Consider the following 137,280-nt stretch of genomic DNA (forward strand, 5'->3'; position numbering starts at 1 on the left):
AATGTTCCACATTCTGGATTTACTCCCTTTTTATAACAAATCTTTTGTAATTTGCCCTTTGCTGTCCTGAAATGAAATTCAGAAATAATGTCACTAGTGTATTAGTTAGGGCCTGGCAGGAAACAGATGGCACACTCAAGCTGAGTCCAATTGAAGCCAGTTTAATGAAGGGATTATTGAAAACGATGTGGGCAAAGTTAAGGGAACTGACAAGGAATGAGGAAGCACTGGAGGGAGTTGTGTGCCATCCCAAGGTCTGAAGAGCCAGGATGAGGGAGCAGTATTTCCCTTTGGCCGAACTCAACAGGAAGCCACTGGGCAATGGAGCTGATTGACACCATTCATTAAAGTCTGCCTCCTGGGGCACAGAGCAAGTAACCCAAGAGCAGAGAGTGGATCAGGTCTGGAGGGGCAAATGGAGAGTACCTTTCACGCCATTCTACACCCACAATTTCACAATAACGAACTTCATTCCCTGTATTATAAGGAGAAAGAAGAGGAAACCAGCGCAGAAAAGTGTCACATATTCGAACATGTATAAATTATGCACAACTTCACCAGAAGCCCTAATGTAATCATCAGATGCTTGCAGCCATTCCTAGAATCACTATGCCTGCCAAAGCTGCACATGCAGACTGATCCAGGAGAACTGGACTGGCATCTCGAACACAGAGAGCAGCTGTGCGGCTGATTTTCTGAACAAGACAAAGCACCCTCTTCCATCAAGTAATCACACGGAAGTGGTGTTCCTGAGATATTCAGTACATATTAAAACCATAGAAAAAATACTCTGTGTTTATGTGGAGAATAGGTTTAGGCTCTAGACTGAGATAAACAATCAATGTATTTTCCACCAAACGAATGTCTGATAGGACATTTGAAACTTATGTGGAATGTGGGACAATTCCTGTCGTGCAGGATTGTCCTAAGCATTACAGGAAGCCCAGGAGCCCTGGTCCCACACATTAAAGCCTTGTAGTGGTCCCCACCCTAATCATCATGTCATCCCCCGCCCCCACAAAATGTTCTGGCAATTTTCCAAATGCTTCTCTACTGGGTGGAACATCCCAGTGGAAAATCATTGGCATAGGTGATCTTCTCTGGCCCTTTGGATTTAAATATCCTGACACCTTCCAAACTATTCATTCTGCCTCATTTTTTCTCTTGAATACACACTTGTAGATTCCATTTCTATTTGATGTCTCTATTTATATCAGTAACTGACATCTCAAAATCTACGTGTCAAAACCAAAACCTTGAGTCTGCTCCCCAACACAGGTAACCCGACCCTCTTCCTCTCCCAGCTTGATTTTAGTGTAGTAAATGGCAATTTAATTCTCCTAATTGTTCAGGCCAAAAATATTTGAAATCTCCCTGACACTTCTTTTCTTCTCACGCTCCCCATCTGATCCATCAGTCAATTCAATTGGCTCTATCTTCAAAACACATTCCAGTCTGATCACTCTTTACCTCCACCAGCACCATTACCACCACCTTGATCCAAGCCATCATCAGCTCTCTAAACTGCTACAACAGCCTCCAAAATGGTCTCTCTGCTTCCACCCTACTCCCTATTTTCTATCTGCGACATGGCAGCCAGTGTGATCATTTTAAAAATGTGAGATCAGCTCATGCTTCTACTCAAAACCCTGCAAGGTTGTAAAGAAACTGGGACATCCAGTGTCTCTATGTGTTCAAATTTCCTCTTTGTATAAGGACACCAGTCAGGCTGAATTAAGGCCCACACTTAAACATCTCTATAAAGGCTCCATTTCCAAATATAGTCAAATTCTGAGCTACTGGGAGTTGGGCTTCAACATATGAATTGGAGGGGAACACAACTTAGCCTATAACAACATCTTTATGTATATGAGGGATACTTGCATCATATTAAGGGGAACAGTAATGTTGTTTGAAAGTTAAATATGGATAGAAAAATGTATGTAAACGTCACTGACTAGCCAAAGGGATAAAATAAACCATACCAGATTGTTGGGTGAACACCATTCTTACTTCCTTCCATAATTTCCCCTATATTTTGGGGGCTGGAAGCCTCAAACTACATTTCCCAGATTCCCTTAACAGCAGGGTCCTAGGTATCCTGAAAATGAGAGGTGCTCATGTGAATTTGGAAGGCAGAAGGAAAGGAGAGGCTGTTATTATTCTATCAGTGATGATCAGGCCTAGGGCTTTGGCAGACAGCAGACAGAGGTTTGGGGTGCATATTTAGGCATCCTCCTATGAATCACCCATTTTGGTGTCTCTGGCCGCTGAGATCATTGATGTTGGTTCCTTGTGATTCTGCACTTCCTGATTTCCTAAATATTAGGAGACATGTTTTTGGCAGCAGGATTCTTTGCAAAATACTTCTCAAAATCTTACATTATCATTACAAACGCTCTTCCTCTTCCTCAACTGTACAGGCATGGAGGCCCAGCTGAGCAGGCCAAGTTGGAGTAGCCTTGTTCTCCAACCAGGAGCAGAGGCAGGGGGCTACTTCCTAATCAGATCTCCTAATACCCTCAGGGCTTGGGTTCTAACATTTTCTCCAAGGAAACACTGTAACAGGTCGTTTGTTATGGGACATTCAGGGTGATGGACCAAACCTTGAACTTGGTATCAGAAGACTTTAGTTCTGGGCCCAGCCTTACTGTGTAATTGCAGCATGGCCTTGGGCAATACCCTTGCCTTCTTGGGTTTTAGTTTCCCCATGTATAAAATAGGAGAAAGGAGAAGAAAAAAAGTTGAATAACATCTAACATTTACATACTATTTTCTATGTTCCCGTCATTATTTCTGAGGACTTTCCAGATAACCACTCATTTAATCATCACAAAAATCATACGAGAAAGGTACTATTTCTATCTCACAACTGGGGAAATGGATATTAAGAAACTTGCCCCAGTCATGCAGGAAGTCTGTGCCCTTGTTGTGGTTTTGGCCACTAAACCATTTGGCTTCTTGTTACATGGAAATATGTGATAAATGGCCATTGATTTGTAGTTTTTAGAATCTGGAAATGACTGGCTTGGGATGTAGCACCCTCTGTCTTAAGTTCTTTGGACTCCTTAGACAAAGTAGGAATTTACTGGATCCAGTAACTAAAAACATCAGGAATCTCTATTTCTTCCTCACATATGTCACTCTCCCTCTCTCTCAACATCACTGCTTAGCTTTTTGTTCCCCATAGCAGGTAGAAGATGGCCAAAGTACAGCTCTCAAGCATATTTTTTCTCTGTTTGAGGGACCTTCCCAGATTGAACTAGATACCCCTGATTCTAATTACAGATTTCCCTGAGAGACGGAGAGATCCTATTAGCTCAGCTAGAATCGGGAAGTGATCATAGCACAAACTTGGTACATAGGGCTGCCCACTTAGGGGTGAAGGGATCAGCTCTCTTCAGCTCTCTTGACCGTAGAGATATTTATATCCTGTATCATATTTTTCAATGGCTGAGGGAAAGTAATGTGTCTCTCTCCTTATGGGAAAGCCTCTTTCTACTCCAGGCCTGGCAGCCAGCCTCAACGTTCCAGGGATAGCTCAGCTATGGTGGAAAGAACCATACATGCAATCTGAAGTCCTGAGATGGGATTGACTTTCAGGCTACCATTTAAGCTGTGTGACCTTGGGCAAGTTACATAACCTCCCTGAGCTTCTGCATATTCATTTCAGAAAAATCAGAAAATGCAAACAATTGTAACTAGAAAAAGAACTAGAACTAGACTAGAAATCGTAACTAGAGAACACTCTTTGTCCCTTTATTTCTTTCACTGGGCTCCTTTTTATAACACACAAGAGCACAGACTGGAGGAGTCTCAGGGTTTAGTTTCAAAGCTTTGGCAGGGCCTTTGTGTTTTTGTGTAGGAAAGGGAGAAGCTATTAACGGGTACCTGACTCTTCAATAGGCCTGCTCATTATTCTCAGCAGGCCTAAGAGAACATAGTTTGGAAGGCCAAGGATCAAAGAGAGAAACAAAACTGTTCTGCATTGCAAATAGAAGTCCTAATTCCATTGTGAGAGAGGCAGCTTTGCAAATTATGGGGGCAGAGGGAGTGAGGTAGCTAAGGCAGGAACAATTAGTGAAACCCAAGAGTGGAGAAGTGTATAAACCTCCGGGGGGCGGTGGGGGGGAAGGTAGGTGAGGAAGTGTTATGTAGGACAGGTATGGGAGGGGTAGGTTTCTCCTTCCTGTTTTGACACAGCCGCGGGCAGTAGGGCCATCTCTGTCCCACAGGGCCCCTTAGAGGAAGTTAGTAAAGGGTACCCCCTCTCTGAGTGGGTGCAGCTCTGCCCCAGTGTGTAGGGTTTGGTGAGTGGGGTGTGGGCTGGGCCCTTTATGTCCGGAATGATCTCTAAGCCTATGCCTAGTGGCCCTGAGTGCCAGTTCTCATTATAGACTAGTAGGCTGTGAATATGTAACATGGATATTTAAACCCACTGAGTGGAGGTCTTAGAGTTAATGGAATTCATCTCTCTTTTTTTTAAGTTTATTATTTATTTTGAGGAGGGAGGGGCAGAGAGAGAGGGAGAGAGAATTCCAAGAGGGCTCCACGCTGTCAGCACAGATCCTGACACAGGGTTTGAACCCACGAACCCTGAGATCATGCCCTGAGCCAAAATCAAGAGTCAGGTGCTTAACCAACTGAACCATCCAGGTGCCCCTCTTTTTTCTTTTCTTTTTTTACAGATTTTATTTTTAAGTAATTTCTCCACCCAACGTGGGGCTCGAACTCACAACCCCAAGATCAAGAGTCTCATGCTCCACCGACTGAGCCAGCCAGGGACCCCTCCCCATCTTTCTTATAATACTATTACATATGATACAGTTGTAAGAACCTAAGGGGGGAAAACTGTTAGATTTATTTGACTATGTAGTTTTCTGGTGAACCTCTTGGACAATACGATACTTAACACATAGGAGGCATAGAATATTAGGTAAAGTTAGAAGCAAAGTGATTTTTTTTAGCCAGATTGAAAACTTGAGTTGTTACCTTGACTTCCACATTGCTGGGAAGTGTGGAATGTTCTCATATATAGTATAGTCAGGAATACATTGATTTTAAATTAACTTGATTTTTAAATAGTAATGAAATCTTTGATTTGTCACTCCCTGAAGTGTGGAAGAGATACAGTTAGCTGGGTTTTGTGAGGTCTGAGAATCATACAGTTTTTATAGGGTGTTTTTATTTTATTTTTTTAAATATCTACCTACCTATCTATTTATTTATTTAATTTATTTTGAGAAAGAGAGAGAGTGTGTGTGCACTAGGGGGGCAGGGGCAGGGAGAGTGGGGGAGAGAGAGAATCCCAAGCAGGCTCTATGCCCTTAATGCAGAGGCTGACTCAGAGCTCCATCTCACGAACTGTGAGATCATGATCTGAACCAAAATGAAGAGTTGGGCGCTCAACTGATTAAGCCACCCAGGTGCCCCTTTTATGGAATATTTTTTAAATGGTGGTTCTTAAACATTTAAAAAATGTTACTATTATTATTATTATTTAAAGCTTTTATTTATTTATTTATTTATTTATTTATTTATTTATTTACTGGGGGGGGAGGGGGCAGAGACAGAGGGGGACAGAGGATCTGAAGTAGGCTCTGCCCTGACAATAGAGAGCCCAACGTAGGGGTCGAACTCCTAAGCCGTGAGATCATGACCTGAGCCAAAGGCAGATGCTTAACCTACTGAGCCACCCAGGTGCCCCTACAAAATAGTATTAAAGATGTAACTCAGTAAGACTTCAATGTCCTACTCTGTAAATGATGAAGAAGAAGGGTGCAACACCTGGGAAGGGCGAACACTTGTTCAGTTACTTTGTGCAATTTTGCCTAAAAATGGGGCTACCTAAGTCAGTGCAAATCTAGAGTGTGATTTGGGGGCAGAGATCAAAGCAAAGGGTCTCATTTTTAGTTCAGTTTATTTAATAAGCCAGAGAGTCTACTGTGTTCCAAGAAGTTCAAATCCATCCTGACAGGACTTCAGTGAATCTCAGCTCTTATGTTAGATGGTAGACAGATGTGCCAAGAGGAAATACCTACTACAAACTGGTCTCTTGCTATTCTATGGAAAAGAGATGATCAAGATGATATATGGTTCCATAACTAAGATATTTAAGATCATCTTTTTAAGTGGGATCTTGCGGGGGTCCACACAGCTGGCAATTTGCCAGGATTCTTTGGAAGGGCAAGAAGCAATGATTGCGGAGTTAAGGGTATAGATGTTGAGTGACTTGGAATGGGTAGGACAGAAGGTTTCTCAGGGGGTCACCAAAACAGAGGGTCCCAGGGACACAGCATCTGCTCCTCTTTCCCCCTAGCTCTTCATGTTATCAACACCCTAAATCTCCTTTTTCTGGTAGTTGTCACAAAACCTGGGAGGAGGGGTTGTAAACTTGATTGCAAACAGGTGGGGTTCTTTTTAAGAAAAGGAATACATAAATATGAATATAAAATTAGGCCCTTAGAAGGGTGTCATGCAAGGAAGAAGTCTTAAATCTTAAGCTTTATTAGCTTCATGGTAAACATGTCTCTCTGCCTGAGATTTAGAAAACCTTTTTCTGCCTATTGGATTTCTGGCCATTGGTCCTTCTGGAAGGCATCATGGAAAAGGATGAAAATCCCCGATATTCATTCCTGCTGAGTGATGGCATAACATCAGAGCAGCAACTCTGGGTCATCATATGAACCAGCCTTTCACTAGCTCATCAAAGGTCAACTTTGTAATGAGAGAAGCAAGTAGCATAGGAGAAACCTATCCAGAAAATATCAGGTTATTATGACTACTTTTCCAACATTCTCATGCTGATTGCTCAGAGGTTATTTGCACTGGCTGTCCAATGAAGTGTGGAGAAAAGCCAAGATGATTAGGCCAAACTCTGCTATTTATAATTTCCCATAGCAGCAACACCTCCCTCTTTTTTTTTTTTTTTTTTTAAATTTGCTGGGAATGGAACATACATCATTTTTATGAAATGGCCCTGGCTTCCCTACAGTGTGGCCAGGGATGACACAGGAGGCTGTTTTCCAGGTGCCTTTTACAGTGGCCCATGACTATATACCTGATGGGATCTGATTTATATTTTGGAAGAGTTCCCTGTGGCTGTTGAGTGGAGAACTGATAGTGCGGATAAGAGAGAAAGCAGGCGGATGAGTTAGGGGACCGTCACAGTAAGCGAGGTAACCGATGATGGGAGTTTAGACTTGGTGGGTTGGACTTCAGAGACAGGGTTGGGTTCTCAAAATCTTTCGAAAGGAGAGTCAACAAGACTGCTAATGAACTGGATGTGGGGTGACGCCTGGAGTACGGGAAGAAAAAAGAGGATACACAGTTGTTTCTTAAGGTTTTGGCCTGAATACTAGATAAAACTTCAGAAAAGGGAAAGATGCGGGCAGGTGCAGGATTAGAAAAAAAGAATCAAGAATTCTCTTTGGATCATGAAATTGACCAAGTCAAACTTCACAGACTAGGGGGCACCTATTCTAAACAATGCACATTTTCTTTTTATTTTTTTTTATTTTTTTTAACGTTTATTTATTTTTGAGACAGAGAGAGACAGAGCATGAACGGGGAGGGTCAGAGAGAGAGGGAGACACAGAATCCGAAACAGGCTCCGGGCTCTGAGCTGTCAGCACAGAGCCCGACGCGGGGCTCGAACTCACAGACTGTGAGATCATGACCCAAGCCGAAGTCGGACGCTCAACCGACTGAGCCATGCAGGCACCCCTAAACAATGCAAATGTTCAATCCTGAAATATCCATCCATTAAAGAACAACTCTATAAATACCAATGCAAGATTTGTATTTATGTAAATTAATGCTGTCTCTTTTAGCCTGACATGGAGAAGTCCATGTCTGTCAGTGTTATGACTGGCTCAGCATAACCAAATTCCAGTTCCACTAGAGAATTTCAAGGTTTAAAAAAAAAATAAATATAAGAAGTAAAACTCAAATGACCACCGTGTTTGCAGGCCAAACACTGATAATCTGAAAGGCAAGTCCCAAGGTCTAATTATCAGCAACAGACAATTCTGAAAGAGAATCTTGTTAAAGGAGGAAAGTCTTCTGTGTGACTTCTCAGTAATTAATTGATTAGTTAATTAATTAAATAATCTCACATGCAAACAAAAAGCACACTCAACTCTTTCCAAAGGGAGACAGCCCATGTCCAGTTATGGCATCTGTTCCTTCCCTGCTTGCATTCATTCATTTAACAAACATGTAATGAATGTCTATTATATACTAGGCACAGTGCTAGATTGTGGGAACGTAATTCTAAACAAAACATCCTCCCTGTCCCAATGGAGCTTGCAGTCCAGTGGGGGGGTGGGGGATAGAAAAGTAAACACACAGGGACTTCCAACCTCAGCTATCTGAAACATTAGAAAAACTGAACACGTTCATATAATAAACACTTAGAAATGCTGACTAACATTTAAAGAAACACATAACTGAGGAGCCTGGCTGGCTCAGTAGGTTAAGCATTCAACTTCAGTTCGGGTCATGATCTCGCGGTTCGTGGGTTTGAGTCCCGCGTTGGGCTCTGTGCTGATGGCTCAGAACCTAGAGACTGCTTCGGATTCTGTGTCTCCCCCTCTCTCTGCCCTTCCAATGCTTGTGCTCTGTCTCTCTCTGTCTCTTAAAAATGAATAAAAACGTTAAAAAAATTTTTTTAATTAAAAAGAAAAAAAAAGAAATGCATAACTGAATTGGTAAGATGAAAGAGAAATCTCCAGGGTCCAAAGTGGAGAGAGAGCTGAAAACCAGAGTAGTAAGCATGAGAGTGGTTGATGTAGCTACCCAGGAGAAGAATTAATCTCAGTAATCTAAACTATTCTAGGATCTATTCAATGTGGCAGGGGACTATACAAAGGCATGATCACCAGGAGTTGAGAATTATTGGGTGCTACCTTGAAGGCTGGCTATTACAACCCACTTGGCAAAGCACTAGACCAACTGAGGTGCTGGCCAATGACAAGAGAATGTGGACAGGTAGGGGAGGAGCCATAAATACTATAATCAGTTCCATAAGTGAGGACTGTTGCCTCATATGTGTATGTGTATGTGTATACATATGTGTATGTGTATACACATATACATACATATATATATATATATATATATATACACACACACACACACACACACATACACACACATACACACACCCCTGGTTCCCAGCACACAGCTCCTAAAACCCTCCTAATTTCTTCAGTAATAAGAACACTAGGAACATCTTTTGTTCTAGTATTTTGTCTTTAACCCAAGCCCTGGCACAAAGTCCCCAAATCCCTAGAATTTCCTGGGCAGTAGCAGTGGCTTTTGTTCTGATGAGGTGACTCTAGTGGGCTCCTGGTTGGCAGCTGGTCATTGGAAAAACCAAGCGATGATTAGATGCTTGGAATTTTCACCAAGAGGAGAGAGGGGCTAGGAATGGAGCTAATAATTGGTCATGCCCATGTGAGGAAGCCTCCACAAAAATCCCAATAGTGTAAGGTTAGGAGAGCTTCCCGGTTGGTGAACAGGTAGAGGTGTAGGGAGAATGGTGTGCCCAGAGAAGGCATGGAAGCTCTGTACTCCTTCCCACACACCTTGTCCCACATATCTCTTCCATCTGGATGTTCATCTGTGTCCTTTACCATATCTTTTATAATAAACTATTAAGCAGTAAGTAAATGGTTTTCTTGAGTGCTGTGAGTTGCTCTAACACATTAAGAACTTGAGGAGGGTGTCATGGGAACCTCTGATTTACAGCCAGTTGGTCAGAAATGCAGGCAACAATTTGGGTTTGCAGTTGGCATCTGAGGTACGGGTGGGGGCAGTCTTGTAGGACAGGGTCCTTAACTTGTGGGATCTGACACTATTTCCAGATAGATAGCATCAGAATTGAGTTAAATTGTAGGACGTTTAGCTAGCATCACAGAGAAACCCCCACATCTGGTGTCAGAAGCACTGTGAGTGCAGTAGTCATGTGAGAGTAAAGGGGAAACACAGGAGGAAGACTGGGTTTTCCTTCTCTGACTTACATACAGAAAGTCAGATAGATAGATAGATAGATAGATAGATAGATAGATAGATATTCATTTTTAAGAGAGACAGAGAGACAAAAAGCACGAGTAGAGGAGGGGCAGAGGAGGGCTCAGAGAGAGAGGGAGACACAGAATCCGAAGCAGGCTCCAGGCTCTGAGCTGTCAGCCCAGAGCCCGACGTGGGGCCTGAATTCACGAACCGTGAGATCACCGCCTGAGCTGAAGTCAGATGTTTCACCGACTGAGCCACCCAGGTGCACTGAAAGTCAGATATATTTAAAAGTAGTTATCCTTCTCCTCCCTATTGCCTTCCTCTAGAATTGTGTACTGTGTTGGTTGGCAAAGGTTAAACTTGTCGTTTTGTCCACAAGTTGCAAAGTATGGAGGGGGACCTTGATGAAACCTGGGAAGGAATGGATGCCATAACTGGACACGAGTTGTATCCTTTTGGAAGGAGTTGAATGTATTTTTTTGCTTGCATGTGAGATAATTATATTATGTTAGGCAGAGGCATTTAAAAAATTGTGTATGGTATGAAAAAAAGTGGGAGGACGTTGCTTGGCAACCCGTGGTTGGAATGCAAGGACATCTGTTGTTTTTCTCTATCAGCATTCTAGCTCCTTCTTTTGGAGAGTGTCTCCTCCCCCACTACTCGCTGGCTTGGTGGGCTGTCAGTCATGGGTCTCTGCCCTTCCCTCGTCAGACGATGGCATCAAATCCCAATAGGACACTGGAAAAATATTTTAGTGGGAGACAGGAGGACAGAAAACTCCTGGAGCTGATTGATTCTGGGGCGGCATCCTGAATAGGCTTTCTATTACCTACATATCCAGCACTGCCCTGATTTCTGAATATCTTGATCCTTGGTTGCTCAGATTGTCTTTTGATTTCGTGAATTTTCACATTTTCTTTCAATAAATTCCTTTATGTTTCCCTTGAAGTTAGCCAGAGTTGGTCTCTGTTGCTTGTAGACAAAGGATTTTAATTAGTAGTTGATCTCTTAGCATTAAGCTCAAGTAGGAGGGGCCTGTAGCAAAAGGACAGTAAACTCAGAAGAGTACCATAGATAGGAAAGAGAACGCCCAAATGAGATGATATTTAGTGATCCAGCTTTTTCAACACATGCATAGAGCACTCTTCTCCCCAGTGATACCTCCATAATGTCTGGATGGGAATGTGTCAGGAAGGGTACTACTAGTTACTAGTTACTAGAATACATTGTATTCAGAACCAGCGTATAGGTTTTGCACTCCAAATAACACCACGAAGTGCCATTCACATAGATTAAACAACGAATGGTACCCTTGGTGTTGTACAGTGTAGTGACCTGGTACTCCCCTCTCATGGTCCCTGTTGCTGGACTGGCTCTTTGTGCCAGCCTCATGCAGCCCCCTTCTCGAATTTTTCCTCGAGTGCACAGTTGAGCTTGTCTGCAAATCCATCAGATGGGTTTGTATGTGTCTGAATAAAATAGTGGATAGAAATCAACACTTTGTTTCTCAGGGAGTTCCTAAGAAATCAGTGGATACATTGAATGTTTGTGTACTCCCACCCCCCAAATTCATATGTTGAAGCCCTAACCCCCCCCCACCCCCCCCCACCCCCCACTCCATGTGGCTGTATGTATTTGGAGATAGAGCCTTTAGTAATTAAGGTTAAATAAGGTCAGGAGCATGGGTTTTTCTGATGTTAGGATTAGTGTTCTTATAAGAAGAGATAGCAGAGAACTTACATTGTCTTTCTGTCTCTCTCTTCCTCTCTCCAAGAGCATCCACTGAGGAAAGGCCATGTGAGGACAGAGCAAGAAGGTGGCTGTCTGCAAGCCAGGAAGAGAATCTCAGCAGAAACTGAATCAGTTGGCACCTTCAACTTAGACTTTTCAGCCTCCAGAACTGTGAGAAAATTAATTTCTGTTTTTCAAGCCATTCAGTCTATGGTATTTTGTTAAGGCAGCCTGAGTCGACTAAGCTTTAAATAGATACGTGGAGGTGGAGAGAAGGGTATTAATGAATCTCATACATGAGAAGCACTGAGTCAAAAACTGGGCCCAACCTAGCAACCTTGCTACATGAAAAGGTTAAAATGAATTGATTGTGTGTCTTTTTGTTGTAGGGGAGAACAGATGAATGAAAAACATGTGAGAGAATAGAACCAACTCTTGCTTGCTTGCTTGCTTCCTCTTTCCTCTCTTTTCTCCTTCCTTCCTTCCTTCCTTCCTTCCTTCCTTCCTTTCCACACCAAACCAACCAACTCTTTCTTTATTTTATGTTTTCTTCAATATGTAACCCACAAATACCTTATCGCTACAGGAAAGTAATTATCACATCACCACCATCAACACACACACACAAACATTAAAATAGAAATAATATCAATCAGCCAGGAAATGCAGACTGAAATCCCAATGAAATACCACTTCATGCCCGCTACGACTGCCATAATCAAAAAGACAGACGATAACAAGGGTTAGAATGTTGAGAAATAGGAACCCTGATACACTGTTGGTGGGAATACAAAATGATACAGCTACTATGGAAAATAGTTTGTACACAAACGCTCATAGCAGCACTATTCCTGATAGTCAGAAAGTGGAAATTACTCAAATGTCCATCAGCTGAGGCATAGATAAACGAAATGTGGTCTATCCATAAATGAAACAGTGTTCACGCACAAAATGAATGAAGTAGCCATATATGGTGCAACATGGGTAAACCTTGAAAACATTGTACTTAGTGAAAGAAGCCAGACACAAAAGGCCACCGACTGTAGATCCCATTTCTATGAAATGCACAGAACGGGAAAATTCATAGAGACAAAAAGTCCATCAGTGGTTGTCAGATGCTGGGTGGAGGACATGGGGAATGACTGCTAAAGGGTATGAAGCTTCTTTTGAGGTGATGGCAATGTTCTGGAATTAGTGGTGATGGTTGCAAGGCCTGATAAATATGTGAAAAACTACTGAATTTTGTATGCTTAGAAGGATGAATGTTACAGTATGTGAATTGCATCTCAATGAAGAAAACCAAAAAGGATAACAAGCTGACTCCTATACTTCTACATCTTGGACAATCAGCCATTTGGTAACACCATCCAACTTTGCATTTTCTACAAAAACGTTAAGAAGGAATTACTCAGAGGAGAAGGAGAAAAAGTTGATTATAAATTATGAAACATTAATTTTAAAAATCTGTATTGCATAGACAGCTAATTATAAATGCAGTATGAGAAGTTACCTATGATTTAATTTTTTAAAACCTATATTGTATAATAGGCTAATTACAAATGCAAGAAAGAAATTGCCTATGATTTTTGCCATAGCTTGGTTATCCCGGATTGCAATTTTCTGCTATTCCCAAATAAACCCGTTTTTGTTGGGGCGCCTGGGCGACTCAGTCAGTTAAGCATCCGACTTCAGCTCAGGTCATGATCCTCATGGTTTGTGAGTTCCAGTCCCACATTGGGCTCTCTGCTGTCAGGGCAGAGCCCCCTTAGGATCCTCTGTCTCCCTCTCTCTCTGCCCACCCCCCTCTATCTCTCTCTCTCAAAAATAAACATTAAAAAAGAAAATGTTTGTAATAAATAAACCCATTTTTGCTGGCTAAAAAGAAGAAAGAAAATTTTTAAAAAGAGAGAACGTTCTACAAAATGCAAACAATAACTAAGTGTATATTGTAGAAAGTTAGTCTCCAAAATCCTACTGTATGAGTAAATGTATGCTAGCAGTTTAACAAATCCTGACATCTTGGATGCATAATAAAACAAAAGTTTATTTTTTCCTTCTGAAATCCAAAATAGGATTTCATCATTGATCACTTAACTGTTCTCTTCTAAACAATGATTCAGGCGCCCAGGCTCCTTTCGTCTCGTGCCTCCATATTGAACACAGACCTTCCAAAGCAGCCACAGAAAGAGAAAGAGTATGGAGAATTGTCAATTCTATTGGCCAGATCCCAGGCACAAGGCAATTCCTATCTGCAAGGGTGGCTGAGAATGTAAGCTAATGAGTGCCCACAAGGAACAATAAAGAGATTTGTTGAATTGTTGACCGATTTCTGACACACCCACACCATGGGCACCTCTGTCAATGGCTCAGAGCAAAGTACTCTAACTTTTTTTGTATGCATATATGTATTAATATATAATGGTACTTAAAAATTTTTTTGGGGGGTGCCTGGGTGGCTCAGTCAGTTAAATGTCAGACATCAGCTCAGGTCATGAACTCACGGCTCATGGGTTCAAGCCCCTCATCGGGCTCTGTGCTGACAGCTCAAAGCCTGGAGCCTGCTTCATATTCTGTCTCCATCTCTCTCTCTGCGCGCCCCCCCCTTCCCCCCTCCGCTGCTCACGCTCTGGCTCTCTCTCTCTAATATAAATAAACATTAAAAAATTAAAACAAAAAATTTTTTTAGTTTTTTTATTTATTTTGAGAAGAGAGAGAGATCATGTGCACATGAGCATGAGTCGGGGAGGGGCAGAGAGAGAGAAGGAGAGAGAGAGAATCCCAAGCAGGCTCTGTGCTGTCAGTACAGATACTGACTTGGGGCTCGAACTCACTAACTGTGAGATCATGACCTGAGCCAAAATGAAGAGTTGGACGTTTAACCATTGGAGTCACCTAGGCACCCCAATGGTACTTTTTAAAAATATTTTATTGGGGCACCTGGGTGGCTCAGTTGGTTAAGCGTCCGACTTCGGCTTGGGTCATGATCTCACAGTTCGTGAGTTCAAGCCCCGCGTCGGGCTCTGTGCTGACAGCTCAGAGCCTGGAGCCTGCTTCACATTCTGTGTCTCCCTCTCTCTCTGCCCCTTCCCTGCTCATGCTGTCTCTCTCTCTGTCTCAAAAATAAACATTAAAAAAAAATTTTTTAAATATTTTATTTTTTTAAGTAACCTCTACACCCAATGTGGGGCTAAACCTTACGACCCCGAGATCAGGAGTTGCATGCTCTACTGACTGAGCCAACCAGGAACCCCTATAGTGGTACTTTTTAATGAAAATGGAATTATACTATGAATATTGGATACTATGCATGGGTAGGCAAGATTCAGATATAACCTACACTTATTTCATGGTCATCCAGACATTCAGAATTTCGAATACACAGATTCAAACCTGGGGTAATCTCGAACAGACATTGCTCAGTCTTGTTCAGATGCTTTTCCTGTTGACTCAGAGGCTGCCCCAAACACTCTTTGACATGCTAGTCTGTGTGGATGGGTAATCCCAAGCAAAAAGAATTGAATGTGGAGCTCACAGCTCTTATGAGGCTCATCTTCCTATGGAAGGAGTTGCCTCCTTTACGCCTTCAAAAGAAAAACTGATACCCTCTGGCTTTTTATCTGTTTTTATTTTTATTTATTTTTACAACACATTTCCATTCTTTTAAATTTATTTTATTTTATTTTAGAGAGGGACAGTGCACGCGAGTGAGGGAAGGGGCCAAGGGAGAGAGACAGAGAGGGAGAGAGAGAGACAGAGAGAGAGAGAGAGAGAGAGAGAGAGAGAGACAGACAGAGAGAGAATGAATCTGGGGCTGGTTCCCACAACCCTGGGATCATGACCTGAGCCAAAATCAGGAGTCAGGCACTCCACTGACAGAGCCACCCAGGCACCCCTGTTATTTTTATTTTAACTTCAGCTGCAGTTAATCATTTTCCTCATTTCATGGCACATTATCATCATTGGTCCATGCAGTGTTCCTCATATATATTTATATTCCCTTTCATTCCATAACCCATTTCCTTTCCTACTCCAGACAACCACTGTAATGTATTTAATACACATCCTTGTGTTCTTGCAAAATAGATATTTTTTTCTGCCCATATATTTTACATTTGCATAAGTGGTCTGTGTTTATAACTTATTCTGACTTACTAAAACCAGCCCTGTACATCTATCTAATCCATTGCTCCCTACTGCTATATGGTACTTTTTGGTGCACATTCACTGCATTTTATGTATTTACTCTCCAGATGACAGAAATTCAGATTGTCTCCACTTCTCTGCACCACAAATAATGCTGCAATGAACACTGTGGTTCATGATCCCTTATGGATTTGTGTGGGAATTTCACTGAGATATAGACTTCGGAGCAGATTTGCTGGGTTATTAGGTATACACATACACTATTGAACTATGTGTCACCATACTACACTCTAAAAAAGTTGCACCTGTCTTTATTCCCACCATGAAGAGTTCCTATCGCTCAACAAAGCCCACCATTATCTCCCTAATTTTTGCTATCTCAAAATCTTTAAAGCAATATCTCGTTTGTTTGGTTTTTTTCAATTTATTTTGAGACAGAGAGAGCAAGCGTGGATGGAAGGGGGGCAGAGACAGAGTGAGAGACAGAATCCCAAGCAGGCTCTGCCCTGTTAGAACAGAGCCTGACTCGGGGCTCATTCTCACGAACCTGGAGATCATGACCTGAGCTGAAATCAAGAGTCGGACACTTAACCCACTGAGCCACCCATGCGCCCCAGGAAATATCTCATTGTTAATTTATATTTCTCTGATTATAATTCAGTTGAAATGTCTCTTCATATGCTTATTACCCTTCTCAGTTTCCTCTTTTGTGTATTGCCTACTCATACCCCTTTCTATTTTTAAATTATTTTTAATGTTTTTTTTTTTCAGAGAAATAGAAAGACACGGGGGGGGGGGGGGGGGCGGGCAGAGAGAGAGAGAGAGAGAGAGAGGGAGACACAGAGTCCGAAACAGGCTTCAGGCTCTGAGCTGTCAGTACACAGCCCGATGCGGGGCTCAAACCCACAAACCATGAGATCATGACCTGAACCAAAGTCGGATGCTTAACCAACTGAGCCACCCAGGCGCCCCCCACCCTTCTATTTTTAAAATTGGAGGTGCTGTATTTTTCCTGTTGATGTGCAGGAGTTCCTTGTCTTTTCTAGATCAGGGATCAGCAAACTATGGCTCACAGACCCAATGTGGCCCACTTCCAGTTTTGGTAAATAAAATTTTATTAGAACATGGTCACACCCATTCACTTTCTGCCTGTGGCCGCTTTCCAGCGACAACAGCAGAGTTGAATAGTTGTGTCAGAGAACAACTGGATCACAAAACCAGCCTAAGATAGTCAATGTTTCGTTGTTTATGGAAAGGCTCTGCCAAACTCTGCTCCAAATAATAATCTCTTATTGGCATTAGACATTGAAAGTATCTTTTCTTATTCTGTCATGTCTTTTAACTTTGCCTACACAGTCCTCCGCTGAACCAAAGGTCTTGGTTTTAATATAATCAAATCCATGAAAGTTACATTTTTTGGAGTTAAAAAATTTTTCTCCCTGCCCCTCGGTTACAAAAATATCATTCTACTTTTTTTCCTATTAAATTCATAATTTTACCTTTTACGTTTAGGTCTTTAACCCGTTGGGAGCTCGCCTTTACATGTAGTATTAGATAGGGATATAGTATTACTTTCTCTGTATAATGAGACAATTTATCAAACACTATCTACTAAACAATCCAATTAGTCTTTGAGCCAGTTTTGATGTATTGCCTCACAGTCCCAAACATATCCTCCATTGCCTGCTCAGCTAAAATTAAGATGATGCCTTTAAATATTCCTCTATTGCCATCTGGCATAATGCTAAGCTTTGTCAGTAGAGGGTACTGGAGGGGCATTGGAGGACAAGGAGTTTTTCCTCTTCCTGGTTCATCCTCTTGACAGGAGGTTTGCAGTATGCAGTTTCTGTGGTGCTGGATTTGCACGACGTGTTCCTACAGTGTGCAGGGTCTAGTATCTAACAGCTTCCCCCGGCAACCTCTTGGGTAGATTCGCAGCAAATTTCACTGGTGTGGCACCTTACCAACTTCTCCACCAGCCAGTGAAGAGGCCACTCCCTCCTTAACCCAGTCTGGGTCTTAGGCTGGAGGGTAAGGAAGACTCTTCTTTAGGCATTCTCTCTTGCCCTAGAGATAATAGCTGCTCCTTGCACCTGAGATCGTTTAGAGCTCTCTTTATTTCTTATTATTCAATCTCCCGTTACCTTCACCCCGTTATAGTTAATAGTTCTTTATACTAAACGTTTCCTGTTCAAATTATTACGTGATTTCTGTCTCTTGGTTGGACCCTGATAGAGTCATCTCACTGATTTGTGCCACACTTTCATCATATATTAAATTCCCATATTTACACATGGGTTTATCTCTGAGATCTCTGTTTTGTTCTATTGGCCTATTGGTCTAACTTAATCTTTAAAAAAATTTTTTTAACGTTTACTCAATTTTTTGAGAGACATAGAGAGAGCGTGAGTGGAAGAGGAGCAGAGAGAGAGAGAGAGGGAGACACAGAATCCAAAGCAAGCTCTCAGCTGTCAGCAGAGAGTCCGATGCAGGGCTGGAACTCATGAGTCACCGGGTCATGGCCTGAGCTGAATTCAGATGCTTAACTGACTGAGCTACCCAGGTGCCCCAATCTAACTTAATTTTAAATGAGATAATAGCTTCAAAGTACTTAGCCATTACCTAGCACAGAGTAGGTATTCATTAAATAAAAGCTATATTGATCATGGTAGAGACTGTCAGAGTACCTGCCTAAGATCAATAATCTGCCTTTAGTTTAATTTTATGGGTTGGAAGAAGGGAGGCAGTCCCAGTAAGGGAGAAGAGCCTGTTCCTTGTGCAATCAGCTTATGAATGAGTGAAAATCCAGAAAATCATTTTCAGTGATTACTGGATTTTTCTGACGTGAAACCACTGCTTTAGTCATCATCCATAATTTACATTCATGTAAGCATTTGTTCTTGCAATGATTCTGATAGGTTTATACTATCATTTCTAAAAAGTTTTGGACATAATTAATAATCATAAACCCATTCAATACAGCCTCATATAGGAATTCTAGTAAATGTTCCAACTATACACAGTACTTGTTCCAAAAGGGACGGTCCTCTCACCAATTAAATATAACTGAGTTATAAAATAAAATCTAGACAAATAGAAAAGCATCTCCTATTCTTGGAAGGGAAGACTTAAAATGTCCAACCTACCAAAATAAATACATTTAGTACAATTTTAATTGTAAATTTGGTAACTTTTTTTTTAACGCACAAATAATCTCTAAATTGATTTTGTAGATAGTCTCCAGGGATGAAGATGATTAATTCTTTCTCTGATGTTATCCCTCCCTTTAAGCCTGGACTGGATTTAATGACTCACTTAATCAACAGAATGCTGACTTGCTTAATCAGTAGAATTCCCAGGAAGTATTGTTCTGGGACTTCCTTAGATCATAAGAAACACTGTACTTTTCATCTGGTATATTAGAATGTTTTTTCTTAAGATACTCCCTCTCAGAACCCAGACATCATAGTGTAAGAATCCCAAGCCCTGTGTATACAGGCTACCTGTAAGTACTCTGATTGACATCCCCAACTAAGCTCCGTCCAGCTATGTGAATGAGTCAGCCTGGATATCCAGCCCAATGAAGCCTTCCAATGGCTCCAGTTCCAGCTACCATCTGAGAGTAATCATATGAAACACCCCAAGTGAGGACTGCCCAACTGAGCCCGGTCAACCCACCAAAGCATAAGAGATAATAAATTATCGGGGTTTTTTACGTTTATTTATTTTTACTTAGAGAGAGAGAGAGACTCCTAAGCAGGATCTGTGTTGTCAGCTTGAGCACATGAACTGTGAGATCATGACCTGAGCCGAAATTAAGAGTTGGGATGCTTAACGACTAAGCCCCCCAGGTGCCCCAAATTACTGTTTTAAATTTACTAAGTGGGGCGCCTGGGTGGCTCAGTCGGTGAGCGTCCAACTTCAGCTCAGGTCATGATCTCACGGTTCATGGGTTCGAGCCCCGCATCGGGCTCTCTGCTGACAGCTTAGAGCCTGGAACCTGCTTTGGGGTCTGTGTCTCCCTCTCTCTCTGCCCCTCCCCTGCTCATGCTCTGTCTCTCTGTCTCTCAAAAATAAACAAATGTCCAAAAAATTTTTTTAATTTACTAAGTTTTGGTGTTTTGTTTTGTTTATGAATTAATAGATCACTAAAGCAGAAATTGATACCAGAAGTGTTATGCTGCTGTGACAAAAACCTAAACCACATGGCAATGGCTTGGGACCAGTAGTGGTTGGAAGCTGGAAGGGCCTCAAGGAAACTGTGCAGATCTAAAGAAAGGAAATTGTTACTGGAGTCTGGAGAAAGACAACTCCTGTTATGCAGTAGCAAAATATTCAGAAGAATGTCACCTGTGGTAAAATACAAACTAGAAAGTATACTTAATGAGTGGGTGAATTTGGCTAAGGAGATCTCTAGGCAGAATGTTCAAAGTACCAACTGGTTCCTGTTAGCTGTCTATGATAAGGTACAGGAAGACAGAGATAAGCTAAGAAGGAAACTGTTCAACTTAGAAGAATTTAGAGGGTATATGAAGGGCTCAGGACACTCTTTCTAGCCATCAACAGTTTCTCAAAGGGGGGCCCCAGGGTGACTCAGTCAGTTAAGCGTCTCTCTCTCTCTCTCTTTTTTTAAATGTTTATTTATTTTTGAGAAAGAGAGAGAGAGACAGAGCACAAGTGGGGGAGGGGGCAGAGAGAGGGGAACACAGAATACAAAGCAGGCTCCAGGCTCTGAGCTGTTAGCACAGAGCCCAATGTGGGGCTCGAACTCGTGAACTGCAAGATCATGACTTGAGGCGAAGCTGGACACTCAACCTGAGTCACCCAGGCACCCAGAGCATCTGACTCTTGATTTCAACTCAGGTCATTACCTCATGGTTGGTCAGTTTGAGCCCTCTCTGCTGTCAGCACAGAGCCTGCTTAGGATCCTCTGTCCCCCTCTCTCTCTGCCCCTCCCCCATTCATGTGCTCTCAAAACTAAAACATTAAAAAATAATAATAAAAAAAAAGTTTCTCAAAGGAAGAATACTCTTCTTTTTTTTAATGTTTATTCATTTTTTGAAAGAGAGAGACAGAACACAAGTGGGAGAGGGGCAGAGAGAGGGAGACACAGAATCCAAAGCAGGCTCCAGGCTCTGAGCTCTCAGCATAGAGCCCGAAGCAGGGCTCAGACCCACGAGCGGTGAGATCATGACCTGAGCCGAAGTCCTATGCTTAACCAATTGAGCCACCCAGGCGCCCCAAGAAAGCTTTAAATGCATGTTTCATAGATCCTCTCAAGTAAATGAAGTGACTTCTAAGAATGCTAAAATGTCTCTTACTTTTTTTTTCCTAGACAAGAGAATTTTCAAGAATCTTAAGAGTGTTTCCTATAGTATACTGAATGTCAGACCAAGCAGAGAGGGTGCTTTCTTTCTTGAAGAAATCTTTTTTTTTTTTAAGTTATTTGTTTTTGAGAGAGAGACAGAGAGAGTGAGTTGGGGAGGGGCAGAGAGAAAGGGAGAGAGAGAATGTCAAGCAGGCTCCATGCTGTCAGCACAGAGCCTGACCTGGGGCTTGAACTCACAAACCATGAGATCATGACCTGAGCCAAAACCAAGAGTCAGATGCTTAACCGACTGAGGGGTGCCTGGGTGGCTCAGTCGGTTAAGCGGCCGACTTTGGCTCAGATCATGATCTCACAGCTCCTGGTTTCGAGCCCCGCGTCGGGCTCCGTGCTGACAGCTCGGAGCCTGGAGCCTGCTTCAGATTCTGTGCCTCTGTCTCTCTCTGCCCCTAACCCACTCACATTCTGTCTCTGTCTTTCTCAAAAATAAATAAGCATTAAAAAAAGATGCTTAACTGACTGAGCCACCCAGGTGCCCCTTGAAGAAACCTTAAGTGTGGCTTTTGAGAACCCAAATAAAACTCACAGAAAACAACAATTTCAAAGAACTGCATTGTAGAAGCACCACCAGCTTCCAGTGAAAAAGACAGTTCAAAATGAAAAGAGCCTTGGAAACTCCCAACTTTCTACGGGCAAGAATCGTGCCATTAAAGCCACATGGCAGCAAATATGAGCCACCTCCTTTAAAAATTTTTTAATTCCAGTATAGTTAACATATAGTGTTATATTAATTTCAGGTGTACAATATAATGATTCAACGATTCCATGCATCACCCAGTGGAATGTGAGCCACTTCCTATGAAAGGAAGGATGACTCAAAGTGAAGAATCACGAGCCCACAAAGCAGAGCTGGCAGCCACAGAGAATCATTCCCGGGGAGCAGGCCTGGGTCACAATCAAGGAAATAGAAACATGTTCACCGCTGGGGTTTCAGGATTGCTACAAAACACTGACTGTTATGTATCTCCGATCCACCCCCCCTCCCCCACCTCTTCTTAACGGGAATGTTTATTGCAATGATCCTAACCCCATAACACCAATGTATGCAGACAACTTGATTTTTCATTTCACAGATCAAGAGGAACCACATCCAAGTAGCCACATCTGAAGAGTCTCATCTACAACTAGACCTCATTTAGATGATGAGGTCCTGTGCTTTGAGCTGACGCCATAATGTGATGAGACCTTGGGCATCCGGGCAGGAGGGTGAGTGTATTTTGTACATTCAGTGGATGTCAGTTATGTTGGCTAGAGGGTGGGCTGTGGTCAATTGCCTTTCAATATGTTACACCATCAGTCTCTGTTGTATCTATAGTGCGTCTTCTTTTTTACTTCAAACTTTTTTGTTCCTTTTCTTAATCATTTCACCAGAGTTTTACTTTATGATTTTTCTGAAAGAATCAACTTTTGGCTATGTCAATCTTTTTTTTTTTTTTTTAATTTTTTTTAACGTTTACTTATTTTTGAGACAGAGAGAGACAGAGCATGAACGGGGGAGGGTCAGAGAGAGGGAGACATAGAATCCGAAACAGGCTCCAGGCTCTGAGCTGTCAGCACAGAGCCCGACGTGGGGCTCGAACTCACAGACTGCGAGATCGTGACCTGAGCCGAAGTCGGCCGCTTAACCGACTGAGCCACCCAGGCGCCCTTTGCTATGTCAATCTTTTGTTACTCACTTGTATTTGCTTTCTGCTTATTTAGTTTCTCCTCTTATTTTTATATGTCATTACTTCTATTTGTTTGGATCAGTTCTATTATTCTTTAACTTCTTGAATTTAACATTTAGTTTTTTACTTAAAAAATTGTTTTAAAAGATTTTAAAATATTAATTATTTAGTTTATTTACTTATTTAATTCATGTGTTTAAGTAGGCTTCATACCCAGCACAGAGCCCAACACAGGGCTTGAACTCATGACCCTAAGATCAAGACCTGAGCTGAGATGCTCAACCAAGGTGCCCCTAAAAGATTGGATTTTTAAGCAATCTCTACACCCAACATGGGGCTCGAACTCATCACCCTGAGATTAAGAGTCACATGCTATATGGACTGTCAGTCAAGTGCCCCATCACTCAGCTCCTTAAGTATTGGCTTTCTTCTTCTTTTATTTTTTTAAATTTTTTAAATGTTTATTCATTTTTGAGAAAGGGAGAGGGAGAGACAGAACGTGAGCGGGGGAGGGGCAGAGAGTGAGGGAGACACAGAAACAGAAGCAGCCTCCAGGCTCTGAGCTATCAGCACAGAGCCAATGTGGGGCTCAAACTCACTAACCATGAGATCATGACCTGAGCCGAAGTCGAACGCTGAACCGACTGAGCCACTCAGGCACCCCAATAGTGGCTTATCTTCTAATATAAGCACTCAAGGCTATGCGTTAAGCACATCCCACAAATTTCAATATATTGTATTTTTTTTTAAGTCATTCAGTTCTAAGTATTTTCTGATTTTTTTTTAATGTTTATTTCTTTATTTTGAGAGAGAGAGTGCACACGTGAGTGGAGAAGGGGCAGAGAGAGAGGAAAGGAAAGAATCCCAAGCAGGCTCCTTGCTGTCAGTGCAAAGCAGGATGTGGGGCTCAGTCCCACGAACCATGAGATCATGACCTGAGCTGAAATCAAGAGCCAGACGCTTAGCTGACTGAGCCACCCAGGCACCCTGTTTTCTGATTTTCTATATGCTGTCTTCTTTGATCAGTTTAGCAGCATGTTTTAATATTTCCAAACATACAGACTATTTTAAGGTGTCACTATTATTGTCATCCAATTATGAGGAAGACACACAATGGGGTAAGTAAGATACTGATTCTTTGGTATTTGAGACTTGTTTCAACAAAGGTAGAGCCTGGTCTAGAATATGGACAATATTTACAAAAGCTCCATGGAAATGCTTGGTGAAAATATATACTCTCTAATATTGGGTAAAGTTTTCTAAATAAAATCTATTAAATCAAACCTTTTAAAAAAAGTTGCTTAGTCTTGGATCTCTCTGTCATAATTGCATGCCATCTGTGACGTCTTTTGCCTGGCATAGTCTAGTTTTGTAATTCTTTGTTAACAGGCTATGAAGTATTTGAAATTTTTATGGTGTAGGCAGTATGCTTAAAATAAGACTATAAATCTGTGGAGTTTTACACCTAATAGTTCATCAGTATTTTAAGATACTGGTATTTAATATCCTCTTTATATGAACAAATTGATTACAAATTTTTAAGCTAGAAAATCATTGCCAAGTTCTTCAGAAAATTATTACAGCCATGTAAGTTTTAGAGATTTTCAATACTTAGAGTTATGTACAAATTGTTCACAGTGTCTGGTCATCCAAAAAATAATAAAATACCGATTATGAAAAAGTAAATGTTAGCATAAAAATAGACTGAGTTGGGACATAGATCCCAGGGTACATGAAGATTTTAGGAAGGACAAAAATTGTGTTTTAATTCAGTGCGGAAGATATGGTTTATTTGATAAATGGCCCTGGCACAATTAGCCATCCACCAGAAAGAAAATAAGATTGGACTCCCAAATTCACTACATTCAGAAATACATTCTGGATGCATTAAAATGTGAAGGTTGGGGCACTCGGGTAGCTCAGTCGGTTGAGCATCTGACTCTTGATTTTGGCTCATGATGTCATGATCTCACAGTTCGTGAATTCAAGCCAGGCTTTGGGCTCTGTGCTGACAGTGGAGGAGACTGCTTGGGATTCCCTCTCTCCCTCTCTCTCTGCTCCTCCCCTGCTTGCTCTCTCTCTCTCTCTCTCTCTCTCTCAAAATAAATAAATAAACATTTTTTTTTTTTTAAGTATAAAGGTTAAATTTTTTTTTTTTTTTAATTTTAGGGACCCCTAGGTGGCTCAGTAGTTTAGGTGTCCAACTCTTGATTTTGGCTCAGGTCATGATCTCATGGTTCCTGAGATCCAGGTCCAAGTGGGCCTCTGTGCTGGAGGCATGGAGTCTGCTTAGGATCTCTCTCTGCCCCCCCTGCCCCCCCTTCAAAAATAAATAAACTTAGAAAAATTAAAATTTTAAAATAATATTTTGGCATCTAAATATATACTTTAAGATTTAGAAAGACCTTGCAAACAAGAGAAAAGCTCAGAAGATCAAGAAAAAATTAGGTTTATTTGACCTCGCAAAAATCCACTTTTTTAATAAGGGAAAAGACGGCAAAGGCAAAGGATGAATTGGAAAAATGTTTGCAGCGCGTGGAACTGAAAAGAGATTATACCTGTAATATACAGTAAGAGCCTATAAACTAATTTTTAAAAAGACAACCATCTGCAGCAATGGGGGCTATAGTTCATCCCATCAACCTCCCTCTTCTAAGTTTTCCCTCAATAAGAAAGCCCTGGGAGAACCATAGAGGTGGAGCTGCTTTCCAAGGATGTGTGGAAGACAGGATCCTGAGCAGTGCAAGGGCTGGACTACGTCAGCAAGGAGGAGACTGTGTGCATGACCTCTTAGATTTACCGTCAGCAAAAAACTGCTGTTAAGACTGTAGGGAGCTGACATCTTCCAACTGTACTGTTCGAATTTGCCACAGCATTCATGCCAAGGCACACTTCCCCTGGATTAGTCTCAGCTGATGACTAAGCCCAGTGGGCACACTGGAGCTGGGCTATTTCTCCCTCATGTGGGGTTCTAACGGGAAATTAGCCTGGCCAAGGCTTCCTCAGAGCTGCACTGCACTCTTGAAGCATTTTCTACCCAATCTTCCTATTACAGGTGTCAGTCCCACATCATGGTCTTAAGATTCTCCCTGTTTACTTCTGTTCCCTCTCAACTTTATCTTTCACACACATTGCCCCCTTGAACTTCTGACTCCATCCTTGGCATCTGCTTGTGAAAGGACTCAAGTTTATATAGCTTCTAAGTTTTGGGGTGACTCACTATGTAGCAACAGATAATGAAACAGTTTGGTATGGGTGCTGCCATAACAAAAGCCTAAAATATGTGGCATTGGCTTTGGAACTCATGGCAGAGGGCTGGAAGGGCTGTTGCTAGCTCAATTTTCTTGCAAGAAAGGGAGGATGATTCAGAGGGTGGAACCAAGAGCCCAGATACTGGAGCCAAAAACCACAGTGAACACAGTGAAGAATGAGTCTCAGGCAATTGGACTGAGCTCTAATCAACATATGCTTGTTGGATTTCATATTGGTTCTGCTGCGTACCTTCCACTCTCCCTTTTTGAAGGGGAATGAGTATAGAGTTTATCCTATGCCTTTCTAACCATTGTATTACGATGTTTGTAGGGGAAAGAGAACTTGCCTCTGTAGTTCCCAGATCTTCTATGTAGGGAAGAGATGTGAGGGAGAGACCGATTAGGAGATAAATTAAGAGGCTCTTAAGATAGCTCAGGCAAGAGCTAATGGTGGTTTGGAATACGAAGCAGTGAAGAAAGTGCTAAGTGGTGAGATTCAGAATATATTTTAAAATTAGAGCCAATAGGCTTTGTTGATATTTTGGAAGTAGGACATAAGAGAAAAAGAAGAGTTGAATATGCTCCCCAAACTTTAGCTGGAAGAACTAAGTGAATGAATGTCTCCCTCCAACTCTTGTTGTCTGTCTCCTTTCGGAGCAGAATTTTCAAGAGTGACCTACACTGCTGTCTACATTTTCTAACCTTCCACTTCTCATCTTAGTCCTGTCTAGTCTCTGCCTACTACCACTCCACAAAATCGCTGTTGATAATATCACTGATGGCCACCATATTTCTCAATCCAGTGGATGTTTTTCCATCTTCTTTTTATTTGATCAGGTACAGGTATCCATTGCCTTTTTGAAACATTATCTTACCTTGGCTTTCTTGAACCATGTATTTTCCTCATTTTTTGCTACCTCACTGGTTTCTCCTTTTGTTGTTGTTGTTTTTTAAGTTTGTTTGTTTGTTTATTTATTAAGTCATCTCTATGCCCAACATGGGGCTTGAACTCATGACCCTGAGATCAAGAATTTCACACTCCTCCAACTGAGCCAGCCAAGTGCCCCAAGGTTGCTCCCTTTGAATCTCCTTTTCTGGCTTCTCTTCTAACTTACTATTAATGTAGCTCTTCAGGAGTTCTGGCTAACCCTTTTCTTGTCCTTTGATCTCAGGACTCCTAAATCCACACCTTCTGGCCAGACTTGTTCTAAGCTCTAGTTCTGTATGCCTACTTGCATATTCAGGAAATCTAAGATACCTCAAACTAAGCAAACCTAAAAAGAACTCATCACCTTTCTCCACCAAATTTACTGTTACTCTAGTGTTCCCAGTCTCTACTAGGAAATACCATCCATTCAACTGCTCAAGCTAGAAAACTGATAGTCTACTTGGCTACTCATTTTCTCTTACACACATCCCCATAGACAATCAATCAGTAGCTTCTGTAATTTCCACCTCTTAGATCACTTACTTTCAAATCTGTCCATTTCTTTTCATCTACTGCTGCCACTATAGTCTAAGCCATCATTATCCTCTTGCCAGGACTTCTGCATCAGTCCCCCACCCCTATCCCACTAGCCTCCTAGCATCCACTTTGGCTCTCCATGCTACGGCTAGCATGTTCTTGTTCAAACACAAATAGGACCGTGCACTTACTTAGTTTAAAGGCTTTGGATGATCTCCTATGCTCTTGGGAGTATATTATGAAACCCTTACAATAGCTCATAAGATCTTGCATGATCTGGACTCTGCTATCTCTTTCACCTCAATCTCATATCACTTCCCTTTATTTTCTGTAGCCACTCACACTGATCTTTTCTCAATCCCTTGAACCTGCCAGGCTTCTCTTACCTTTGGCCTTTCACGTTTTCTGTCTGCTCAAACAAGTCTTCTCCATTCTCTTTGTTTGGCTAACTCTTACTCATCCTTCAAGTCTCAGATTAAATAACATTTCCTCAGGACAGCCTGCCCTAATCACCCCAGATTAGGTCAGCTCACTGTGTTGTGTATTTCCGTAACTATCTGAACTTCCCTTAGGCAGCACTTTGCTTCTGATTCTTGTAATTATTGTGGACTGTCTGTTTCATCTCTCTTCCCTACTAGACTGTCAGCTCCATGAAGACAGACTGTGCCTATTTTATTCACCATTGTGTCCACAGTGCCCAGGAGTGCCTGACATGTAGTTAGATGCACACTAAGTATTGTTGGACCGGCTGACAATCAGGGAAGGCCCAAGTAGCACCAGCCTTTGGGCACAGGCTAGAATTGGCTAAGGCCACATTGTCACTCCTTTCCTCCCTTAAGGGAAGTTGTAAGGGCCGGGAGAAATGAAGTACTAGATGACTTCATGCACTGTCCAGTACAATATGAAAGAACAGGCATCACAACTTTACCTATTAGAGTGAAAAATTAGGAAAAAAACCAACAGCCCTAAATGTCCAACAATATAGGAATGGCTTCATATTATTACACCAGTGATTTAAAAGTATTTTCTAAGGTATCTAATCCTTATTTTTCAAATAGAACCTGACATGGGAGCCCCAATATGTAAAATGCATTAAAATGGGACCAGTCTAGTTGAATGGGTAATGGGGCAGAGCTTAATCTCTTAGGCTACCCCAGCTTTCCCTTTCTCTTCCCATCCCCCATTTTTCTGTCCTTCTCCTTCTAAGTCTTGAAGGCTTTCCAATTCCTGGCTCTATTGTATCTTTTAAAGCCAGGGCATCATTTCCTTTTCGCCTTCTACAAGGCACTCCCAAATGCTTTATTGTGTTGTTAAGCTGGCTCCCGTTGGTTTTCAGTTACTTGTAATTAAAAACAAAAACAAAAAGCCTTAAATAATACTGTTGCAGCTTGAGATTCACTTACGTAATGGAAAAAGAATTACGTTTGGAGTCAGAAAACTGGTTGCAAATCTAGGTCTCGACTTTGGGCAAGTAACCATTTTCAACTCCGTTTTCTCATTGGCAGATTATACTTAACTTTTGAGAATTTTTTTAAAAACCCAGTAACAATAGATTAAAAGACTGGCTATTGAGCAGATTTTCGGCAAAAGTTAAATAAATAAGATTAAAGTCTTTAGAAGTCATTCCTACTCCCTCCAACTTGAAGGAGTTGGATAAACTGTATTCAGCGCAGCCAAAATTAGCAAGGCTGCCATCTTGTGGCAGTTTATTGACACACCGTCCAATGTCATTTAGCAACATTTGAAGCAAGATGTTCAAGAACCTAAAGCTAAATAAAAGGATGGCAGACACACCAGAGAGACACTGAAACGAAGGTAATAACTGAAGACATGAGATGAGGCTAATTCATCAGTGGAAAGAGCAAAGAATAAAGAATCTAAGACTGAACTTTAAGGAACTGTCACATGCAGCAGAGAAGTTAGGGAAAGGGACAGAAAGAAATGACTGATGGAGAAAAAGTGACTAAGTTTAGTTCAGTGTAACACTCAAGCCAGGGTTGATATATATATGATATAAACATATATGTAAGTATATACATTTAACTCAAATAAATATACGTATTTACATTGACAGCTAACCTGATGTTATCTTTTTTCCCCCAGACTTCAAAAACCATTAACAAAAGCTAGACGACACCATAATCCTTATAATACCATTGCCCGAGGCCAGTCAAATGTTACTTCTACCTCTAAAGTCAATGCTTGGAGCACCTGGGTGGCTCAGTTGGTTAAGGCTCTGACTTTGGCTCAGGTCATGATCTCATGGTTCGTGAGTTTGAGCCCCATGTCGGGCTCTGTGCTGACAGCTCAGAGCCTGAAGCCTGCTTTCGGATTCTGTGTTTCCTTCTCTCTCTTCCCCTCCCCAGTGTGCACTCTGTCTCTCTGTCTCTCTCTCAAAAATAAAATAAACGTTAAAAAAAATAAAGTCAATGCTTCACCTTTCTTATACACCTTATTATAGTATGACACTGGTTAAGAATTTTAGTAATTATGAGGCTACTGCATTGTCAAGGATTATCACTACTGCACATACCATGGGGAACGGGGTGCTCATTGAGGTCTGATCCAGTTCCCGAATCCCATACTGAGAATCTGCTTTCTACGGTCACTCCTACTACCAAATCTTTTAGACTTAGTTTCCCCCAAAAGCAGAGTCTGAGACAAGTGCTTACAAACAGGTAGTTTATTTTCAGGAGTAATCTCAAGGAACATGGGGTCAGAGACTAGGAAGAGTAAAATACAGGCAAACCAGGAAAGCCAATCCAAGGATGATTGATCCAGAAGGTCACTGCTTTGGGTGTGTGGGTTTTGATTCCCCTAGAGACATTCTGAAGCAGAATGTGCCTCATAATTGTCCAACTAGGGAAGGAAGAGGGAGTATTTATTCACAAGCTCCTGTCCTTTATTGGTGAAGGGTTTCCCAATTGCTCATTAACTCCTCTGCATTCTCAAGTTGTCACTTTCAGGTCGACACGTGTGTCAAAATAACTGTGCATGTTCCCCCAGATCCCATCAGGTGAATTCCATGAAAGCCCTGGGGCAGAACGCGAGATACTTGAAGAAAGCAGTTGAAGCCTTGGACTGTCAGGTCACACCTGCATGAACATGGTACCCACAGCAATGGCTGGAGTAGAAAGGTGTACCAACAGGCACCAAAGGTGCCCAATACACGGCCGTAAGAGACAACATCTTGCGAGACTGAAGTTCTATCCCGTAAGATGCACGGTGAGTTCTGAACCAATAAGCAAACTGCAGTAGCATTTCACTTAGAACCAGGAAGAAAGGGTAAATGTGGAATGGCAATTCTGTTCTATCGAATGGACTACTAAATGTTGATCTTCATGTCTCTGTGATTCTGAGCATGGCTCTTCACAAATTTTATTACCCAAGGGAGGAATGCTTCCACCAGAGGACATGAAAACAGCTCCACTGGATTGTAAACTAAGGCTGCCATTTGCCAATCTGGGCTTCTCTTGCCACTAGGTAACAGATTAAAAAAAAAAAAAAAAAAAAAGTTAATCCAGTGGTGTGCTAGCCCGCTCATACAGGTTTACAGGAACTGACTGAGTGCACATGTTAGTTTCCTACTGTTGCTGTAACAAATGACCACAAATTTAGCGGCCACAAATAAATGGAACAGCACAGATTTATTATAGTTCCGAAGATCAGAAATCTGAAATGGGTCCTATTGGGCTAAGAAAAAAAAAAAAAATCAAGGTGTTAGTACAGGTGTGTTCCTTCTCGAGACTCTGAGAAAAAATTGGTTACATACCTTTTCTAGCTTCTTGAGGCTGCCCATATTCCTTGATCGTATCACTAAGACTTCTGCTTTCATTATCACAACTCTTTTTCTTTCTTTCTTTCTTTTTTTAATGTTTATTTTTGAGAGAGAGAGAGAGAGAGAGAGAGAGAGCATACATATGCGTGAGCAGAGAGGGGTAGAGAGAGGGAGACAGAGGATATGAAGCAGGTTCTGCACTGACAACAGAGAGCCCAAACTCACGAACCCCACCACGAGATCGTGACCTGAGCTGAAGTCGGACACTTAATCCACTGAGCCACCCAGGGGCCACAACTCATCTCTTTTTCTGATGCTGACTTCCTGCTTTTTCATTTCCTTATAAGGATGCATGTAATTGTATTGGGCCTACCTGGATAATCTCCCCATTAAGTATCCTTAAATTCATCACATCCTGTTGCCATGTAAGATAGTATATTAACAGGTTCCAGAGATTAGGATATGGTCATCTTTGGAGAGCCATTATTCCACATACCACAGTGCCTTTTTCTCAACTCTACATTCATTGACATATTGTTCAAAATCAGTCATGGTGGGAGTATTTACACCACAGAAATTGGCAAATGCTACATATTAGGGCTTTTACTTCTGGACAGCCTGTGGTTAAATTTTACCTGCATATCTTGGATTATGATCGTTGGCTGGGGTGAACATGCCTATTATCACGGCAAAGGAGAACTGTCACTATGCAATAGGAAGGGAGGGTTATGCATAGAATCCAGAGGATACTTAGGGGACCTCCTACTCTTGCCATGTCTAGTGCAGAAAATTATGGGAATATTTTACAGGCAGAACAGGCAAGAACTAGGTTTGGGTCACGTACAGAAAGCTCATAGCTCCAATTACAAGCTATGTAACCACATTCTATTCATGCAGTATAGTGGAAGTAATACATGCCACTTCTTGACCAGGTCCTTTAAGACAGCAGCATGTTTCCTTCATGTCCTCTTTCTTTTCACATCACTGTGACCCTGATTAAGTGCTGGTTGAAGACAGAGACAATGGAATGGGTAATAGATACGTGAACTCATGAAGTCAAAACTATCAACTAAGACCTTGTGATAGCTATAGAAAGGTCTCTTGCCATGTCAGTTCAATAGTTACATATTGTATCTAATTTTCTTCTCCCCATCACCCCACCCCAACATATATAGGATGTGGTATGTCGTGGTGGTTGACTTTAAAGTTCAGTCCATAGGCTCAGGAACATTAAGGAAGCATCATGATGGAACTGGCAGAAAATCAACATTAGTTGGAGGTCCTAGACCTGGAGCTGGATGAAGTAACTGATGAGGGTTTTGTCAGTTCCTTTTTCTGGGTAGGGGGGAGAGTGCAGTGATGACAATTCAGGTTATAAAAGGCGGGGGGGGGGGGTGTGTGTATTTTAGTGAAGCATTTTGTTTCATTTTTTGAAGTTTAAAAGGGTATGTGTTGATGTTGGACCATTCTGGGAATTTATTATCGTGCGCACCTATCATTCCTATTGGACACTCAGCATCTGCAACCCCTTCATATATCTGGGTAAGACCCCAAACAAAGAGAGAGTGCACCTTACAGCATCAAAGCCGACAATGCTCTCTATCACTTTGCTAGGGTTGCAGACCCAGCCAATCCCATTCTCTTGTCCTGAGACAAGTGTGTTGGGGTAGGGAGAAAAGTCAGTAAAGGGTTCATTAATGAGTGGGTTACTGCTGTAGGCAACTGGGGTTTGGTCCTTCTGGGGGCCCTCAGAAACACTGTGAAATGTGTAACCTTGGAAGTATTCCTTTGAGGAACCAGGAAGCTGAAATATTTCTTGACTGTTGGTTCTAGCTATGAGACAGAAAGCAGGGTATGCTTCATGGAGCTCCTTGGAAAACTAGCTTTTCAATTTCAAATGCTGTACCTCCTTCCTCTTTCCTTAAATGTGACATAATGGCTTGGGCTACAACAGCCAATTTGCAACTCCAAAGGTAAGTCTACTGAGGGGCACCTGGGTGGCTCGTTGGTGAAGCATCCGACTCTTCATTTCGGCTCAGGTCATGATCTCATGGTTAGGGAGTTCGAGCCCCGCGTTGGGCTCTGCACTGACAGCGCACAGTCTGCTTGGGATTCTGTCTCTCCCCCTCCCTCGCTTGTGCTCTCTCTTTCAAGATAAATACGCTTAAAAAAATAAAGGTAAGTCTAATTGAATCACAGAGACATCAGATGATTTTCCTGAACCAATAAAGCTGCCTACCTCCATTTTTCTTGAGAAAAATATACTTAAAAAAAAAAAAAAAAGTCACCACAGTCAAGTGTTCTGCAGCCAAACGCATTCGTATTCCTAACTGATTTATCTGGTCTTACTTGCAGCCAAGGGTACAAGCCCAGACTTTGAATCAAAAGGTAGCGATGTAAAGAAGCAGACCTTGTGGGGAGACTTGCCAGTGATGTGGCAGTAGCAGCAGTGGTCTGGTAACACCATCCAGTACGTTGACATTTGACACCTTATTTTGCTTTCTGGTGGCCTTCACCACGAACACAGATAATAGACTCTCTGTACTGAATAATAATTGTTACTTCTCACTAGTATTCACTGGGAACCAAGTGTTTTACAAATTCCCTCCTCGTCTTCATATCAACCATTCAAGATGGGTATGTTGTTTTAAGTTTATTTTTTGAGAGAGAGAGAAAAAGAGGGAGACAGAGAGCAGGGGAGTGGCAGAGAGAGAGAGAGGTAGACAGAATCCCAAGCAGACTCCGTGCTCTCAGCTCTTGAGAGAGAGAGAGAGAAAGAGGGAGAGAGAGAGCAGGGGAGTGGCAGAGAGAGAGAGAGGTAGACAGAATCCCAAGTAGACTCCGTGCTCTTAGCTCAGAGCCCGATGTGGGGCTTGAACTCACAAACTGTGAGATCAAGACCTGTGCTGAAACCAAGAGTCAGACGCTCAACCGGCTGAGCCACCCAGGCGCCCCAAGATGGGTATTAATAGGGGCGCCTGGGTGGCTCAGTCGGTTAAGCGTCCGACTTCGGCTCAGGTCACGATCTAGCGGTATGTGAGTTCGAGCCCCGCGTCGGGCTCTGTGCTGACTGCTCAGAGCCTGGAGCCTGTTTCAGATTCTGTGTCTCCCTCTCTCTCTGACCCTCCCCCGTTCATGCTCTGTCTCTCTCTGTCTCAAAAATAAATAAACGTTAAAAAAAAAATTAAAAAAAAAAAAAAAAAAAGATGGGTATTAATATCCTTCTATGTGGTTAACTGACTTGACTCAGATCACACAGTAAGTGGCAGATTGGGATTCAAGTTCAGGTCCAAGTGACATCAAAGCCAGATCTTAACCACTGTATCATATGGCCAATATTTCTTTTGCCAATTTGTAATTTTTGGACCTGAGACCCTAACTAACTCAGGCTGGAGCCTGGGGCCCTCTGTGGGAGAGGAAGAAAGATGGGCTCACAGAGATCGTTGTCTGTTATCAGTCCCTTCTGGCTGGGGGATACAGGATCTGCCCAAATGCAGACAGGCTCTGAGCCAGGCTGCACAGATACAGGCGATCTTCTGAGCCAGGCTGGGAAACGCTCCAAATGAACTGCCAGACTTCTGTGTCTGAAACTCTGAGAGATAAGGAAGAATCTTGGGTGGTACCCTCAGAGACAAAGCGATTCTGCAGGTTTAGAATGTGCTGAAATCCAGGCAAAATACGAAAGTGGCAAAAGACATGAAGAGGGGAATTGTGTAAGAATCAATCAACTCTCTGTTGGCAATTCTTGCTCGCAGAATGATTCCCTGTACTTCTTTCTCTTCTCAGGCTGGATTTTGAAGTCTGAGGCTCGAAACCCCCAAACCCTAATCCAGACTTCTTCCCACCTTCCATTCACCCATGCTCCAAGTCTCAGAACCATCTTGGCCCCTCTCACCCTTTCATTTAGCCACATTTTCCTATAAATATCTACTGAGGATCAATTTTGTGCCAGATAGGCAAAGACTCTGACCTCAAGGTACTTACGAGGAAAGAAAACATTAAAAGACAAGTGTACAGGGGCGCCTGCGTGGCTCAGTCAGTTAAGCATCTGACTTGATTTCAGCTCAGGTCATGATTTCATGGTCGTGAGATCAAGCCCTGCATTGGGCTCCGTTCTGAGCATGGAGCCTGATTAAGATTTTCTCTCTCCCTCTCCCTCTGCCCCTCCCAGCTCTCGTGCTCTCTCTCTGAAAGAAAGGAAGAAAGAAAGAAAGAAAGAAAGAAAGAAAGAAAGAAAGAAAGAAAAAGACAAGTGCACAGATCATTACTTAATGAGAACTGTGATACCAGCCAGGAAGGAAAAGTAGTATTCAGTGGGAGTGTATACCTGGGGAACTAGGTCTAGCCTAAAGGTTCATATTCAGATCATCCCCCTTCCATTTGCCTTTCTCCTTGTCATCTTCCTCCTCACCATCCCCTTTATAACAATGGCATCTTCTGCCCTGTCCCTTCTGCATTGTCTCCTCTACATTGTACCCCCACGTCCCAGCCTTGATTCAGACCCTATGCTACCTTTGTACCTATTTTCTGACAGATCCCTCTGCCTCTTCCCCCTCCTCTCAAGCCCATGCTCTATCCTGCAGTTAGAGTTATATTTCTAAAATGTAATCTAACCAGCTCCTTCTTTCTTTCTTTCACATTAAGGTTTTACCTCTCTTGCCTGGCACAGCTTGTTCAACCTCTTTCTTTTCAGCCTTAACTCCTATTCTTCTATAGGAACCTCTCACCTCAGCCAGTCACAGATTCCACCTCTGCTACCGTTTACTCAGGTCTGCTCTCAATGTTCTCCCCACCCATCTCAGCCCAGGAAATGACGATTCCAAATTCAAGGCACTCATTGGTCATGTGCCTGATGAAAGCCCACCATGGATGAGAAATTGGGCAAGATCAGTGAGGAGGAAAAGGCTGGAAGTCAATAGTCAGTACTTCTGATGACTGCCCCAGATGGCGACACCTGTTTCCACAATAGATTGTAAGCTCCATGAGGGCAGGGACAGAGTCTGACTTGTCCACTCGCATACTCCTCAACGTGTTTAGTGCAAAGTAGCATGGTGCCTACGATGCTTCTTGAGGAAGAACTCAATCATGAACTCAATCATTTTTTTCAGTGTATAAACAAATGAATAAATAGGGGCACCTGGGTGGCCCAGTCAGTTAAGTGTCTGACTCTTGATTTTGGCTCAGGTCATGATCTCATGATTCGTGGGTTAGAGCCCTGCCTTGGGCTCTGTGCTAAAAGCGCAGGGATTTGCCCTCTCCCTCTCTCTGCCCCTCCCTGCCTCTCTCTCAAAATAAATGAACTTTTAAAATGTTACAAAATAAATAAAGTGATAGATACTGCTCTTAAATTGCCTCCCGTGGGGTTACAAGTACATGTGGTTAGACTCCTTAAAAGATTAGAAGTTTCCTTACGGGCAGGGGTTGTGACTTACTCATGTGTGCACTCTTTACAAAGAATCACTTTACAATGTAGTTTCATACAGGTTACTGCTTCTGTTTCTTATTTCAACCCCACAAATTATTATCCCCATTTTGTAAATAGGAAAACTTTCTTCCTTTCATCCTTCTTCCTGTTTCCTCCTCCCTCTCCCCTACATCTGGAATGCATGTCTAGGTATCTGCTGTCTCTAAATTCAGAAAGAGATTGAGGGCTTAAATGGAGAGCTGATTACAATGAGGGTCAGGGAGGCTATCTGCCCTAGGTTTCACAAACATGAAGCACTCAAATATAATTATTTGATATATTTGTGTGATATGTGTGTGTGTGTGTGTGTGTGTGTGTGTGTGAGAGAGAGAGAGAGAGAGAGAGAGAGAAAGACAGTGTTTTTTGTTAAATGTAAATATTTAAAATATAAATTTTTGTACCCTATTTTGTCATGTGGTCATTTTTCTTTTAAACATACTGGAAGTCACAAAATTAAAAAGAGGCCCAGGTTCAGCCAAGTCAGGTAACTTAGCCAGTCTAATCCCTAGTAAAGTGCCCAAGCCAGGAATTATGGAAACCCAGGATGTCTCCCCATCCAGAGGCATCACTAACTCAAAACTGTGGCACATGTTATTTCAGTATGGTCTGTGGCATACTCATGGGATTTCATCATATAGATGTGTTTACTTCAAAGTTCTAAGTTACTTTGTGACTTTGGCACGTAATTTAGCTTCCCCATTTGAAAACTGGAGGCCACAATAGCATCTACCACAGAGAGTTCCTATTAGGATTACATGAAAATGTTCTTGAAGCATTCAGCACAGGCCTGGCACATAGTGCGCAGTAAATGGTGGCTATTATTATAAGAACTGTATCTGTCGAGTGACTTTGGCATATAGCGCCTGCATTCAACTTGAAGCTTGGAGCTGTCACCGTCGCTCAGCCAAAGGAGTGGGAACAATTGCACTCGCCAATTTTTTCTGGAAATAAATCTTTGTGGGAGTATAATCACCGGTTGGAAAGTGTGAGCCTTGAGGGAACAAAGCTCTGATCCCCAGGCCCGAGGACCACGCGAAATTTCTCTCCCCCGCGGGCTGCGGCCACGGAACCTAATGTCCCCGGGACTGAGTGGCAGGTGGCAGGGCACGCCCAGCTCCGGGCGAGGCGGCCTCACAAACCGGTTTTAGCGGAGCGGAGGATGATCTTCGCTCATTCCGCTCATCTTATTCTCGGGGACCACACCCTGCGCGCGGGGAGGAAGGACTCCAAAACCGCGGGGCGGAGGCTTCCGCGCGGTCCCAGACCTGACCATCTATGGTCACAGAGCACACGGAACAAACAGGAAGTGGGGCGAGCCTCCACCTTCCCAGCCAGCAAGCCGAGCGACGGTGGGCATGCCCAGAAACCCAGGGCTGGACCCACGCGCCCTCACCAACCAACTCCCCACACCGGCCTCGGGAGGTATCCCTAGGACACTGTTCAGACCAACGGCATCCGCACGTCACAAACGGCGACACAGATATGCACGCCCAAAGAGGCGGAGCTTCGCCTCAATCTCCTCGGAGAGTGGACCATTGTCCGGGATTCCCAGAAAATCCTGACTCCTAGTCCCTCCAAGACCCCTTCCGACGGCTAGGCTAAGGCACTGGCCTCTGTCATTGAGACCGCATTGATAGGAGCACTAATTTAGCCACTCACCTGTTCTCCTTCTCCGGAGGTGGAGCTTAGCTGGTAATTTCGGCCCTTCATTGGCCCGGACGACTCGGCTCCGCCAGTTGGCAGGGAGGCGTGGCCTACCCCCGAGCACACACCCGGGGCCGCTCCGGCTTTGGGGGCGGGACCCTCTCCCACGTGCCCTCCGGTCTAGCATGGATCTCCCTTCCGGGCGTGGAGAATAGGGGGCGGAGCCACGAGCGGGGCGGCCAGACTTCCTCCCGGGTCCCTCCACTAGCTCGGCGTTTCAGCAGCCGTCCATTTCCGGTGGGGGTGCCGCGCCCAGTAAGGGCCCGGAAGTGGGTCGCGCGAAGATTGCTGGGCGGTTCTTGCCGGAAGTGGAGAGCGGCTGATCGCAGTCCGGAGGTGAGGCGGAACTCTGAGGTGAGGGAACGCGGCCGGGTAGGGACGGGGGTCCACTCCGCGGCTCACTGGTCTCTGGAGTTGTTAATGGTCTTACCGACCTATGCGCGTACGGTGAGCGTTGCTGAAGGGGCCATAGCGGAGGCCCTCAGGCCGACCCGGGATCCTGGGCGCGGTCTCTTGAGGTGGGGCCAGGGTGACCAACGGAGCCGGGCTCCTCTGGGGAGGCCCCTCCGCTGGATTTTGCAGTCCTGGCCGTCAGCCTCAGCGGGGGCCTGATTCCTAAGGTGCCCAGACTTAGGCATTCCTAAGGAACCAACGACACCTTAGACTCTTCTCTATGCCCCATCTCGTCCCCATTGCACAGATGGGTAAATTGATCCCCGGGGAGGAGAGGCTGGTCTACGACCGTATAGCGAGTGAGGGAAACAATTGGACTCAAGACCTCAGTTATTTAGATTAACAGCCCCAGGTCCTTCCCACGACTGTTTCCCAGGAACCTCTTTCTTTACCTCTGAGTGGTCTTCCGGTCGGTGTCGAGTCGCGGCGGGCAGCTGCAGGTTAAAGACCACCCGCTGCGTGGAATTTTTTTTTTTTTTTTTTAAATGCAACCTGTTTGGAATACCTGGGTAGTTTTTCACAAGAGAGTGGGGCAGGTCTTTGTGTTTGCAATCAGATAGCCTCTCCTTCCTCCAGATCCGTTGCTCCTATTCTGAAAGGCTTGTTTAACTTTATTGAAGGTGTTGCATACTTCTGGACCTGAAATCAGATGGCTCAGGTTTGGTCTGTCCGCTCTGCTAAGTTTCTGTAGCTGTAGATGCATTAACTTCCTTGAGCCTTATTTTTCTTATCTTTTAAGCGGAGATCTCTGCATATCTCACAGGATTAAATTCAGTCTAACAAATTGTGTTTATTCTGTCAAGCACTCTGCCATATCTAGGGAATGCAGTTTTGGGAGAAAAAAAAAAAAAAAGCCAGATCTTTGCCGGGACGTTTAAGAAGTAATTATAAATGTGATGAGTGTTAGGAAAGAACAGTGTTGGAAATATGTAACTTAGGGCTCAGGAAAATCCCTTCTGCAGAGCAGAATTTAAGATGAATTTTGAAGGATAAACAGCATGAAGCTTGGTGAGAGGACGAGCACCTTTTCAGGCAGAGGTTCCTATCAGAACCGTGTCAGTTGAAGCTCTTTGTAGGGATCCCTGTTCAGCTGAAAAACAGGACAGCCCAGCACATTCATCATTCACCACTCATTCATTGAGCCCTTAATATGTATGAGGTACATACTAAATGAGGCACTTGGCCTGGTGGCCAGGAATACAGCTGTTACCCTGGAGTGTAGGGGGGCAGACAAGTAAATCAGGGATGGCTTGCCATACGCACTGTCACAATGCACTGTGTGAGTACAGGGCTATGGGAGAATAGAGAGAGGAATACCTGAGCCAGACTTCCGAGCTTTGAGGAGGAAATGGGAGGATAAGTCTTGCAAAACTGACTTAGCTGTGTGGTCAGTCTGGAAAAAGGATTTCCAGGCAAAGAGCACAAGTGCAAGGACGTGGAGATCTGGACATGTGAAAGACCATGGCTAATGCAGTGACTGAAATTCTAGTAATGCTTGGAGAAACGGAGGAAGTGGGAAGTGGTGGGTCAGATATAAAGGACCTTGTAAATTGTGCTGCGTAACGTGGATCTTAGGAAAATGATGTGGTCAGATTTATGTTTTAGGAAGTTTAGTTTGTCAAGGCAGAAGGGACATGATGGCAGAGTAGACCAGTGTTGGGAAGCTGTTGCCATAGTCTTGGCCTGAACTGAGACAGTGACCGTGGGAAGGAGAGGAGGGATCGGATTTGAGCAGTATGTATGTATGTATTGTTTTTTAATATGGGGGGAGGGGCAGAGGAAGGGGGATAGGGGATCTGAAGCAGACTCTGCACTGATAGGCTGACAGCGGTGAGCCTGGAACTCACCAGCCAACCAGGAGATCGCAAACTGAGCCGAATTGGGACACTCAACCCACTGAGCCACCTGGTGCCCCTTGAACAGTATTTAAAAGATAGAAACCATAGAATTGGAGGCTGATTATTTATGGAAATGAAGAGGGGTGCCTGGGTGGCTCAGTCGGTGGGGCATCTAACTTTGGCTCAGGTCATGATCTCGCAGTCTGTGAGTTCAAGCCCTCGTTCGTCTCTGTGCTGACAGCTCAGAGCCTGGAGCCTGCTTGGGATTCTGTGTGTGTGTGTCTATCTCTCTGCCCCTCCCCAGCTCACGCTTTCTCTCTCTCTCTCTCTCTCTCTTTCTTTCTCAAAAATAAATACACATTTTTTAAAAAAGGAAATGAAGAAATAGAAGTCGTCTAGGATGAGTGCCTGGTTTCTGGCTTAGGGAACTGGGTGGTACCATTCACCAAGGTAGGTAATGTGAGAGGAGGGGGGTAAATTGGGGAGGTGGCATGGAAAGAAAATGAATGTTGGACGTATTTAGTTGGAGGTGTTTGCAGCACATCCAGACAGATGTCGGAATAAGGTATCCCAATTAGAGGAAACGAGCAAAGGTGCAGAGGCATATATTCAGTGAAGCACCTGGAGTATCGGAGTTTGCCTGGAGTTTGTGGTGGAAGTAAGACCAGGAAGAAAGGTAGATAGATGCCTGCCAAGTTGTGAAGGGCTTTTGATGCCTCGTTTGAACGCGTTTGGGTTTCATTCAGCAGTTGGCAATTTGCTTATTGTTTGAGTTGCACTGGTCCAGCATAAAGAAATGTCTGTAGGAGGGAAGACATTTTTTTTCTGTAGGAATTGCCTACCTTTTGCTTCACTAGAAATACTTTGTCAGTCAGGTGGACGTAATTTATGTCTGAGAGGAGCTTAAATAAAATGGTAGCAGTGAAAGCATTTTGTCAGGTACAGCCTGTCATGCGAGCCCAGACTGGTGGTAATGTTAAGTTTCAGTGCGTGTATTTTTGCTCTGAGGAGGTTAGCTGTTTAGTTTGCAAAATGGTTTGTTTCCAATCTGAAGGGCGATCTTTTTTCTCACCCCCTTTTTTTGGTTATACATACGTAGGTTTAGCTGCGATTATTTTTGTAACCAGGAACTAAGCCTTGTAAAAGTGACTTCCTCCTTTCGGTTTTCTGTGAAGCACTTGATGCATCTTACAGGTGCCGGGGTGGCTCAGTCGGTTGAGCGTCTCACTTTGGCTCAGGTCATGATCTCACAGTTTGGGAGTTTGAGCCCGGAATCCCCGAATCAGTCTCGCTGTTGTCAGCGCAAGGCCCTTTGTAGACCCTCTGTCAGCCTCTCTCTCTCTCTGCCCCTCCCTGACTCGCCCGCACTCACTCTCTGTCTCTCTGTCTCTCTCTCTCAAAAATAGACTTTTTTTTTTAAAAGACGCATTTTACTTAAACGAGCAAATACAAAGTGTCATTGGAAGTTGAACTCTCTAGTTTGAAGTTAAAAAAATTTTTTTTAATGTTTATTTATTTTTGAGAGAGAGCGCAAATGGGAGAGGGGCAGAGAGAGAGGGAGATGCAGCATCTGAAGCAGGCTCCAGGCTCAGAGCTGTCAGCACAGAGCCTGACACGGGGCTCGAACCCACAAACCGTGATATCATAACCTGAACTGAAGTGGGACAAATAACCCACTGAGCCACCCAGGTGCCCCTGTCTGGTTTGAAATTTAATCTGAAGTTGAAATCTGACGATCCTCAAGCCACATCTTGCCCACTCCTAGTGATTATTCCTTTGAATTGTCATCATTTTCTTTTTTTTTTTTTTTACTTTCTGTTAACATGGCTTTCATACTTCACCTTCCCTCCTACAACCAGTCTAATCTTTTAAAAAGAACCATTTTCATCTTCCCTGACTTCATATTCCCAAAGAATTAAATCTAAATTCCCTTGTCCAGTTTACAAAATTCTCCACATTAGACCCTTAATTAGCTTTCATTGGATAGTACAGGTTGACATTCTGATTTAGAAAGTCCTGAACCCGTGGCATTTTATTTATATCTCTTGTGCTTCCCTTTTGCTCCTTATTACATTAGAACAGGGTTTCTCAACGTTGGCACAATTGACATTTTAGGCTGGATGGTTCTTCATTGTGGGGTTGGCCTGCCTGCCTGTACATTGTAGGATTTTAGCAGTATCCCTGGCCTCCACCCATCAGATGCCAGTAGCACTTGGCTCCGTTGTGCCTACCAAAGATGTCTCCTGACATTGCCTAGTGTCTCCCGGAGGATGAAATTGCCCTTGATTGAGAACCACTGCATTAGAAAGTATCATAACTATGTTTGTGCAGTGTTATCTCTCCAATTAGACTTTGTAGGGCAGGCTTCATGACCATGCTTAGCACAGTATATACACATCATAAGCACTGGATATCCTGTAGTGAATGAATCATTTTTCATTGAGGCAGCAAGAATCATTGTTTGTTTAAAGGAATTTCTGGGGTCCTTGAAGGACTTTCATTTTTGTTTTTTTCCTCAGAGGGTGTGATCTTGATAGAGAAATGCCTCTGATTAGACACTCACCCAGAAGGAAGCTTTGGGTTAGTTGACAGTGCAAGTAAGCAGATTTATATATCTCTTACATTGAGGATATATACATTCCTGTTTTATTCATGTTGCCTTCTTTTCTTTTCTTTCCTTCTCTTTTCTTCTCTTTTCTTTTACTTATTTTTGAGAGAGAGAAAGAGAGCATGCCACGTGTGCACAAGGGAGGGGCAGAGAGAGAGAGAGGGAGAGAGAGAACCCCAGGCAGACTCCATGCTGTCAGTGCAGAGCCCAACATGGGGCTGGAACTCACAAACCATGAGATCATGACCTGAGCCAAAATCAAGAGCCTGATGCTTAACTGACTGAACCACCTAGGTGCCCCAGTGTTCCTGCATTTAGACAGCTTAGTTTAGTTTATTATTTTTTTAATTTAATTTAAATTTTAATTTATTTTTTATTTTTATTGTATTTAATTAAAAAAAAATTTAACGTGTATTTATTTTTGAGAGACAGAGGTAGAGCGTGAGTGAGGGAGGAGCAGAGAGAGGGGGAGGCACAGAATCGCAAGCAAGTTCCAGGCTCTGAGCTGTCAGCACAGAACCCAACTCAGGGCTCGAACTCACGAATTAGGAGATCATGGCATGAGGGGAAGTTGGATGCTTAACCGAATGAGCCACCCAGGCGCCCCTAGATTACCGTTTATCTTAAATTGTCATTTTAAATTTATTTTAAATTGCCATTATTTTAAATTGTTATAGTTTATGATGTTGGTGCTCAGTGTTTATTTTGATTGTTTAAGTTGTTATAGTTGAATCATCTTTAATGCGACTATAACATTTCACCATGAAACTGTTTCTTTTTGGCATACCGTCATGTAAACTTAATAAAAAGAATCAAAGCTCTAAAAATATCCCTTATTTATAAATAAAGCTTCGTTTGCCTTGTATTATGAGACCTGTGTTAAACTTTTCCATTTGACTAGAAAATAGAGTTGAAATGTTTCATGGAAGGAGTGAGCTTGCTTTTTTTGTGTTTTGTTTTGTTTTTCTGCAGAGGTCATTAAAATTCCTATACTTAAGTTTAATTATAGACTTACAGTCACAGATCTTTTCATATCTCTATTTGTAGCTGAATCCTGGCTAGGGACAAATGGCGTCCTTAGATCTATCTTTATTCAACTAGCCAGCTGAAATCAGCCAATGTGCTTTTTCCTTATACAATGTAAAAGTTGCCTGCTGAATGCTCTTACATAGTTGATCTTCGTAATATTCCTTGGGTATAAGAGAGAGGGGAAACCCATGGCCACACAAAGTTGTTTATTTGCCCTGACTGTTGAAGCAGCTAGTTCTAAGTCTGACTTCAGCTTGTACATTCTAACTAGCTTTACTCACTCCTGGAATTTCAGATAGGGCACAGGAGACAAGTGTTGATACTGGATTGGATTCTTTCCCTCACTAGAAGATAGATCTTTCTCTTTTAATCTAAACCTCAGATGGCAGTGACTCAGGCAGTAAAATGTCATTGGTTCCCTCTGAAACCAAATGCTTAAGGAAGAACAGTGGCTTCTGATTTGGGTTAGATTTAGATGGTATCTTTACTGGGGCAAAGCGGTATCTGTTCTTTGGTTTCTGGTTAAAACAGCCAACTTGCACAGTGCCTGGGTGACTCATTTGGTTAAGCGTCTGACTTCAGCTCAGGTCATGATCTCAACGGTTCATGAGTTCGAGTCCCATGTCAGACTCTGTGCTGACAGCTCTGAGCCTGGAGCCTGCTTCGGATTCTGTGTTTCCCTCTTCTCTCTGCTCCTCCCCCACTCGCACTCTGTGTGTGTGTGTGTGTGTGTGTGTGTGTGTGTGTGTCAAAAATAAACATTAAAAAAAAAAAAAAACCATAGGGGCACCTGGGTGGCTCAGTAGGTTAAGCATCCAACTTCAAAGCTCAGGTCATGATCTCACGGTCCATGAGTTTGAGCTCTGTGCTGACAGCTCAGAATCTGGAGCCTGTTTCGGGTTCTGTGTCTCCCTCTCTCTCTGCCCCTCTCCTGCTCGCACTCTCTCTCTCTCCCAAAAATAAATAAACATTAAAAAAAAAAATTAAAAAACACACAGCCAACTTGTGTCTCCTGTTAGTATGTCTAGGTTTTACTTTGATGTAGTAGAGCCTAGTGATGAGAACAAGGCTCTAATTCTATATTGTTAGGAGTAGAACTAACTAATGTCTTACAGCTTAGTGGTACCTCAGGAGAGAGATCCTAATGGAACTTGTTTTTGTTTTGTTTTTTAATAAAGAAATTAACTATGTTAAAGAAGGTTGGAAAATGAGGAAATTGTCTAAAACCCCATCACTCCAATGTGACAAATACTGTAAATTTTGTGTTCTATTCAAGTCTTTTTCCGCGGTGCATTCCTTGTAATTAGAGGTCTAAGTTAACGTTGCAGTGAATATCTGCCTATCACTTTCCCCACATTCGGATTATTTTATTAGGATAACATCTCAGGGACAGAAATACAAAGTCAAGGCCAAAAGAAGCATTTTGAAGCAGATCAGTTGGGCTGCCATAGTATGCAGGCTGACTTGCATAGCTGCTTTTCAGTTTTACTTAAGGGTATGACTTAGAGGAACAACTACCAGACAAAGTAGAAAACATTTAAATGTGACAACTTCGTACTCAAGTAGACATTCATACCACTGGCTTAATTGTCTGGTGAGATGAGACAAGAACTGCAGGAGTAGCCTGGTTCCATTTACTTCTGAACAACTGCCTTGAATAGGCTGGAGGAATTGGGTTGTTTGAATTGTTCGAATGATGAGACTCTGAAGCAGCTTTGGCAGGAATCACTAGCCAATTCTGATTTTTTTCTTGGTTTTAGACCACAAAAGAAATTGCTGGAGAATCCACCTCATAGTTTCTTTTTGCTGTGTGTGATATCCCTCCAAGAGCCTATCCATTCTCATACTTTGTGATATTTCTTTGTGGATAACTTGCAAACACTGTTCTCCAGCCTTGGTCCTTCCCCAAGTTTTATTTCTAAATACTTACCCACTTAGAAGCTTCAGCTCCTCTTCAGACTCTCCTTGTCCAAAACTGACTTCATCTTCTTGCCCCAAATAGTACGTGCCAGAAACCTGTTTCTGCCTATAGTGTCATCCTTCTCTTAGGCCCCTGGATTTGCAGTTCGAGTCATCTTTGCTTCCTTTCTGAGTGCTACAGTACTCAATAGTCACTACCACACAGTTAGTACTTGTTCTGTGTTTAATGCACACTTGTTTTGTATGACCTCCAAGGGCAGAACTAAGATCAGTGGGTGGAAGTTGCAGGGAAGCAGATTTTGCCTCCATATAAGGAAGAACTTTTAGTACTTTGAGCTGTCTGAAGGGAATGGGCTGTCTCTAGAAGTCTCGGTTTCCCCACACTGAAGGTGCTTGAACAGAGGTTACCTGGCTAATTGCTGAGAATGTTGAAAGGATTGTTCTGGCATCAGATGGTGTTTTTACAAGATGATTTCTAGAATCCCTCCTAATCCTGGCAGTGAAGGATTCAGTGGAAGGTAGCTTTGTTTCTCCTGCTAGATTAGATTCCCTTGGAACAGGAAAACTATTTTACCACTTAATTCAGGTGCTGGTTACATAGTTACCTAAAACTGATTATTTGTGGGTTAATTGATTCTTTTCCTTTCATTTCCATATCTGGCTGGAGAGTAGATGGTGTAGATTTTTTTTCTTTGGAAATATAAAAAATATTTTTTTCAGCAGCCCTCTCATTTTACAGCTGGATGAATAGCAGCTTTCAACCTTAGACCCTATTAGCTTCCTAGTTCAACCTAACCTAGACCTTAATATTGTCCCATTTTTCCAAATTGCATTGTTTATCAAACAGTACTTGTAAAAATGTTGCTTTCATCATATTGCTCCTTCACTCAAAATCCTTAAATGGCTTCACACTTATCACAACATCAGATTCAGATGCTGCCTGGCTTTCAGTGCCCTTCATTACCTAACCTGCCTTGCTTATCCAGCCATATTTTTCATGATGCTTGATGCTCTATGCAGATTAACCCACATATCATACTTTATGTGCCTAGCCCCCTTATCCTCTCCTCTTTGCGTCTGATTGCTCTAGAATGTCTTCCCTTTTTCCTTTTACTTTTTCTATCAGGATGCCCCCCTTTCTCCTGAAACCAGACTATCTCAAGGCGCCTGGGTGGCTCAATTTGTTAAGCATCCGACTTTGGCTCAGGTCATGATCTCACAGTTGGTGAGTTCGAGCCCCGCATCGGGCTCTGTGCTGACAGCTCAGAGCCTGGAGCCTGCTTTGGATTCTGTGTCTCATTCTCTCTCTGCCCCTCCCCCACTTGTGTTCTGTCTCTCAAAATTAAATAAAAATGTAAAAACAAACAAAAAAACCCCAGACTATCTCCAGTCCTCACTGATTTCTTCTCAACTCTCAGAACATATAGTAATTTATACAGTGTCATTCAGAACCATACAACATTTTACAAAGAAAAAGCTCCAGTATATAGGCTGATACTGGAACTTTTCCTAATCTAAATGGAGTTAGACAATCTCTAAAAGAACTTTAAAAAACGTGTCACCAGTATTTATCCCATTGGCATTTTCATTTGTGTTGGCCTTCCCAATAAGAATGAAATCTTCTTGGGGCGCCTGGGTGGCTCGGTCAGTTAAGCATCTGACTTCGGCTCAGGTCGCGATCTTGTCCGTGAGTTTGAGCCCCGCGTCGGGCTCTGTGCTGACTGCTCAGAGCCTGGAGCCTGTTTCAGATTCTGTGTCTCCCTCTCTCTCTGCCCCTCCCCTGTTCATGCTCTGTCTCTCTCTGTCTCAAAAATAAATAAACGTTAAAAAAAAAATTTTTTTTTTAATTAAAAAAAAAAAAAGAAATCTTCTTGAGGGCAGATGCCATTTGCCTTCTATGTCTTCAGTAGCTGCTAAGTACAGTGCCAAGTACAGTACTAAGCACTTTCATTTTATAAGCATCTTCTGTGTGCCCGGTTGTTGTAGGTACTGCGAATTGGTGGGGCTGGTTGGGGGAGGGGAATGGACAGATTCCCATCTAAAGCCTGAATTCTAGCACAACGCATGTAGTGATAACATTTTACATTTAAACTGTATTTTAAGGTTCCCAAAGTGACTGTTCCTCTCCTTTGATCCTTACATCTCTGTGTGCTAGGTAAGGACTCATTAAATGACAGTCCTTTAGTTGTACAGTTAATACATGGCAGAGCTGGGACTCAAAGCTTGGTCTCCTGAATCCTAGTTTTTTCTTAGACTTCTAAAATTAGGACTGTTTCCCTTTCTGAAGCTTTTATGATGAATGCCTAAATAGTTGGGATTCTGTACATTCATTTATGGAGGCTTACTTTTAGTTATTGGCTATTGTCAATCAGAAGTGGCAAACAGGGACACCTGGGTGGCTCAGTCGGTTAAGCGACCGACTTCGGCTCAGGTCACAATCTCCCGGTTTGTGAGTTCGAGCCCCGCATCAGGCTCTGTGCTGACAGCTCGGAGCCTGGAGCCTGTTTGGATTCTGTGTCTCCTTCTCTCTCTGCCCCTCCCCCACTTGTGCTCTGTTTCTATCAAAAATAAATAAATGTATTAAAAAATTAAAAAAAAAAGAAATGGCAAAGAACAAGATCAGGCAGGGCTATGGTTTTCTACTTTGGCAACTCTAAATTCTTACGGAAAAGCCTTATTTTAAACATTTGCCTTCCAAATATGTGTCATCTAGCCTATGAAAAAATATTGGTCTCCACAGAGAAAATTGAAAGCAGAGAAATTAAAAGCTGCTAATAATGTTAACTGAAGACACGGTGAAGAGCCCTTGAACCCACAGTAATGTGCTCAGCAAGCAGTAGGGGCTGGATGCTGTGATGAATTGCATAGTCACTTAATTTCTTAAAAGCCATGTGGAGTGGTGGGAAGAGCCTCAGACTAGGATTCAGAAAATTTGTGTTCATGGCCTAGGTTATCTGCCTCTACCCACTGGTTGTTTCATATCTGGAAAGCTTTTTAACTGAGTTTCTTCATTCTAAAGATGGGGATCAGTATCTTCATACCAGACCCTAGAGAATTATTTTAAGTCTTACAAGCATCAGATTGAGGATGTAAAGCACTTACAACTATAGGGGACTATTTTAATTACTGTTATATAATCTAATAAGGTTATTTTCTTATGATACTTGGTTTGAAGATCTCAATATCAGTGTGGTATGTGCCTAAGAAGGTAGCATTTATTTGAAAGATGGGAGTATTTGTAAGATCCTGCAGATAGGCGAAGAGGAAAAAAAAGAAAGGTAAAACAAATCTCCCCAGATTTGTCAGAGAGAGAGAGGAGATAGCCAGACTTGTTTTGAGGGGAGAAAGGTTAAAGAACCTGTAATAACCTACTGTATTTATAGTGCTTACTACATTTATAGTACTGGAATTACAAACACAAGACATGGTCCCTCCCTAGGGTGGCTGGTTGCCTATTAACTATTAAATAAATGATTTTATTTTATTTTTTTTAACGTTTATTTATTTTTGAGACAGAGAGAGACAGAGCATGAACGGGGGAGGGGCAGAGAGAGAGGGAGACACAGAATTGGAAGCAGGCTCCAGGCTCTGAGCCATCAGCCCAGAGCCCGACGCGGGGCTCGAACTCACGGACCGTGAGATCGTGACCTGAGCTGAAGTTGGACGTTTAACCGACTGAGCCACCCAGGCACCCCTAAATAAATGATTTTAAACCTGTATATTAAATGTGTGGTAGAGGTAAGTGAACAGTGTTATGACCAAATTGGAAATGTTTCTTGGAGAGGTGGTACCTTAGCTGAGTCTTAAAAGGCAGTAGGAATTCTAGAGAGGGGGCAGATTAAGAAGGAAAAGCATACCAAACTGGACAGGCTTCCTGGAGAAGGTAGCACTTGAGCTGAATCTTAATAGGCAAGTAGGATTTATGAGATGGAACAACAACCAATCAGAGTGGATAGCATGAAGCCTCAGAAATGAGAGAAAGCATGATTCTTTCTGGAAAATGAAAGTAGTCCTGGGTGACTATAGTGTGTTTAGAAGGGTGTGGTAAGAGATAAAACTAGAGAAGAGTGGTGGGAGATAAAGCTGGACCAGATATGGAAATCCTTATTTGGACTTTACTCTGAATGTCCTGGGGAGTACTGAATGATATTAAATATAAGGCTATCTTAATTGCATTTGCATTTGGGAAGGATTATGATGGTAATGTGGAGAATGGATAAACAGGGTGTATTTCTGTAATTAGGGGATACTAGCAAGGAGGTTATTGCAGTAATCTAGGAAAAGTCATGAAGACCTGATTTCTGACAATCAGAATGAAGGCAAGGGCATCTATTCATGAGATAAACAAGATAGAGCCTGTGGATTTTGATAACTGACTAGACTTGGGGGAGAAAGGAAGAAGATAATTTAGTTAACTCTTACGGAATTCTTGCTATTTTTCAGGACTGGGTCTAGTACTGCTACATGTATAGTTGACCCTTGAACAACACAGGGGTCAAGGGTGCCAACCTTCACCAGTGCAGTCAAAAATCTATGTATAACTTTTGACTCCTCCCCCCATCCCCACCCCCGCCAATTTAACCACTAATAGTGTACTACTGACCAAAAACCATACTATAAAATAGTTTATTAACACATATTTTGTATGTTATGTATACCATAATACTGTCTTCTTACAATAAGCTAGAGAAGAAATGTTACTAAGAAAATCATAAGGAGGGGTGCCTGGGTGGCTCAGTCAGTCCAGCTTGATTTCGGCTCAGGTCATGATCTCATGGTTGTGGGACTGAGCCCCACATCAGTGAGGAGGCTGCTTGGGATTCTCTCTCTCCACTCTGCAAGCATACACTTTCTCTCTCTCTCTCTCTAAAAAATAAATAAACATTTTTTAAAAAAATCATAAGGAGGAGAAAATACATTTACAGTATTGTACAAAATTCCTGTGTAAGTGGATCTGCGCAGATCAAACCTGTGTTCAAGGGTCAAATGTATTTCCCCTTTGTTCTCACTTTAGCCCTTTGGATTTTGTACTGTTGTCTCCATTATATAAATAAGGAAGCTGAGACTCAAAGTTTGCTAACACTCATTAGTCATAGAGCCAATGAGTAGTGTTATTCAAACCCTCAATTATCTGTCTTCTCAAAAGTCCATGCTTGTAACCACTATACTATACGGCCTAATAGTTCCCGGGTTACTAACTTGGTCAATCAGGTGATTGGTAGTAGTGCTGGATTGCTGAGACAGCGGGGGGGGGGGTGAGGTGTGGGAAGACCATGAGTTGTTTTTGAGACATTTCAGTTTGAGATCCCTTCGGAATAGCCAGGAGGGATGTCTAGGTGGAAGCTGGATTTCACATTATAAATTCCAGAAGAATGGCTTGAGCTGGATATGCTGCTCTGGGAGTTGTTAGTCTCTACCGTGGTTGTGATCATGCCACTCTGGAAGGAAGCTGGATGGTACTGTGATAATGGTAGTTGAAGGCTTGGGAGTGGACATGACCACCTGAAAAATACGAATATGTGTGTTGAGGTGGAGAATGAGATGCAGTGTGTCTTTTGGTCCCTTCAATTCTGGATATTCTTTCCCGTAACATCTCATATTTCACCCCACGTCTACCCAAATCAAAAAACTAAGTACTGTTCTATGTTTGGTTCATGGTAGAATGAGATTACCTATAAATGATAGCCGTATTATCCTTTTACATTCTGTTTAAGTTAGACAGCAATGAAAGCTTACAAATACAAGCGAAACGTGGGAAAAAAGGAACTGAAATCTCATGAAGCTGTATTACTAAGCTGTTAAGATGGTTAGGTGTTCACCAACCCTGGCAGCCATTAGAGACACTTGTACTATGTTTTCCATGTTAACACTGGCCTCAACCTGGAGCATCCATGATATATGAAGGAATATAACCAGTATATCAAATGTGTAGTAGAGATAAGTGTACAATGTTATGTGGTTGTATCTATTTTTTTTAACATTTTATTTTTAAGTAATCTCTACACCCAACATGGGGCTTAAACTCATAACCCCGAGATCAAGAGTTGCATACTGCACTGACCGAGCCAGCCAGGTGCCCCCAGAATGGGTGGTATCTATTAATGGAAGATAGCTTGGGAGTTTATTGCGTTCCTTGCCTTTTCCTCTGGCATTTATAGAGGGTGGCAGATTATATGTGAATCTGTCCCTGGACAGTCAGTAATTTGAGAACTCAGGTGGCGGTGCATAACATGATTGCTTCTAGTCTGCTCCATTTGTGAGTAGAACAGAGACTTGGAGGCTTCTGCTGCTTCTCCAGGCCAGGGAATGAAAAGGTTTGTTTGGTTTACCTTCACATTTTTTTCTTTGATTCTTTTTTAAACAACATTCTCTGGTTGGGCCCAGAGAGACCAGAGCCAACACACTGGGAAAAATGGACAGGGATTGTGTTGTCTTCCTTACTTTGTCTTGTCAGCTGCTTATCTTGTCCACAGGGAGGGCAGTATGTTAGATTGAGATAGTCTGACATGACATCTTTGGGGAAATTGTAATTGCTGTGGTCATTTTAGGCAATTTCAAGGGTGTTGGGTTCATTCAGCTTCAGTTACCTGAATTAATTAATGTTTGGAAGTGGAATCTGCAAGTCAAGGCTTTGACTGAAGCGTCACTGACTGATTTTTATATCACTTACGGTGTCAACCATTTCATGTGGATGTGTGTTGAAAACATTTAATGATTATGAACTTTCAGAATATTTGTCCCTCTGGAGTTTGGGGATGCTATATTTCAGGTTCATTAACTTCATAAATATTTATTGAACACCTTCTACCTGCCAGGTAGTGGTCTGGATGGTAGAGGATAATAGGCAACAAGCCGGAGAAGTACCTTTCTGTGGTAGAGCTTACTTTCTTTAGGATTTAGACATTGAATGAGACTAATTTCAGATAAATTAGTACTTGTGAAAGATCTGTAAAAAGCTCTTCTGGATGTGTCTATTTTTCCCTACTGCAAATCTGGATCATACCCATCCTCTTTTGTGAAGCTTGGCTCAAGTGGCAGCTTCTCCATGCTATCCTCTCTTGATTCTTTCAGCTGATGCGCTCTTCCCCTTCCTAAAATTCTGTTATTTTCTGCAACGTTCTTGTGTTATCTTCACATATTTTTTTCTATTTGTAGTTGTTAGGGTACACGTCGAATACTGTCAGACTAAGTTATTGAGGGCAGAATAAATACCCTATTCATCTTGGTTTTTGGCATTCCATATGTGGGCAGCAGGATGTTGCAGGAAAAAAACACTGAATTTAAAGCCAGATGACTGGAACTAAAGTGCTGGCTTTCCTATTAACTAGCTATGTGACAGTAGGTAAGTTGTTTAACTTCACTGTAATTACGTTTCCTATCTCTAAAGAGTGTGGTGATTAACCTCCCATTCCTGAGTAGTTGTTGGGAGGCACAAACTGAGATAATATATTGACCATACTGTGTAAATTCTAAATTCTGGCATAAATACTTGGTGTTGTCATAGTAAATATTCAGTAAGTATTTGAAGGGGGAAACATTTGCTTTCAGTGAACACCTTTTCCTGGGTAGCTCTCTTGCTTAATGAGGTCTTGATGATTTTGCAAATATGTTCATCTGTTTTTCATCTGGTTTTATTATTAAATGATTCTGTTCTTCCGAATTGGCATCTTCTTCACCCCGTGAGTATTCTGTCTTTTCTCCTTAGGTGCTATGTACTATTAACACAAGTGACATGTGATCTCCTTTAGCAGGTCGTACATTATGGCTGACATGCAAAATCTGGTAGAAAGATTGGAGAGGGCAGTGGGCCGCCTGGAGGCAGTATCCCATGCCTCTGACATGCACTGTGGCTATGGAGACAGTGCTCCAAAAGGTAAGCAATATGCAGCACAGCAGAATACTTTGAATGAAGACTCTGTCTTGGCCTGAAATTTTTCTGTCGTAGGGTATTCTCTCCTTTGGAGCTAACTTCCCAAAATGCTTAATCTGCTAAGTTCATCGCCTGTGAACAGATAAGAGAGGAAGTGACTTGTGCAGGGAGGCCTGTGGTTATTTTAACATAAGAACTTCCTGCTTGTGTGATATTTCCTGTTCTTTCTTTAGCAAAATGACTCTAGTGTAAGTCGAGTGACAAGTGATATTAAAACTCTGTCCAAATGATTGGCAAATTAGCCATTTTGTATATGCACCAAATGAATCATAGAATGTTAGAGCTAAAAGGGAGATTGGGGTTTTTTTGTTTTTGTTTTTGTTTTTCATTTTAATTTTATAGATAAAGTCAAGCTCGGGGAGGAAAAGGAACTTAGGGTCACACAGGCAGTTAGTGGTGGTACTGGAACTAGAACCCAGGTTTCCGGACTCGTGTTCCAGTATTCTGTCTACTGTATTACCTTGCTTCTCCACTTTCATGTGGAAGTGCTTTTTAAAAATCATCTTTCTGGTGCATGACTGATCCTTTGTGGTGTGTGTCTCTGTCTAGCAGGAGCAGCTCCATATGTGCAAGCATTTGACTCACTGCTTACCGGTCCTGTGGCAGAGTACCTGAAGATCAGTAAAGAGATTGGGGGAGATGTGCAGAAACATGTAAGGATGTATTGCCCCTTTTCCCCCTCTTTTAAGGACTGGTGGTGGTCTTCAAATCCAACTCCTTCTTGGTTTAAGAGTCCCTTGGCTCCTTCCCTTTTACCTTCACTGAGGAGCTCACTCCAGGCACTGGAACAGTTCCTCAGATTTTTCCAGGCCCTCTGCTTTGATCACATTTACTGTGTGGGCTTCTTTTATGCAGGTAACTTGCTTGGTGCATAAACTATGGCTTGGTTCATCTCTAATAGTGAGAACATTCTACCATTCTGATCCCAACATGTTATATAACCAAGCCTAGGGTGGCTTATGCAAAGGAGTCATAGTCATGACTTAGCGTTTATAAAACTATGCTCGATAGTTATTAGTTATGCTAATGTGAGTTATTTTCACACTTAGCTCACAGCAGGAATGTGAAGTAGGCAGTGACAGGTGCCTCTCCACCCACCTCCCTTCATATGCTGCCACCTACATCGTCACCACCCCCACACTCACATATATATTCTGTATCTTTCTTTGGGACCCAGAATCTTTCTCCTAGTCCTGAATGGTCCTCTATAAGCAATAATCATGTTTAGGATCTTCCTGACCCTTCAGCAAGACTGGTTGCTTGATCTTTGGAAGGTCTATTTTGAGCCTCTCCTGTGCCATCTGTTGGCAGTGGTGTTAGCTCTAGTGAGTGGGACTGGGACTTAGATACAAGAGTGGGGGCTTGCATTTTTTACTTTATGCAGTTTGTCACATTTAAAAGATTTAAAAACATGTATCACGTACACGTTCTAAAAATGCAAATCTAGAAAAAACAGGTTACCTTATTTGAAATTATCTATTTAGATAGTGCCTGTAGACTTATGTTTCTTAAACTCCTTTGACCATGACGGTCAGGAAGAAAAAATGTATTTGTGACTGAGTCAGAAGCTTCACAAAGCAGTCTTACCTACTTGCGTGGCACTCTTTTTTTTTTTTTTTTAGATCTGTGAATGGGTCATGACCCAACCTTTGAGAAATAGCTATAACCTAAAGGAGTAAATACCTTGGGAATTTGGGCATCAATTTGGCCTTTGCCTTGACTTCCACCTCTAGTGTTTGAGAAAAGAGCCTTTTTGGTGATGCGAGACAAGAGGGATTTTTCAGTGCCCTTCATATCGCACTGCGTGTACAGTTGCTAACTTGATTTCATCTAAAGCTGACCCTAATTGCCTTCATTTCCCGGATATGTATCCCTGATTAGTTGCCACGGGAACGGTGGTACCTGTAATCCTTCTGCCACTCCCTGGAAGTGGAGTACCTGAGGAAAGCAACAGGAAGTTCCCGGGTTGCTACCAGACCACATGGAAGTGGAGGTTTCGGGTTCTTCTTATCAGGACCCTCTCCAGTTGTAATGTGGCGAGAATAACTGATTCTTCTCCTTTCCGGCAGGCGGAGATGGTTCACACGGGCCTGAAGTTGGAGCGAGCTCTCTTGGTTACAGCCTCTCAGTGTCAGCAGCCAGCAGGCGTAAGTTCACTGCTACTTGGTTTCCTTGTGGCTTGATGCTCAGGATGGGTTGAGAGGTTTCTGCCAAGTACGGCGACATGCTAAAAAGACCCTCAGCCTCGTGTGCGTTCACACCAAGTCCCAGAAGTAGTCAGACTTAAAGTGCCATATGAGAATGTGCCATTCAGTATTTATTGGACTCTACTGGTTTTTTTTCCCCCATCCTTTTTACTTGGGACTGTAGTTACTCCTGGACTTCGCTGCTTCTCTCAATAGACAGCCTTTTTTAACCTCTTGGCTGAGGCCAAATTCATCATATTGTCCCGTAAGGCCTTGGGTCAGAGAGTAGTTCTCTTGCTTCACTGTGACTGGGCTTTAGTAATGCTGCTGTGGAGACCCTAAAACTCCTAAAGTACTGCTTCTTCCCTCATCTTTCCGTGGTGGAGATCTCCCTTGAAGTGTACTCCTACCTCAAAATTTTATGCTACCAAGGTGTGAGAATCAATTAGAGGAAATAGATTTTTCTCACAACCAAAGATTTTAGTTTTGTTCTATCTCTTTGTTTTTTAAATGTTTATATATTTTTGAGAGAGAAAGAGTGAGTGAGCGTGCACGCGCTCCAGGGGGCATGGGTGCAGAGAGAGAGAGAGAATCCCAAGCAGGCTCCAAACTGTCAGTGCAGAGCCTGACATGGGGCTCAGTCTCACGAACCATGAGATCATGACCCGAGCCGAAACCAAGAGTCAGATGCTTAACTGACCGAGCCACCCAGGTGTCCCTATTTCTTCTTTAGGCATTTGGCTTTTCATGACAGAGAGGTAACGAAGCAGGTCTTCCTGCAACTCTTGTGTTTAAAACCCCTGGACCCTCAGCATGCCTAAATAATATAAAAATAGTTTAAGATAATGTTAAATATATTAGACTTTAATTCTTAATCTGTCTTGAATGGTTAAGGCATTTTTTCGAAACCTTTTCTCCAAACCCACACTTTCCACAACAAATCAGACAGCTGAGATACAATTATATTTCCCTTGTTCTAGACTAGGGATTGATAAACTACAGCCTGCGGGCCAAATCTAGCCTGCCATCTAGTTTGTAAGTGAAAGATTTTTGGAACACAGCCATGCCCATTCTTTCAAGTATTGTCTGTTGCTGCTTTATGCACTATAATGGCAGAGTTGAGAAACTGTAGCAGAGACCATATGTCCTGCAAAGACTGAAATAGTCACTGTGTGGCTCTGTAGAGAAAGTTTGCGGACTCCTGTGTTAGACTGTTTTCATGCTGTGATCTGAGAATTGCAATGTTCAGGAAACTGAGCTTTGGAGAAAGGGTAAAACATGGAAACACAAGATTCATCCATTTTGCTAAGCTGCCAGCTCAAATGCCAAGCCCTCTATTTGCATTTGTTTCATCAGATCTCTGCTCAGCAGCTGCTATATAGCTAGCAATGTGTGAGGGTTATAAAGATTATAAAAGAAGGCTGAGACAAAGCCCTGGTATTTGAAAAGTTAATGAGAAATTTTGAAAAACATACTCACGTGGATCCACTAATAGTTTGTGTTGGTGCATGATAAGGTGCCAGAATTGGTTATGCTGACAATTAATGCTGTAGGAGGCCAGTGTGGCTGGAGTTGAAGGGCTGTTCCTCATGAAGTATAAGGAATATTTGGATGAAAAGAAAAAGAAGAGACCATCGTGAGTAAAGGCTCAGAAATGAGATAGTATCTCCTACTAGTGGGGCAGAAAAGAGACCAGTGGCTGAAATGGTAGAATTTTGTGGTATAGATGAGGTAAGGGTCCTGATCATGAAGAGCCACCAGATCTAGCCTGAGGAGGGTGAGGTGAGGAGCAGTGTTGTAGCCATATGAATCTGTGCAGGATGAGTACAAAGTTTATTTGGGTGTTCATTATACAGCCCATGAATTCTTGCCTGCAAGGTCCAAGTTGACAAACGCCTAAAGCTTTTGTGGAAAGACTAACCCGAATCTTCCCCTGCATCTCTTCCTAGAATAAACTTTCGGATTTGTTGGCACCCATCTCCGAGCAGATCCAAGAAGTGGTAACCTTCCGGGAGAAGAACCGAGGCAGCAAGTTGTTCAACCACCTGTCAGCTGTCAGCGAAAGTATCCAGGCCCTGGGTTGGGTGGCTGTGGTGAGCAGCGCAGCTTCCTTGGGAGGGAAGGGATGGAATGAAAGAGGTAAGGGGACATGGCTGGAGAGGCTCTGAGTCACTGACCGCTGCTGTTTCTCTAGGCTCCCAAGCCTGGTCCCTATGTGAAAGAAATGAATGACGCTGCCATGTTTTATACAAACCGAGTCCTCAAGGAATACAAAGATGTGTAAGTCCAGCCTTTTCTTAAGGGGTACAGGACACGTCAGCTGATTACTTGCCGGAGTAGCATTTGGGGGTTAAGGCTGTTGTGTTGGTTCTCCATCCCAGGGCTGCTTTCTCAGAAGTTTTATAGATACTGGCTTATAGAGGCTGCATCTGCAAGCAGGAAGTGTTTCTCCTTTCACTTCTGCTTTTTCTCCAAAGGGTTTGTAGAGCCCCTTTTAGTCTTCTCATCCTTACCCTTCCAGGTTTAGGAAGTTTTGCTGGAGATAAAATGGACAAATGCCCTTTAATTTGCCTGTTTAGACAAGGTAGATTTTGTTCCTTTGTTGAGAATTTCTAATTGGCTTAGGGACAAAAGGTTCGGTAAGATTTACTTGGAAATCACCCTGACTATTCACGTAGTCGGGTAAAGTGAGAAGGCAGCTGTCTGGTGAAGCACGTGTATCATGTAAGAGGAGGGGAGTCTCTGTATGTCTAACCACGTATGTTCACCAGTCCTAACTGACTTCTCCATTGCTGGTTTTGAGCTGGAGTGACTGCAGGCAGCTATCACTCAGCTGCATAATTACCCAAACCCTTCCTTTCTTCTGTCAGTCATCAGTCAACTAACATTTGTTGAGTAACTACTGTGAAGGAATAGCTTCGTGTGTGTGAAATAGGTCTCAGAACACCAGGCACTTCCTTGATCCCTCCTTCCAGCAACCTGGAGTTAAGCATCGCAGTGTTTTGACTTAACCTGCCTTTAAACTCCACACTTCACAGTTGAGCAAATTAGGTCTTGTGATAAATAGGCATAAAGTCTTCTAATATATAAGAAGAACCATAATTCAGTGCTCTTTCTGTAATCTAATGCTGATTATTTCCTCCAGGGAAGTTTTAAATTTTTGGTGGGAGGGGCATACTTTGACATAAGGCACTGTGGTATAAGGCAGTTGAGTTTCTTGAAGTCCTAGAGTTCCACAGTGATGTGCAAGGGACCTTCTATCATATAGCTTCATGCACAGAATGCCTGCTTTTATTAGTTTTGTATATTAGGTTCTCCCTAAGGTATACTTTGAAAAATATGGTTTTGTTATACTTAAAAAAGTTTGAAGAATACTGCTATAAGAGATAGAAAGAGATATAATCTGGAGTCCCTATCCTAATGGACTTTAGTCTAATTAGGGTAATAGCATAGGTTAAAAAAAAAGAAAAGTAAAGCTCAGTTGTGATAGAAAAGCTGCCATTGAGCAAAACCACACCACAGGTGGGAGGATATGAGTTCACAGATAGGAGGGGTTCTGGAATCACTATGGTAATGTGCCCTGACTGTGGTGAGTTTCTCTTTAATTCTCCTAGTGATAAGAAGCACGTGGACTGGGTCAAAGCTTACTTGAGTATATGGACAGAGCTACAGGCTTACATTAAGGAGTTCCATACCACTGGACTGGCCTGGAGCAAAACGGTTAGTGAGCCTTTCTTCCCTCCCTCTATCCCTCCAGGACAGGGGTCCACAAGTTTCTTAGACTTTGGTGCTACCAAGGTCCAAGAAGGAATGCTAGTCTTTACAGTGGAGAGTAGAAAGAAAAGGGGAGAAAAAAGAAAAGTGTGAAGAAAGCAAGGGTCAGAGAAGAATATCCAATTCTATTCAGTTTCAGTACACATGGGTCAGAGATAGTGATTGGGCTGGAGGGGAGCCAGAAGAACGAGTTACATTATCGCAACCCTCCAGACGCTTAAAAACAGACAGAAAACCCCTAAATACAAGTCAACAAGTAAAATACTGTGATAAAGATATAGACGACAGAGTAAGAGGGAGTGTGAGTCTCACTGGAAGAGACTGTACTTTCAACAGGTGTTCTCTGATCTGGGACATTGCAAATAGAGAACAGTGAGAAGTGGGAGAAATGGGAATACTGGCAAACGGCATAGCTTAAACAGAGTACATGTAGAGTAAATGTACAGATTGGTCATCTCTGGCTTCAGTTGAAGGAGAGAGTCCAATTTTTAGGATAAAAGGCTGGAAAGGAAGGTTGATTGTGACTTTTGAGCAAGAGAGTAATAACGATCAGACTTGTCCTTGAGAGAGTCTCAGTATATAGGTTAGGGGTAAGGGCTCCTGCTCAGACCATGGAGGTGCTGATGGTGCTAGGAGCTGGTACAGAAGAATTTGCAGAAGCTATAAAAGGTAATAGGTTTGATGAGCTTGAGGGCGTTAGACTCAAGAAGATTGAAGAGTCAAGCTTGGATGGCAATGTCTTTTACTGAAATAGAAACAAGGGGGTGATTGTACAGGTAGAGGAGCAGGCAGGAGATGATGACATCAGCCTTGGACTTGTTGAGGCTGAGGTACTGGTGACACACGAAGTTGATTTGCAAAACTGTGGGTTAGAGCTGGAATCGGGTAGAGGGCAAAGGAATGATGTGAAAGTTGAAAAATGGAGCTGAATTGGATCTTTGGGAAAGGGTAAGAGGGAATAAAACCCCTTTGGGTGTGGATAGGGAGCATGAATCCTAGCGTCAAGGGCTACAGTGGGTACCCCATGTCCTAGAACATGTGTAGGACCCTACTGGGAATGGTACAGAAGGGAAGAGATCATGGCTGTGTTACCTGCCCTTATTGTTCCAGGGGCCTGTGGCAAAAGAACTGAGTGGATTGCCATCTGGACCTTCTGCTGGATCGGGTCCTCCTCCTCCCCCACCAGGCCCACCTCCCCCACCAGTCCCCACCAGTTCTGGCTCAGATGAGTCTGCTTCCCGCTCAGCACTGTTTGCGCAGATTAATCAGGGGGAGAGCATCACACATGGTAAGTGAATATTTTGGCAAGAAGAGTTGGTACAATAAGTTGTTTGGGCTTGATCTAATCAACTAGAGACCTGACGGTCTGCAAAAACAGAACCCTGGTTTGTGTATGGGAGAATTCATTTGGGTGTCACTATCCTTCAAGTTGCCCAAAGGGACATAAAGCTGGCTTAAATGGAAATTGAAAGTGGGTGATTATAGTTGGGGGAAGCCTTCTGCCCCATAAGCAGATGACTTAATATTAAGTGGCATATATAGAGTACCCTAGTGTGCCGAGGCATGGTACTGGCAGTTCACCCTAGAGCCTTTTCTGTGTTACCACATGCTTTCTTTGGGAAGTCATCCTGGGGGTGGAGAGGGGGGCATATATTAGTCATGGAAATTTGCATAAGAATTACCAATATTGGGGGGTGCCTGGGTGGCTCGGTTGGTTAAGCATCCAACTTTGACTCAGGTCATGATATCACAGTTCATGAGTTTGAGCCCCGCATTGGGCTCTGTGTTTGACAGTGCGGAGCCTGCTTCGGATCCTCTGTCTCCCTCTCTCTCTGCCCCTCCCCAGCTCTTACACTTTCTCTCTCTCAAAAATAAACATTTAAAAAAAATAAATATAATTACCAATGTCAGGATAGAGAAAGTTGACACCCTTATATATAGAAGGTGGAAGTCTAAATTATACAGCCCTCTTCTAGGAATCTACCCGTAAAAATATCTAAAACAAAGACCAACTACTATATATTATTTGCAGTAGCTAAAAATGGTATAACAACCTAAATATCCAACAGTAAGAGAAATGGTTAACTGTGGTATATGCTCTTAATGGAATACTAAGCAGCCATTAATTAATGCCTTTCTTTACAGGGAACCATGCAGTGTTTAAGAAAAAATCTAGTACTTATACTACAGCCACAGGGAGTGGTGGAGCTGAAAGGGCCAGTCAGTATTCGTTAAATAAATTGGGCCATATTTAAGAGGAAGACATTTATCCGCCTACAGTGGGAAAGTGATTGTGGAATCTGCTCCTTAAAAAAAAAAATTTTTTTTTTTTCTTTTTTTTAGAAACTAGGTTTAGGGGCGCCTGAGTGACTCAGTTGGTTACGTGCCCAACTCTTGATTTTGGCTCAGGTCATGATCTCATGGTTCTTGGGACTGAGTCCCATGTTGGGCTCTGTGCTGAAAGCGCAGAGCCTGCCTGGGATTCTCTCTCCCTTTCTGTCTGCCCCTCCCCCCCAATAAATAAACAAACATTTAAAAAAAACTGTAGGTTAACATGAGAAAGTTTTTTTAAGTGTTAACTCGTTAAACCAAACTTGTTAACAGTGTACATGGTTATAACCAAATAAAAAACGTTTATCAATAGGAAAACTGGTGGAAGGAGATTTCAAATGCAAACACTGAGTAGGAGGTGCGGTAGGTTAGCTGTGGGTGAGGTTTCTTTCCTTTTACCAAATTTGCTTTACTATCACATATTTTTTCTTCTTTTGCTTTAAAAACTGTACATATTTTGTGAATATATATTTGGTGTATGTCTTTCTAGATCTTTTTCTGTGCATTCATATATCCTTTCCTCCCATATGCACATAAGTCTGTATTTTATTTTATTTTTTAATGCAACTGTATAATCGTACCTTGGGGTAGAAGGGAAATTCTAAAAGTGCTTCTCCAAAACCTTTGTTTAAGAGAACATCTCAGAGCCCTGGCTTTTGACTTTTTGTTAAGTTTTTGTTAAGGCAGTTAATTCTGAGAACAGAAGTTGGTTCCTGCCTCAGCCCAAAGCCGTGGTACGAAGGATGGGCACAAGGCAGCTGTTGTTCTTACAGCCCTGAAACATGTATCTGATGACATGAAGACTCACAAGAACCCTGCCCTGAAGGCTCAGAGTGGTCCAGTACGAAGTGGCCCCAAACCATTCTCTGCACCTAAACCAGGAGTCAGCCCGTCCCCCAAACCAACCACAAAGAAGGAGCCACCTGTACTTGAACTGGAGGGCAAGAAGTGGAGAGTGGTGAGTTAAAAATGCCAGGACTGGTTTGCTGTTAAGGTCCGACTTTGCCTCAGGTCACGATCTCGCAGTCTGTGAGTTTGAACCCCGCGTCGGGCTCTGTGCTGACAGCTCAGAGCCTGGATCCTGCTTCAGATTCTGTGTCTCCTTCTCTCTCCGCCTCTTCCCTGTTTTTTTTTTTCTGTCTCTCTTTTTCTGTCTCTCCCTTGCTGTTTTTCTCTGTCTCTCAAAAGTAAATGTTAAAAAAAAAAAAAAAATATATATATATATATATATATATATATACACACACATATATATACGTAAATGTATATGGAGCACAGCCAAATGAGTGCAGGGTCTTGGGTTAGATTACAAGAACAGAAGTTTGGGATAGCCTGTTTTGGGGGGTAGTGTGTATTAGTGATGACATTCCTAAAAGCGGTCTCTCTTTAACAGGAAAATCAGGAGAATGTTTCCAACCTGGTAATTGATGACACAGAGCTGAAACAGGTGGCTTACATATACAAGTGTGTCAATACAACATTGCAAATCAAGGGCAAAATTAACTCCATTACAGTAGGTGAGTTTTTGTCAGTCCTAGGCCCCGTCCTAGAGCCTGAGAGAGCTGGAACCATATCTACCCTGTTCCTAAAGGTTGTTAAATTTAAAGTTGTACTGTTGACCTGCTCCCTTTCTTCTCCTAGATAACTGTAAGAAACTCGGTCTGGTGTTCGATGACGTGGTGGGCATTGTGGAGATAATCAATAGTAGAGATGTCAAAGTTCAGGTAACTTGATATCTTGGCTCCTTCCTTTGGCCCCTGAGGAATTAATTGAAAGACATGGCTGACCCACAGATGTTGCTGTGGTGGGAATCTGATTCTACTGAGTCTGTAAGCTGAGCTGCTTTGGTGGCAGGAGAGGAGTTGGCTTTTACAGCGAGGCCTTTTCCAGCACCCATCCCAACCCACCTCTAGTATCCGGTGTCTGCTGTGCACTTGCGAGCCTTTCATGTAGTTGCTGAATCACATGAAACAGTGAAAGCTTCTTCCTGAAACTTCCTGTTGTTCTCCACAGCTACTGGGACTCAGCACTTTGGGTTTTCTCTGCAGGTAATGGGTAAAGTGCCAACCATTTCCATCAACAAAACAGATGGCTGCCATGTTTACCTGAGCAAGAATTCCCTGGACTGCGAGATAGTCAGTGCCAAATCTTCTGAGATGAATGTCCTCATTCCTACAGAAGGCGGTGACTTTGTAAGTTCCTTGATCTCTTTGGTAATATGATCTCAGAACAGGGGACTGAAGATCACTTGCGCTGGAGGCTGGTTCATGGTCATTCGGTACTGAGTGGGTCCAACCTAGCAATACACACCTCAGCAGCCATAAGTAGGAGGTAGTCACATGAAGTAGAGCTCCGGGTTGAGCAGATGCTCAGGTAGCAAAAAGGAATGGGACGGAGTCATCGCCCCCTATTGGACTGGCGCCGCGAAGTCCTGTACCTGCTCACTGTGCCTCACGTGTGTAACTAAGATTGCTGATTCAGGAACAGTAGGAAACAAACTTAAACCTCTGTCTGGCTGGCTTTGGAGCCTTTGTTCTCATTCCTACACCGCTCCTCCGGGACGGCGGTGGCAGGGTGGCAGGTAGTGGGAGATGTGGTGCTGCTGGTTACAGAGCCAGCCTGTTTACTGGCGGTTCAGTTTCACTCTCAGGACCGCCTTCTTGCTCTAATAGTTTAGTGGAAGCAAGCATTGAGAGAAAAGTGTAAGATTTAACCCCAGCTTCTTTTGGAGCTTGGACTTGGGATTTAAACCCGTTTTGTTTGTTTGTTTGTTTCCAGAATGAATTCCCAGTCCCTGAGCAGTTCAAGACCCTATGGAACGGGCAGAAGTTGGTCACCACAGTGACAGAAATTGCTGGATAAGCGAAGTGCCACTGGGTTCTTTGCCCTCTCCCTTACACCGTGGGATAAATCTGTATCAAGACGGTTCTTTTCTAGATTTCCTCTACCTTTCTGCTCTTAAACCGCTTCTCTGCTCTGAGAAGCACAGCTACCTGCCTTCACTGAAATATACCTCAGGCTGAGATTTGGGTGGGAGAGCAGGTCAGTTGATCTTCTGCAGGAAGGTGCGGCTTTTCCCTGTCAGCTCAACCACACCACCAGTCCATTCTTAAGGAACTGCACACCAGGACTGCTGTGTTTTAGCTTTCAGCCTTTGGGGGTTATTTGACCAACAAACAGTCATTGGGGAAGAATAAAGCGGTCCCCAGGAAGCAACAGATCAGAATGTTCACACAAGTTCATCTTTTTCTAACAATGCCCACGAAGGTAGCAGAGGCTGGTGTGATTCTAGCTGGTTCTTCTAACCAAACTAACTTTTCACTGTTGACAGGCGAGGCAGGGGTCGCGCTGGACCAAAGGCTGAAGCCTGGCCATCTAGCATTCCGAGCAAAATTGATTCCTGTAGGCATTCCTTTTATTCTGCATTCCATCCTGGGTCTGCCTGAACCTGAGAGAGTAGGTTGTCCTGTATCGGCTGCTGGGTAGAGCCCTGCACCCAGGCCAGCTAAAGGAGTCTTGGACCCTTTCTTTCACTGGGATCCCTGCCCAGCACCTTCCTACAGAGACGACTTAAAAACAAAACAAGACAAAACAAACAAGGAAACTACACCATTCCAAGGAATCTGGAATTCCTTCCTTCTTCCATGCTAGGTGCCTGCCCTCCGTCTTCACTGCCTCCTTTGCCCTGTCATGCCCAACTGCTTTTGGTTTCTGTCCAGGCACCTGAACAAAGGACTAAAATCTCCACTGCAGCCTGGTTTTAGGTCTTGTGTAAGAATCTTGCACAGCATTGCTAATGTAAATTACAGTTTTTCTCTCTAGGACACTTACCAAAATATGCAACTTTTTTTGGTGGGAAGAGAGATTGTCCTGTGACTTCTACCCATTTCCTGAGGCCTGTGGAAATAAACCTTTATGTACTTAAAGTTATACAGAAAATAGAATAAAATTAATACCAAACTTGCTTAGTATTTATTGGTGGTATTTGCTGTATAGAGATTAATACTTTTTTTGAAGTAAACTCCACCCCCAACATGGGGCTCAAAACTCACAACCCCTAGATCAAGAGTCACATGTTCTGACTGAGCCAACCAGGTGCCCTGAGGTGTATGTAAGAATATTGAAAAGAAAGAAAAAGGACACCAAGGATAAGAAACTATTCTTTATTTTAGACAATGTCATAAAACTTTTTTTCATATTCCCCCACTTGTTACCCTTAATCCTCATCTTTTAGTTGAGAAATAAGGCTTGAGAAAGGTGAGGGGAAAGTCATAAAGGGTAAAGTTTGCAGCACTAACAAGGTGCTTCCCTCCTGCATAGCTATCATATCTCAAATTGGCATTCTGGAAGAACAGTGTTCCAGGAAGTGCTGATAGGTTTTCTCCAGGTGGGGAGGGGGCGGCCAAGATGTCCATGCTCCGTGTGGGAAACAGTAGATTAAGGTTAGTTTTCTTTACTCTGAAAACAGGAATTCTGAGTCATTAATATTCGAATGTGAGTTGCTCTCCAACAGGAGAAAAGGTGTATACAATGTTCCCCAAACTTTTTGAGCAAATCATCCTTTTTTTTCATCAAATACATCAGATATAGTTTAGCGTACTGATAAATACGGTTTTTTGAGATGGGAATTAGCCTGATCTCTTCCCATTTTTCCTCCCATTGTCTGCTAACACCAGCAACAGAGTGCCTCTAGAATCTAGACCACTGGTCATACTGAGAAAGGACAGGTTAATCAAGGATGGAATGGGAAGAACCAGCTGCCTTGTCATTTTTCATTTCTACTTGTACATTGTTTTTTAAATTCAAGTATAGTTGACATAACAGTGTTATAGCTGCTTGTACAATTTTTTCACTCCCCTAAGTTAAGCAAGATGTACACCCCCCTCCCCTCCCTTAAGTAATCCAGTTGGGTGCCACTTCCCTCCTTTTGTGACAGAGCACCTAATTCATCACTACCTGAAGGGACAAAAAGAGTGCTACCGAGACCAGACGGTGGCCTAGCAGAACAGATCAAATGCTACCACAGGACAATATACTGAGAAAAGAAAGTAGCCTCAAGAAATTCTGCAGAAACATTAAGCAATACTTTAAAAAGCGCTGGTTGAATCGCCACCAGCAAAATTGAGAGAGCATTTATGGTCACCTCGGGCCTGGATCCCGGCTACCTCTTGGCTTGAAATGCGGCTAGGCTTTCCTGAACAAGGTGTCTGCCTTTAGGCTCTAATTGCTTTAGTTTCAGCCTCTTCTGGGCCTGGGCACAGTTCTGACACTGATCTGCAGCAGACTCTGTTTCCTAAGACAGCCTGACCACATTGAGGGGTTGTAAAATAATCTCCATGCATGGTTATTAACTAATTAAACTTGCATTCAACACCATATGCTGATAGGATGAGGCAAAGGATAAGGTTCGAATCTTAGATCTTTCTGAGCAGGGCATGTTAGGTGATAAGTAGAGGGAAGGATTAGTTGCAAGCTGGATGTGAGCTCAGGCTGAGGCATGAAGGGAACTGTCTCCTACTGGTTTAGAAGCGCTTGGGGCTCCCTGAGCTCTGGTGCAAACTACAAGGGTTTCATTCAAGGAAAGGTATGATGTGGGCATAAAACCATGCTTCCGACAGTTGAAGATGGTCCCCTTCTACAGCCAGGAACACTAGCTGGCCAGCATCGTCCATTTTCTTTAGCCCCAGGCGGTCCTGCAGAGAGAAAGGCCATAGTTAGTCAAGAGGCCTAATGAAAAGTTTTACAGTTAAAATAGAAAGAAAGAATGTTCATTGGCGATAAATGCCCAAAAAGCAGTCTCTGCCCTGAGTAGTAAAATGTAGGTGTACTGTCTGTCGAAAATGTCAAAAAGGATACCTCCTTCCAGTTTTCCTCCTAAGCGTTCGAAACACACATGTAATTGAGACTGTTGTCTGGAGTTCTATATTCTGCTTTCTGAAACTTTCCTAAAGCTTCTGGAGGACCACCTATGTGGGTGGGCAAGCCACAGACAAAACTGCCTCAAAATGTCAGTTAAGTGAGACTGAGCCAAAGACAGGAAAACATTAACTTAAAACACAGCCAACCCTTCAATAACAAACCTCAAGACGCTTTCCCATCCTGCAGTTGAGGATGGCATTACCCACGGTGCCACAGAACACGTACGGCTGGGAGGACGGGCAGTCGACGGTGCCGGAGTGTTGCTTGTAGCTTACCGTCGGTTTGGCTTTCACGATAGGGAGGTTCTTAGTTGTAATTTCCAAAGCTCAACAGACCCCAGCTTCCCTTTCCTTTGATCTCACCCAAGCTGGGGCACCAGATGCAGGAGAAAAGCTAAGAGAGGAGACCACTGGCCTCTGAAGGCAAGTGGTGCAGACAGCACTTGTGACTTTTGGGAGAGTCCCAACAGCGTGGAAGGCACCAGAACTAGAGGTCATGAAATGGTGCGACCTCTGCTTGAGAAACGGCGGGGGGCCTACTGCGCTTCTTCGGGCTCCTGCAGGAGCTCCCCTGGTCACCGCCCTAAATTTCAAGATGGGACTTCATATCTGTTCATGTTTTAAAGTAACACCTCTCCTATGTTTTCATGATGCACGGGGGATTCTTGGATTTGCACCCTGCACAGCAGCAAAAGAAGCCAGTTCTGAACCTTTTTATCAGAAGGAAGGAGCTGGAGATGATGTGACCGTTGCGCATACTTGAAAACCACGAGGTACAGGTCTTTCATTTGGGATCTACATTTCTGTAAACCGGCGCCTGATAAGCTGGTGTAACAATCAGCACCCTAACAAGCCTCACCCGTATCAAAGCCGGACGCTTCCGGGCACCCACAGCTCCCAGGTGTACGGGGCCGGGTCTATCACCAAAGAACCTAGCAGCTTCAGGAACCAGGAGCGGAAAAAAACAGCACCCTTCTCCTCCCCAGTTACCTGTGTGTACAGAGTGGTCTCCTGCAAGGGAATGGTTTCCTTGGCTTGGCCACTTCGGTAAAATCCAAACCACTGCAGGAGAGGAGGCAGAAAGGTCAGATCAGATACATAGCACACACTGTCAGACTGAGACTGGCTAGTCGTTAAGATAACCAACAGTATCACAAAGTTGTAGCGAAGAATAAAAATAGAGTCTATCTGAGTCATCTCTTTTTCAGGGTGGATCCTGAGGGAGGAGTTCATCTTTCCCAAGAACTTTCTAATTCTCCGGAATTCCTGTTTCCTACAATTACTGAGCACCTATGCTGTGAAAATCCTCGTGCTAAATTCCACACCCGAAAAAATATATATATATATATGGTCCCTGTTTTCAACAGTCTATGGAGGCACAGAAGCAACTGTGTAGCACAAGGACCAGCAAACTTTTCTGTAAAGGCCAGAACAAAAGCAGCCACTGACAATATTTTAAAAAGGAATATGACTAATTAATAAATAAATAAAATTAAAACTGAATATGGTTGTATTCCAATAAAAGTTTGTTTATGGACCCTGAAATATGAATTCATATAATTATGTCATCAGATATTTTGATTTTTTTTCTAACCATTAAAAAGCGGTTCATGGGCCATACAAAAGCAGATGGCAGGCTGGATTTGGCCAGCAGGCCGTAGTTTGCTAGTCCCTGGTGGCCTGACATAATGTGATGATTCTGCAAAAGAGAGAGCAAATTCTACTTGGAATAGGGATGGCATCCTGGATGGAAGAAGTGACCACTTGAGCTTGGCCTTGATAGATGAATAGGAGCTCATCAGGTGGAAAAGCCCAGGGAAGGGAACTCTAGAGACTAAAAAGCATGAACAAAGGCACGTAAAAGAAACACAGGCCAACTCTGGGTCACTTCAAAAAGTACAAGATGGCTTGATCCTAGGGTATGAAGCGGGTAATGAAGGAAGACTGGGTTGAAAGGACAGGTCAAGGCAGACCTTGCGTGCCAACCTCAGGGATTTACAGACTTTGGGCTGGTGGTTTGGGTCACAGGTCTCTTGGAAAATGTGGTAAAAGCATTAGACCTTTCTTCAGAGAACACAACTTCATAATTTTGCAAACAATTTCGGGTGGCGGGGGTTCCAGCCCCCACTGTCCCAGTTCTAGACCTCAGGTGACGACGCCCTAAGCTACACAAGAGGTGGCGGAAAGAGACTGAAGGTTTTTCCCCAGCAGGCAGCTGTTTTTTAATACCATTTACTCCTTCGGTCTCCTGGCATGTTTTGCTGTGCCCATACAGTGTCTCACCTCAGAATCCACTGGGTCCACAATGGAATCATTCAGGAATTTCACCATCACAAACTTCTTCAAGGCCATCAGGTTTCTCTTGTAGGACTCATTGACACCCTGGAGGAAAGGCCAGCGGTATTTCAGGGACAACATCATCAGGTTCCAGCAGGGATGTTAAAGCCTTTCAGTGCTCTGGTCTCCCCGGCCCTGGGCCACCATATTTCTTCTCCATGGTATGGACTGCTTTTCCAGCTCCCTGCCCAGAATGTATCTTGTACAGCCTTTTCTTACCATCCTATCTGACCGGCCATACCCCAGCCAACCAGAGCACACAGACGCCAGCGGCCATGAGTCTGTCACTGCACCCTATAGCCATCCATCACACAGGTTAAAGGCTACTAGAGAAAGCCAAGGCAAAATGAGAAACTACACATTCTGAGTGGCTATGCAATACTACTCTGTTTCTCCCCTACTGCCCTTCAAATTTTGTTTTTAAAAAACAAAAATCGGGGGCACCTGGGTGGCTCAGTCTGTTGAGCATCCGACCTCGGCTCAGGTCATGATCTCACAGTTTGTGGGTTTGAGCCCCGCGTTGGGCTCTGACAGCTGACGGCTCAGAGCCTGGAGCCTGCTTCGGATTCTGTGTTTCCCTCGCTCTCTGCCCCTCCCCCGCTTGTGCTCTGTCGCGCTCTCTCTCTCTCAAAAATAAATAAATAAAATTTTTAAAAAACAAAAATGGGCGCCTGGGTGGCTCAGTGGGTTGAGCATCTGATTCTTGATTTCAGTTCAGGTCATAGTCTCTGTGCTGAGCATAGAGCCTGCTTAAGATTCTATCTCTCCCTCTGCCCGTCCCCCTGCTCACATGCACATGCGCTCTCTCTCTCTCTCTCAAATAAAAAAAAAAAAAATTAAAAAACCCAAAAATTTCGAGATAAGCCCGCTATAAATTGAGCCATGTAGTTTACCAGAATCTCTCAAACCAAGCTCATGCCTGGGACCCACTCCGCAGTCTCTCTTCTAAGTAAATCTTGCTTCCGAGAAAATCTGACCCCAAAGGGACCCACTCGGAAGGCTTCCCTCAGTAAGACAGCAGCTGCGAAGTTCCACTTAAGCCAGCCAGCAACCTGCTGAGCTTACCCTGCTTCTTCAACACAAGGAAAGGAAAAGGACCTACGGGGAGAAAGCCAGAAGAATCTCAGCCTTCCTAAAAGGAAACAAAGTTCAGAAGCACTGCCTCCCAAAAAACAGGACTTCTGCTTCCCAGGTTCTGCCCAGGATACGTTGGGTAAACAGTCACAGCTGATCTGTTCGTACTGCCCCAGAAGCAAAATGAATGCACAGCTACGGACGGCAGCCTGGGATGGGTGCTTACTCTCTCCTGGTTAATATCTGCCAAGAAGATGCTGTGGTTGCGGTACATGTCCTCCTTTATGGGGTCGTGCCAGTATTCTGCTTGCACCAGGCTGCAGGAAGAAGAAGGAATGAGTGAAGGGGACCGAGCTGCAGGTCAGTCAGCACACTGGGTGCATGCCCCTGTGCCTAGGGGACCGTGCACAAAGAGACTTCAAAAGGACGAAAGATCAGAGCCGCCAAGTCCCAGGCCTGGCCCATAAATACAGCAGACAAGCCTTCCACTGGTGAAACAGTTCAAGAGCCCCATTAACAAGACACCGGAGGCAAGGAAGTGCTATTTAGCACGATACAAGAGCCCCACAGAGTTAGGAAAAGGACTCAGCAATATTGGTTTCACCATGGCCGTGAGCCCTACCACACTTATACCTCCAGGTCAGGGTGGCACAGGCTGTCCCGCCCACAACCCCACCTCCTTCACCCTCCTCTGCTTGCCATTCCTCCCGAGAGACTCAGCCATCACCACCTCTGTCTCCTCTGCACCCAACCATCCCATCGCTCTCTCTTCACCCCCCTTGCCATCCTCAGGCTGGGAGGGAGGTCTAACCTTTCAATCACAAAGCGTTTTTCCTATCGTTGACCGATGACACTAGTGTGCAGGATTCTGGTAGGTCACACGATTTTTAAAGACAAAAGGCAGGGATCTGGTGTTGTTTATAGCATTAGTTCAGACAGGTTTTCACGTCCTTTTACTTTCCCTCCAGTCTCTCTGCTTCCCCTCCCCTCCGGGCCTTCCCCCACCCACGCTGACCCCTCCCCAAGTCCTCCCTGCAGGCACTTCCACTCAGTTCCCGTATCCACACCAGGATCCACACCGCAGCACTTCCACCGAGAGCTGAGCATGAACCCGACGGGAGAAGTCCTCTGGGGCAAAGGAGGAGTCAGAACACAGGTGGGGCTCTCTAGCCCAGGCTGGCAGGGGAAAAAAGAAACACTTCTACACCACGAGCTCTCCAGCCTGAGTGGAAGAGCTGCCTCGGAGGTGATGATCCAGAAAGTTCCACTCAGCAGAGCAGGAGGGCATGAGAGCCCAGTGGAAGCAACAGAGGTCAGCGCTCCTCACGCCCAGGGCAGGTGCGACTGAGGTCAAAGGGGGGTGCTGTCAGCCCGTCGGCAGTCAGAGGGATGTTCTATAATTTCTTTATAAATGTTTGGGAAGTGGGGCGCCTGGGTGTCTCAGTCAGTTAAGCGTCCGACTTCGGCTCAGGTCATGATCTCACGGTCTGTGGGTTCGAGCCCCGCGTCGAGGTCTGTGCTGACAGCTCAGAGCCTGGAACCTGCTTTGGATTCTGTGTCTCCCTCTCTCTCTGCCCCTCCCCTGCTCGTGCTCTCAATGTTTAGTTTTCACTGATTTTTTAACATGTGATGAACTCCGACCACTTATGAAATACTGACATCGGCACTGGTCTAACACTGTGGTCGCTCACCCTGTGCGAGTTGGCTCCCTGTCCCCCGCAAGGACGACTAGCTCCCTCAGCAGAGACACGCTGGCTGGCGCTCAGGACGGCTCTGCCGAAGGGAAGGGATGGAGACAGGGATGCCAGACAAGCTCTGAAACAAGTCGGCTGGCGCTGAAGGAGGGGTAGGATGTGGAGATGTGAGCAGAAGGGAAGGCAGGACAGTGAGGAGAACAAGGGAAGAAGCTTCAGGAGTGGGCGCTCAACAGTGTCAAATGCTCAGAAGCGGTGAGCCTGAGCACACACACGTCCACACAGGCGGCCAGAGTTCCTTCAAAAAACGGTAAGTGAGGGGCACCTGGGTGGCTCAGGCAGTGAAGCGTCTGGCTCTCGGTTTGGGCTCGGGTCATGATCTCACCGTTCGTGAGTTCGAGCCCCACGTCGGGCTCTGTGCTGACAGAGCAGAGCCTGTGTGGGATTCTCTCACTCCCTCTCTCTCTCTCTGCCCCTCCCTGCTGGTGTGTGCTCTCTCTCTCAAAATAAATAAATAAACTTCAAAAAAAATTTTTTTTTAAACGTTTTTATTTATTTTTGAGACAGAGAGAGACAGAGCATGAACGGGGGAGGGGCAGAGAGAGAGGGAGACACAGAATCGGAAGCAGGCTCCAGGCTCTGAGCTATCAGCCCAGAGCCCGACGCGGGGCTCGAACTCACGGACCACGAGATCGTGACCTGAGCTGAAGTCGGACGCTCAACCGACTGAGCCACCCAGGCGCCCCCAAAATTTTGTTTTTTTTAAATGTCAAGTGAATAAATGCAAATGTCTTTGGATCTTGCCAGACCAGGTTCCGGACACCCAGAATGACAGCGGGGAGCCCAATGGCTGAAAAGGCAGTAGTCCTAGGTCACCTTTTTGTGTGAAAAGGAAGCAGAGCTAAGAAGGGGCAACAGGAAGAAATGAAGGACATTTGGTTTGCGAGAAGCTGGGTGCACAGGCAGCAGCGGGGGGAAAGGCCTGAGGCTGAGCAGAAGCTGAAGTGCTGCGGGAGGTGGAGACGTGGGGGGAGGCGGACGGTTCTTCAGGAGGCAGAGAAGAAACATGGGCTCGTTATTATCATCTCCTTTGCACCAGTGAAGGGCCAAATTCAGGGAGGTTAAGCACCTCTCTCAAAACCGCTACACAGTCACAGACAAGGTAAGCTAGGAGCCTAAATCTGTCTGAGTCCACACTCTTTCCAATGCAGCCCGCTCACGAGGCTGTCAGCGCCCCAGAAGTTGGAGCCTTTTTTTCCCATCTTTCTGTTTTTAACGTTTATTTATTTTAAAGAGAGAGAGGAGGACAGAAGATCCACAGCAGGCTCTGTGCCAACAGCCAGGAGCCCAGTGTGGGGCTCCAACTCGCAAACCATGAGATGGGTGACCTGAGCCAAAGTCGGGACACCCGACTGAGCCATCCAGGCACCGCCCCCCCCCACCCCCTACTCCCCACCACCCCCAGTTGGAGCCTCTATCCCTGAGGCCTGCTCTAGCCACTGTGGCTTAGAGACAATAGCAGAAGCATGAGTACAGCACTTACATACACTGGGCCTCTTCTAAGCACTTGACATACATTAACCTATTTAATCCTGACAAGAATTCCATAGGGGAGATGCTATTATTAGCCTCGTATTTACAAATGAGGCAGCCATACCCAGAGTAATTAAGCAGCTTGCCCGAGGTCGTCCTGCTGGGAGGTAATAAAGCCAGAATAGCCTAGCAGGCAGTCTGGCCCCCGAAGTCTTGCTCTTAACCACGATACACGCGTACTGTCTCTGCGGACTGTGGGGTGCACACAGCACCCACAGCCGTGTATTGCACAGACCCAGGTTGGAATCATGGGTATTTGCCTCTCTGAGCTGGATTAGAATTATATTTTTTAAGTAATCTCTATGCCCAACACTGGGCTCGAACTCACGACCCTGAGATCAAGTCGCAGACTCTTCTGCCTGAGCCAGCCAGGCGCCCCTTGAGCCGGATTCTGTGCAGGGTTGTTGTGAAAATTAAACAAGAGCCGTAAAGCTCGGTAGCGTGTCCACGCGTGGCACAAATTCCACAAAAGGTAGTGCTCTCAGACCTGTCACCATCCCCTTCTGTCCCTCCTCTCCCACGCTCTGAAGCCAGCTGCTTACCAGCAGGCTCGCGCAGAGTCCGCAAGGGGAAATGCTGGTCAAGTCCTAGAGGAAGAGGAACAAGCGCCTGAAGGGGAGCCAAAGGAATGCAGCAGAGCTTGCGCTGAGGGGATGGCCAGACGCTAAGAAGGTCTGATCTAAATCATGAGATGACTTTTGGTAGAATCTGACAATAATTTAAACTCCAGATGAGGGGCACACTGAAACCTTCCGACTTCAGCTCAGGTCGTGATCTCACGGTTTGTGGGTTCGAGCCCCGCGTCGGGGTCTGTGCTGACAGCTCAGAGCCTGGAGCCTGCTCTTGATTCTGTGTCTCCCTCCCTCTCTGCCCCTCCCCCACCCAAGCTCTGTCTTTCTGTCTCTCTCTCTCAAAAATAAGTAAACATTAAAAAAATTTTTTTTAATAAATAAACTCGAGATGAAACAATAAAAGTCCAAGCACGGCCAAGACTTGGAGAGGAACTGGGTAAACGTTGCTATAGTAACTGAAGTAGCGTGGTCGCTGGGTGGAAATAGACAAATAAGCCAATGGAACAGAAGCGCAGCCCAGAAACAGACTCATGCATAGAAAACCCCAGGTAGATGAAGAGCATGAGAATAAAAACAAAACGTTTTTAAAAAATGAGAGGAAAATATGGGGTAGGAGAATAGCTTTGTGCATCAGTCAGAAGGACTGATAAAGTGGCCTGAATCCAAGTCAGAAGGCACTGCCCCAGATGCTGGTTGTACAACACTGTGAAGGTACTTAATGCCCCTGAACTGTACACTTAAACATGATTCAAACGGGGGGGGGGGGGGGGGGGGCGCCTGGGTGGCTCAGTCAGTTAAGCATCCAACTTCAGCTCAGGTCATGATCTCACAGTTCGAGAGTTCGAGCCCCACATCGGGCTCTGTGCTGACAGCTCAGAGCCTGGAGCCTGCTTTGAGTTCTGTGTCTCCCTCTCTCTCTGCTCCTCCCCCGCTCATGCTCTGTCTCTCTGTCTCTCTCCTTCAAAAATAAATAAAAACATTAACAAATTTTTTAAATGATTCAAATGGCAAATTTTTATGTGTTATATATAATATAAATATATTATGTATAAACATCTATAAACATATATATGTTTTACCACAACTTAAAAAAGTAATGTAATACACCCAAACCCAATGAATTATACACTTTAAATGAGAGAACTGTATGGTATGTGAATCGTAGCTCAATAAAACCGTCTAAAAAACCAAACTGCAGTCAGGTGAGCATCCAACTCTTGATTTCAGCTCAGGTCATGATCTCATGGTCATGGGACAGAGCCCCATGTGGGAGTGGAGGCTGCTTATTAGGATTCTCTCCCCCTTCCTTTGCCCCCTCCCACTAGTGCATGCCCCCATTCACTGTCTCTCTCTAAAAAATTAAAAATTAAAAAAAAACTAAAAATAAAACAAAAAACCTGTTACATGAAACGAAGACACCATAAGTAAAAAGATGACCCACAGGCTGGGAGAAGTTAAGTGTAACATACCTAACAAAGAAAGGCTTAGTATTCATAATACATGTGCACATGCATGTATATACTTACAAATCAGTAAGAAAAAGAGCATCCAACTGAAAAACAGGCAAAAACTAGAATAGGCAATTCACAGAAAAGGGACACCTGAGCAGACAACAAATGTGAACAGATGTTCAAGCTGTCCAACAGCACATACAGATTGGAATGCGAAACCATTCCACACACATCTGACTGACAGACATGTGACATAGGATCAAAAGTTAGTAAGACGAGGGGCGCCTGGGTGGCTTGGTCAGTTAAGCATCCAAGTCTTGATTTTGGCTCAAGTCATGATCTCTCAGTTCGTGGGATCGAGCCCTACGTCGGGCTCTGTCTGCACTAACATCACAGAGCCTGCTGGGGATTCTCTCCCTGCTCCTCCCCTACTTGCACGCGCACGTGCTCTCTCTTTTGCACTCACTCTCCCTCTCTCCCAAAATAAATAAACTTTTTAAAAAATTATGTTTATGAAGAATTTTATTTTTTTTTAATGTTTCTTTTTGAGAGAAAGAGAGAGAGAAACACAGAATCTGAAGCTGAGCTGTCAGCACATATCCTGACATGGGACTCGAACTCACAAACTGTGAGATCATGACCTGAGCCAAAGTTGGATGCTTAACCAGCTGAGCCACGCAGGAGCCCCAGTAAATACATAAACTTAAAAAAAAAAAAAAAAAAGGTAAGACTGGAGAAAACAGGAACACTCACACTCTGTTGGTGGGAATAGAAATTGGTACAACCACCTCGGCAATACCCAGTCAAGCCTAAAATGCACATGCTAACCACCAAAACAGCAGCTCGGTGCACTGAGTGTTTTCGAAGTACTGTTACTATGTTAAACACTCTACACATATTAACTCATTTAACCTTCTTTACAATCCGTAAGGTATACTTATTGCTCTGTTTTACAGATGATGGAATTAAAGCAGACACGTTACGGAGCGTTCCCCAAATCACCCAATGAATCACTAAAAGTCTACATGTGAATTCTGCTAGTAGATAAATTCTTGTATGAGGACTGCTAAGTAATAGAAAATACATATATTGGTCTCCAACCCCGGTTCCTGGCACAGAGCTCCTAAAACCTTGTAACTTCCTAAGTGTTATGTAAGAATACTGGGAGCATCTTTTGTCCTACTCAGGAGGCTCTGCGTGGGCTCCTAGGTGGTTCCTGGAAGGGGCTGGTCACCAGAAAGACCAAACCTCCATCTGAAGCTCGGGATTTTCAACCCTGCTCCCCATTCTCCAGAGAGGAGCTGGGGGCTGGAAATGGAGTTAGTAACTCTGAAGCAGAGAGAGAGGAAGACAGAGAATCTCAATCAGGCTCCGAGCTGTCAGCACAGAGCCTGATGTGGGGCTCGAAACCACAAATTGTGAGACCATGACCTGAGCCAAAACCAAGAGGTGGACACTTAACTGACTGAGACACCTGGGCGCCCTTCTACTACTCTAATTTCTTGACAGTGGTTGTCACCAGAGAAGGAGGACAGAGAACGGAACCTGGCAGAGATATGTAGAATTCAGTGTTATCTGAAATGTTTCAGTTCTTAAAATATCTGAGACAAATATGACAAAATATTAATTTTAGGTCTCAGATTACATTACTCTTTATACTGTTTTGAACAGTTAAAAAGTGCCTAAGGGAGCTTCAGTGGCTGCCTCAGTATTTCCAGAAAAGGGAGTGGCAAGTTGAGGGTGAAGGCATGGGGACAGCGGGACACCTGTGGATGAGCGCTCTATGAGAGCTGCTGGGGGCAGAGGCCCTGCCAAGCACTGGGCATGCAGGGCTGAGGGCCGCGGACCAAGGGGAGGGCCACTTAGGAGAGCAGAGCTGGCCCAGAGGAAGAGGAGAGGCCAAGGCTGAGGCCAGGGCAACAATGCAGTATTCCCTGGGGCAGGGATGGGCACAGGATAGCGAGGTGGAAACTGGAAGAAGGAGAAATCCAGGAAGGGCTGCCAGCTTCTCAAAGGGGAACTCGAAGGCAGACTTCACATCCACAAGGTGAGAGAGAACAGTCACCCTCACCATTCCTCACTGCTGCCCGCACTGAGCCTGGCCAGGGACTGGTGCGGGAAAAGGCCTCCCTCACTAGCTTCCCGAGTACTCCATTAAATTTGCTTTGCTAAGGCTGAATGATCTCAACAGTGTAGAAGACATCTTGAGGGGTCCCTGCCTAAGTCAAAATCAACCCTCCCTTGTCTGGGAACTGTATCCTTCCTGCCCTGCCCCTCCTGGTTACAGGTATGTAACCAGGTATGTAAGGTCCCACTTCTGTGGCCACAGTCAATGACAGAGACCTGACCTGAGCTGGGCCATGGTCCCTTCCTCAAGAATCTGGATTGGGACAGAAGATTCCAGCCTCGCCTGAGATAATAACCTAAGCAGAGACGATTAAAAACTTAGAAGCTGGGGCACCTGGGTGGCTCCGTCGGTCGAGCATCCAACTCGGCTCGATTGGTCAAGCATCCAATCTCATGGCTCAGTTCGTGATCTTAGCGTTTGTGAGTTCAAGCCCTGCATCGAGCTCTGTACTGACATTGCAGAGCCTGCTTAGGATTCCCTCTCTCTGCCCCTCCCCTGCTCAATCACTCTCTCTCTCTCAAAATAAATAAACTTAAAAAAAAAAAAACAAACCCAAAAACTTGGAAGCCGGGCAAGGCCACCTTTCGCCATGTGGGTGGCCAGAGAGGCTGGTGTGCGTGGAGAGAGGCAGCAGCAATGCCAGCTGGAGAGAGATGGACCTGGCTGTCTGTGACTCCCATTCCTTGATTCTAGAACCTCTGAAACCTTGAGTACCAACAGACTATGAACTACTTTAAAAATTTACTTTGGTTTGATTTGGTTATTCGCCTGCAACGAGAATCCTTCTGGGTACAAAGGGCAGCCTAGGAACATACTGCCAGGAGAACACAATCTCCTTCTGTCCCTTTACGCCCTCACCTCCCCCTTCCCGCCTCTCTACTGGGACTACCTGCCTCTTTAAATCTCATACTGACCATCTGCTAACCGGAGATATACATAGAAATATAAAATAAACTTTACAAAGAAAAAGCAACCCCATAAAATTAGAGAAGTATCAATCTGTAAATGAACTGGTGAGAACTCAGAATCCATTCCCCCGGGAAACCATGTGATACATGCTGAGATGTATCCTGGCTTGCAGTCTAGTTCAGCTACATTATGAAACATATCTCGTGTCATTCCACTTCCTCGTGTCATTCCACTTCTCTCCATCTCACGGAGCGTCCACACCACCATCACCTCTTAGCAAGACGCTGCAACAGCCCCTGCTTTTCCTCTACCCACTTTCCAATCTGCTCTCTACAAAGCAGTGGAGACCTTCCAAAAACATGTATCGGGCCATGTTACTCCCTTGCTTAAAACCTGCCAGTAGCTTCTCTTGATGTTTTGAAGGAAACCCAAACTGCCGACGTGACCTGCACGTCCCTGCCGATGTAGCCCCTGTCAACTCTCCCGTCTATCACTAAACTTGCTGCCAGGGCCTAGAACGAGCCCAAGGTGTCCCAGGATCAGGCCTTTGTGCCTACTGCTCCCTCCGCCTGATGGCTCTTCCCTTAGCTCCTCCTGTGCTCCCTTTCATCTTTCAGATCCCAGCCTCAATACCTATTCTCCAAAGACCATTTTGTCCAGAGTAGATACAGCTTCCACTACCCTCCGCCATTTCTTTCCACCACGGCCTTAGCACTGTTAGGGGTGGTCCCTGCCTCTGTTCACTTGGAGCCTCCTTTTCCCCACTGACAGCTTACTGCATGACAGCAGGGACCGTCATTGTCTCATTCTCCCTTTATCTGCCAGACCTACCACAGGGCCTGGCAAACTGCAGTGCAACAGCTGATGGAACTATGAATGGAATGCTTTAGAACTGCAACTAAAAGAAAGCAAAACCACTGCAATACTTATAAATAATGGAAACAGGAAGTTCAAGTTGAATAAATACTTTCAACACAACACCACTAGCGGTAACAGCCCAAACCTGCCTACTTGGTAAGAACTGAGCACGGCACCGAATTTCTGTGCAGGGAAGTATTACCACGTACTCCATGCTGGGGAAGAGGAGGAGGTCTGAAGACATACTAGGCCACGTAACTAGACGGGATAGAACTGAGTGTCTCCCAACAGGTGCCTAGAAAGAGGGGCATTCTTTTTTTTCTCCCATGTCTGAAGAGGTCTTTATTTTCCCTTCACATCTGGTTGCTCCTTGAAGGTTGGGCATAGAATTCTAGGATGGAAATCACTCTCCCTTAAAACACAATGGTACTGTGGGTGCGTGGGTGGGGTACCTGGGTGGTGCAGTTGGTTAAGCATCTGACTCTTGATCTCAGCTCAGGTCATGATTTCACAGTTTGTGAGTTCGAGCCCCGCATCAGGCTCTGTGCTGATGGCGTAGAGCCCGCTTGGGATTCCGTCTCTCCCTCTCTCTGCCCCTCCCCTGCTTGTGCTCACTCACTCTCCCTAAATAAATAAATGAATACATTTAAAGAATTAAAAAAGAACACAAAGGTACTGGGTGGCTCAGTTGGTTAAGCATCCGACTTCAGCTCAGGTCATGACGTCACGGATTGTGAGTTTGAGCCCCACATTGGGCTCTGTGCTGACAGCTTAGAGCCTGCTTGGGATTCTTTCTCCCTCCCTCTCTGTTCCTCCCCATCCCCTCATGAATAAATAAATACACACGTACATAAATAAGGACACAAAGGTACTGCATCACTGCCTTCTAGCTAGCAGTGCTGCTGGCAGGAGGGGCGGTCAGTAGTACGGATTCTGTGGGCGGCCTCCCTGGGGTCTCCTCTTTATCCCGGTGCTCTGAAATTTCACAGGAGCGTACCTCAACGTGAATCTTTTTTCACTGTTGCCCTAACCACTCAGCGAGCCCTTTCTGTCTGGAAACTCATGTCCTGTCGACCGGAGAAATTTTCTTGTATTGTTTCTTTGATAATTCCAATCCACCCTTTTCCTCTGGGCGACTTTCAGAACTCCTATCGGTCAGAAACTGGACTTCCCAAACAGCTAAATGTCTTTCATTTTGTCAGTTCTCTTTTTTTTTTTTCCTTTTAACCTCTTCGAGGTTTTGTTCTAATTTCTGGGAGATTTCCTCAAGTGCATATTTCCATCTTGCGCACACATTTTTGTTGTTGTTGTTTTATTTTTAATTTCCAGGAGCTCTCTTTTACTCTCTGATTGGTGGTTTTATTCACATTCTTTTCTGGTGCCCTGGATTATAATTCTTTATCTCCAAAGATAATAATTATAGGCTTTTTTTTTTTTTAAGGTTTTCTTTGGCTCCTTGAACTGCCATCTTTTCTTTCTAAGTTGCTTTTATACTTTTTGTTGGTTTTGGTCTGTCTTTCGCCTTAGAAGCTTTCCTCAGATGTCTGACTGGGGGTCCGGGCTCATGGTTTATACAGACACCACAAGAGCTGGCTGGAGGCTCCTCATGTGAGAACAGAGCCTACCTCCTGGTGGCTTCACCTCAGGGGGGTCAAGAGGAATCCTATCATCTTGGAGGATTCCAAAACATCAACCTGTAGATCTTTTCTCTGGGGCCAGTCAGGTTTTCCAGAGACGGGCCTGCCGCTGAACGACACCCTCGCAGGTAAGAAGCCTCAATGCTACCATTCTGGGAACTGAGTGGGAGGGAAGGGGGAAGGCGTGGGTTTTTTATGTGGTGTCTTACCACCATCCTGTGCCTGTTGTCTCAGAGGCTGGCACTTCTCTAGTTAAATTGCTCCAGAGAATAAATTTTGCTTTTTTTGTCACAATGGGGGAGGAGCAATCACTTGGATGTGCACTCACGGGAACGGCGGTTTGATCATTCCTTATATAGAAAAATTTTTCCCCAACAAAAAGTCCTGTTTTTAGCCCCAGGCACTTATCTCTACCTTCCAAAGGATCTTATGCACCTCATTCCTGACCCTTTCTGGAGCTATAAAAAGTGAACCTGTTCCCTTTTTGTCAGTGCATCCTTCTATAGAAATACAAGGTTTCGACGTTTCCTGCTAAAACAATTAGCACTCATTCATCTGCTTTCTTTGAAAAATGTGTTGACATCTTTTACTGTCTCTTCTCTCCTGTTTTCTCTGCCCTTGTGGGTTTATTACTTTTTATTCTTTTGCTACTAGTTGATTATTATTCCAGTAAAAGGAGGAAGTGAAGACAAACACATCAATCTACCACTTTTAATCAGCTACATGTGACTGGCTCCCCGCCATGACTGCTCATTTATAGTCACTAATAATTCTGATTGCCAAGGGTTGTATTTGGTTCACAAAAGAAACACAAAGAAAGAAAACGTTGAATTTTTCTGAGGCATCTGGGCAAGAGTTAGAAGAATAATGAGTAAAGAATAAATAACAATGAAGTTTAAAGAAGTCACACATATCCATGAGCAGAGAGAACACGTAGAATACAGACAACTGAGCTGTGACTAGTCAAAACAGAGTTAGGGGTAAAGCTTAGCAGAGGTTTGAGATGCCTAATGGGAAAGGGGGTGGAGACATAGAAGTATCTTAGTTTCAGGGTGCCTAGCTGGCTCAGTCGGTGGAGCATGTGACTCTTGGTCTCGGGGTCATGAGTTTGAGCCCCACATTGGGTGGATTTGAAAAAAATAAAATAAAATCTTAAAAAAAAAAAAAAAAAGTATCTTAGTTTCTTTCACTGACCACCAGGTGGCACTACTGACCCAACACAGCTTTGTTGCTGTGCATGTAGCCAAAGGGTAGGAAAGGAAGAGGGAGCTAGCCGTAGTTGTTTCCATATGTGAGTCACTGGCAAGGCTGAACCCTGGAAAATGGCTTCAAGGAAGTGTTGTATTGAAGAATTGGTATTAGACAAAAATGATATGCTTTGAAAACCTCTAGGGTAGGGGCGCCTGGGTGGCTCAGTTGGCTGAGCGGCTGACTTTGGCTCAGGTCATTATCTCGCGGTCCATGAGTTCGAGCCCCGCGTCGGGCTCTGTGCTGACAGCTCAGAGCCTGGAGCCTGTTTCTGATTCTGTGTCTCCCTCTCTCTGACCCTCCCCCATTCATGCTCTGTCTCTCTCTCTGTCTCAAAAATAAATAAACGTTAAAAAAAAAAAAATTAAAAAAAAAAAAAAAAAAAGAAAACCTGTAGGGTAGCTACCAGAGCCTTACTAGTCGATGCCAAATCTGTTATCGTTTAGAATACTCCACACCTACTAAATCCAAATCTAATCTCTGATCCCAGGAATGAAGCCCCAGGATCCATTTTAATGAATTTCCCAGGGGTTCTGATGTACAATTTAAGTTTGGAAACAATTGAAAAGAATACACTCCAAAAGTGATTCTGTACATTTTTAAATATCCAAACACACCTGAGTAGTTGCAAACACTGACATAGGAGGCTAAACCCTCGTTACTGACAACACAAAGAATCTGTCCTCCAAAATATATATGGTAATTTCTTGGGCTTGGGATTTTTTAAAGGCTCTTTTGTTAGTTTTTTTAAGATGGAAATTTATTTTGTTTTTAATTACATTCTTTCTGTATTAAAAAAAAATACCCTAAAAAAACCCTGGGTGGCTCAGTCGGTTAAGCGCCTGACTCTTGATTTTGGCTCAGGTCATGATCTCACAGTTTGTGACTTTGAGCTCCATGTTGAGCTTTACGCTGATGGTGCAGAGCCTGCTTGGGATTCTCTCTCTCCCTCTCTCTCCCTCTTTCTCTCAAAATAAATAAAATAAATTTTATATATATGTGTATTAAAAGAATACCTTCCCTTCCTTTTTAAAATTAGTATTAAAGCAGTTTTAGGTTTACAATACAACTGAATAGATAGCACAGAGATATTTATAAAAAGCCTCTCATTTGAATATCACTGGCCCCTACTCCTGGAATCACTGCTACCCTGAAAGTCAGCATGATATTTTCATGCAATGACAGTTCTGTATCTTTTTTTAGCCAGCCATACATACCGTTCTTGAACAGCTTTGTTGTAAGCCCCAACATTCAGTGTTTTTCTGATCAAGTCACAGATGTGAGAGCTCTCCCCTGGGCACCGAGGGAGTCCATAAACACCTACAAGAGCAGAAGCCAAATATCCATTCTTTCAAGAATTGTGTACTGAGTAACTACTATGTGCAAGGCACTGTGAGGAATAAAACAGACCTGAACTAACCTCTGATCTCGTTCACTTATTCCTCAAGAAAATATGTACTGAGGGGCACCAGGGTGGCTCAGCTGGTTAAGCGTCTCAGGTCCCAGTCTCACGGTTCATGGGTTCGAGCCCCGCATCAGGCTCTCTGCTGTCAGCACAGAGCTCACTTTGGATCCTCTGTTCCCCTCTCTCTCTGCCCCTCCCCTGCTTGCTCTCTCTCTCTCTCTCTCTCAAAAATAAATAAACACTTAAAAAAGAAAATAACATAGAGCATGCATACCATAACCAGCTTCCCCCTGACGCTCCTATACTCTTTTCTGCCTAAGGACCTTGGCACCGGCCGTTCCCTGGTAGATGTATTTCCTCTCTCACTGCTTCAGTGGTTGGACTCATTTCATCTCTCAGGTCAGAGCTTCGGGAAGTCACATCCGACTCCCCTAACTCAAGTAGTGCCTAACCCCAATTCCTACCCTTCCCCCAGTTATACCTTCCACCTTCATCATCCTCATCAATAACATTTTCAGGGTTGCCCGGCATAGTTCTAACCATATGTTGGCAATAATTCATTTAATCTTCATGACCATGAAGAGAGGAAATCATTATTTGTACCATATTGCAGATAAGAGACTTCTAAACAGGAAGATGAAATACTCTGCCCAAGGTTAGATACGAAGTGCTAAGAGTCAGGATATGAACACAGGCAGTTTGGCTCTAGAGCCCACACCTTTAACCACTGCCCTGTCTCTTAAGTATTATCCTATTTTTTTTAATGTTTATTTATTTTGAGAGAGAAGGAGAGCAGGCATGTGCACGACTGGGGGAGGGGCAGAGAGAGACCCGGGGCTCCAACCCACAAACCGTGAGATCATGACCTGAGCCTAAACCGAGGGTTGGACGCTTAGCTGACTAAGCCACCCAGGGACCCCCTGTCCTATTTTTTTTTTCTTGATCATAGTTTTCACTCTCTGTATTTATTTATTTCCTTGCTTCATTGTCTATTTCTTCCCACCCCCCAACTAGAATGTTAATTTCCTGAAGGCAGGGACCTTGTCTGTCTTACAGATTTTCAATACATGTTTGTTGACTGAATGAATAAGGTTTTTACCAACATGCATTTGAATAACACCTGTGTTTTTTAAAAACAAGGAGCATGGGTGGCTCAGTCAGTTAAGCATCTGACTCTCGATTTCGGTTCAGGTCATGATCTCATGGTTAGTGGGACCGAGCCCCATGCTGGACTCTGTGTTGACAGTGCAGAGCCTGCTTGGGATTCTCTCTCACCCTCTCTCTCTGTCCCTCCCCAACTCATGCACACGCGGGTGTGCGTGTGTGCTCTCTCTCAAAATAAATACACTTTTAAAAATAAATAAATAGGGGCGCCTGCGTGGCTCAGTCAGTTAAGGGTCCAACTTGAGCTCAGGTCATGATCTTGCAATCTGTGAGTTCGAGCCCCGCGTCAGGCTCTGTGCTGACAGCTCAGAGCCTGGAGCCTGTTTCAGATTCTGTGTCTCCCTCTCTCTATGACCCTCCCCCGTTCATGCTCTGTCTCTCTCTGTCTCAAAAATAAATAAACGTTAAAAATAAATAAATAAATAAAATCAAGTGGTGGTGTGGATTAGAACAGAGAAAAAAGCAGGCAAAGAGGCCAAGGTTACCTTGATGTTGTCCCCCAACCGAGATCAGATTGATCATGGGTGGTGACGGGCATCTCTGAGCCACTGCCCTCCTGGGGGAGAAAAGGATTATCAGATGGAAATGTATCATCAACCACCAACTTCCCAGATGAAGCTACTTCATTCTCTGTGATTCCCCAAAGCCAGGGAGTGTCAGGATTTCCCCCAGATGGCCAAACAAATCCTTATTCTTTCACAGAAAATAAAGTTCCATAAAGCTTTTTACATGGAGACATCTTAGAATAGTGTTCCTTCCAAGATAGATGAAGAGCTCAAAAGAATTAGAGGAGGGGCTAGATCTGAATAAAAGAAAAAAAAAATTCAATCCCATGTAAGTCGTATGACATCACAGAACAGGACTTACAGAAATTGGCCTCCCTGGGAGAATCCCATAGCATTGTAGCCTTGCTGTAATTTAGGGTCCTTAGCCAGAATCTGACACACTGTTGTTACTTGGGAATTGACATTCAAGAAGAAGCTGTTCTCCACATCCTAAAAGAGGAGCCACAGAGGAAGGATGGGGATGAGAACCACCACTGGTGTCTTCTCTAAGAAGGCAAATTTGTTTAGTTGGAATCTGCACACAAGCCACTCAAGAGTTAAAGTATCATTGCAAGATTTGCCGCTAAAAATGCAAGACAAAGCATTTTAATAGTATATTCTATGAAATCACTCAGCAAACCTTCAAAGGAACAGAGCTGTGAAGGGCCTTACCTCCATCAGGGTCTTCCCAATCTCTAAAGATAAGACATAAATTCCAGGTATTTTCTTCTCAACCATTTTTTTAATAGCACCCATGCTTAAGGGATTACAACAGCTGTCTCCTAGACAACAAAGACAATGGCAGATATTCATGAACCAGGTTACATAGTTTTTAAAAAGTTTTAAGCTTCAAAGGGCATTATAAAGAATGTGAAACATGACGTGTCTGGGTGGCTCAGTCGGTTGAGCGTCCGACTTTAGCTCAAGTCATGATCTCACGATTTGTGAGTTCGAGCCCCGCACTGGGATCTGTGCTGACAGCTCAGGGCCTGGAGCCTGCTTCAGATTCTGTGTCTCCCTCTCTCTCTGCTCCTCCCCTGCTCACACTCTGTCTCTCTCTCAAAAATAAAGATTAAAAACAAAAATTTTTCTTAAGGTGAAACATACAGAATGGGAGAAAATATTTGCAAAAGGAAAAAAATAAAAAGGGAGAAAATATTTGCAAATCATATATTTGATAACGGTTTAATACCCAGGATACACAAAGAACTCTTACAACTCAACAAGAAGTTAACCTAACTTAAAAATGGAAAAGGGACTTGAACAGACATGTTTCCAAAGGAGATATACAAATGACCAACAAGCATATGAAAACACGTTCAACATCACTGGTCATTAAGGAACTGCAAATCAAGGCACCTTGGGGCTCAGTCAGTTGAGCGACCGACTTTGGCTCCGGTGGTGAGCTTTGAGCCCCGCATCAGGCTCCATGCCGTCAGCGCAGAGCTGGCTTCTGATCCTCTGTCCTCCTCTCTCTCTGCCCCTCCCCACTCTCAAAAATAAACACTAAAATAAATAATTTAAAAAAGGAAATGCAAATCAAAACTATAATGAGATACCACCTCATACCCACTAGGATGGCTTTAATTTAAAAAACTGGAGGGGCGCCTGGGTGGCTCAGTCGGTTAAGCGTCCGACTTCGGCTCAGGTCACGATCTCGCAGTCCGTGAGTTCGAGCCCCGCATCGGGCTCTGGGCTGATGGCTCAGAGCCTGGAGCCTGCTTCTGATTCTGTGTCTCCCTCTCTCTCTGCCCCTCCCCCGTTCATGCTCTGTCTCTCTCTGTCTCAAAAATAAATAAAACGTTAAAAAAAAAATTTTTTTAAACTGGAAAGTAGCAAGCAAGGATGTGGAGAAATAGGAACCCTTGTACATTGCTGGTGGAAATGTAATATGATGCAGCCATCGTGAAAAGTTTGGTGGTTCCTCAAAAAGGTAACCCTAACAATTACCATAGGATGCAGCAATTTCCCTACTAGATATCTACCCAAGAGAAATTAAAACATGCCCATACAGAAACATGTACCTCAATGTTTACAGCAGCACTATTCGTAATAGCTAAAAGGTAGAAGTGACACAAATGTCCACCAATGGATGAGTGGGTAAACAAATTGTGGTATACACATACAGTGGAATATTATTCAGCTGTAAAAAACAAAAGAAATACACATGCTACATACATACGTACATATGCTACAATGTGGATGAACCCAAATTCACATTAAATTCACACTAAATTCACATTATTATAAGTGAAAAAAGCTAAACACAAAAGGTCACATAATGTTTGATTCCCTTTATATAGGATATATCTAGAACCAGCAAATCCATAAAGACAGAAAACAGATTGGACATTGGACATTGGACAGGAAGTGTTGGGAGTGGGGAACACAGTGGTTACTTACGGGGTACAGTGTTTTCTGGGATGATGAAAAAAACTTGAAACTAGAGAGGAGCGCTGGTAAAACAATATTATGAATACACTAATTGCCACTGAATTGCATACCTTAATATGGTTAATTGTAGGTTACATGAATTTCACCTCAAAAAAAAAAAAAGACCATTTTTTGCGTGGCTCGTGTTTTATCAAGTAATAACAAACTTCAAAAGCCCACACAATACAGTTGGGACACCGAATTCATAACTGAAAAGTAAGCAGAGGTGCATATTACCCTGCCTTATCATTTGGAACATCTGGGGTTAGTAGAGTCAAGAGCACTTAGGAATCAAACTCAAGGACTAGGACTAGGGAAAGAAAAGTGAAACGCCTAGGGCACAAAATTTCAGGGGGTACTCACTCGCAGGTTCGTGCAAGTGCTGACCCTGAACTTCTACGAGCTAGAAAGTGAGTGCCTTCTTAACTTTTGCAATGTAGGGGTCTCCTTGCCTCGTCCTACTCCCAGCCCTGTTTCTTTTCCTGTTTCAAAGAACTAAAACCAAGAACTGGAAGAAAAGTGACTGGCCACTCAGTTGGAGAAGTAGGCTGAGATCATTTTCCATCTTGAGCTTAATCATCCCATTTCTAACTTAAGAGGAACTTTAAGAATTCATTTTTAAAGAAGGAAAAGCTGAGGCTTAAAGCATCCTCTATTTCTCTCATAATAACTTCTTTTAACTCCACTGTAGTAGCCCTGGAACCCAGCGCAGAGCTTTGAGAAAACTGTTTATATTTGCTGACTGTAATTCCTCTTCAGGGCTTGCTTGCTTGCTTTCTTTCTTTCTTTCTTTCTTTTCTTTTCTTTTTTTTTTTTTTAACAATTTCATTTATTTATTTACTTACTTTAATTTGTTTTAGAGACAGAACGAAAGAGTGCGAGCGGGAGAGAGGGGCAGAGGGAAAGAGAGAGACTCTTAAGCAGGCTCCATGCCCAGCGCAGAGCCCAAGACCGGGCTCGATCTCATGACCGTGAGATCGTAACCCGAGCAGAAATCACAAGTCAGATGCTCAACCAACTGAGATAGCCAGGCACCCCCAAAACTGCTTTTGTTAAGGTTATTAGTGATCTTCAGATTGCTAAATCCAATAAGCAGTTCTCACTTGACCTGTTGATAAAATTCCATGCAGCTGATTACTCCCTTCCTCTGGAAACATTTTCATTGGACTTCCGGGACATTGCACTCTTCTGACTTTCCTCCACCACCACCGTCTCCTTAGCTAGTTTCTCCTCCTCTCAACCTCCAAATGTTGGCAGCGCCTCAGGCCTCAATCTTTACACCTCTTCTCTCCTCTGTGTACACTCGCTCCCATGATCCTGCTCAGTCTCATGGCTTTAAATGCCAGCCATACACTGAAGGCTCCCAACATAAATCTCCAACTTGTATTTCTGTCCTAGACTCCACACTCCAAATGGCTCTACAACATCTGGATGTCTAACAAGCATCCCAAATCTAGTAAGTCCAAAAGCAGACTACTGATCTTCTCCCTACCCTAAATTTGCTCATCGTACAGGCTTCCCCATTTTGGTAAAATGACAACTTCATCCTTCAACTTGTCCAGTCCCAAACCATGGAATCACCCTTGACTCCTTTCTTTCTTGCTCATCCCAAATCTAATCCGTTAATAAATCCCATTGGTTCCACCTTCAGAAGATACACAAACTTTGACCGCTTCTCAGTATCTCCCCTATTACTATATTGCTTCAGGCCACCACCATCTCTTGTTTTAAGTTGTTGCAATTGCTTCCTAACTTGTCTCCCTGCAAATGTCTGTGTCCCTCTACAACCTATTCTTAATATAGCAACTAGAGTGGTCCTTTTTAAAGTGTAAGTCATATTATGTTACTCATGTGCTCAAATCCCTCAAGGGCTTTCCAACTCATTGTAGCCAACTCCCTTTGTAGGCCCCAGCATCCCCACCCACCCCAACCTAAACCCCTATTTTCTTCTCCTTGCTCACTCAGTTCCAGCCCCGCTGACCTGAATGTTGTTCCTCCAACATATCAAACATATTTCTGCCTCAGGGCCTTTGCATTTGCTGTTCCTTCTACCAGCTATCCACAGGGTATCCTCCCTCATCCACTTCAGCTCTTTGCACAGATATCACTTTCTGGGTGAATCCTTTCCTGAACCTGCTTATAAAATTGCAAGCCCCCATCTCCATTTCTCTCCCACTCCCGGCTTTACTCTTCTCCATTGCATTTGCCACCATTTTGTTTAAAACATATTACATGCGAATGAATAAAAGGATGGATGTCCTGGTCATGCAGCCACAGCCAGGACTGCCTCAAGTGCCAGACGCTGCACCCTGACGCCAGCGCCGTGAGAATTAAGCAAGAACCGCCCAAAATACTCTAACGCAGCGCACGGGTCTCTGCCAGAGCTCACCAAAAGACAGCCCCTTCTCCTCTCTCCCTTTCCAATGCAGAGGAGCCCCCCAAATCCTAAGACGTCGGGCCAGCCTGGTGCTGTGCGACCACGGTCCTCGCTCTCCACCTCGCACTCTGCCGATGCGAACCCAGGTTGGGAAAGAGGAGTCGCCAAACCCTCCTGCTTCTCTTCTCCCTCACTCACCCATTCCATGCCAGATGACCAGCGGCAGCGGCACCGGCGGGCCGAGATGCCCCAGTGCAGGTGCCGCGCAAGACCCCGGCAGGAGAGCGACGGCCAAAAGCCACAAACAGCTGGGCGACGCCATCTTGACCCAATCACGTGACCGCGCTCCCCGGGCCTGGACCCGGCGCCTGCGGGGGCGGACCGCGCGCTCCCCCCCGCCCGCCACCATCAATCAAAATGAATGCCCAGGGTCATTCAACGCTTACTGCACATCAGACGTTCTTCTGTGTGCCTTTTCCCTGTTAGCAAATGTAATCCTCGTAACGCTGTGTACGCTTCTCCCCATTTTACAGGTCTGGACACTGAGGCGCTGAGAGTTTGGGTCAGGTGCAGAGTTCACCGAGATAGCAAGTTGGTGGGTCCAAAGTGGTTACTCAGCTGACGAACCGTACTGCCTTTGGGAGAAAAATGCTTTGTGGAGGGAAGAAAGGAAGGAGGGATTCGGCTCTTAGAAATGGAAGGTGAGGGATCACTTGCAGCCAGGGTTAATAATGGCAGGGTGTGGTATTCGTCCTGGATCTTGAAGGAAAAACAGTATTTCAACAGGCAAAGATGAAATGCAGGAGGACTGAAATGAGCCAAAATATAGAGGTGGAAAAGAATGGTGTGGTTGTTTTTGTTTTTTTTTAGAAGTGGCAGGGCTTCCCGACTGACAAGAACATGTGTTGGATGTGGAAACCACTGCCACTTCCTGGTTTAATCTCAGAGCTGGATGATTGCAAGAGCCTTTCATTCACCATTTCTCCCTTTTCCATTCCCCCTCTTTGGTATATGTGCTGCCGAAGCGAGCACTCCATTCCCCCTCTTTAATCCACTCTGTGTTCTACTGCCAGATTCATTATTTTAACCCACTTTCTTTTATTTTGTTTTTTATTTTTTTTAATTTACATCCAAATTAGTTAGCATATAGTGCAACAATGATTTCAGGAGTAGAGTCCTTAGTGCCCCTTACCCATTTAGCCCACCCCCCCTCCTACAACCCCTCTGGTAACCCTCAGTTTGTTCTCCATATTTATGAGTCTCTTCTGTTTTGTCCCCCTCCCTGTTTTTATATTATTTTTGTTTCCCTTCCCTTATGTTCATCTGTTTTGTCTCTTAAAGTCCTCCTATGAGTGAAGTCAGAATATTTGTCTTTCTCTGACTAATTTCACTTCGGATAATACCCTCCAGTTCCATCCACGAAGTTGCAAATGGTAACCCGCTTTTGTCCTCTCAATTGCCTGCTCAAAGTATTTTTTCAGAAAATCATTGAAATAGTTATGGATAGAGACTTTGGTAAGTAAATTAGGATGTATGGACAGTACAATGGAATATTATGAGGCGAGTTTTATAAAGGATAAGGTAAACTTATATATAACCACATGAAAAATGTCTCAATATATTGTAAAGGAAAAGCTGGTTGCACACCCACCCGAAGCCCTTTTATCTGATGCTGTTGGGCCTGGTGGTTAGTTGTTACATGAAAAAAATCAATTAAAATGCAGAATGGTAAAGCATTACACAGCACACGGTTTTGTTTAAGAAAAGTAAGTTCCTGGCATATTATAAACCACTCTTTTTGGTTTAAACTTAAGACTTAATAAATGTAAATTGCTTTATCAATCTTTTGAGATAGACTCGGGCTTTTTCTGTGATGACGGGGCCCCTGGTCAAAGTGTTTCTTAGAGTGATAGATACTTCTTGCCTTTCACAAGTCACCCATAATTTCTTTAAATGTTTCTTTAAAGTGGAGCAATAACTAAATGGCACTTTGAAGCAATCTGAACGCAAAGTCCTTCTAGATGTGTGTAGCTCTTCCAAGGACAGAATTTTCTTTTTTTTTTTTTTTTTTTTTTTTTAACATTTATTTATTTTTGAGACAGAGAGAGAGCATGAACAGGGGAGGGTCAGAGAGAGAGGGAGACACAGAATCTGAAACAGGCTCCAGGCTCTGAGCTGTCAGCACAGAGCCCGACGCGGGGCTCGAACCCACAAACCCCGGGATCATGACCTGAGCCGAAGTCGGACGCTTAACCGACTGAGCCACCCAGGCGCCCCCAGAATTTTCATCTATACCTAATCTAACAAGTTTTTAGCAATTTGCTTTCAACCAGCCTTTCCAAAGCATTCAACTTAGTTTCCATAGAAACATCTCTTTTTACACCCATATATCATAACGGTTTCAACATGTTAATTAAATCACTGTAGCAAATTTTCCTGATATAAGTAAGTGGAATAAACCCAACAGACATTCGGTAGTCAGGTAGCTCAACTGGCAGGAACAGAACTACCCAAAAACTCTCAAATGTAGCTTCCTGGCCATGTTTACCGCACTGTAGGCATCGGTAAGTACATTCTAGAATTGGGAGAATAAGTTAAGTAGGAATGAAGAAAGTAACTACGTCGTTTTGCAAAAAGTATATATGTTGTGGTGATGGTTCCACCAGTCTGTATTTACTAAAAATCACTGTATCCTACACATGAAATGGGTGAATTTTATAGGATGTAAAACGTAACCATAATCAAGCTGTTTTTTTAAAAAAAAAAATCTATGTATTCACGTATTCGTGTATTTCTAGATTTTCATGAATTTTTGATTTTCATTGAACAGCTAAAGTACTGAAAAGAAAACAGTTTTCACCATTCACTTTTTACTTTTTTTTAAACGCTTCATGAATTTGCTTGTCCTTCTTTCGCAGGGGCCATGCTAATCTTCTCTGGATTGTGCCAATTTCAGTATCTGAGCTGCTAAAGCAAGCCCCACTTTCTACTTTTTATACTTCTGTATGGTTTGAATTCGTAAGGCAAAGATACATAAGTGGTTTTTTAAATTTTTTTTTTAACGTTTATTTATTTTCTTGAGACAGAGAGAGAGACAGAGCATGAGCAGGGGAGGTCAGAGAGACAGGGAGACACAGAATCTGAAACAGGCTCCAGGCTCTGAGGTGTCAGCACAGAGCCCGACGCAGGGCTCGAACTCATGGACCGCGAGATCATGACCTGAGCTGAAGTTGGACGCTTAACCAACTGAGCCACCCAGGCGCTCCTTTTTTAAAATTTTTTAATGTTTATTTATTTTTGAGAGAAAACAGAGTGTGAGCCAGGCAGGGGGGCAGAGAGAGAGGTAGACACAGAATTTATTTATTTTTTAAAATTCATTTATTTATTTTTAAACTTACATCCAAGTTAGTTAGCATATAGTACAACAACGATTTCAGGAGTAGATTCCCTAATGCCCCTTACCCATTTAGCCTATCCCCGCTCCCACAACCCTTCCAGAAACCCTCAGTTTGTTCTCTGTATTTAAGAGTCTCTTATGTTTTGTCCCCCTCCCTGTTGTTATATTATTTTTGCTTCCCTTCCCTTATGTTCATCTGCTTTATATCTTAAAGTCCTCATATGAGTGAAGTCGTATATTTCTCTTTCTCTGACTAATTTTCACTTGGCATAATACCCTCCAGTTCCATCCACATAGTTGCAAATGGCAAGATTTCATTCATTTTGCTTGCTGAGTAATACTCCATTGTATATATACCACATCTTTATCCATTCATCCATCGATGGACATTTGGGCTCTTTCCATACTTTGGCTATTGTCAATAGTGCTGCTATAAACATGGGGGTGCATGTGTCCCTTCGAAACAGCACACCTGTACCCCATGGATAAATGCCTAGTAGTGCAATTGCCAGGTCATAGGATAGTTCTATTTTTAGTTTTTTGAGGAACCTCCATACTGTTTTCCAGAGTGGCTGCACCGGCTTGCATTCCCACCAACGATGCAAAAGAGATCCTGTTTCTCCGCATCCTCGTCAACATCTGTTGTTGCCTTAGTTGTTAATGTTAGCCATTCTGACAGGTGTGAGGTGGTATCTCATTGTGGGTTTGATTTGTATTTCCCGGGTGATGAGTGATGTTGAGCATTTTTTCATATGTCTGTTCGCCATCTGGATGTCTTCTTTGGAGAAGTGTCTATTCATGTCTTTTCCCCATTTCTTCACCGGATTATTTGGTTTTTGGGTGTTGAGCTAGGTAAGTTATAGATTTTGGATAGTAACCCTTTATCTGATAGGTCATTTGCAAATATCTTCTCCGATTCCCCATCAGGTGCCTTTTAGTTTTGCCGAGGGAGACACAGAATTTAAAGCAGACTCCAGGCTCTGAGCTGTCAGCACAGAGCCCGACGGAGGGCTCGAACTCTTGAACCGCGAGATCATGAGCTGAGCCGAAGTCAGACGTTTAACCAACTGAGCCACCAGGCGCCCCAATAACTTTTATTTTATTTTTCCCAGGCTTTTTCCTCTAGTTTTATTAATATAATTGACATACAACATTGTATTAGCTTAAGGTGTACAACATAATGATTTGATATATGTATAAATACATAACTTTTATAATCAGAAAAAATTAAGATATAATATACATATATCAAATGTATAATTAAAATGTATAATGTATATATACATTAAAAATTATTATACTTTAAATAAAACAAATAAAATTATTGTATCTTTTGGTTAGATAATGGAGTAAAGCTTTCTCATAGACTCTGTTTCTGCCAATACCTAAGAAAGTTAAAATTTCATCCACAGCAAAGGGCCACAACTCAGTATCTTAAATGCCAACAAGTGGCAGTCAAGGAAAGAAATAGAAAATTATGGTCTGGAGTATGCCAAGGCTTCCAACCCTGCCTCCATTCCATCAAAATTCATACTGTTAGGTTCTCAAAATCCTGAGAATTAATACATCCGTATGCACATATATTCCAAGAGAAAAGAGAACTACCTGGTTTCCTTATCTTTTATCTCTTCTCTCTGGAAAAGTGAAAATGGCCACTGGGGAGAAGGCGAAGTGAGGAGTGGAGAATGGGCTAGGTCTTTTAGGTGGCTGTGAAGAGTTCAAGAAAGCATAGTAAATTGGGGGAAGTTCCAAACATTGAGGCTCTTTCGTATAGGAATGGGATACAACAACCCCTATTAGAGTGAAGTCTGAAATAGACTCTTAAAACTTCAGAAGACCCTGAGGAATGCAGTATTCTAACAAAGGCTGCATACCTCCTCCCCTGAGTTCTGCCCTCCTCTCTTTCAGATAAGCTTATAAATCATAGAAAACGTGCATACAGCACAAAATAACAGCCTTCAAGCTGCAGTTCATTAGGAAAAACAAATCAGTTTCAGATAAAGTGGGAAGGAATTTGGGAGGCAAGTAGAGAAATAGAAAAAATTCACCCCAAGTGATTCGAGCTCTAGAATAACCTAACAAGGAAATGAGCTCAGGGCCACCTGAGTTGCTCAGTCAGTTAAGCATCTGACTCTTGATTTGGGGTCAGGTCATGATCTTATGGTTCATGGGTTTGAACCCTGCATCGGGTTCTGTGCTGATGGCTTTGAGCCTGCTTTGAATTCTGTGTCTCCCTTTCTCCCTGCCCCTCTCCTGCTGTCTCTGTCTCTGTCTCTTTCTCTCAAAAATAAACGTTAAAAAAAAAAAAAAAAAAAAAAAAAAGGAGGGGGGTTGGTGCCTGGGTGGCTCAGTCGGTTAAGCGTCTGAGTTTGGCTCAGGTCATGATTTTGCAGTTCATGGTTTCGAGCCCCACATCAGGCTCTGTGCTGACAGCTTGGAGCCTGGAGCCTGCTTTAGATTCTGTCTCCCTCTCTCTCTGCCCCTCTCCCACTGTGCTCTGTCTCTGTTTCTCTCACTCAAAAATAAATAAAAACATTTTTAAAAAATTAAAAATAAAGAAAGAAAATGAGCTCAATAGTGTAAGAACTCAAAAATGAGACAATAAAACGACTGAAAGAGATGAATAGGGAAATTGCACATCTGATAACACAAAAACCAAAACAATATCATTATAGAGCTAATAAACACATCAAAATAGCATGGAGTAGAATAGACAAGGCTGGGAATGGAATTATTCATGTGGAAAGAAGACTTGAAATAATCACAATAAAGGCAAATGAAAACCACAAAGAGATTAAAACCATCATCACCCCCCCCCCCCCCAAAGCATTTTTTAATCAAATAGTTCAAACTATCCATGTGGAGAAGTACCAACAGAGTTCTCACTTCCTCTGGATTGGTTTTAAGAGGAACCATGTAGTAAAAGACAAGTAAAGTTCTTTCCATTTAAGTCAATTCCTGTGGGACCCAAGGAATTTAACAAAAATCCCCTACCCCTGGACAAGCAGAGCAAGACTAACTCCATTTTGTGCTACACCCACCATCTCATGTATAACCCCCACCCTAGTCAAGCCGGTGAGCACCCCCTTATTGGAAACCGACTCATAAAGGAATGCGGAACCCCTAACCGCCAAAGGATGTAAACCCCCGCCTTTTGCCCGCCAAACTCGCGCGCCAATTCTGACCAGAGTGATAGGCTATTTCAAACAGTTACTATAGGGTAAATTGTAACTCAATTGGCCACCTGCGTGTGGCCTGACACGACTATGCAACTTTCTGTGTGTGTTACAATCTCATTGGCCACTGGCCCCTATAAAACTGCTACGCCTCTTAACCTAGGGGTCCAAGTCCCTGCTCCGCTGTGTCGGGTATACTTGGGCCCAAGCTCGAGTTTGCAAATAAACCCTCGTGCGTTTGCATTGGTATCGGCTCCTTGGTGGTCTCCCGGATTCGAAATCGGGGGCATTACAATTCCAGGTTGTTATTTTAATAAACAGCCTCTGAGACTTATTAATATTGTAACAGGAAGTGAGAACTTGTAAAGCCTCAATTTCAGTGGACTTAAAAGAGTACTGAAAGCTGGTACGATACATATCTATTCCCCAGAATAGACAAGGAACAGGGGGAACATAGAGTAGTACCTGAATGCTCATAGGTTTCAGTTGTGTGTGTGTGTGTGTGTGTGTGTGTGTGTGTGTGTGTGTTTATTTATTTCACAAGAAACTGCTTTATATAAATTAAAATTTCTTAAGTTGCTTGCTATTAAAAACACAGCACGTGTATTAATAATCAAGATCCAGATACCTACTGGATTTTCAATAAAATGAACAGGGATTTTGACCACATATAGCAAATACTCTCAGAATGAGAAACAATCTATTTCCGTTATCTGAGCCATGAAAAGACCATGATACCATTAGCTGGTGGCAGCAGTAGATAAAGGTAATACCAAGATTTCTTGGTTTGGGGACGCTTGGTGGCTCAGTCAATACAGCATGTGACTCTTGATTTTGGGGTTGTGAGTTCGAGCCCCACGTTTGCTGTAGATATTACTTAAAAATAAAATTTCAAAAAAAAATTTGAAAAATTTTTTTTCAAAAAAAAAAATTTCTTGGTTTGTTAACTGTGGGAGCTACAAAAATTATTCACAAAATGATAAAGTTGTATTAGACAAGCCATCTACATTAAAAAACTTTTTGAGAAAATGCTTTCCTCTTGCCCAACGGAAAAGATAATCTCCTTTTTTTTTTTTGTAACATTGAGACAACTTCAAAATTTATTTATTTTTGAGAGGCAGGGGGAGGAGCAGAGAGGGAGAGAGAGAGAGAGACAGAGAGAGAGAATCCTAAGCAGGCTCCATGCTTTCAGCTCAGAGCCTGATGTGGGACTGATACCACAAACTGTGAAATCATGACCTGAACCAAAATCGAGAGTTGGAACGCTTAACTGACTGAGCCACCCAGGCGCCCCAAGCTTTTGACATTTTTAATCATATATAGACACGTACATACACACAATGTTTAAATTCTAAGGACATGAAAAAGAAATAAGGTCTCTCTTCTCATTTCTCACTAAGTCTCACTTCCTAGAGGCAATTCTGTTAACATTTTCCACTTTTCGTTTTCCTGATATTTATCATGATTTCTTCAATCAGTATAATTATTTATTAGTTTATTGATTTTAAACTGTATCTTTCCACAGCAAAAGATAAAGAAATTAACAAAATTTCCCTTCTTTCCAGCTTTATCCACCTCTAAATTAAAAAAAAAATTTTTTTAACGTTTATTTATTTTTGAGACAGAGAGAGACAGAGCATGAACGGGGGAGGGTCAGAGAGAGAGGGAGACACAGAATCTGAAACAGGCTCCAGGCTCTGAGCTGTCAGCATAGAGCCCGATGCAGGGCTCGAACTCCTCGACCACGAGATCATGACCTGAGCCGAAGTCGGACGCTCAACCGACTGAGCCACCCAGGCGCCCCCCACCTCTAAATTTTTAATTTTAAAAATTAATTTGTATACAGATTGACTAAAAATTAAAAACCAAAACCTAATACCTACCATATTATAATTCTACAAATATTAACTGTAGAATCAAGTAGTATGATTACACCTTTAGCAATGAAAATATATTCCTATGTCAGGACGCCTGGGTGGTTCAGTCTGTTAAGTGTCTGACTCTTAATTCCAGCTCAGATCTGCATCTCAGGGTCATGAGTTCAAGCCCTGTGTTGGGCTCCTGCCTACTTAAAAAGAAAAAGAAAAAGAAAAAGAAAGGGTGCCTGGGTGGCTCAGTCAGTTAAGCATCGGACTTCAGCTCAGGTCATGATCTTGCGGTTCATGGGATCGAGCCCCATGTTGGGCTCTGTGCTGACAACTCAGAGCCTGGAGCCTACTTTGGATTCTGTGTCTCCCTTGCTTTCTGCCCCTCCCCCACTCATGCTCTGTCTTTGTCTCTCTCTCAAAAATAAACATTAAAAAAAAACTAAAAAAAAAGAAAGACAGAAAATATAGTTCTATGTCATTAATATAGCAGGATTCTCACACAAAGAGTAGTGATACTGAGGCATTTTTTTCCAGGAAGCAACTTTATTCATGCTGGCACTGCTCAGTTGGGTTTGCATGTGAAGAACTGAGCCCCGAACATCATGTGGCATACTTTTTTATACATTTTCCATTTCTCCGTCTCCCGTATATGGTAACACACAAACATGGAGTCTGATTAAGTGGTCTCATGTTAAAAGGTTGTGAGGGATTTTGTCACATACTTATGTACTTACGCACATAGCCATGTTGCCTTGAGTTTTTTTGTTTTCTCTTTTTCCTCTCCTTAGAGAGGGGACCCTACCACATTGAAACTTTACAACTCAAAAGGGAGCCTTCCACATATCAGGGCCTCATAGATCTTTTAATTTTTCCCAAGCTTTTTTAACTTTGTCCGGTCTTATACCTCTATTACTTAAATCCCATATGGTCCTCTTTGTTAGATTCTATTTTCATTTCATTTCACTGTATTTCATTTCATTCATATCTATGAGTAATTTTTTCACATAGGATATGTGATATTAAACATTCTGAGTTCCCACACGTTTCTTGTTTTCTCTCATACTCAATTGGCAGTTTGGCTAGGTATAGAATTCGGTTTCTTTGTAGCAGGATTCTTGCACAGAGTTGTGACACTGAGGCCTTCTTCTTCTTTTTTTTTTTAACGTTTATTTATTTTTGAGACAGAGAGAGACAAGAGCATGAACGGGGGAGGGGCAGAGAAAGAGGGAGACACAGAATCGGAAGCAGACTCCAGGCTCTGAGCCATCAGCCCAGAGCCCGACGCGGGGCTTGAACTCACGGACCACGAGATTGTGACCTGAGCCGATGTCGGACACTTAACCAACTGAGCCACCCAGGTGCCCCATTCTTACCACATTCTTTAGGGAGAGGACTCTACCACACTGTCTTTGACCGGACTTTAGGCAGACTCCTTTGAGCCCTGTTTTTGATTATGCCTCATTCTTGGGCTCTGTCCTCAGCCTGCCTAGTCCAATTTCACCAAGAATCCTGCTAAGTTAGGGGCACCTGGGTGGCTCAGTTGGTTAAGTGTCCAACTCTCTCTCTGCCCCTCCCCAACTTCCACTCTGTCTCTCTCAAAAATAAATAAACATTAAAAAAATAAAAATAAATAAAGAGAATCCTGCTAAGTTAGTTTAGCAAGTATTCCATTGATACCTGATTACCATTGATATCTAATTAAGTTCCTCATTCCATACACTTGATGTCTAAATCCTTGGCCTAATTTTAGCAAGAATCTCATTAGACAAGTTCATCAAGAATCCCCCTACCCTTGAGGTCTCCTCTTAGTAATTTTCCATCCTCCAACCCCCTCACTCTGCTCCTTGCATATAAATGCCCAGCCATCTTTGCTGTATGTGGAGTTGAGCTCAGTTTTACCGAAGCCTCTCTGCCCTATTGCAATAGTACTGAATAAAATCTGTCTTTGATGTCTTTGACTAGTGTCTGGCTCTACTTCTGCTTAACAATTCTGGGTTCCAATAATTTTTCCCTCACAACTTTGAAGACATTCAGTGCTAATGATGACAAGTCTCATTCCTTTATAGAGAACTTGCTTTGTTTGCTTTTTTTTTTCTTTTTGGGTGCCCCGTTGCCTATTCATATTCCTACAGAGTTAGCCCAAGTTTCTTCTGCATGTGTGTTTTTTCAATAGACCTATCCCTTAACTTGAATTCTATGTGAACAGAAGGTGTGTATCATATCAACAGGCAGGCTTATCTGTAGGGTGCGTGTAGGCAGGCAGTCCAGTGACCTCTATGACTGACTCCATTAAGAGGGTGGAGTACAGTCCATGAATCATCCCTGAATAAAGCAATCGTTCCCCCACTCACTCTACCTTTTAGGCAGATCTGATCTGTTTTTTGTCAGACTAAGTATTTTCCCCAGGAGCCTGCTCCAGGCAAATCCTTACTGTCTTCAGAAAGCATCTATGCTGTGATTAGCAGACAAACCCTTAAAAGAAAGCAATTGGAAAGAAATCCCTTCTTTCGTGGCTTGTCTTCCTTTGCTAGATGGTCTGTTGGAAATTCATCCCCTTCTATACTCCCCCATATCACAAGGACTGGAAATTTGGGAGCTACGTTTTCCAAAACCCCTTACCGGTGGTGTTCAGGTTAGTGCCAGCTGATGAAAGGCATTCAGAAGAGATAGGGAGAGAAAATGAGAAGCAGAAGCCATGCATTATTATTCCTCAGGCAGCTGCAGGAAGATAAGAGGCTTTGCAGTGGCCTCTCGGTATTTTCCCACAGATTGCCCACATAAAAATTTTGATTCTGAAATTTAGTGGCAAGGCTGAGAGCAAAGGATAACTTTCCCTTAATTTTGATCCTCCAGCTATTCTGATGGTTTGGTAAAACAGCTACTTTCCTGAAATAAATTCCTCTCTGCTTGAAATATCTAGAGTAGTTTCTGTTTCCTTGACTGATCCCCAACTGACACAGTGACAAAGACAAGGAGAGCTGGGGAGAGAAACATGGGATGAAAAATGCCTGGAAAAAGTCTCATGTGAAGACAGGAGCTGGTAGCTCTGAGAAGAGAGAAGAGCTGAATCACTGGAGCTCACAAAAGAACAAAGGGCCAACAGCCCTTCAAGGAAGAGGTGACCGGGAGGGTGGGGGCTATTGGACTGTGAGGTCACAATCTTCTTTGTTTGCTACTGTGTCCTTAGCACATGGCACATGCTTGACGCAAAACTGGTGTATGATAAACATGTTTAATAAGTGAATAACCCAGAAGAGCCCCGTGCCTTTCTTTGTGCTTCAGTTGGGATGCTTTCCGGTTGCAAGTAATGGAAAATCCAACTTGAGCTAGCTTAAGCTAAAAGGGAATTTATTATTCCACGTATCTGAAAAATTTTTAGAGCTATGCTGAAACTTGATATTTGAACTTCAGGCAAGGTTATCTCCAACAGCTCAACAAGGATCTGAAATCATTTCACCCACTAGTCTCTGCCTTCTAAAATGTTGGCTTCATCAAAACTGACTGCTTTTGGAGGTGCCTGGCTGGCTAAGTCAGTAGAGCGTGCGACCCTTGATCTCATGAGTTCGAGCCCCTCATTGGGTATAGAGAATATTTAAAAAATAAAAAATAGATATCTTAAAAAAAAAAAAAAAACCTGGGGAGCCTGGCTGGCTCAGTTGGTGGAACGTGTGACTCTTGATCTCAAGGTTATGGGTTCAAGGTCTGTGCTGCGTGTACAGATTACTTAAAAATAAAATCTTTAAAAAAAAAAACTTAAAAAAAAAACCAAACCAACCCTCACTTCTTTCGTTATCCCAAAAGTGATGCCCATACTTCCAGGGTTACACCCTTTCTCTTTCACATCGTATAGAAAACAGGGAGTCCTTGGTCTAGCATTCCCAAAAAGGATCTGATTGGATTGTATTAGATCACATGTCCACCCCTGGACCTATCTGTGTGGCCAAATACGTACTGATAATGCTCCACCCCTGAGTCAGTCAGCTTCCTTGGGCAAAATAAATGCTATGAGGGGGGACAAAAAAAGTTTTCTATTCTTAGTATCTCTTCTACTGTATTGACAACTCTTTGGGAGACCCTCATTTCTGTATCGCTGGGACTGGGCACAGGAACTACTCTGCACTGGATAAACGTAGACTCCACAACGGGTAAGACATAGCCAAATGACTCCACTTAGTGGGAGAAAATCCTATCTATCTCAACAACAAGCCCCAGCCATTTTCCAGGCAAAGATGTTCATTCTCTGGAACCAGTGTCAATAAGGAAGAGAGTATGCCTGTATCTAGGACCCGACCCACAAGAGGCAAGGCCTGCGGTCTTGAGAACTTACTATAGCTACTGAAATGAATGATCTAACACCCTAGATCCTACTTCTCCTATCTACTCCATGACTTAGCTCGTTAATTTATTCCTTCCCACTAGTCCATCATCAGAATGTCCCTCCCTACTTGATTGTTGCCCTGAGGTGTACAAATATGCTGTAATTTCTCCTATCTAAAAAATATACCTCGTTTGGGGAGCCTGGATGGCTTAGTTGGTTAAGCTTCCAAATCTTGATTTCGTCTCGGGTCATCGTCTCATTATCTGAACCATGATCTCATGGTTCAAGAGTTCAAGCCCTGTGTCCAACTCAAGGCTGACGGTGTGGAGCCTGCTTGGATTCTCTCTACCTCTTGCCCCTCCCCCCCCCCCCCTCATAAATAAATAAATAAATAAATAAATAAATAAACATTTTAAAAATGTACCTCCTTTAAACTTTGCACCTTCCTCTGGTTATTATCTTGTTTTCCAGCTCCTCTTTACAGAAAAAAAAAAAAAAAAAAAAAAAAAAAAAAAAAAACCTCTTGTAAAGTTGTATCTACTTGAAGTCTCTATTGCCTCTCCTCTCATTTTCTCTTGAATAGATTTTAATCAAGCTCCTATGCTTATAACTCCACTAAACTGTTCTCATAAAGGTCACTGATAATCATCACTTCGCTAAATCCAAGGGTTATTTTTCAGTCCGCATCTCTCTCGGCTTCTCAATAGCATTTGACACAATTGATCACACCCTCCTTCTTGAGACCCATTTTTCACTTGGCTTCCAAGGCACCATGCTCCCCACGTTTCCTGCATCTTGCCTGCGGCTCCTTCTCAGTCCCCTTGGCTCATTCCTCCTAACCTCTAAATTTTTTTCAAAAAATTTTAATGTTTACTCATTTTTGAGAGAGAGAGTGCAAACAGGGGAGGGGCAGAGAGAGAGGGAGACACAGAAACCAAAGCAGGCTCCAGGCTCTGAGCTGTCAGCACAGAGCCCAGCGTGGGACTTGAACTCATGAACTGGGAGACATAACCTGAGCTGAGTCAGGCTCTTACCCAACTGAACCACCTCAGACGCCCCTCGAAAATTTTTTTAATGTTTATTTCTGAGAGAGAGAGAGAGAGAGAGACAGAGACAGAGACAGAGTGCGAGTGGGAGAGGGGCAGAGAGAGAGAGAGACACAGAATCTGAAGCAGGCTCCAGGCTCTGAGCTGTCAGCACAGAGCCTAACATGGAGCTCAAACTCACAAACTCCAGGATCATGACCTGAGCTGAAGTTGGATGCTCAACCGACTGAGCCACCCAGGCGCCCCTCATTCCTCCTAACCTCTAAAGGTGGAGGGTCATGAATCAGTCCTGAGACATTTTCTCTATTTATATACATTCCCTGGGTAATATCATTTGGCCCCATGACTCTATTTATTTTTTATTTCTATTTTTTTAATTAATTATTTATTTTTTCACACAGTGAGGCATTTTTTTTAAAAAGTCTATTTATTTTCAGAGACACAGCATGAGACGGGGACCGGTAGAGAGGGAATGAGAGAGAGAATCCCAAGCAGGCTCTGCAATGCCAGTGCAGAACCGGATGCCGGGCTCAAACCCATGAACCATGAGATCATGACCTAAGCCAAAGCCAGAAGCTCAACCTACTGAGCCACCTAGGCACCCTGGCTCCATGACTTTAAGAACAGTCTATTGCATCCTGAAGTATTTACAGGGAGAACTTTAAATATCCAGAAGTTGCTTCAAAATACTTCAGCCCAGAAAGGAATGAGGAGGAGACTAACAGAATATTCATCATTGAAAAAGCTAGGTGATAGGTACACAGATATTCATCATATTATTCTCTCTACTTTTGTATATGCTTAAAATTTTTTCCATAATAAAAATGAATGAATAAACACAATCTGTATACTGAACACTTCTATATTCATGCTTCCAGGCCTTTTCTCCTAAACTCCAAACATATATTTTCTACCACCCACTCAACATTTCTACTTGACTGCTCAACAATCATCACAGGGGCACCTGGGTGGCTCAGTTGGTTAAGCATCAGACTTTGGCTCGAGTCGTGATCTCGCGGTTCATGGGTTAGAGCCCTGTGTCGGGCTCTGTGCTGACAGCTCAGAGCCTGGAACCTGCTTCAGATTCTGTGTCTCCTTCTCTCTCTGTCCCTCCCTTACTTGCACTCTGTCTCTCTCTGTCTCAAAAATAAATAAACATAGAAAAAAAATGTGCATCAGAACATGTTTCGCCTTCTCCTCAATTTCCCGGCAAGGTCCCATCATACTTGGAATACCTTTTGGTGGCGTGCAACACTTTGTTATCTGTTCCCCAGCCTCCAGCCTCACATCCGGGGCTGCAGCTCTCCCAGCTCTCTCTATCTTCACTGGGATCCAGCACACTGGCCTCCTGCTATTCCATGAGTCCATGAAAAAGACTTCCACCTCCAGAGATCTGCCATTCCTTCTACCCAGAATGCTGCCCCCCCCCCCCCCCGCCAAGCATTTGCCTGGCTTAAACTCTCACTTCATTCCAAACACCATTCAATCATTACCTAGGTAGAGCTTTCCCCAAATGACATGTGTAGAACAAAGGCTGCTTTCACTCTATCTCCTCTCCTGCTTAATTTTCCACCTATTGTTTTATATATCCATTTGTTTGTTACCTGCTTTGTCAGCAACATGAGAACAAGCACTTTGTCTTGTTTGCTGCTATATCCCTAACACCCCAAACAATCCATAGCATAAATAGTATAGGTAGAGAGTATTTGGAGGGGAAATGAATGATTGGATGAATGGGTCTCAGAGAAGGGTAGAAGATAGCTCTTCATTTGAATGTTCCAGGATGAGGGGACGTGACTCTTTCCTTCCCCACTTCAAGCTTCTCTGGGGTTCACCTGAACTCTGTGCCTTTAGCATCCAAAAGATTTTTTTCCTAGGGTAGAACCAACTAAGTGGGTAGAACCTTCGATCTACTGTCCTTTTAGGCAGCAGGCAAGGAGGACCACTCTGCAGCCCTTGTGAAAGCACCAACTTGCCCAAGTGCCTTAATCACCTGATCCAGTAATGGGATTGTGAATGCTGCTAAGGAGTTCCTTATCTCCTCCTATTTTTCCCAGCAAGCCCAACTTTTCTGACACCACCTTCTGCTCATCTCTAAAACGGTTGTCAGCCTCTACAATTCTGCTCTGCTCCAAGATCTCAGGTGCCTGGATACACAGCTCATAGCCTCAAAAACCTAGCAAAATGTCTATGCTTCTCTGGAGACCTCAAGACCGGCCACCCTCTAAAGATGGGCAGAGGGTAAATGCAAGCGCTTCATCGTGACCTCGAAAGCCCTACAGATTCTGCGCCCACCTATCTCTTCAAACTCATCCTGAACCATTTTTCTTCTTGCACATAAAGTTCTAGCCAAAATGATTTTTCTGTTTCTCAAATACTCCAAGCTCGTTCTCGCTTCATGGCATTTGCTCTTGCCTCTCCCTTCTCCCGGAACATTCTATCCCCAGATCTTTGCATGACTGGCTCCTTACTTTTATTAGTTTTCAGCTCAAATGTCAGCTCTTCAGAGATGCTTTCCCGAAGAACATCCATCTGTACGGCATCATTTTCTTTTATTTTCTTCAGAGTAATTTTTACTCTTGTCCATTTTTGTTTACTTGCTTATTGTCAGACTCCTCTCTCTAAAATAGTACTGACCAATAGAACTTTCTGCAGTGAAGGAAATGGTCTTTTTTAATGTTTATTTATTTATTTTTGAGAGAGTGCAAGCAGGGGAGGGGCAGAGAGAGAGGGAGACACAGAATCCCAAGCAGGCTCTGCACTGTCAGCACAGAGCCTAATGCAGGGCTCACACTCACAAACTGCAAGATCATGACCTGAGCCAAAATCAAGGGTTGGAAACTTAACTGACTGAGTCACCCAGGTGCCCCAGTGTAGGAAATGTTTTTATATCTGTGCTGTCTACTATAGTGGCCACTAGTTGCCATATGAGTCTTCAGCCGTTGAAATGTGGCTGGTGCAACCAAGAAAATAAATTTTAAATTTTATTGTGTTTTAACTAATTTAAATTTAAATAGCCTCATGTAGCCAGAGGCAATGAAGTTCTAGAATATAAACTCTTAGAGAATAGGGACTTTTGTTCATCTTATGTTTTGCCCTACCCCCAGAAATGAGAACAATTAAGTAGTCCTAACCAAGATATTCTCTAGAGGATGAATTCTTGCAAAGGCCTAAGGTTTGGGTTGGATATAGATAGCACTAAACCCTCAACTGATTTGACTTTCGTCTTAGGAACATTAAGGTGAAGGTCAGGATCCCCCTTCTTAATAACAAAATGTTGCTGAAAAGTCAGTACAACAACATTGAAAAAAATCTTAACCAAGTAATTTTATAATTTTCCCAGCAAACATTGCAACTATTTTCATTTTTGCATACCACCTTCCAGAGTCTGTCCACAGGCAGATGTCTTTTCAACCTCTCACAAACATGGAAGACACCATCATAATTTTGTCCATGGGGAACGACTCCAAGGCCAACGTCTGCAGCTCAGATGGAGGAACCTGATTCTAGAGTCATTTGCCTGTGGCTCCCCCCAGGCAGGAGGCTTGACTTCCCACAGGCACTGGGAAAGCCCTGTGAGTGGAGACATAGGGCTTGGCCCTGGGTATGCAGCAACTGATGATCATTTGGGGCCAGAAATTGACTATGGCAGGGGTTCTGCTGGCTTATTTATTCATCCAGTAACCACCATACTCTGATACAGAATCTCGTAAATATTTTCTTTGATTCTACAGGCTCTACGTTTTTTTCCTTTTTGTGGCTGGGTGGTAGACATACCACAATTTATTAAACCTATTATGTATTCATTTTTGGACCTTACAGAATTCTGCAATTGACTTTTCCTACATGGAGCTTTTTACTTTCATTGTATCATTACCTTATAGTGTAGTAGTTAAGAGTGCAGGTTCTGGAAAGATTACCTTATAGTGTAGTAGTTAAGAGTGCAGGTTCTGGAAAGAGAATGTCTCTTTTTAAAAAAAAATTTTTTTTAATGTTTATTCATTTTTGAGACAGAGAGAGACAGAGCATGAGCAGGGGAGGGGCAGAGAGAGAGGGAGACACAGAATCTGAAGGAGGCTCCGGGCTCTGAGCTGTCAGCACAGAGCCCGACGCGGGGCTCGAACTCACGGACCGCGAGATCATGACCTGAGCCGAAGTCGGACGCTAAATCTACTGAGCCACCCAGGAGCCCCTAAATACAGTTTCCTTTATTTGAGAAGGGTCAGATGGACTCCTAAATATGCTTTCTTTGGAATTTTTTTTTCCTGATTACTAGCAAGGAGGAATATTATTACATGTATTATTTACCATTTGTTCCTCTTCTTCAAACTCTCTGCCCACTTAATTACTGCAGTGGAATCCCTTTTTAACAATCTATCCCTTAATACATCTAATTCAGTTGCAGGAGTGGGTTGGTCTCTAACAGGGTGAGCTTCAAAAAGGCCCATTGCCTCTCTGCAGAGGACTCGTCAGTGTTCCACTAGACCCACTTTCCTCATTAACTAAGGATCTTCCCATTAACTAGAACTTTTCCCAGCATGGTCTTTCTGTCATGAAGTACCTGCGGCATTTTATCTGGGGCACGGACTCCAAAGACAGAACAAGAAAATTATTTGAATACAGGCTCCTTTCTTCTTGATCTTGGCAACTGCTGATTGGGGCTGGGAATTCTGCCAAGGCAAACATGTCCTGTATTTCAGACAAGTGCAAGGTTCTCAACGATCTTGGAGGGGCCTACTCAGATGACAATTCCACAGGATGGCTTTGGGTTGAGAAGACCCTCAGTTTAGAGACAATAAAACTCCAACTGGAGAAAAAACATCACTATCTTTTCCTAGAAGGGTACTGTTTATTAAAACGTATGGAATGTTGGGGGTGCCTGGATGGTTCAGTTGGTTAAGTGTCCGACTTCGGCTCAGGTCATGATCTCTTCGTTCATGAGTTGGAGCCCCGCGTCGGGCTCTGTGCTGACAGCTCAGAGCCTGGAGCCTGCTTCAGATTCTGCGTCTCCCTCTCTCTCTGTCCCTCCCCCACTCACACTTTGTCTCACTCTCTCTGAAATAAATAAACATTAAAAAAAATAAAATATGTGGAATATTGTAATTGTTAATGGTTGCATCTAAATAAACTGAGGACGACGTGCAGAGAAGTTGGTAACATGCCCAAATAGAGGCCTCCTGGTCCAGAGTCTGAACTCTGTCAGTGTACCAAAGACAATCAGGATCAGAGAGTTGACTCACAATAACCAAGTTCACAAGAGTCTGAGTCTTCATCAAGGAATTCTGAAAGTTCGGTTTGTGATAGTCATGCCCTGAGAGGTGAGAAAGGGAGTACAGGTGTTTGTTTATGTGGGAAAGGGGGATGGTTCAGTGGCAGAGAAGACTGGAAACCCTCTGAGGGGACTGGGTGCTTTGAGGGTGGACTCTTGCTGGTGCGTCCTGCTTGTTCAGAGGATATCCAGAGACCATAGAGGACTCAGTGACTTTATTCTTCCTAAAAATTGCCCAGGAGGGGTGCCTGGGTGGCTTAGTCAGTTGAGCGTCCAACTCTTGATTTAGGACTCTTGATTTAGGCTCAGGTCATGATCTCACTCTCAGGTTTGTGAATTTCAGCCCCACATCAGTCTCCATGCTGACAGCGCACGGAGCCTGCTTGGGATTCTCTCTTCCCTCTCTCTCTCTCTCTGCCCCTCCCATGCCTGCACTCTCTCTCTCTCTCTCTCAAAAATAAATAAATAAATAAATAAATAAATAAATAAATAAATAAAGCAAGCCCAGGAATACCAGGAATAGTCTGTAGTTCAGGGGGGGCCACTGGCAATAGTCCTGGTCACCCCCATCTTGAGGGAGAACAATGTTGGAAGAAGCATGAGCAATCAGGCAGAATGAAGTTATTGCCTTTGTCTACTGGTACCCAACACATAAGGGCCCTTCCCCCTCTTATTAATAGCCTCATGTTAGATCCATTCAATTGTCTCTTGTGGGTGAATTAGAAAGAATTGGAAGTTCTTCTATCCTTTATTCTCCCGGCTCAGTCAGGAGTAATTTAGCACAATACAAATGCCAATTTATTAATAAATATTCTCTTTGATGAGACGCTCTTGTCTGCTGAGAAGCAAAATAAAAGGCTGGCCATTTAGCCCTGAAAAGCATTGGGATGCTTAAGGCTCTGTTTTATTGGAGATCAGCCAGAAACACGAGGTCATCAGAGTAAACAGAGCCTACTGAAGTGGATACAGTTCTTTTCTTAGAACAAATAAAAATCCTTATTTCTAAGTGAAATAGAAAACGCACGCAAGATTAACACCTCAGGCAACAACTGATGTTGGTGAGGATGTGGAGAAAGAGGAACGCTTTTGCACTGCTGGTGGGAACGCAAACTGGTGCAGCCACTCTGGAAAACGATATGGAGGTTCCTCAAAAAAATCAAAAATAGAACCACCCTGCGACCCAGCAATTGCACTTAGGCATTTATCCAAGGGATACAGGTGTGCTGTTTCGAAGGGGCACATGCACCCCCACATTTATAGCAGCACTATCAACAATAGCAAAAGTATGGAAACAGCCCAAATGTCCATCGATGGATGAATGGATAAAGAAGATGTGGTATATATCTACAACGGAGTATTACTCGGCAATCAAAAAGAATGAAATCTTGCCATTTGCAACTAAGTGGATGGAACCGGAGGGTATCATGCTAAGTGAAATTAGCCAGTCAGAGAAAAGCAAATATCATATGACTTCACTCATAGGAGGAATTTAAGATACAAAACGGAAGGGAAGCAAAAATAATATAAAAACAGGGAGGGGGACAAAACATAAGAGACTCTCAAATACAAAGGACAAACTGAGGGTTGCTGGAGGGGTAGGGAGTGAGGGGATGGGCCAGAAGGACAAGGGGCAGTAAGGAAAACACTTGTTGGCACGAGCACTGGGTGTTATACCTGGGGATGAATCACAGGAATCTCCTCCTGAGATCCTTATTGCACTCTATGCTAACCAACTAGGACGTAAATTAAAAATAAATAAATAAATAAATAAATAAATAAATAAATAAGAAAATGCACACCAGATGATTTCACCATAAGAGAAGTTAATCCAAATCTGTAGACTACACAAGGTAATTAAACTCTGCAGAGGTCAGCAGCCCTCAATGGCTTGCTAGTTGCCCTCAGAGGCATCACAGTAGGAAACTTGGAGAATGTAGCTTGTCTCAAGTACACCTTTTATTTGGGACTCGCTCTTTTTGAGGTCACCTTTGCCAGCCGATCGGAAGGTCAGCCTGCTAGGATTTTACCAGAGAACACAAGCTTCGACTCTGTGCTGCCAACACCCGTTACAAGTCTGCTATAATCAGTGTAAAGCATAATTTTCAACCACAAAACTATGTTTGAAAATATTAAAGGCTAACGAAAAGGAGTTATACCTATGGATGATTGCATGAGGGGTATTCCGCTTCAAAACTTGGTTTTTGGATTCCTACCATATGCCAGGCACTATGCTGGGTCCTGGGGATACAGAGGTGAGCAAAAAGGTGTAGTAGGCCTTGTCCTCCTGGGACCCGCAATTTAGCAGGGAAGTAGATACAAATGGAGTAACTATGTAAAAAAAAAAATTAGAAAATTACACTTCTGGGGGCGCCTGGGTAGCTCAGTCAGTTAAGCATCCGACTCTTGATCGGCTCAGGTCATGATCTCACTGTTTGTGATTTCGAGCCCCTCATCAGGTTCTGCGCTGACAATGTGAAGCCTGCTTGGGATGCTCTCTCTCTCCCTCGCTCTCTGCCCTTCCCCCGCCCATGCTCGCTCTCAAAAATAAATAAATAAACGTTAAAAAAAAAAAATCACACCTCTGGTCAGTTCTATAAAGAAAAGGTGTAAGGGGCGCCTGGGTGGCCCAGTCGGTTGAGCGTCCGACTTCAGCTCAGGTCATGATCTCGAGGTTTGTGAGTTTAAGCCCCGTGTCGGGCTCTGTGCTGACAGGTCAGGACCTGCAGCCTGCTTCGGATTCTGTGTCTCCCTCTCTCTCTGCTCCTCCCCTATTCATGTCCTGTCTGTCTGTCTCTCTCTCAAAAACAAATAAACATAAAAAAAGAAGAAAGAAAGAGAGAAAGAAGAAAGAAAAGAAAAGAAAAGAAAAGAAAAGAAAAGAAAAGAAAAGAAAAGAAAAGGTGTAGGAAGGGGATTTGACCTAGACTGGGAGGTCAGTGAACATTGTTTTACGGAAGACACCTTTGGGCTGTGATCTGAAAAGTATATTTACTTTGCAAAACTTGAGCTGGAGATGAACAGAGGAGCATTTTAGGCAGAAGGAGGTCCTGTGGAAGGAGGAAGTATAGAATCTGCCCCTCATGCTGGTATTCTTTTTTTTTTTTTTAATTTTTTTTTTGTAATGTTTATTTATTTTTGAGACAGAGAGAGACAGAGCATGAGCGGGGGAGGGTCAGAGAGAGGGAGACACAGAGTCTGAAACAGGCTCCAGGCTCTGAGACGTCAGCACAGAGCCCGACGCGGGGCTCGAACTCACGGACCGTGAGATCATGACCTGAGCCGAAGTGGGCCGCTTAACCGACTGAGCCACCCAGGCGCCCCGTCATGCTGGTATTCTTAACACCATCTATAGATCACGTCAAAGCCACCAGAAGGCTATATATATATTTTTAAGTTTATTTATTTATTTTAGAGAGACACATAGAGAGGGCACAAGTTGGGGAGAGGCAGAGAGAGAGAGGTAGACACAGGATCCAGGCTCTGAGCTGTCAGCACAGAGCCCTGCATGGGGCTTGAACCCAAGAACTATGAGATCATGACCTGAGTCAAAGTTGGACACTTAATTGAACCACCCAGGTGCCCCAGTTATATATTATTTATTCACAACCATAGCCTTCCTGGAGACCCAGGGGGAAGACAGAGCCCAGCGATTATCATTAACATTTATTGAGCATTTACTGTAAGCCAGGAACTTTGTTAGACGTTGTAAATGAAAATCTACTTTTCTCTGTGTCTTTCTCCTTTACTCTCACACGACAACTACCACACTTCACTTCACTTCTGACACCAGATGTGTGGGTTTTCCACATATCAAGCAACTGTCTGACACCAGCTGGGTGACCTACGATTTAACTCAATTCTGACCCAGTAGCATTAGATCCCACAAGTTAAGGGCTCAGTCCCACAAGACTGCCCCCCACTTTCAGATACTAATCACAAATTTCAGGTTGTCGCCTGTATGTCTGACCAACCGACTATAAATCTAGGTCCTTGCGACCCCCTCCTCGGGTTCAATAATTTGCTACAATGACTCACAGAACTCAGGGAAACACTTATGTTTAATGGTTGATTATAAAGGTTTATTATAAAGGTTATATAATAAAGAATGACAAGCCAGATAAAGAGACATAGGGTGAGGTCCATGGTTTTGGGGTGCACCACTGTCCTGGCTTACAAACACGTTCACTAACCCAGAATCTCCCTGAACCCCGTACGTTTAGGATTTATACGTATGGAGGCTTCATTGCATAGACATGATTGATCATTAACTCAATCTCCAGCCCCTTTCCTCTTCCCAATGGAGAAGGGTGGGGCTGAAAGTTCCAAGTACCTAATCATGGCTTGGTTTTTCTGGTGAGCAGCCCCATCCTGAAGCTATCCAGGAGTCCACCGAAAGTTACTCAAAAAGACATTCCTATTGCCCGGGGAAATTCTGAGAGATTTAGGAGCTCTGTGTTAGGAATCGGAATTGGAGATTATCTAATTTAAGCCAACAACAACCTTATGAAGTGAGCTCAATCGTCCCCGATTTGCAGATGAAGAAACTGAGGCATGAAGTTAAGGCCAAGGTGGGACAGCAAGCAAGAAATAGAATTTGAAGCCACCAGTTCTGACTCCAGAGTCCAAGTAACCAACCTCACTGCCACCTACGACTTGCAAGTTCTCATGAGACTTAAGGACTCACGGGGCACAGTGACATCCTAGAGTTACAGTTCTGAGGAATCAACTTTTACGAAGACTTTCGTATGATCTAGGTCTGCACGTGCTAAACCATTTCCTGCAGTCCGGCGCTCATCCTCCCTCACCATCAAGCCCTGTAAACCAGTAGCATATAAACAGTGGTGGGTGGAGTTTTTTGACCAGAAGACATAGAAAGGAGAAGCTATATGACCCAGATAAAGAGATGTTTTCCTGGGGAGGTATTGGGTTCTTGGCTGCCTTGATCTTCTTGCGGCATCTTGGAATGTTGCAACATAGAACACCTTCCCATAAGCGTTGGTAAATGTCTCACACGTAACCCCTGAGAATGCCTGATACCTTCCAAACAAGGCTATTCCTTCCCCAGTGTCTAGCAATACAGCAAGAGAAGATAAACTCTGAGAACATTTCCTAACCTTTCTCCATAAGCCAAAGGAGATTGCAAAATGCACTATTGAAAGAGAAACAAAGAAACAAAAGAGAAACAGAAAAACAAAGAAAACAAAGGAGAAATCAGGTCAGGGAATCCAAGAGCTGCAGGTCCCTGCACCCAAAGCTCTGGGTGCTTGGTCTTCTCAGGGAGTATGGTCTCCCTCTCACTTTCTAGTTTATTGCCTGTGTTCTTGCTGTGAGTTGCTTCAAACATTTTTATTTTTAAATTTTTTTTAACGTTTATTTATTTTTGAGACAGAGAGAGACAGAGCATGAACGGGGGAGGGTCAGAGAGAGGGAGACACAGTATCTGAAACAGGCTCCAGGCTCTGAGCTGTCAGCACAGAGCCTGACGCGGGGCTCGAACTCACGGACCACGAGATCATGACCTGAGCCAAAGTCGGATGCTTAACCGACTGAGCCACCCAGGCGCCCCCAAACATTTTTATTTTTTATGAGTTTGGACACAAATAATCTGTTCAATAAGCCGTACGTTGTTGACACAGAAAGTTCTTTTTCAACAAAAGAGCAAGAGCAGGACCCAGGTCATTCTAGAACATCTCTTACCAGAATGTTTCACTTATAAAACTGGGAGTGGGGAATGATGGACTAATCTCTCTTTTAATTGTTTCAACTGCAAGACTCTGTGCTTCGATGGTATCAGATTTATCAGGAAAACTTAATTTAATAGTTTCCTGTTTATTTTTTTTAAGGCGTACCAATAAAGAGGAGAGCAAAAAAACCTAAAACATGGGGTGCTTGGGTGGCTCAGTCAGTTAAGTGTCTGACTTCTGCTCAGGTCAAGTCTCATGGTTTGTGAGTTCGAGCCCTGCATAAGGCTTTGTGCTGACAGCATGGAGCCTGCTTCAGATTCTCTGTCTCCCTCTCTCTCAGCCCTTCCCTGCTCTCTCTCTCTAAATAAATTAATTAACATTAAAAAAAATAAAAACGTCTCTAAGGATTCAAATCGAATTCTGTTTTAGGCAACATCTCCGTATTTAGAAACTGAAAGTAAGATACTCTTAAATATCCGTTCAAAACAATACAGACCTATGAAGCTAGGTTATTAACTATGAGCCATGTACTAAGCAAAACAGTAGAATAAAATAATCTTAAATATTTTAAAATACCCATGCTAGAGACCAATATTTAACACAGTTTTTACATTTTTTAACCCCTTTCAATGTAACCTATACACTTGTTAATTACCTGAGTAATCAACTCATCAACTTTGCACATATGATAACAAAGAGGTTTTAGTAATATGTTTAGTAAAACATATTTTATTTTAGGTAACCATATTTCTAAATATGTTATTACAAAGTTCATTTTTTTTATGTTTATTTATTTTTGAGAGAGAGAGAGAGAGCACACAAGCAGGGGAGGGGCAGAGAGAGAGGGAAACAGATGATCCGAAGGAAGCTCCTGTGCTGTCAGCAGAGGGCCCGATGTGGGGCTCGAACCCACGAACCGCGGGATCGTGACCTGGGCTGAAGTCAGACATTTAACTGCAGAGTTCTTTGTTTTTTTAAGTTTATTTATTTTGAGAGAAAGAAAGAGAGAGAGCAGTACTCGCTCATATCATCCAGGAAAAAGGCACCTGCTCAGTCATTTTTGTGCTTTAGATAACATTGTTGGTTTTTGTCTACTCAGACGTGATTGTGGACCGGTCTTGTTTTGTCTGCCTCTGTCATAGTCAGATAAACATATCTGATGTTTATGTTCTGCGAAATGTTGTTTCGCTCCCAGCTGTGCTAAGGCCCAGGCGTGAGTACCAGGCCAGCTCCAGATGAAAACGGCTGCTTTTCTCTTTCCCATGATATTAAGAATGTGTATGAGGGGCGACTGGGTGGCTCAGTCGGTTAAGCGTCCGACTTCAGCTCAGGTCATGATCTCGCGGTCCGTGAGTTCGAGCCCCGCATCGGGCTCTGGGCTGATGGCTCAGAGCCTGGAGCCTGCTTCCGATTCTGTGTCTCCCTCTCTCTCTGCCCCTCTCCCGTTCATGGTCTGTCTCTCTCTGTCTCAAAAATAAATAAACGTTAAAAAAAATTAAAAAAAAAAAAAAGAATGCGTATGATATGGGGGCGCCAGTCTGGCTCAGTCAGAAAAGCACACCACTCTTGATCTGGGGGTCATGAGTTGAAGCCCCACATTGGATGTAGAGATTGCTTTAAAAAAAAGTTGGGGCACCTACATGGCTGTCGGTTAAGCATCCAACTCTTGATCTTGGCTCAGGTCATGATCTCGCGGTTTGCGAATTGAGACCTGACTCACACTGACAGCACAGAGCCTGCTTGGGATTCTCTCTCCCTTTCTCTGCTCCTCCCCCTGCTCACTCTCTCCCTGTCTCTCTCAAAATAAATAAATACATTAAAAAAAAATTTTTTTTAACGTTTATTTATTTTTGAGACAGAGAGAGACAGAGCATGAACAGGGGAGGGGCAGAGAGAGAGGGAGACACAGAATCTGAAACAGGCTCCAGGCTCTGAGCTGTTAGCACAGAGCCCGATGCGGGGCTCGAACTCACGGACCGTGAGATCATGACCTGAGCCGAAGTTGGACGCTTAACCGACCAAGACACCCAGGCGCTCCTAAATACATTTTTTAAAAAAAGGGACATAAAATTTTTAAAAAGAATGTATATGGTATGAATATATCATGTATAAAAGTTAAAAAGCTGATAATTCGGGGCGGGGGGCTGTGTGGCTCAGTTGGTTGAGCGTCTGATTCTTGATTTGGGCTCAGGTCATGATCTCACAGTGAGTGAGATCCAGCCGCTCATCGGGCTCAGCCCTGATGGCATGGAACCTGCTTGGGATTCTCTGTCTCTCTCTCTCTCTCTCTCTCTCTCTGCCCCTCTCCTGCACTTTCTCCCTCTCAAAAATAATAATAAATATAACTTCCAAAAAGAAAAAGAAAAAAAGAAAAAGCTGACAATTCAGTTAAGTAATTCAATGAAAATTGAGAGAGGTATATTGAAAATTTTAAGTACCGTGGTAAAAATAGAGCAGGATAAGAGACAATGTTATAGAGGGAGAATTGTACTGTTAAATGATCCAAATTGGGTAGAATTTTAAGTTTTATTTAAATTATAATGTGTATTAGACTAAGATAACAATAATGAGGTGAGGGTGAAATTAAACTTGTCACTCTGAAAGGCTTCCATTCAGTCTGCAAAATGGTTAATGTTTCCTTTGTTTTGAGCTATTTGACACCCAATAGTCATGGAGCATAATAATACAAATGCAGCCTCAGGTCCTAAATCCTTCAAATTATCCTTCAAGAAAAGAAACCAGGGTTCTTGGAGGGCAGCCAGTGCCAAATCTCCAGGCAGAGAAACTCCCGGTACATCTTGTTACTGACAGGAAATAGCAATTCTTTGGGGATTTCATGTATGGCGTTGGAGGAGGCAAACAGGCCAATTTGAGAAGAAAATGTTCACATTCAGGGACAGTTGTGCCACCACAAGCTGAATATTGAAATCAATGGCTGTAATCTACTGGAACAAGTTTTTGTTGTTTTTTTTTTTCTTTTAAGTGGGTTCTACACCCAATGTGGGGCTTGAACTCACGCCACTGAAATCAAGAGTCACTTGCTCCACTGACTGAGCCAGCCAGGCGCCCCCATGAAACAAGTTAAATCTATAAAAAATGCCTCGAATCCAGGATAATACGAAGAAAAGAGGTATTAACATGAAATACGTTTAAAATATAATTTCAGTGTAGAGGTAAATGATCAATGTATATTTATAACATTCAGAAATATTATTTACTGATTAAGCCAAATCATGAGAAGTTCATCTTAAAGCTGTGGTCATGACCTGAGTAAATGATCACAGATCATTACCCAACAAGGCAGCACTGCCCAATAGAAATAAATTGTAAGCCCCATATGTAACTTTAAATTTTCTAGAAGCCACATTTATTTATTTATTTATTTATTTTTAACATTTATTTTTGAGACAGGGAGAGACAGAGCATGAACGGGGGAGGGTCAGAGAGAGGGAGACACAGAATCTGAAACAGGCTCCAGGCTCTGAGCTGTCAGCACAGAGCCTGACGCGGGGCTCGAACTCACGGACCGCGAGATCATGACCTGAGCCGAAGTTGGACGCTTAACCGACTGAGCCACTCAGGCACCCCAAGAAGCCACATTTAAAAAGTAAAAAGAAACAGGTGAAATTAATTGAAATAATATATTTATTTAATCCAATTATTCAAAATATTATAATTTACACATGTGATCGATGTAAAATTATTAACGAGACTTTTCTCATCCTTTTTTTCATACTAAGACTTTGAAATGTGGTGTGTATTTTATTTTTTAGATTTTGTAAAAGCTTTTTTTTCATGTTTATTTTTGAGAGAGAGAGAGAGAGAGAGTGGGGTAGGAGCAGAGAGAGAAGGGGACGAGGATCTGAAGCAGGCTCTGCACTGACAGCACAGAGCCCAATGTAGGGCTCAAACTCACGAACCATGAGATCAGGACCTGAGCCAAAGTCCGATGCTTAACCAACTGAGCGACCCAGGCACCCCAGATTTTTCTTTTTAAGTAGGCTCCACATCCAATGTGAGGCTTAAAATCACAATCCTAAGATCAAGAATCACACGCTCTACCCACTGAGCCAGCCAGGCACCCCTGGTGTGTATTTTATAATGAGAGTTTATCACAATCTGGACCAGCCACAGTTCAAGTGTTCAATAGCCATATATGTCCACAGGCTCCCATGTTAGACAACATAGCCAAAGGCCTCAGAAATGAATTGCTTGGCTGAAGGATAACCATGAAAAAAACCCAATGCTTTTACAGTAACAAATTCCTCATAGGTCCAAGTTGCAAAGAGAGGCAAGATGTATCTAATGAAGAGGTGGGCATCATAGGAAATCACAAAAACATCTGTTTGTAATGATAATCAACATTTATTTAGCATTTTCCATGTACCAGACTCCGTACTAAGAGCTTCACAAGGGTTATTTCATTTACCTTAATCCTCACAACGCCTAATAAGGTAATAATAATGGCTGACATTGATGTAACCTATTTCTAAATATTTGCATCTATTAATGCATTTGATCTTATCTAACCCCACGATGTGGTTTCTGTTAATATTCCATTTTAAAGATCTAAGACAAAGAGATTAAGAGCCTTACCTAGTAAGTGCAGAACTAGAAGCTGGGCAAGCCTATTTGTAAAATATACATTATTTATTATTTTCTTCGCAGAAAGAGAAGGGTCATGGTGAATGGTTTTGTTTCAAATGCATTGCTGGCAGAAATTAAGCTGAGATCATTTATTTTAAAGTTTATTTATTTTGAGAGAGAGAGAGAGAGAGAGAGAGAGAATGTGCTTGCTTGAGCAGGAGAGGGGAAGAGAGAGGGTGGGAGAGAAAGCATCCCAAACCGGTTCCATGCTGTCAGGGAGAGCCCACCCAACGTGGGGCTCCATCTCATGAACCCAGAGATCACGACTTGAGCCAAAGTCAAGAGTCAGATGCTTAACTGACTGAGCCACCCAGGTGTCCCAAATCCGAGATCCTTTTATTTTATTTATTTTTATTTTTAAAAGTTTATGTATTTATTTGAGAGAGAGAGAGAGAGAGAGCATGGGCAGGGAGGGGAAGAGAGAGAGGGAGAATCTCAAGAAGGCTCCACACTGTCAGCACTGAGCCTGATTTGGGGCTCAAATTCATGAACTGTGAGATCATGTCCTGAGCCAAAATCAGGAATTGGATGCTAAACCGACTTAGCCACCCAGGCGCCCCTCTGAGACCCTTTTATACTGCTAAGTGATACCAGGCCACAAAAGATGTGATTTTGTAGTATTTGTAAATTTTTTTCTTCAGAGGTAAGATTAAGCAATCCTATCAAGAACCACTAAATTCCTCATAGCTCTGAAAAGGCCTTTGAAACAAACAAACCAATGAGAGATAAACTTTCTTTTCTGTTGTAATAACCTTGGGGAAACGTGCACCCAGGGTGTTACTGAGCCTGCTTTCTTACTGGTAGAAACCAAGGAAGGGAGATCTCATAAAATGCTGTCCCAGGCTTTTCGACTTTCTCCATACAGGGATCCAGTACCATTAAGATAGGTCTCAAAAGGGTCCCTAATTTCACTACCATTTTTTTTAAGATTTTATTTTTAAGTAATCTCTATACCCAACGTGGGGCTCAAACCCTGAGATCAAGAGTCACATGCTCTACTGACTGAGACAGCTAGGCACCTCAGTTCATGACCATTTTAGGGAGGACTTCAAAGTATAAGAATGTGTACCGTTTCCTTCTATTGAAAAATATTTTTTTAACTTATTTGGTTTTATAGAAAAATCCATCCTAAAACTCATATCAGGGGCGCCTGGGTGGCTTAGTCGGTTAAGCGTCCGACTTCAGCTCAGGTCACGATCTCGTGGTCCGTGAGTTCGAGCCCCGCGTCGGGCTCTGGGCTGATGGCTCGGAGCCTGGAGCCTGCTTCCGATTCTGTGTCTCCCTCTCTCTCTGCCCCTCCCCCGTTCATGCTGTGTCTCTCTCTGTCTCAAAAATAAATAAACGTTAAAACTCATATCAAATCTCAAGGGACCCCAAGTAGCCCAAACCATCTTAAAAAGAACTATATTGTTCTTGGTTTCAAAACCTAATCCAAAACTACGGTAGTCAAAACAGTTTGGTACTAGCATAAATGCGGACATAGACCAAAGGAAAAGAATAGAGCGTCTGGGAAAAAACCCTCATATATACAATCCAATTACTTTTTTAACCTTTGTTTTAATCAAAGTATAATTGACACACAATTTTATACTGGCTTCAGGTATACAACATGATGAGTCCACATTTATATACATTACCAATAATAAGTGTAGTTACCACTTGTCACCACACAAAGTTGTTACAATATTATTGACTATAGTCTCTGTGCTATACTCTCATCCCCATGACATACTTATTTTGTAACTGGAAGCTTGTACTTCTTAACCCCTTCACCTATTTTGCCCATCTCCCCAACTCCTTCCCCGCTGAACCACCCATCTGTCCTCTGTATTTCTGAGTCTATTTCTGTTTTTTTAATTTGTTCATTCGTTGTGTTTTTCAGATGCCCCATATATTTTTTAAATGTTTATTTATTTATTTTCGTTTATTTATTTATTTATTTATTTATTTATTTAAAAAAAATTTTTTTTAACGTTTATTTATTTTTGAGACAGAGAGAGACAAAGCATGAACGGGGGAGGGTCAGAGAGAGGGAGACACAGAATCCGAAACAGCTCCAGGCTCTGAGCTGTCAGCACAGAGCCCGACGTGGGGCTCGAACTCACGGACTGCGAGATCATGACCTGAGCCGAAGTCGGCCGCTTAACCGACTGAGCCACCCAGGCACCCCAATGTTTATTTATTTTTGAGAGAGAGAGAGAGAGAGAGCAGGGGAGGGGCAGAGAGAAAGGGAGAATCCGAAGCAGGCTCCAGGCTCTGAGCTGTCAGCACAGAACCTGATGTGGGGCTTGAACTCACAAACTGCGATATCATGACCTGAGCTGAAGTCAGATGCTTAAATGACTGAGCTACCCGGGTGCCTCTAGATGCCCCATATTCTTGCAGGCCCTTTCAGTAGGACTAGAAAATAGTATATCAGCTAGGAAATATACTTATGGATACACATCCACACACAAAAATAGATATCATGCACCTTCTAAGATGTTGGGCTGGAGTCAGTTCATATGGGCTTGAAAAAGCTCAATGTTGAATATTCAGGAATTCTTTGAGCAGCTGTTAAACTGATGGTAGTTTGAAATCAACCATAGTGGGGCGCCTGGGTGGCTCAGTCGGTTAAGCATCCGACTTCAGCTCAGGTCACAATCTCGCGGTCCGTGAGTTCGAGCCCCGCGCCGGGCTCTGGGCTGATGGCTCAGAGCCTGGAGCCTGCTTCCGATTCTGTGTCTCCCTCTCTCTCTGCCCCTCCCCGATTCATGCTCTGTCTCTCTCTGTCTCAAAAATAAATAAACATTAAAAAAAAAAAAAGAAATCAACCATAGTAGGAGTATTTATACCACAGAAGTCAGTAAATGCTACATATCAGTGTGGGCTTTTTAAATGTTTACCTATTATTTTTGAGAGAGAGAGCATGGGGGAGGGGCAGAGAGAAAGGGAGACAGAGGACCTGAAGTGGGCTCTCGGCTGAGAGCAGAGAGCCTGATGCAGAGCTCGAACTCATGTGAAATCATGACCTGAGCCGAAGTCAGATGCTCAACCAACTGAGCCACCCAGGTGCCCTATCAGTGTGTTTTGGTTTTTTTTTTAATTTTTTTTTTTAACGTTTATTTATTTTTGAGACAGAGAGAGACAGAGCATGAACAGGGGAGGGTCAGAGAGAGGGAGACACAGAATCTGAAACAGGCTCCAGGCTCTGAGCTGTCAGCACAGACCCCAACGCGGGGCTCGAACTCACGGACCGCGAGATCATGACCTGAGCCGAAGTCGGCCGCTCAACCGACTGAGCCACCCAGGCGCCCCTCAGTGTGTTTTTTTAATCAGAAAGCCATTTACCAGTACAACCACATATATATCACACACATATATCTACTCTTCTCTATATACGATAGTTAATACTATCTCTATCTCTTATACATACAGACATGCACATATATGCATCTATATACACCATGGGCTCACGCTTCTACCTTTAATTCTATTTCAACATCAGTTTGGTCTACTCTTTTCCATTTCCATATTTGTAACTGTCTTCTCCAACAGTAACTCGGCTCCCATTATTCTCCATATATTCACTTATTTATTCAATCTCCTGACCACAGGAGCCATCTGCTTGGCCCCATCCCCATAGACTCTGCCGGAGAGCACAGCCTCCTCTGCCCTGAGGGCCTACCAATCCTGACCTTTCAAACCACACTTCAGCCCTAGCCCTGGCCGCCCAGACCACCGGAGTTGCCTTCTTGGCCTGGGCCCCATCAGCTCTAAACTCATCAGCCAAATCTTAACTTTAGTCTTCACATTTCCCATGAAACAAGCCTGTTTCCCTATTGTTTATGAGCTCATGGTTTTGAGTGGTTAATTTAATTCATTCATATGGATTGCCAGATAAAATACAGGAAGCCGGTTCAGTTTGAACCCGGGAAAATACTTAGGCCAAAAAAGTATTTGTTATTTATCTGAATTAGAAATTGAACTAGATGTGCTGCATTTTAATTTGCCGAATCTGGCAATCCTAGTTAGAACTACAAACAAGCTTCCTTTAATCCTCAACAGTCCCTGGGTCATTTGAAACGTGGGCTGTAACTCCAGACTTCTGGCACACATTGGGCTCCTAGCTCTTCCTGCACTGAGTCCTATCCACCTCATACCTCTGCTTGGAAGGCACAGGTAAGTGCCCCGCCCCAGTCTCACTTTCTATACATCTTTTCTCCGTCCTTGTTCTGCACACACGGCTTTTGCTCTCCACCAAACAACTATCAGAGTTATAGACAGTAGTACACAGTCTAGTATACAGCTAGAGATTTTGTTTACTAATTAGTTCGTGTGTTTTTATCCTTGAATACTCATAAAGGAGAGGAGGCAGCCTCATCAATCCTCTGGGGAGCTTTACCTAGTTAGCCAGTCGTCTGTAGTATTTGCACAGAACCCACTGTATTCTTTTCATTCCTCCACCATGATTTTTACCTCCTTACATTGACAATGATCTGCGGCCCTCCCTGTCTGTCAGCCCGTGGACTTGTCAGGAAGCTGACGGCCAAACATCAGGGTCACATGGGGGCCAGACTGCGATGCACTCTGAGGGGAGGGGCCTCCTACTTGCACTTAACCTGATAGTTCCAGGTCCCCGGGGGCTGACATTTGTCTCCTGTTTGTGAAGCTCAGGGGTCTCGAGTCTGGGCTGCACCAGGCTAGGAGAAAAATTAAAGATTTGTTGTTTTTTTTTTTTATTAAAAAAAAAATTTTTTTTTGTTTACATTTATTTTTGAGAAACAGAGTGAGACAAAGCGTGAGCAGGGGAGAGGCAGAGAAAGAAGGAGACACAGAATCTGAAGCAGGCTCCAGGCTCTAAGCAAGCAGTAAGCACAGAGCCTGATGCGGGGCTCGAACCCACAAACTGTGAGATCATGACCTGAGCTGAAGTCGGATGCTTAACTGACTGACCCACCCAGGTGCCCCAAGGATTGGATTTTTCTAAAGAATTAGCTCTATTGGGGCGCCTGGGTGGCTCAGTCGGTTGAGCGTCCGACTTCGGCTCAGGTCATGATCTCGCAGTCTGTGGGTTCGAGCCCCGCGTCGGGCTCTGTGCTGACAGCTCAGAGCCCGGAGCCTGTTTCGGATTCTGTGTGTCTCTCTCTCTCTGACCCTCCCCCGTTCATGCTCGGTCTCTCTGTGTCTCAAAAATAAATAAATGTTAAAAAAAAAAAAAAAGAATTAGCTCTATTGAGATGGAATTAGCATACAATAAAATACCCACATAAATGTACAATTCAGTGAACTTTGACAAATGTATATACACATGTAACAGGAACCACAATCAAGATATAGAACATTTCTCACCCCGAAAGTTTCTGTTTGCCCCTTCTCAATCAATTTCTATTCCCAACTCCTGGCCACTGACAACCACTTAATAATTATATTACACTTATTAATGGATCTTAATATATATTTAACTACATACACTTAAATAACAGAACGTCTGCGTTTTCTTATTAAACCAAAAAGCAAAAGACTGCCTACAAAAAAGTACATGGTTTGACCATGTTCTTGTTTTACCCATTTTTTTCCAATTCTCCCCTTTTTTAGAGAATAAATTTGTCATTTGGCAAAAGAAAGAAAAGTGGAAAGCCTGCCTAATTTTCAAGAACAATAGTGGCAGTTGCCATTTATTGAGTAGCTACTGTGTACCAGGCACCATATTCACACTTTACATGAATCCGTTTTCTCATTTGATCCTCACAACATCCCTGAAAGGTGGGTATTTATTATTATCTTCATTTAATGTGTGACTCAGAAACACCCTGACCCCACCTAAGCGTGGTTAACACAAATGTACCGAACAGTATCATTAACCCAAACTCTGGAGAGCCTGGATGGCTCAGTCGGTTAAGCGTCCACTACTGATTTTGGCTCAGGTCATGATCTCAGTGTGCGGGAGTGAGACCTGTGTTGGGCTCTCCACTGACATTGCAGAGCCTGTTTGGGATTCTCTCTCCCTCCCTCTCTCTCTGCCCCTCTCCTGCTCACGCTGTCTCTCAAAATAAATAAACATTAAAAAAATAAACCAAATTTCTAAACTCTAAGCAACCCACCAAGAGCTTAAGTGATAGCAAATCCAGTCTTTCAATCAGGTCCCCTCCCCAGTTCTCAAAAATAACTAGACCTACCATTGTTACTCTGCAGTTCAAGGATTGCTGCCCTCTTCCAGGCCACTGGACTTTCCATTTGTGGCACACCATCTATGCTGGGCCCAACTCCGGCAAAGCTGTGCTGGGGCCCCTCCTCTCTTTCCAGGGCGTCAGAGTAGCTGGCAAAGATCTTCAGACATTCCTGGGATTCTGAAAACACTATCCCAGAAACAAAGGCCCTCTAGGGGGCAGTGTAGATTAACACGTTGGCCCAACCTAACAACCTACCCCTGCCCACGTTAAAATTCTGTTAACACATGAAAGTGAAAGCTTGAGGCTCAGAGAAGTTAAATAATGTGGTCACGATTGCCCGCTAGTCAATTGCAAGAATGGGATTCAATTTCAGTCTGTCTGACTTCAGAACAGTAACCGCTTTTCACGCTGTTGGGCTATCTTTCTTGACCATTCATTAGACTGAAGGGAAAAGGTCATAGCAAAAAGCAAATAAATAAATATATGTGGAGCAATTACTCTGTGCCAGGCCCCAATTATGATGTGAACAAAAGAGGAAAGATAGCACTTGAGGGAAGAAGTGTTCTTTGGGGAGATTCATGTGTAAGTTAAAGCAGAGAAGAGTTTGAGAAGAGAGGTGGTTTTGCTAATAACAGAGCATGCATTATAACCCAGACGGTCACTCAGGCATCCAACAAATATTCATGCTTATGATAGCCTCTGTGTGAGGCACTGAAATAGAGTGGGGAACTTATGATCTAGTGAGGTGTTAGTAGGAGATATCAAACGAATAAATGCATACTTAAATGTGTCATTACAGGTTGTGGTAAGTGCTATGAAAGAAACGAAGAACAGGCTGGGAGAAGAGAGAAAAGCAAGGGACCCACTTCAAGAGAAGAACTCTGAAGATTGAGAAGGAGCTGGAGATGTAAAGAACATTCCAGACAGAGAGCACAGCAAGTACAAAAAGCCCTTGAGGTAAGAAAAAGATTAGGGTTTGCGGGGCTGAAGGAAGGGCCAGTCTACCATGACAGGATGATACTGTATTTTCATACCGTTTAATATCAATGGCAAGGAGTTCCAAGAAAAGGTGACGAATTGAGCAAAGACACAAAAGTAGGAAAACTGTGTATAAGGGGGGTGGTGACATGTTTGGAGAGCTAGCAGACAACTCTGTGCTCTTAGGAATAGCAAGTAGTTAAGTGGTTGGATTTAAAACCCAGGCTGAGGATTTTGATTCTATTTGAAGCAAGATGGGGCTGAACATTTTTAAGCAGTGGAGGTGAATTTAGGAAGATGAATTTCAGAGAGCAAGTGGGATGGTCTAGAAGCAGGGATAACTGTTGGGACACTTTTGCAATAGTCCAAGCAAGAGAGAAGTAGGACATGTCTAATGGTGGTGGTACAGGGAAGGAATCAGTCCTTCCATAAATCCAACAAATGTAAAATCCCTGAAAAGGAAGAGCAAAGAATAGTTCTCCAGGGGGAATCTCTGGCAGGGAGGAAGACTGCAACAGCATCTGTGGGGCTTTTTGAGTTTCCATCTCCTTTGAGGGTTCTCTGCCTTGGGACCACCGACCCTTCATCAAAACACAGTAGCAAAGTCTCCCAGGAAGGAACACTAGACTCCTGGGATCCCAAGGACATGATGAGTCCAAGGGAGAGAGACTGGGAGGTTGTGGTGACAGTCATGGGGGCTAAGCATTCAAAGGAAGTTCTGGAATATAGACATTGGTCCCTCACCTTGCAGCTACTCTCACCCTCCCTGCTCTTCTGTGACCTTTAGAGGACATCATGCTGTGTTCTGTATATGTTCCCATTTGCTGGGCAGGGGTAAATGGAAATGGGTCAGAGGAAAGACAGACGGAAGAAGGTTTCCTGAGGACAAATGGATTGGATTTGGAATCTAACCTGATTAGATCTTGAGGAAAGGAAAGAGAAAAACAGAAAGTCATTATAAATAAGGCTGGGTATGGAAGGGGGTGATTTAAAATCTTCTATCTCCCTTTACACAGATCCTACCCTCCCTAAGCAACCTTCCGATGCTAATTTTGTTTCCAAAGTTGACTTTTCTATAGGGATGTCATTATATTTCTTAGGGTGAATTAGTAAGTTGGGCTCTTGTGACTTAATCACCACCTAGATGAAATGATAGAGTGAGTCAGTCCACAATGTTTTTTGAATCTGAATAGATGAATCTGCACAATGAAACTACCCTAAATCATCACTTATAAATGTGTCGCTGATGGTGTATTGAGAAATATCCAGCTTCATCAAGGAGAACCAGGAGTATCTGTAGAACTAGAGTATGACTAAGGAAAGTTGCAAATAAGTTAACTATATTATAATTTCTGGGAAAAAATACAAAAGTAGGGACATCTTTTATTTATGAGATATATATATTTATTAAAACATTTTTTCAGTTTATTTATTTTGAGAGAGAGAGTGCACAAGCAGGGGAGAGGCAGAAAAAGAGAGAGAGAGAGAGTCCCAGACAGGCTCCGAGCTGTCAGTGCAAAGCCTGATACACGGCTTCATCTCAAGAACCATGAGATCATGACCTGAGCTGAAATCAAGAGTTGGACGCTTAATTGACTGAGCCATTCCACGCCTGTATTTGTGACATATTTCTGGCCTTAGGACAGTACCTGAAACATAGCAGACCATCAATGAATATTTGTTAAACAAATGAAGAATGCCACTCAACACTGCCCTTCAATTTTCCTGCACACATTTAGTAAGTATTCTTTCCTGTCTCACTCTGAAACAATTCTTTTTTTTTTAATTTTTTAATTTTTTAAAATTTACATCCAAATTAGTTAGCATACAGTGCAACAATGATTTCAGGAATAGATTCCTTAGTGCCCCTTACCCATTTAGCCCATCCCCCCTCCCACAACCCCTCCTGTAACCCTCAGTTCGTTCTCCATATTTATGAGTCTCTTCTGTTTTGTCTCCCTCCTTGTTTTTATTTTTGTTTCCCTTCCCTTATGTTCATCTGTTTTGTCTCTTAAAGTCCTCGTATGAGTGAAGTCATATGATTTTTGTCTTTCTCTGACTGGCTAATTTCACTTAGCATAATACCCTCCAGTTCCATCCACATAGTTGCAAATGGCAAGATTTCATTCGTTTTGATTGCCGAGTAATACTCCATTGTAGATATATACCACGTCTTCTGTATCCATTCATCCATCGATGGACATTTGGGCTCTTTCCGTACTTTGGCTATTGTTGATAGTGCTGCTATAAACATTGGGATGCATGTGTCCCTTCAAAACAGCATACCTGTATCCCTTGGATAAAAACCTAAGTGCAGTTGCTGGGTCGTAGGGTAGTTCTATTTTTAGTTTTTTGAGGAACCTCCGTACTGTTTTCCAGAGTGGCTGTACCAGCTTGCATTCCCAGAGAGCACATTTTCAATCAAGAGCTTAGAATAGATATGGAATGTGAGAGAGAGAGAATGGGGATGAGCACGACTCCAAATCTTTGGCTTAAGCAGCCAAATGAACCCACTGTCATTTACTGACAAAGGAAAGGCTTTGGATAAGTTTTGTGTGAGCTGCCTGCTAGATATGTAGAGGAGACAGTTAGGAGGCAGAGTCTGGACATCAGTACAGTGTAATGGTTAGCAGGTTTACTCTTAGTATTTGCAGGGTCAGGACCAAGAGCACAAATGGTGGTCCATATACCACATGTCTAACTATATAAAGTTATAACTAACTTAACATCACACTGTTAGATAAAACATGTTCTGTCCTTCTGTCTTGATAAATATACCTTTACAACAATAAAACCTAAAAGGACACATAATGAAATTGTGATTTTTGTGGCCAAATTTTGGCTAAATATCACAAAAAAACCTGAATTTAATTACTATCATGCCTGACTGTTCCATTGATGGATCAGGGATGTTTAGACAAATTATAAAATACGTGATAAATGATTACATATTTATTCCATACAATTAACTTTTCTTGCCTTAGCAAAATCACTAATCATATTGTTATAATAAAATTTTTCACATAGTTTGTATCTGTGGGAATAATGAGCTAAAAAAGGATTGAGAATAAAAGATAATTGTATTCAAAATGTACAAAGTGTAAATATATTTTGATAAGTTTAAAATGAAACTGTTGGGGCGCCTCACTGGCACAGTCAGTAGAGCATCTGACTCTTTTTTTTTTCTTAATTAAAAAAATATTTTTTAAATGTTTACTTATTTTTGAGACAGAGACAGAATGCGAATGGGTTGGGGCAGAGAGAGAGGGCGGCACAGAATCTGAAGCAGGTTCCAGGCTCCGAGCTGTCAGCACAGAGCCTGATGCGGGGCTCGAACCCACAAGCTGTGAGATCATGACCCGAGCTGAAGTCGGAAGCTCAACCGACTAAGCCACCCAGGCGCCCCTTCTTAATTTTTTTAAATGTTTATTTATTTTTGAGAGAGAGAGTGACAGAGCACCAGCAGGGGAGGGACAGAGAAAGAGGGAGACACAGAATCCAAAGGAGGCTCCAGGCTCTGAGCTGTCAGCACAGATAGCTGGGATCAAAACCAGGAACCATGAGTTCGTGACCTGATTTGAAATCAGATGCTTAACTGACTGAACCACCCAGGTGCCCCTAGAGCATCTGACTCTTGATCTCAGGGTCGTGACTTCAAGCCCCACGTTGGGTGTGGAGCTTATTTTTAAAAATAAATAAATAAATGAAAAATAAAATCTTTAAAAAAAGGAAAAGAAGAAAATAGAAACTGTCAAAAATTGCTTTTTGTGTTTTAAATGTTATTTTTGCTTTAAAACATTCAGATTATTAAAATTCAAAATAACAAAGTACAAAAACATCAGAATTTTATTATATTAAAAAAAGGTTTTTTTAAACATTTATTTATTATTGAGAGACACAGAGAGACAGAGCATGAGCATGGGAGGGGCAGAGAGAGGAGTAGACACAGAATCTGAAGCAGGCTCCAGGCTCTGAGCTGTTAGCACAGAGCCCAACGCAGGTCTCGAACTCAGAAACCATGAGATCATGGCCTCAGCCAAAGTCAGACGGTTAACCGACTGAGCCACCCAGGCACCCCCCAAAATATCAGAATTTTAAATCAAAATTGTAGAAACAATGCAGGAAATACAAAGTTAGCCTTTAAAAACCAAATTGTCTTATTAAATATTTTTATACAAATAAAGTTATTCCCAATGCATTCCCAATTCATTGAGTATTGACAATGTAAAGAACCAGTTTTTCCATTCATTACACCTAGACAAACACACACATGATATAAAATTTCACGGTCAAAAGAATTGTTTAGCATTGCGGAATTTTTTTTCGGCCACTATGGGAAATTGTACTAAATCACCAATTGTTTCCACACCTTGAATCGGAACAGGTAAAGAGGCAATTAAAAAAAAAAAACCAAAAACATTCCTGCATGGTGCACCTGGGTGGCTCAGTTGGTTAAGCGTTTGACTCTTGATTTTGGCTCAGGTCAGGATCTCAGGGTTCATGCAGTTGGGCTCTGTGCGGACAGCACGGACCCTGCTTGGGATTCTCTCTCCCCTTCCCTCTGCCACTCCCTCTCCTTTTCTCTCCCGCTCAAAGTAAGTAAATAAACTTTAACAACAACAACAACAGTAAAAAGGAACATTCACTACTACTGGGAAATAATACTTGGTTATGCAAGAATATGTTGCACCTGTGCTAAAGAACTGAGCCACCCAGGTACCCCAAAACTCAGTAAGTATGTAATACTAACTCCCCGTTCTCCTTTGCCCCAACCCCTTGCAACAGCTCTTCTACTTTTTGTCTCTGATTTTAAATCCTTTAGGTACCTCAGATAGGTGGTATCACACAGTATTTATCTCTGTGATTTATGTATTTCAGTTAGTATAATGTCTTTGAGGCTTATCTATTGTGTAGCATGTGTCAGATTTTCCTTCCTTTTTAAGACTGAGCAATATTCCATTGTATGTATATGCCACATTTTGTTTGTCCATCCATCCTTCAATGAATGCTTGGGTTTTTCCCATCTCTTGGTGATTATGAATAATATTGCTGTGACTATGCGTATGCAAATATCTGCTCAAATCCTTGCTTTCAATTCTTTTGGTGCCTTTCCGTTTGAGGACACAGAGCAAAAGATATGGAGTTTGAATAATGCTAGTTATAAAAGTAAATAGAGTTGTACTTAAAAAATTTTTTTAATGTTTTATTTTATTTTTGAGACAGAGAGAGACAGAGCATGAGCGGGGGAGGGTTAGAGAGAGAGGGAGACACAGAATCCGAAGCAGGCTCCAGGCTCTGAGCTGTCAGCACGGAGCCCGACGTGGGGCTCGAACTCACAGACGGTAAGATCATGACCTGAGCCGAAGTCGGAAGCTCAACCGACTGAGCCACCCAAGCGCCTCAGGGTTGTACTTTTTTAAAGTTTATTTATTTATTCTATTTAGAGAGAGAGAGCGAGCAAGCAGGGAAGGAGCAGAGAGAGAGGGAGAATCCCAAGCAGACTCCTCACCATCAGCACAGAGCATGACAAGACACGAACCCACAAACTGCAAGATCATGACCTGAGCTGAAATCAAGAGTTGAATGCTCAATCAACTGAGCCACACAGGCACCCCTAGGGTTGTACTCTGTGATGAGGGCTGGATCTTGAAAGATAGAGAAATCTATGTGTTCTTTAATATATAGTGTGTGTGTGTGTGTGTGTGTGTGTGTGTGTGTAGAGAGAGAGAGAGAGAGAGAGAGAGAGAGATTGATTTTCGCCAGGGCAGGACCCTTCTTGGATGGTTTTAATGGGCCTAAATATGTAAATGGTATTAGAACTGGGTGGGTACAGGGGCGCCTGGGTGGTTCAGTCCGTTGAACGTCTGACTTTGGCTCAGGTCATGATCTCACCGTCTGTGAGTTCGAGCCCTGTGTTGGGCTCTGTGCTGATAGCTCAGAGCCTGGAGCCTGCTTCTGATTCTGTGTCTCCCTCTTTCTCTGTCCCTCCCCTGCTCATGCTCTGTCTCTGTCTGTCAAAGATAAATAAACGTTAAAAAAAAAAAGAACTGGATGGGTACAGCAATGAGTGTAGATAGAAAAGAGGTTGAAGGGCTGTGCCTGGGACAGCTAGAAATCGGAAAGAGAAGGGAGAGCAAGAAAAGAAACCACGAAGAAACACCAGGAAAGTATGGAGACTTGGAAGCCAAGTGAAATCCAATACCGGGGAATGATCAACAAGGCCAAATACTGCCAAGGGACTAAATAAAGGACTGAGAATTTGCCACTTGAGACAACAAAAGTAGAAATTACTGGTAACATTAAAAAAAAAAAAGGCAGTTTCAGCGAGGACTGGGGATGAAAGCCTGGCTGTAAAGGGTTCAAGAGAGAATGAGAAGAAAGGGCAAATAGAGGATTTGGCCAGCTCTTTACAAGAGTTTTTCTACAAAAGAGAGCAGAGATGTGGGACGGAAACTAGGGGAGGATGTGGTGGAGTGAAAGAAGTCTTGTGGTTTTTGTCTGTTGTTGTCTTGTAACAGTGGCATGACCACTGATGGTTCTGCATCTCCAACCCTGCCCACAGACATATATCCAAGCGCATCCATTTGGATGTCTCATAGGGAAATTAAAATTAACCCGTCCCAAACAGAACTTTCGGTTCTCTCTCCCTCTTTTCCCAATCTGTTTCTTTCCTTAGTCTCCATCTTTCTCAGTAAGCATCTTTGCCAACCATTCAAACTGAAGGCCATTCCAGATTCCTCTCTTTCCCTCACTCCTCATAAACAAAGCATCGCCCTGTTGGTTCTGCTTCCAAAATGTATCCTTAATCTGTTCACCTTTACTACTGGGACTGCTGCAATAGCTTCTCTGTCTTCCTTCTTGCCTCCCACCACCTTTTCTCTACGTGGTGGCAGCAGGAGTGTAAATCAGATGATATCATATGACCACTTAACGCTTTTCGGTGGTTACCTGTCACACTTTAAATCCCCACTGCTTGCCTTGAGCTATAAAGTCCTATATTATCTGGCCCTTTTCTCCTTCTCCAACCTCATCTCCACCACCTGCCCTGCCTTGCACCACATTACAGAAACACTGACCTTCTTCCCACCCCACTGCATCCTGCCTTTTTTTTTAGGCCTAATTATTTTGTATGCCAAAGATACAAAAAAGTATAGAGAATTTTATAGAAAACCATGTGCCTATTACCTACATCTAACACATTAATGTTTAGCCACATCTGTCCATTAAAATATGTTGTTCTCTGAATCTCTGTTAGCTGGGAAAGTGCCCAGCACATAATAGGTGCTAATCAATCAATGTTGATGTATGCAGCTTACTATGCTGATGTATGAAGTTTTAATTCATTCATTTACTGGCTGTATATTTTTTGTGTGTGAATATACCGTAATTTGTTTATCCATCTTTCTACTGTTGAACATTTAGGCTGTTTCTGATATTTTATCATTATAATAGTGTTGCAATGAACATTGGCAACATAGTGTTAAAGAGGTCAGATTTGGTGGCTCGGGTGGGTTAAGCGTCTGACTTCAGCTCAGGTCTTGATCTCACCGTTTGTGAGTTCGAGCCTTGCGTCGGGCTCTGTGCTGACAGCTCAGAGCCTGGAGCCTGTTTCGGATTCTGTATCTCCCTCTCTCTCTCTGTTGCTCCCCTGCTTGTGCTCTGTCACTCAAAAATAAATAAACATTAACAAATTTTTTTAAGAGGTCAGATTCTATGGTAGTTTTTAAGTTTATTTATTTATTTTGAGAGAGAGCACTCAAGCTTGGGCGGGAGAGGGGCAGAGACAGAATCCTAAGCAGTCTCTATGCTGTCAGTGCAGAGCCCAATGCAGAATCCAACGCCTGGCAATCTCATGAACCATGAGATCATGACCTGAGCCAAAATCAAGAGCCAGTTGCTTAACCAGCTGAGCCACCCAGGCACCTCTAAGAGATCCGTTTCTGGAGCAGACTACTTGGGATTGAATTCCGGGCACCATAATTTCCAAGTTGTGTCACTTTGGTCAAGTTACTTAAAGTCTCCATGTCTGTTTCCTGAATTATAAAATGAGGGTAAAAATAGTAACTTTTCATGGTATTGTTAGTAGGATTAAATGGGTTAAAATATATAAAAAACCTTATCTCAATGAATATCAACTATTATTATTGTGAGGAATTGCTGAGTCACAGGACATGTGTATATTCAATTTTATTAAGTGATTACCAATTAATGCCTCCACCAGCAATATATAAGTTCCATATTTCTAAATCCTAAAACATGGTACTAATGGGTATAAAATTATGTGTGTGTATATATATTATATATAACATATATATTATATATGCATATATAATATATGTGCATATATGCATATATATTATATGCACATATATGCATATATATTATATGCATATATGCACATATATTATATATGCATATATAATATATATGCATATATAATATATATGTTATATGTAATATGTATATAATATATATATAAGTTTATTTAATCTCTACACCCAATATGGGGCTGGAACTCATGACCCTGAGATCAAAAGTCAAATGCTCTTCTGACTCATCCAGCCAGGTGCCCCATATATTGTTTTAACTTGTACCTTGCACAGTGAAGTTAAACATCTTTTCACGGGTTTATTGGCCATTCTTATTGATGTTTTGGTGAACTAGCTCTGTATATCCTTTATTTACTTTCCTACTGGATTGTTTGCTTTTTTTCCTTTTGATTTG

At 43.1% G+C, this 137,280-nt stretch overlaps 2 protein-coding genes, 1 long non-coding RNA gene and 1 other non-coding gene across 8 annotated transcripts; 1 reads left to right on the forward strand and 3 right to left on the reverse strand.

Annotated features, from left to right (window-relative positions):
* Window positions 1–30,331: 30,331 nt before the first annotated feature.
* Window positions 30,332–38,647, reverse strand: LOC122226346. The gene is made up of 2 exons (XR_006205591.1): window positions 38,565–38,647; window positions 30,332–31,142 (listed from the first exon to the last, which is right to left on the reverse strand). It is a non-coding gene; the product is annotated as an uncharacterized LOC122226346 (long non-coding RNA).
* Window positions 38,648–38,833: 186 nt separating this feature from the next.
* Window positions 38,834–66,642, forward strand: CAP1 (cyclase associated actin cytoskeleton regulatory protein 1). Of its 5 annotated transcripts, none has more exons than XM_042949345.1 (13): window positions 38,834–38,963; window positions 54,206–54,330; window positions 54,937–55,040; window positions 56,457–56,534; window positions 58,523–58,666; window positions 58,768–58,853; window positions 60,188–60,293; window positions 61,458–61,635; window positions 63,452–63,636; window positions 64,072–64,195; window positions 64,320–64,402; window positions 64,727–64,870; window positions 65,457–66,642. In XM_042949345.1, the coding sequence occupies exons 2-13, from the start codon at window positions 54,219–54,221 to the stop codon at window positions 65,538–65,540; spliced, it is 1,428 nt and encodes a 475-aa protein (XP_042805279.1). In that variant the 5' UTR covers window positions 38,834–38,963; window positions 54,206–54,218; the 3' UTR covers window positions 65,541–66,642. The 5 variants fall into 5 exon arrangements, with proteins under 5 accessions (XP_042805279.1, XP_042805278.1, XP_042805281.1 ...); XM_042949344.1 differs by having other exon boundaries at window positions 54,209–54,330; XM_042949347.1 differs by having other exon boundaries at window positions 38,834–38,945.
* A 184-nt stretch (window positions 66,643–66,826) lies between these two features.
* PPT1 (palmitoyl-protein thioesterase 1) lies at window positions 66,827–92,354 on the reverse strand. Its single transcript, XM_042949348.1, has 9 exons — window positions 92,220–92,354; window positions 87,884–87,993; window positions 87,534–87,661; window positions 87,152–87,222; window positions 85,315–85,417; window positions 72,234–72,324; window positions 70,880–70,978; window positions 69,587–69,658; window positions 66,827–68,371 (listed from the first exon to the last, which is right to left on the reverse strand). Exons 1-9 carry the CDS (start codon window positions 92,341–92,343, stop codon window positions 68,249–68,251), a joined length of 921 nt encoding a protein of 306 aa, XP_042805282.1. The 5' UTR covers window positions 92,344–92,354; the 3' UTR covers window positions 66,827–68,248.
* Window positions 92,355–94,894: 2,540 nt separating this feature from the next.
* Window positions 94,895–95,001, reverse strand: LOC122228977. Its single transcript, XR_006206858.1, has one exon. It is a non-coding gene; the product is annotated as a U6 spliceosomal RNA (small nuclear RNA).
* Window positions 95,002–137,280: the final 42,279 nt, after the last annotated feature.

Source organism: Panthera leo, chromosome C1 (assembly GCF_018350215.1).
Source record: "Panthera leo isolate Ple1 chromosome C1, P.leo_Ple1_pat1.1, whole genome shotgun sequence".
Lineage (NCBI taxonomy): Eukaryota > Metazoa > Chordata > Mammalia > Carnivora > Felidae > Panthera > Panthera leo.

Coding starts and splice junctions, on each gene's coding strand:
- CAP1 (XM_042949345.1), top strand. CDS start 54,219: ATGGCTGACATGCAAAATCTGGTAGAAAGATTGGAGAGGGCAGTGGGC. Junction 54,331..54,936: donor TGGAGACAGTGCTCCAAAAG/GTAAGCAATATG, acceptor GTCTCTGTCTAG/CAGGAGCAGCTCCATATGTG. Junction 58,854..60,187: donor CTCAAGGAATACAAAGATGT/GTAAGTCCAGCC, acceptor TAATTCTCCTAG/TGATAAGAAGCACGTGGACT.
- PPT1 (XM_042949348.1), bottom strand. CDS start 92,343: ATGGCGTCGCCCAGCTGTTTGTGGCTTTTGGCCGTCGCTCTCCTGCCG. Junction 87,223..87,533: donor TCCCAGGGAGGCCAATTTCT/GTAAGTCCTGTT, acceptor TTTCTCCCCCAG/GAGGGCAGTGGCTCAGAGAT. Junction 72,325..85,314: donor AACAAAGCTGTTCAAGAACG/GTATGTATGGCT, acceptor TTCTTCCTGCAG/CCTGGTGCAAGCAGAATACT.